The sequence below is a fragment of the Cololabis saira genome, chromosome 20, assembly GCF_033807715.1.
Source record: "Cololabis saira isolate AMF1-May2022 chromosome 20, fColSai1.1, whole genome shotgun sequence".
Classification (NCBI taxonomy): Eukaryota; Metazoa; Chordata; class Actinopteri; order Beloniformes; family Belonidae; genus Cololabis; species Cololabis saira.
In genome coordinates this window covers 39,568,195-39,712,373 of record NC_084606.1, presented here as the reverse complement: position 1 = coordinate 39,712,373, position 144,179 = coordinate 39,568,195, and the positions used below count along the sequence as shown (strand labels likewise).

The 144,179-nt window shown below is 44.4% G+C and overlaps 1 protein-coding gene across 2 annotated transcripts; it reads left to right on the top strand.

Moving 5' to 3' along the window:
- The first annotated feature begins 31,332 nt into the window (after positions 1 to 31,332).
- On the top strand, positions 31,333 to 120,952 carry frem1a (Fras1 related extracellular matrix 1a). Of its 2 annotated transcripts, XM_061709454.1 has the most exons (39): positions 31,333 to 31,416; positions 31,499 to 31,953; positions 32,419 to 32,513; positions 32,633 to 32,943; positions 34,551 to 34,747; positions 35,678 to 36,001; positions 36,114 to 36,222; positions 37,143 to 37,274; positions 42,178 to 42,522; positions 42,609 to 42,751; positions 46,794 to 46,990; positions 48,728 to 48,818; positions 48,910 to 49,077; positions 50,511 to 50,719; positions 55,733 to 55,826; positions 55,909 to 56,161; positions 62,392 to 62,595; positions 62,674 to 62,859; positions 63,730 to 63,926; positions 64,037 to 64,244; positions 64,824 to 64,968; positions 67,051 to 67,192; positions 73,703 to 73,889; positions 82,702 to 82,966; positions 84,294 to 84,711; positions 86,823 to 87,024; positions 87,439 to 87,583; positions 87,651 to 87,780; positions 89,320 to 89,392; positions 89,659 to 89,796; positions 89,867 to 90,075; positions 90,179 to 90,226; positions 91,332 to 91,505; positions 95,870 to 95,986; positions 96,643 to 96,758; positions 110,543 to 110,789; positions 116,593 to 116,774; positions 116,866 to 116,943; positions 120,582 to 120,952. In XM_061709454.1, exons 2-39 carry the CDS (start codon positions 31,690 to 31,692, stop codon positions 120,817 to 120,819), a joined length of 6,981 nt encoding a protein of 2,326 aa, XP_061565438.1. In that variant the 5' UTR covers positions 31,333 to 31,416; positions 31,499 to 31,689; the 3' UTR covers positions 120,820 to 120,952. The 2 variants fall into 2 exon arrangements, with proteins under 2 accessions (XP_061565438.1, XP_061565439.1); XM_061709455.1 differs by lacking the exons at positions 110,543 to 110,789; positions 116,593 to 116,774; positions 116,866 to 116,943; positions 120,582 to 120,952 and adding exons at positions 96,924 to 97,009; positions 98,281 to 100,160.
- The last annotated feature ends 23,227 nt before the right edge of the window (positions 120,953 to 144,179 follow it).

Sequence of the window (144,179 nt, the reverse complement as noted above, 5' to 3'; positions counted from 1 at the left end):
TAAAAACATCTCATTACACTTAAAACAAGACTCATCACTGGAAAAAACAACAATTTTCACCTGTTTCAAGTAGATTTTCACTTGAAATAAGTAGAAAAATCTGCCAGTGGAACAAAATGTTATTGCTTGTAATGAGAAGATAAATCTTGTCCCACTGGCAGATTTTTCTACTTATTTCAAGTGAAAATTTACTTGAAACAGGTGAAAATTGTCAAATAAGTTATTTTTCTGGTGTTATTTTTCTGGTGATGACTAAATGTTGAAATAGCAGTAAAACCACATTCATTGATGAAATGACATAAGGGATGGAAAGGAGGGATAGCAGTTTTACAGGGGGGATGATTTGGACCGTTTTTATTTCAGGGGGGATGATTTGGACCGTTTTTATTTCAGGGGGGGATGATTTGGACCGTTTTTATTTCAGGGGGGATGATTTGGACCGTTTTTATTTCAGGGGGGATGATTTGGACCGTTTTTATTTCAGGGGGGGTGATTTGGACCGTTTTTATTTCAGGGGGGGATGATTTGGACCGTTTTTATTTCAGGGGGGATGATTTGGACCGTTTTTATTTCAGGTGGGGATGCCATCCCCCCTCATCCCCCCTCAACTCCAGTACTGTTGATACACACGTCCAGCAAAACAAGGATTTGGTTTTTTTTCATGGGGGGTTGAGGTCCTTCATTCAGTGCGTTTACATGGGAAGTTTAATTCCTCTTTAATTCACAATTAAAATGAAATCCGATTTAAAATGATTAAAAATGACCATGTAAACACTTAATTCCGAATGAAAATGGCCATTCCAAATTGAACTTAATTCCAAAGTAAGTGGCTGGTTTATTCCGATTTTAAATCCGAATAGAATAATTATGCAATCATGTTTACACTCATTCCTCTTTAAATTAACTGTCACACTTGCCCTTCCACCCTCCTCATGGGTATTTAGTCTTTGTCGTATCTCGTCCTTGCGAGTACATCCAGCCTGTCACAGCCTTGACCAAGAACCTTCCACCCCTTGCCAAGTTTGTATTTCTATGTTTTTGTAATTCCTCTGAAGAAGAGTGACCTTGTTTTTGATAACGTTTTTGGTTAGACATTAAAAGTAGTTTTGATTCCCTTTCTTGTTTCCTCCCTTTTGGAGCGTCTTTTGTTTCTTTATAGTCCTGACTAGTGTGGCTTAGTTTTTTACTATTGTCAGCTTCGTTTTTTTCCCTCCGTGAGAGTATTTGATTTTGAGATTTATATAGGGTATTTAGATCAGTGTAGCGTTTCTCCTCTGGTTGGAGTGATTTTTATTTTCGTTTCTTTCTCCTGGGTTTTTGTCACTGCGCCCTTTGGTGACGTCTAGTTTCTCATAGCCCGTTTGTTTGTCACCCTGTCTTGAGAGATTCAAGAACATCCAAATAAAAACCTGTCATTACCGTTCTCGGTCTGCATCTGAGTCCTCCTTTAAACCCATGTCTGACAATTCCAGTCTTTCTTTCTGCTCGTTCCCTCGCCCGTCTGTCTCCATGACGCTTATATTCCACGCTGGGCTGGTTTTCCAAATGAAAAAGTTTCAAGATGGCAGCACGCAGTAAACGCTGGTCAAGAGCAGAGACCATTTATTTAAGAAATAGCTTGGAGGACCTGGAAGTAATTAAAAGAACATGATGTTGTCGTGCTGCTGCTTCAAGAATAAAATCAAAACACATCCAAAAAGGATGCTAATAATGTGGTCCTCTATGTTGTTGCTAATATAGTAAGTTTGTTTTCTTCCGGTAAACGTAAATACGTAAAGACGTCCGCCCCCCTATCCAATCAGAACCTTCCCAACCCCCAGACCTTAAGAGGAATTGGAGAAAGCCGATCAAACGTGTTTTCCATGTAAACCTCATGTAAATAACTCGAAGGAAAATAGTTTAATTCTGAATTATTTAATTCAGAATAATGAATTCTGAATTATAAACCTCATGTAACCGTGGCCATTGTTATCAGGTCTACGGGCAGAAATTCAATTCAATTCAATTCAATTCAATTTTATTTATATAGCGTCTAATACAACAGAGTTGTCTCTAGACGCTTTACAGAGACCCATACCCAGAACATGACCCCCGAGCAGTTATTACATAAACAATGGCAGGTAAAAATTCCCCTAGTGGGAGAAAAACCTTAAGCGAAACAGTGGCAAGGAAAAACTCCCCTTTAGGAGGGAAGAAACCTTGAGCAGGACCAGGCTCATAAGGGGGGACCCTCCTGCCGAGGGCCAGACTGGTGGGTCAGGGACGGCAACAGCACAGCAGGCAGGTGGAAGCAGCAAGCAGCAGAAATCAGGGCCTCTCCCCTTTCCCTATATAATCTTTGTAAAACGTAACATATTATTTTTTATAGAAGCCCATTTTACTCATAAAGTATGAGATCAACAAACACATTTGAATTTCACACTTGCCGACTGTGCTCAGGAACCTGTTTTCACCAGCTGAAGAGCAAATTCAGCAGCTGAGACAGCTGTGACTAGGGTTGCCAACCGTCTCTTGAAAAACGGAATCGTCCCGTATTTATAAACTAAAGTAGCGTCCCATATGGAGCTGAAAAGGGACGCACTTTGTCCCGTATTACTGTGAGAGTCAAAAAATAGTCATAAAATGCCAATGGAAAATGGCATTGAGCTGTTGAGTTCATGAGTTATTTTTTCCTGTTTTACTCCAACTGTAGCTACCGTCATGGCCTTGAGGCACAAATATGTTTAGAAGTTTTCTACAGACTTTCTGTTTGCACTTTTGTTATTGCACTAAAAATGTGTACTATTACAGAATGGATGTTCTGCTTTCTTTCTATTGTTTTATATTCATTTATAAAAGTTTAACCAGAACAGGTTTCTGTTTAAGAAAGATACTTATGATACTTCTGGTTGGAGAGGCGCCATGTGAAGACGGAGTGTAGTTGAGCTCCCCACACAAAACACCAAATTACCGTATTTTCCGTATTATATGGCGCACCTTCAATGAATGACGTATTTTAAAACTTTCTCCATATATAAGGCGCACCGCATTATAGGGCGCTAAAGTAGAGCTGGGGTTACGTTCTGCACCCATTAGACCAAGGGTCTCAACCCGCGGCTCCGGAGCTGCATGCAGCTCTTTCATCCTTATGCCTCGGCTCCGAGTGGCTTGGGAAAATAAATTACAAAAAAAAACTAAGTATTTAATTGAAGTGTATTTTATTTGTGTTAGTTCTTTAATATTTTAGTTCTAAATTGGAAGATTATTGTGATCTTCTTCCGGCTCTCGGTGAAGGCGGACGCTTTTGTGCTCCTCTCCCTCCCTATCTGCCCTGCTGCTGCTTTTGTCCTGTCTTGTCCTTTAGAGCCTCTCTTTTTCACATCCTCCAAAACTCTACAATCATGGAATTGATGAACTGGTCTCTCAGCACAATTGACCAAATCTTTGCGACGAGAAGTCAGGGGGTAAGGCAGCCCTCCTGCCCCGGGACATTTTTTGCCGGATACATGATGGATTCCTGGAAACATTGGAGGATTTTGTGTCTGTCGATTCTGTCAGTCGAGGACGTTGAAGATGCTTCATAATTGGATTAATGATAACAGGATTTCTGCTTTTATGGAGCTGGTGGATTCCTGGTATATCGACAAACACGCAAGTCGTCGACAGCTGTTCTGGCCCTTTCTGAGCTGCCGGACGTGGCTGAGGGGATAAGCTCTGCGACCAAGCCTCAGACTCTAACATTGGGGGAGCAAAACCGTAGCTGGATGCGGTTCTTGAGCAGAATTGCAGGCTAGCTGCGTTTTTTGAGCTCATTGGCGAGATGGATAAGACCTTGGAGAAGTTGGAAGCTCGGCTTGGCGGGAATTGATCACAAATTCGTCTGTTTGTAGTCGCCATTGATGAACCAGAGATTTAAGGCAGACAGAAAATTACTGGAATCCGCCTGTTTTTCTTCAATGCAATTGTGGATTCTATAATCTGACCTTGACAGAGCGGCTTGGCTGGCCGCTCCAGTCACAATCTCCCTTGTGGAATGAAATCAGAATCAGAATCAGAATCAGAATCAGAATCAGAATCATCTTTATTGGCCAGGTTCGAACATTGTCCAACAAGGAATTTGACTCTGGTAGTTTCGCTCTCTATGGTAAAGGTGAACAATAAACAAATGAAAAATAGACAAATAGACAATAGACAAATGTGGAATTTCTATGTACAAAATTATAAACATTATAAACATTTTAAGGTGCAGCAGTTTGAGGTAGTGAGAATAAGAAAAAAATATGACCTATTTACAATTCCTACAGACAAGAATTATGCAAAAATACAAGATAAAAAATAAAAAATTGTACAAAAGAAATAAAAAAAAAGTGAGAGGTGCAGTGTGTTTGGTTACTCTGAGACTTTGTTATTTGTGAGAGCTCATCAGAGCAACCGCTTGCGGGAAGAAACTGTCTCTGTGTCTGGAGGTTTTGGCGCACAGAGCTCTGTAGCGCCGTCCAGAGGGGAGGAGTTGGAACAGGCTGTGTCCCGGGTGTGAGGGGTCCGCAGAGATTCGACCCGCCCGTTTCCTGGTCCTGGACCGGTACAGGTCGTCGATAGATGGGAGGTTAGTCCCAACTATCCTCTCTGCAGTCCTGATAGTCCGTTGCAGTCTGTGCCTGTCTAGTTTGGTGGCTGATCCAAACCAGACAGTGATGGAAGAGCAGAGAACAGACTGTATGATGGCAGTGTAGAATGTGATCAGCAGCTGCTGTGGCAGGTTGAACTTCCTGAGCTGCCGCAGGAAGTACAACCTCTGCTGCGCCTTTTTCCTGACGGAGTTGATGTGGGTGGACCACTTCAGGTCCCGGGAGATGGTGGACCCCAGGAACTTGAAGGTGTCTGTGGAGGAGACGGTGCTGTTGAGGATGGTGAGGGGGGGGTGGCGGTGGGTTTTTTCTGAAGTCCACTGTCAACTCCACAGTCTTGAGCGGGTTCAGCTCCAGGTGGTTCCGACCGCACCAGTGGACCAGCTGATCCACCTCCCGTCTGTACGCGGACTCGTCACCTTCCCGGATCAGGCCGATGACGGTGGTGTCGTCCGCGTACTTCAGGAGCTTCACAGACGAGTCCCCTGAGGTGCAGTCGTTGGTATAGAGGGAGAAGAGCAGTGGTGAGAGGACGCACCCCTGGGGGGCGCCAGTGCTGATGGTCCGGGTGCTGGATGTGATGCTCCCCAGCCTCACCTGCTGCCTCCTGTCACTCAGGAAGCTGGTAATCCACTGACAGGTGGAGGCAGGCACGGTGAGCTGGGTGAGCTTCTGGTGGAGGATTGCGGGTGCAATCGTGTTGAACGGCGAGCTGAAGTCCACAAACAGGATCCTCACGTAGGTCCCTGAGGTGTCGATGTGGTGCAGTCCTATGTTGACTGCATCATCCACCGACCTGTTTGCCCAGTAAGCAGGGGGTCGAGCAGGGAGCCTGTGGTGTCCTTCAGGTGGCTCAACACCAGCCGCTCAAAGGTCTTCATGACCACAGACGTCAGGGCGACGGGTCTGTAGTCATTTAGACCTGTGATGGTGGGTTTCTTCGGGACTGGGATGATGGTGGAGCGTTTGAGGCATGAGGGCACCTCACACAGCTCGGTGGTGGTGATGATGATGATGATGATGATGATGATGATGATGATGATGATGATGATGATGATGATGATGATGATGATGATGATGATGATGGTGGTGGTGGTGGTGGTGGTGGTGGTGGTGATGATGATGATGATGATGATGATGATGATGATGATGATGATGATGATGATGATGATGATGATGAAGATGATGATGATGATGATGATGATGAGTCGAACCAGCAGTAAAAATTGTTCAGCTGGTTGGCGAGTTTGCGGTTGCCTGCAGGGCGTGGAGCTGGTCTTTTGAACCCAGTGATGTTCTGCAGGCCTCTCCACACAGACGAGGGGTCAGGGTTGGCAGAGAGGCGATTCTGCAGCCGTTCGCCGTAGGATCGCTTCGCCTTCCTGATTTCTCTTGTCAGTGAGTTTTTGGCCTGCCTGAACAGGGCTCGGTCGCCGCTCCTGTAGGCATCCTCTTTGTTTTTGCGTAGTTTTTTGAGGTTCGGTGTGAACCAGGGTTTATTGTTACTATATGTGCAGAAGGTCTTGGTCTGCACACACATGTCCTCGCAAAAACTGATATGATGTAACAGTGTCAGTCAGTTCATGGAGATCTGAGGCCGCAGCATCAAACACACTCCAGTCCGTGCTCTGGAAACAGTCCTGGAGCAGCAGCTTTGACTCCTCAGTCCACTTCTTCACGGTATTCACTACAGGCTTCGAGGTCTTTAATTTCTGCCTGTAGGTAGGGATCAGATGGAGCACACAATGGTCAGAGTGTCCAAGAGCTGCACAGGGAACAGAGCGGTATGGGTTCTTAATAATGGTGTAACAATGGTCCAGGGTCTGCGTGTCCCTGGTGGGACACGTGACGTGTTGTCTGAATTTCGGGAGTTCGTGAGTGAGGTTTGCTTTGTTAAAGTCCCCCAAAACAATAAAGAATGAGTTCGGGAGTTTTTTCTCCAGGTCTGTTATCTGATCGGCGAGACACTGAGTGGCTTCAGCCACACACGCGTCGGGTGGAATGTAGACGAGACCAGAACAAAGGATGAAAACTCCCGCGGTGAATAAAATGGTTTACAGTTCACAAAAAGTGTCTCTAAGTGAGGACTGCAAGAAACTTTTAGCACTGTGGCATCTGTACATCAACCTTCGTTAATATAGAGGCAAATCCTGCCGCCTTTTCGTTTCCCTGATGATTCCTTGCAGCGATCCGCGCGGATGAGGCGAAACCCCGGCAGCCATACAGCGCTGTCCGGGATCAGATCACTGAGCCAGGTTTCAGTAAAGCAAACGGCAGCAGATCTGCTAAAATCCCGGTTCCTTGTGATGAGCATAAGAAGTTCATCTATTTTATTTGTAAGGGATCGGACGTTTCCCAGGTAAATGGAGGGGAGCGCGGTTCGGTGGCTCTGCCCCCACTATCCCTCCCCTCTCCAGGAACATCCGTGGACCTGTTTTAGAACTGTACCGAGCCGTCTGATAACACCAAGGACATTGGCTGAGGAGCAGCTCTGGGGCAAAGTTCACAGACTTACCGCTCACACACACACTTACTGATAACCACACCTCCCTCATTCTCAACGCCTTCCTTGTTAAGACTGTAACAGACAAAGAGAATTTGTTGGCAAAGATTGAGGAAAAGTCGGTTGTCCAATCTGCAGAACTCCGCAGCCAGATTGAGCAGCTCCGGACCGAACTACGAAGTGCTGTGGAGCACAATCACTACGTTTACATGCAGTCAAAATTGGGGTTATTGATAATATTCCGGTTACTGAAACATTCGGAATATTCCGTTTACATGGTAATTAATCATTCAGGATATCTGAATCAAACCAGCGACGCACGGAGAACATCATGACGCAATTCCTGTCATTTCCGCTTCTTCTTCCTGTATCCAAATTCAAAACAAATGCTGCTTCGCGCAACTTTTCTCTCACCTTCTTGTAAATCTGTTAATCCCGGTACTTTCTACCGTCTACAAATGCAGAAATGTTCATATCCTTCATTACATTTATGAAGTGATTAGTCTCCTCCTGGTCTTGGTTTCTCTGTGTTTATAAGAACTTCCTGGACTCTAAAGACCAGGATTCCTTGTGAACAGAGCATGTGCAGAAAACAAATTCCTGTTCCGTTTGATGGGGATATTCCGTTTGGTGTTTACATGACCCAATATTCGGGTTTTAAAAGGAGTAACCCAGGGCTCATATTGGGGTTTTAAAAACCCCAATATGAGCAAATTCTGGTTATTCAAGGGGGTTATTGGTGTTTACATGGCCGTAAACCGGGTTATTGCTAATATTCCGGTTTTAAAAGGGTTATTGATGCATGGAAACGCAGTGATTGCCACATACAGATGAGAAGGTTTGGAATACATGTGTTCAGAATTTAGGCAGCCTGGGACACCCCCGGAACATGTGGCTGAGATCAGCCAGCTCCAGGTTACATCTAGGGCAAGATGGCTCAGAGCCTGGGTACATTTTAGATAGTCTGCTCCTGGACAGATGTAGCCTGTTGGGTCAGTACCAGCACCAACGCACAAAAGAAGGCGACTTCTACTGGGCTGTTGATTATCCTCCGTGCTGCTGTTATTGTTGTTTTGAATTTGGATACAGGAAGAAGAAGCGGAAATGACGGGAATTGCGTCATGACGTTCTCCGTGCGTCGCTGGTTTGATCCAGGTATCCCAAATGATTAATTACCATGTAAACAGGGATAACCCTGTTTACTCACGCAAACACATTATTCCCAATGTTTCAGTAACCGGAATATTGACCTTAACCCCAATTTTGACTGCATGGAAACGTAGTCATTGTGTCTGTGTCTCTCCTTTCTCTGTTATTTATTCTCTCTGTCTGTTCTCTCTTTTCCTGCTCTGTCCAGCTGGCCGCCCCCCCCCCCCGCCTTATGATCCAGGTCCTGGTCCAGGCTTCTTGTTCCGTATAATGTTGGTAAAAGTTTAAGCTTTTTTTTTTAAAAGACAACAAAGAAAACCTGAAGGCACCCGTGTTTTTCTATTGTAGAAAGTATTGGTAGTTGTAAAATATTGTTAATTTGAGGTTGAATTACTAGATTTAAATCCAGCAACCTACCACTGTGTTTTTCTTTGACTAACTTTAATTTTTTTGCCTTTTTCTGGATTCCACGCCAGCTGATCTGATTTGAATCTGTGTAAGATAAACCTAAAGAGTATGTACGCATGAATCGGCACAGATTACTTTTGTAATACTGTATTTGACCCGGTCTTTGTACGTTTTGACCGTATAGAAACGTAATTCTTGCCATTGTAAGAATGAGATGAACCTGCTGGACTCTACTGCCCTTACTTTTTAACAACTTATGCTTTCTATTATTTTACCTCTTTTCTTATCATTTTATTTCATTTTATTTGTTATTTACTGTTTAATCGTGTCTTGCCGCTTTTAATGTTGTATTATGTTGTAAAGCACTTTGAATTACCTTGTGTTTTTTTTTATTTATTCATATGCACAATGATAAAACAGTAATTATATTAACAATACAACGACAAATAATTGTGCAGGAGAGGAAAAGAAGCGCGAAGGGCTTATAAAAAATCCTCCCCCTCAATACAAAATCACAAAAACAAATCAATCAATAGAAAAAGAAAAGAAAAGAAAGGAAAAAAGAAAATGTAAAAGAAACAAAGAAAAACACAATAAACACACAAACAAAAAATATCCATAAAATGGCTATTTCATTTCAATTAGAATAGCCTATTAATTTAGCCTAGATAAGAGATTCCCCACCAAGCTGGTCCTGAACATTTTTAAGGATGATGCAAACTTAAGAGACCTATCAGTTCCAGAGTTGAGGGCCATGAAATCTGATAAAGGATTTGTGACTGGAGGTAAAATACAAAGAGGTAAATGAAAGTTCTTCCCACTTCTAACTGAATAAGAGTGAATATCTGATGATAACAGAATAAATGATGAAAAGTGACTGGAATGTCTTGTTTGGAATGAATGAACTTAAACACTAAACTTGTGTTGGATTGTGCAATACAAATAAACCTGCCTTGCCTTGCCTTACACATACTTCAACTCTTTCATGTCAACACAGATGATCACCCATCGTGCTACTCCTTCCATTAGCGCGGCGTTAAGCCTCTCATCTTCGTCCTCTTGTGTTCAATAATGACAAACTTTGGACAAGACTTTGATCTCAGTCTGCTGTTTGTTTTCAGCTCTTTTTTCCTACTCTGATTACTTGTCCCGCAAATAAGAAGATGAGTGTGTCCCTCAGTCAGTTCTCCTTCCTGCCCTTGGTCTCCGTCCCTCCCTCATCCTCCTCCTCCTCCTCCTCCTTCTCCTCCTCCTCCTCCTCATCTTCCTCCCTCAGAGGAGGAGTTTGTTCCTGAGAAGTGAGCCACATTCTGTCAATGAGCCAGTTGCAGTTGAGATCAGAGGACTCAGGTACTTGTAACAGAGAAGAGGAGAAGGAAGTGCCAGATATTCAGGTAAGGACGTGCCCCTTTTATAGAGCTCTTTTTCTGCCGTTTCCAGAACAGAGTAAAGTCTTTAATTGAATACTTTTTTAAAAACATACTTTGTAGAACTACAACTAAAACTGTCCTCTGTCTAAACTGTTGTGTGATCTAGTTTCTAAATCATAAGAACATATCTACAAACATGACAAACTTTCCTTTGTGCTCGCCCATGTATTTCACACAGCTCCTCTTTGTTGTTCTGGAGCATTTGGGAACCTTTTCTGTTTTTGTGTGGCACATTCTGCTGTACGCTGCTGGCCGGCAGCCAGACGTGTGCTTGTGTTCCTTCTTTTCCCCGGTGGCTCATCTTCCTTTGAAACGGGCTGAGTGCTAAGGACCCTGTCATTATTGAGATGAGAAGATGCTGTGGCTGGATGTGTGCCCAGCTGTTGAGCTGAGCTGCGCGCTACGTGATCTCCACGTTCTCCGTCAGCCGCATGTTTAGGGTTCATCGAGGAAGGGAGGATAATTTACTGTGTTTGTGTTTGGAGCAGAGATGCTGTTTAAAATCCTCTGAGGAATATGATGTACATAAAGTATCCTTATTCTTACACTGAGGTCAACAGTAGAAGTTGAGATGGTTTGTGGGACCCAAATGCAGGAGAGCGGGAGGCAGGAGTTCCAAAAACAGGGTTTTATTTTACAAAAAAGCAAGAACCAAAAACTGTCACGGCTCAGACAGGACAGAGAACCCAAATGCACAAAACCAGGCAGGATCAGGGTCCAAGAGGCTTTAATCTTTGTCAAAAGGCAAACAAAACCAAAACGGGCAGGCAAAAATCCATAAACCAAGAATCAGGCAGGGTCAAAGACAGGCAGGCAGGCAGGCAGGCAGGCAGGAACAGGACAGAAATCAGGAAGGCTGGAAAGCGGGGCAAAAGCACACGACAATCTGGCAACTGGTATGAGGAAATGGACCGGTTTATGAAGGGGAAACTGATGAGGGAAACCAGGTGTGGAGCTGGGCCAGGGAAGCACAGGTGAAGGGAATGAGGCTGATGAGGGTGGCAGGATCCAGATGACAGGAGAGTCAGTAACACAGCAAAAAAAAAACATGAACTGTGGCCATGACAGAACCCCCCCCTCAAGGGACAGATTCCAGATGTCCCAAAACCCCCCCACCCAGGGTGGGCGGAGGGGGTCCGGAGGAGGGCCCCGGCCAACACATGGCCAAAGCTCCGGGGGCCGTCCTCGGTGCCGGGCAGACCAGCGAGGCAGGTCTTCCGGGGGTCGGTCTGGGGGCTTGGCAGGCTGGTCCGGGGGTTGGTCTGGGGGCTTGGCAGGCTGGTCCGGGGGTCGGTCTGGGGGCTTGGCAGGCTGGTCCGGGGGTCGGTCTGGGGGCTTGGCAGGCTGGTCCGGGGGTCGGTCTGGGGGCTTGGCAGGCTGGTCAGAGGGTCGGTCTGGGGGCTTGGCAGGCTGGTCAGGGGGTCGGTCCGGGACTGCGGCGGGCTGGTCAGGGGGTCGGGGCTGGGCAGATCTATCCAGGATCGCCTCAGGAAGGGGAATCGAGCTGCGGGACCGCCTCCGGAACCGAGGGCTGCGGGACCGCCTCCGGAACCGAGGGCTGCGGGACCGCCTCCGGAACCGAGGGCTGCGGGACCGCCTCCGGAACCGAGGGCTGCGGGACCACCTCCGGAACCGAGGGCTGCGGGACCGCCTCCGGAACCGAGGGCTGCGGGAACGCCTCCGGAACCGAGGGCTGCGGAACCGCCTCAGGAACAGAGGGCTGCGGGACCGCCTCAGGAACAGAGGGCTGCGGGGCCGCCTCAGGAATAGAGGGCTGCGGCACCGCCTCAGGAACCGGAGTCGGGGCAGACAGGAGGCGGGGAGCCGGAGTCGGGGCAGACAGGAGGCGGGGAGCCGGTACAGGGGCAGACAGGAGGCGGGGTGCCGGAACAGGGGCAGACAGGATGCGGGGAGCCGGAACAGGGGCAGACAGGATGCGGGGAGCCGGAACAGGGGCAGACAGGATGCGGGGAGCCGGAACAGGGGCAGACAGGATGCAGGGAGCCGGAACAGGGGCAGACAGGATGCGGGGAGCCGGAACCGGGGGACAGAGGATCCTCGGAGCTGCCTGAGTGGGGACCCGGGTTCGTGGCGCTGGCTGCGGGGGTACCCGGGTCCGGGGCGCTGGCCCCCCCTCAAGGGACAGATCCCAGATGTCCCCACAGTCCACATCCAGGGCGGGCTGGGGGGGAACACGGGTCCTCGGAGCTGGCTGAGGGGGGGCACGGGTCCTCGGAGCTGGCTGAGGGGGGGCACGTGTCCTCGGAGCTGGCTGAGGGGGGGCACGGGTCCTCGGAGCTGGCTGAGGGGGGTCCGGGACCATCACCGGAGCAGGGGCTGATGCGTCCGGGACCACCACAGGAACAGGGACAGGTGCGTCCGGGACCACCACAGGAACAGGTGCGTCCGGGACCACCACAAGAACAGGGACAGGTGCGTCCGGGACCACGACAGGAACAGGTGCGTCCTGGACCACCACAGGAACAGGGACAGGTGCGTCCGGAACCACCACTGGAACAGGGACCGGAGCAGGAGCTGGAGCTGGAACAAGCTGTGGCTGGCGCTGACGCCGTCGTCGTTGCCTGCCCTGAAGGCTCCTGGGCCCACCCAGAGCCAGGCGTGTTCCCCAAAAGGGGTCCCAATACTCCTCCTCCTTGGCCCAGCGCATGTTATCGGCCGATTCTCGGGGAGCAGGAACAAGCTGGGGCTGGGGCCGACGCCGTCGTTGTCTCCCCTGAGCCTGCAGGCCTCTGGGCCCACCCAGAGCCAGGCGTGTTCCCCAGAAAGGGGGAAGAGACTGGGGTGTGTCCGGGGCCACCTCGGGAACAGCAACAGGCAGGAACTGGGGGCATGTCTCTGTCCCCTTCACCGTACGGTGGTAGAACGCCACTTGGTCCCCATAAAAAAAGTCCCATAAATCCTCTTCCTTACATGGTAGGTCCATGTTGGCTGGGTTCATTCCTTTGGCCAGATTGTACTATCACGGCTCACACAGGACAGAGAACCCAAATGCACAACACCAGGCAGGATCAGAGTCCAAGAGGCTTTAATCTTTGTCAAAAGGCAGGCAGGGGTCAAACCGGGCAGACAGGCAGATCAGGCAAACAAAACCAAAACGGGCAGGCAAAAATCCATAAACCAAGAATCAGGCAGGGTCAAAGACAGGCAGGCAGGCAGGCAGGCAGGAACAGGACAGAAATCAGGAAGGCTGGAAAGCGGGGCAAAAGCACACGACAATCTGGCAACTGGTATGAGGAAATGGGCCGGTTTATGAAGGGGAAACTGATGAGGGAAACCGTCAAACCGTCCAACCGTCAATGAGGAAATGTCAAACCCTGACATAGTTCTGTCACGGATGTGGTTTGTTGAGGACCCAAAAGCAGGAGAGCGAGAGGCAGGAGTTCCAAAAACTGAGTTTATTCCACAAAAAACAAGAACCAAAAACGCTTCAGAGCAGGATCGCCAAGGCAGAACAAAAACAGGAATCCAAGAAACTACGGGAGAACATGGAGGGAGCAAACAGTATGGACCGACAGGGAGCAGGGAAAGACAAGACCAGATATACACAAGGGGTAACGAGACACAGGTGCAGACAATCAGGGCAGATGGAATCTTGGCATAATCTTCTCCATAATCTTGGCATCCAACATTCTCATAATGCAATGCACTCCCTTTTAGTCTGAGAAGGAAAAGAAAGAAGCAAACTAACTTCTTGTGTTTGTTTTGATGGCAAACGCTACAATCAACATTTAATCCTGCTCCAGACGGGTCTAGTCAAACAACTGAGTGGTGGTGTATTTCAGTCAGGGGGTTTGTTTTTTGCTCTTTCACCATCAGGCTCACCACATGTGTCCTTGGGTGACACACTGAACTCCTTTGTACCACATGACTCACTGGCAGATTGAAGAAGTGGGTGATATCAAGAAGTCCAGACAAACAAACAAGGCAAATGCCCTTGTGGCTGATGAGAGGAACCCACTTACCTCCAGTTCTAAACTGTTGCCATCAGCTCAGCGTTATTGCCCCCCCTTGTTCACTAAAAACAGATGCGACTTCACAGCAGGTTACGCCCACTGAATGGCAGAAAGACTGAGTGTCAGAAAGACTGAGTGACAGAAAGACTGAGTGGCAGAAAGACTGAGTGGCAGCGTGAACTTTCAGTTTGAGCAACTCGAAAACATCTAAAAAGGGAAGGAGCTGTTGTGGGATCGACTGTACTCATAGATTTAGCAATTCGCAGAAACAACTGGATTCCAGGCACCGAAACGTGGATTTGCGGTTCCCATTTTGTATCAGGTAATGTTGGATTTTTGGGTAGCTAACGTTAAACGGTCAAATCATAAAGTTAGGTGTCCTCATCACTTTAATTTCTACAACAAATCCTGCCTTGAAGTCGGACCAAGCGTCAAGACTTTTGTACGCCTTCAAGCTTTGCTTCGTGTATTTCCCGTAGAAATTAAGTACATAAATATCAGGAAACTGGATTTGTTGCCAAATATTAATGTCCATGGACCACTGGTTCTTGGGGTAACTGTACCAAATATCAATGTCCATGGACCACTGGTTCTTGGTAACTGTACCAAATATTAATGTCCATGGACCCCTGGTTAGTGGGGTAACTGTACCAAATATTAATGTCCATGGACCACTGGTTCTTGGTAACTGTACCAAATATTAATGTCCATGGACCACTGGTTCTTGGTAACTGTACCAAATATCAATGTCCATGGACCACTGGTTCTTGGTAACTGTACCAAATATTAATGTCCATGGACCACTGGTTCTTGGTAACTGTACCAAATATTAATGTCCATGGACCACTGGTTCTTGGTAACTGTACCAAATATTAATGTCCATGGACCACTGGTTCTTGGGGTAACTGTACCAAATATTAATGTCCATGGACCACTGGTTCTTGAGGTAACTGTACCAAATATCAGTGTCGATCCTGGCTCCCAGGGGGCCCTAAGCAGGAATCGTGGCAGCCGGCAAAGCCGGCTGCCCATCCCGCGGCGATTTGGGCCAATTTGGGCACGATTTGGGCCGATTTGGACTGATTTTGGCCAGTGTTTTTGCAGGGTTTCTCTCACCTTAAAAACAGTTAAAATCCATATTCAGAGTAGCCTCCTGGAAATTATAGATACAAAAAGAGAGCGACAAAAAAACAATAAGATAACTGAACTGTTATAAATCCACTACCCCCACCCCCTCTGCCCCGGGCCCACCCCACACACACACACACACACACACACACACACACACACACACACACACACACACACACACACACACACACACACACACACACACACACACACACACACACTTGGCATAGTAACAGAATGCAAGCTAATTTTATGCAAATTTGAAATTTATAATATAATATATAATAATATAATTATATATATATATATATATATTATATTATTACATATTAGCTAGGTTAATCCAAGTATAAAAATATCCGCCTAGGATAAAAACTGTATATGGCCCACTGGGATAGGTACCCCAAGGCTCTGGTCATAGTCATACAGATACAACTAACAAAGTTACAGCAAAATGACAAAAAATCATGCTGTAGATTGTGCATGATTTTCTTGTGCACAACACTGTGGCAAGTTCACCACAACAATGGGGAATTCCACCCATTTTCATTCATACCTCCATGGTGTCCCCCCACAGATTGGAACATGTCACTGTTTTATTATTATTTCCACAATTCAACTTCCAAAGTTCCACACCACCACACAACATCATTCTCTAAGCCAATATCTACCGCATCTTAATTACATGATGACATAGTAAAATATAAAAATAATGGTGGAATTCCTCTTTAAAAACAAAAACACGACATTGACGTTACTAGTCTGCAACACTGCAAGTTGCATGGAAGTCACGTTGGCTGGTTACCTGACTGTTGTTGACGCAGCTCATCATTCCGTTGCTTCTTTTTCTTTTTTTCGCACCCTGAAGGATATATCCTTTTCATTTTGCAGTCTGCAGTGTTGGTGTTACTGTTACTACTGTAACTCTGAACTAGGTTTTCTTTTTAGCGCCGGCTCGGTCGCCCGGCTCGTAAACGTAAACAAACAGCTGCTGGCTGCTGCACCGTGCACGCATGAGATTGAACGTCAAGTTACGTTTTTGGATTCACAACGCACCACTGCGCAAATACCGTAGCAGCAGCTGTGGCGAGGGGTCTGTCTGTAGTACTCAGATAGTGGGAGGATCCTATAGTACGTTCTTTGCCTAAACTCCGCAAATTCGCTCAGGCAATTGGGGGCCCCTGGCCGTCGGGGGCCTTACGCAATGTGCATACTCTGCGTATAGGAAGGGGCGGGGCTGCCAAATATTAATGTCCATGGACCACGGGTTCTTGGGGTAACTGTACGGGTCACTGTCAAGTCCAACTGCCTTTAATTTAAGCCCATAATCAGCTGTTATCCCGTCTTCTCCACTAGTTGCAGCGGTTTTTTGCCACTCAGTGCGAGTAAGGGGGCGTGGTCCGGTGGGGATGTGACGTCAATGCATTCACTCTCTACCCCAAGCCATTAAACCTTTAAATATTACTAGGAAATAGCACCCCAGCTGGCTGGGCAATACCATGTACAAGTGGATGCACCGTGTCTTTGTTACTGTTCTGTGTCCCTGTTTTTATGCTATGTTTGTCAAATTGCCATGTGTGTCTTTTGCTGCAAACAAATTTCCCCACAGGGACAATAAACACATATCGATCTGTCCATCTATCTGAACTCTTGCAACGAGAAACGTTCCACACTGTTTGGAGTGCAAAAGTAAATTGCGATTAAATGCGTTTTTTTTAAAATTTCTCGCGCTATTTGTCTGTAATTAATTAATCAATCGTAATTAACGCGATAAAGTCCCAGCCCTACTTATTATATAACTTAACGGGAAAATATTAGTACGGGAGGACAGCCATATGGTAGTTTCCCGGCCAAAATGGGAGACTTGACAGGTATGATCTGGAATAGTGTCCAAAAAATATCTGCGCCAATCCCAGGTTGCACGTCTAGAAGTCGAGATGGGAGATACCACCAAGGGGATGGTCAATAATGATAGGATGATGAAATCCAGACTGATAAAGTTGTGATGGCTGATAGTGATCTCCATACTGGAAGAGGGGCTCGGACCCCATCCTCTTTGATCTGATAATCTGCCACCACAGTGACAGCTTCCATTCATAGACTGATAATACATAGTTTTATTTCAACCAAAACCGTCCACCCAGCTTTCACCGGTCAAATGTTAGTGTGAATTTAATGTCTGTATTTCATCTAACATTCTCCTAAATGACAAGACTAAAACAGAAAGTATGGCTGTAGCTTCCAAAGCCCTGCTCCAGAAGTTCTGGGATCTACTTTTCAAAACCTTGGTGTCATCCCATACCAAGTCCATGACTTGGTATTGGATGACACCAAGTGGTTCATCAGCATGTACCTGATGTTTGCGATTTTTAACTATTACAAGGGAACCACAGGTTACAAGCCACATTTTGACAAACTAGCTAGCTAGTAAACTATCCAACCTCAACTGTCTAGTTTCCTATCTAGTTAGGGCCCGAGCACTTACAGTGCGAGAGGCCCTATTGTATCTGTAGGAATTCTTTCTTCTTCTTTATTCTTTATCCTTCTGACGACATGAGAGCCTTTTTGCCCCCCTTAACGTGCCCCAAAAGTCACCAAATTCTGCGCGCAAACCGAACAGGAAGTCGGCCATTTTGAATTAATCGTGTAATGTTTGCGCAATTTATGCCATCCCTTTGGCAGTTAATACGGCCCGAACCGTAACGTGCACCCAGGTGTGTTAATACATCAAAATGTGCGTATCCATCCTGCGACAACGCGCCTTACTTTTCTCAGTCAAAAGCGTTACCGTGGCGACGCTAAATGCCAAAAAGTGCGCCCACCCTTCATCTGATTGGTTCAGACAGAAAAAACTTTGTGCCTCAAGCCCCACAATCCAGTTTGACGTACATGCACGAAAATCGCTACACATCTGTATTATGGCGCAACTTAAAGAAAAGTCTCTTGGCACCATGGTCGAAACCGAACAGGAAGTCGGCCATTTTGAACATTTTGAATTAATCGCGTAATTTTGACGCAATTCATGCCATTCCTTTGGCAGTTAATACCGCCCGAACCGTAACGTGCACCCAGGTGTGTTATACATCAAAATGTTCGTCTCCATCCTGCGACGACGCGCATTACTTTTCTCTTTCAAAAGCGTTACCGTGGCGACCGAGTCACCAAATTTTGCATGCAAGCCAGGCCTGGTGATAAATTTGATATTTCATGGTTTGCATTAATGGGCGTGGCCTAATGGCTCAACTGCGCCCCCTAGAAAACTTTTCTCTGCCATAACTTTTGAAGGGTTTGACATAAAGAGTCGTGGGTGGTGTCATCGGACTCGGTATTATGTCATTGACCATAATTGGTGCAAATTAGCCCCGCCCCTTCTTCTGATTGGTCGATATTTCATAGTTCCTATTTTCTGCCATAACTTTTGAATGATTTGACATAGGAAGTCGTGGGTGGTGTCATTTCTGATATGCTTATGGGGCGGTGGCCATGAGTGCGAGGGCCCGTTCATCGCTTTGACACAGCTAACAGGATATCATATCAAAGATCTGTTTTGGACTCTCCCACTACACTCCCCATAAGCTCACAAGATTTTTTTGTTTTGTAAATCCTCATGTCAAAGGTCACCAGGCCCATTACTGATAAGAATCCCACTCACTGAATCAAACAAGCCTACGTGGAGATTAATCTGAAATGCTACTCCTGACATGTTGGTAACGTGTGAGCAGACATTTGAGGGCTTTGTGGAGCGTACACCGGATGCCAATCACCCGTTAAAAAAGATTGCTACATACCATCCATGAGTGAGGTTTGAATACATTTGGAGTAGGGAGTGCATGTTGTGCAGCCATGAGTTTACCTTGGGAATGTTAAATGGAGTCTGTCATTAGACCTGCTGGCGTTGACGTTCAGCAGATGCTGAATCTCCTCATGACGGACAAAAAACAGCTCTGTTCTGAAAGTTAAAGTGGGGCTCTATACTTGTCTTCATTCATAGATAGATATATAGATAGATAGATAGATAGATAGATAGATAGATAGATAGATAGATAGATAGATAGATAGATAGATAGATAGATAGATAGATAGATAGATAGATAGATAGATAGATAGATAGATAGATAGATAGATAGATAGATAGATAGATTTTTATTGTCATTATCACCAGGTACAATGAAATTAAAAGTGCCCCCCAGTCAGCGCATCTTATAAAAAAAATTAAAATAAAATGAAATAAAAACAAAAAATATAAAATGAATATATATCTAGACCAAGGGTCGGCAACCCGCGGCTCTAGAGCCGTATGCGGCTCTTTAGCGCCGCCCTAGTGGCTCCTGGAGCTTTTTCAACAATGTTTGACCTTTTTTTTCCTTTTTTTCTTTTTTTCTTCTTTTTTTATCTTTTTTTCTTCTTCCTTTTTCCTTTCCTTTTTAATCTCGACATTTCGACTTTTTTCTCAACATTTCGACTTTTTTGACAACATTTCGACTATTTCCTCGACATTTCAACATTAATCTTGACATTTCAACTTTTTTCTCGAAGTGCATAATGAAAAAAAAAATCTTCCCCCAGTTAACTAATATAGAAACATGCAGCATGTGTTGTCTACATTCTAAGGCTTATACAAGACTTTTCTTTTTTTGCGGCTCCAGACATATTTGTTTTTTGTGTTTTTGGTCCAATATGGATCTAAAACATTTTGGGTTGCAGACCCCTGGTCTAGACACATTCACCCCTCCACACATACATCAACACACGGACATTACAAGAACTTTCATCAACATACAATCATTTTTGTTATTGCACATTAGCTCCTGTTTTGTTAAGGGTGGTTATTGCTGTTGGGTAAAAGCTGTTTGAGTCTGTTTGTCCTTGTTTTCATGAGTCTGTCTCGTTTCCCAGATGGCAGCAGTTCAAACAGTGAGTGTCCGGGGTGTGAAGTGTCCTTTTTTCTGACAATGGGAGTGGTGGAGGTGTTCCAGTGTGGAGAGAGGGCAGCCAGTACTACAGTACTACAGTACTACAGTACTACAACGGGAGGTGGGGGTGTTCCAGTGTGGAGAGAGGGCAGCCCATGCAGCTTTATGCTCAGTACCCAAAAGGAGGTTATAGGCAGAACTCAAATCATCTGGTTGATAACTGTAATATGAGATTTAACTAAAACAGGAAAAAGGATGAACTGAAAACAGCGACAGGACCCTAAGGGCTGCAGGCGGCTTAACACCAGGACCTTTCCCAGTAGCCTGTTCCCTCCTCCCATCTGCTGCCCCCCCCCATGGAAGCTCAGTCAGTCAGTGGGCCAGATATCCAGGGGGCGGATTCACAAAACATTATTAAGAAAAAAAATCTTCTTAAGCGTCATTTTTTTCTTAAGTTCAATTCAATTAAATTCAATTCAATTTTATTTATATAGCGTCTAATACAACAGATGTTGTCTCTAGACGCTTTCCAGAGATCCAGAACATGAAACATAAACATAAACATAAACATAAACCCCCAAGCAGTTATTACATAAACAGTGGCAAGGAAAAACTCCCCTTTAGGAGGGAAGAAACCTTGAGCAGGACCAGGCTCATAAGGGGGGACCCTCCTGCCGAAGGCCAGACTGGGGGAGTCAGGGACGTCAACAGCACACAGCAGGCAGGTGGAAGCAGCAGCGGGATGACCAGAGGTGGGGGGGGGGGGGGGCATCAGCAGCACACAACAGTCATGTGGAAGCAGCAGCGGGATGACCAGAGGGGGGGGGGGGGCGTCAGCAGCACACAACAGTCATGTGTAAGGAGTAGCGGGATGACCAGAGGGGGGGGGGGGGGTGCAGGCAGGCGGAAGCAGCAACAGCAGACATCCACGTAGGCAGGTGGAAGAAGCAATGGGATGACCAGAGGGGGGGGAGGGCCGGGAACACAGGCCAGAACGCAGCTCCTGAGGCTCCGGCCTGCAAACATACACAAAAGAGAAAAAAGGGAAAAAAGGGGGGCCGGCACAAGAAACTACAGGAACGATGGACAAAAATGATAGCTATGAGATATTTATAATAAATAAAAATGGTAATGGAGAAGAGAGGCAGGGAAAAGGAGAGGAGAAGAAGGGTGAGAGGCACCGCCCAGCGGATCATGTCGGTCCCCCCTGCAGCATAAGCCTATAGCAGCATATCTACCGCGAAGCTATATTTGAGACTAACTATTATAGTTTTGTTCTATAGCTGCAACTATGACTACTGACTCTAACACACTAGAGTTTACACTACCTAGAGATTTACCAACACCAGCTAGAGGTTTACTAAACACTAACTATAAGCTTTACTAAACAGAAAGGTTTTAAGTTTAGTTTTAAAGGTGGAGGTGGTGTCAGCCTCCTTAACCCAGATTGGAAGTTGGTTCCAAAGTAATGGTGCCTGATAGCAGAACGCCCGCCCTCCAAATCTACATTTAGATACTCTAGGAACTACGAGTAAACCTGCACCCTGGGAGCGGAGAGCTCGGCCAGGAACATAAGGCACTATCAAATCTTGTAAATACTGCGGAGCTAAGCCGTTTTGGGCTTTATATGCAAGTAATAAAATTTTAAATTGAATTCTGAATTTTACAGGTAGCCAATGGAGCGACGCTAACACTGGAGAGACGTGGTCTCTCCTGCTAATTCCTGTCAGTACTCGTGCTGCTGCATTCTGGATCAGCTGGAGCCTATTCAGCAAATTACTTGGACATCCTGCTAACAACACATTACAGTAATCCAGTCTAGAAGATACAAACGCATGAACTAGTTTTTCTGCATCCCTCTGCGAGAGGATTTTCCTAATTTTTGCAATATTACGGAGATGGAAAAACGCTATTTTACAAACCTGATTAACATATGGTTTAAACGACAAATCCTGATCGAAAACAACACCAAGGTTTCTCACAGTTGCACTGGAAGCCATCGCAACACCATCTAATCCCTTCCTAAGATGCTCTGGACCAAGAATGATAACCTCTGTTTTATCTGAATTTAGAAGCAAGAAATTTCTGGACATCCAGTCCTTGATGTCCCTAAGACATGCCTGAAGTTTAACTAAAGGTTCTGTTTCATCCGGCTTCATAGACAAGTAGAGCTGCGTATCATCAGCATAACAATGAAAGTGTATGCCGTGATTCTGGATTATACTTCCCAACGGCTGCATGTATAAACTAAACAAGATTGGCCCTAGCACTGAACCCTGCGGAACACCATAACAGACCCTCGACTGTTCTGAAGAAACCTCATGTACATGAACAAACTGGAACCTGTCAGATAGATATGATTTAAACCAACGTAGAGCTGTCCCTTTAATCCCAACAACATGCTCTAACCTGTGCAGTAAAATGCCATGATCAACAGTGTCAAAAGCAGCACTGAGGTCCAGTAGAACCAGTATGGACACTAATCCCTTATCTGAGGCCATAAGAAGGTCATTCGTAACTCGAACCAGTGCTGTCTCTGTGCTATGATGCATTCTGAACCCTGACTGAAAGACTTCAAACAGATCATTTCTATAAAAATAGTCACATAACTGGCTTGAAACTGCCTTTTCCAGAATTTTAGATACAAATGGAAGGTTAGAAATTGGCCTATAATTAGCTAAGATGTCTGGGTCAAGGGAAGGTTTTTTAAGTAAAGGTTTAATTACTGCCACTTTGAAAGCCTGTGGTACATATCCTAAGCTTAGGGATAGGTTGATTTGGTCCAGTATTGTCACACCAATAAGAGAAAAAACATTTTTGAATAGTCGAGTCGGGATGGGGTCTAACATACATGTGGTTGACTTAGCTCTATTAACGAGTGAAGTCAGCTCAGGGAGGTCTATAGGATCAAAACAGTCTAGAGACAAGTCAGAGCCTAGGGAAGTCGCTAAAGCTGAAGAAACGCCCACAACCGGCTGGTTGATTTCTTCTCTAATTCTCGTGATTTTACTGTTAAAGAAGCTCATAAAGTTCAGTCTTAAGAAGAAAAAAGAGAAGAAGTCATATTCTCCAAAAAGGTTCTAAGTATTTTCTCAACTTTCTTCTTAAGTTTCTTCTCAAGAAAAAACTTAAGAATAAATGGTATTCTTGAAATAAAAGTTCTCAAATTTGTTCTTGACTTTTTTCTTAACTTTAAGACAACCTTGACCTGTCTTAAAATGTCTTCTGTGAAAAGGTAATAATAATAATAATAATAATAATAATAATAATAATAATAATAATAATAATAATAATAATAATAATAATAATAATAAGCCAATAAATCACCTTTTTCAACACATTTTGGACAAGTTTAGACTAGTAGGTCATAGTTTGAGGATATACTTTGTAATTAATTACACAAAGAGCCTGTTAACTGTTTGTTAGCATGTTAGTTAGCGTGGTAGTTAATTATTATTAATTTTCCCCAATAGTATTTTTTTTCGCACATTAATCTCATCCACCATAACCTTGAAAAGTTCCTGCATCTGACGGTTAAGACGCAAACTACCTGTATAAATGTTGTTTGTTGGCGCGTGCAATGCAATGACATGTTAAGAAGTTTTTAAGTAGGAAAAATAAGAAATTCCTAAGAAATGACAGTTCTTAAGACGGTTTTTAAGAAAATATTGAGGAATTTCACTTAAGAACTTTCTTATGAACTTCTTAATTTTAGATCTTAAGACATTTCTTAAGATCGTTCTTAAGAACATATTGGTGAATCCGGCCCCAGATCTTTAATGTACAGGCATTTTGTTGTACATTAAGTTCTGGACTGAGTGTGTTATCTACTCAGATGAGATAGATCCTCCGCTCTGGCAGCAGTCTTCTTTGTTCTGGTGTAAACATCACACACAGCACTGATTGTGAGTGATAAACTCATCACAAAGGTGTTGGATGATGGTGAGGTCACAAAGTTCTTTTCATCTCTCCCAGCAAACTTCATAGATATTGAAAAAAGCTTTGCTAAACCTACTGCAATGATAGGTTAGATCAGCCTTTCTCAACAGGGGTGTCGCGGCACCCTGGGGTGTCCCCTGACTGCTTTAGGGGTGTCATCAAAAAATTACCTATTCTGACATTTCATATATAAATATATGAATGCATACATAAATATATTCTTTTTGCCTATGAATGAATAAATAAATAAATAAATAAATAAATAAGATACCGTATTTTGACGACCATTAGGCGCATATAAACGTCTTTTTTTTTTTTTAAATGTGCCGCGCACCCAATGACACAATGCGGCCATTGTATTATTGTCAGGCGGACGTAATTGGGGCTACCATGAGAAGTTAAAGGGGGAAGGGGGCGCGTGAATCACCAGTGATTTGCGGACGTGTTAGAGACAATCATCATTAGAGACCAGCTGACTTTCGACATCCCGGTGAACCACACGGTGGAGAGGACGGGGACCAGCACGGTGGCGATCCGCACAACGGGGTATGAGAAATCATCGTTCACTGTTGTGCTTGGTTGCCACGCTGATGGACAAAAACTATGGGGATTTTTAAAAGAAAGACTTTGCCTAAAGAGACTTTTCCAGCCGGAGTCATTATAAAGGCAAATGAAAAGGGCTGGATGGATGAAGGGATGATGAGTGGTTGAGGCAGGTCTATGTGCCTGGTGGTTTTTTTCACACATCACCATCGCTGCTGATCCATGACTATGCGCGCCCATCTCACAGACAATGTAAAGAAAGAAGTGAAAAATATGAACGCGGTGCTTGCTGTTATTCCGGGAGGTCTGACGAAGGAACTCCAACCGCTGGACGTCGGTGTGAACCAGCTGTTCAAAGTGAAGCATGAATTAAGGTTCCGCGTTAAATCGACGCAGGGCCTATGGCATAGGGTACGCCGTAGGGTACGCGGCGACGCGCACCTTACGTGCGCGTCATATGCATTTACAGCGATGCAGTGTGGTTTTTAATTATATTTTACTCTGGGGTGTCGTGAGATTTTATTCACTTTTGAAAGGTGTCATGACTGAAAAAAGGTTGAGAAAGGTTGGGTTAGATCATAGGTTAGACCAGCCATGCACCAAGTAACAGTGAACTGGCAATCTATGTTGGCAAAAATCAAAGACACAATACAAACAACAACCCAAAAATAATAATCCGACAGATATTTTGCATCTTAGATAATATATAAGTTCAACTCATTCTTTTAGATCAAGTCACATGCTGAACCTGTTCAGCACGTCATGAAACAGCCAGATTTTAAGTCAGATCATCAGATATTTTACAGCTTTTTAACCCTTGTGCTGTCTTCGGGTCAAGGAAGGAGGAAGGGACGAAGGGAGGAAAGAAAGAAGGAAGGAAGAATGAAAAGAAGGAAAGAAGGAAGGGAGAAAAGAAGGATGGAAGGAAGGGTGAAAAGAAGGGAGGAAGGAAGGGAGGGAGGAAGGAAGGAAGGAAGGAAGGAAGGAAGGAAGGAAGGAAGGAAGGAAGAAAGAAAGAAAGAAAGAAAGAAAGAAAGAAAGAAAGAAAGAAAGAAAGAAAGAAAGAAAGAAAGAAAGAAAGAAAGAAAGAAAGAAAGAAAGAAAGAAAGAAAGAAAGAAAGAAAGGAGAAGGAAGGGAGAAAACAAGCAAAGAAGGAAGGAAGGGAGAAAAGAGGAAGGGAAGAAGGAATGAGAGAGCAGGAGGAAGAAAGGAAGGGAGAAAAGAAGGAAGGAAGGAAGGAAGGAAGGAAGGAAGGAAGGAAGGAAGGAAGGAAGGAAGGAAGGAAGGAAGGAAGGAAGGAAGGAAGGAAGGAAGGGAAAAAAGAAGGAAGAAAGGAAGGGAGAAAAGAAGGAAGGAAGGAAGGAAGGAAGAAGGAAGGAAGAAAAGAAGAAGGGAAGAAGGAAGGAGAGAGCAGGAGGAAAAAAGGAAGGAGAATTAGGTCATTTTGACCCAGAGACAGTACAAGGGTTAAATACAATATTTAACTACTGGCTGAAGTTAAATTGTGAAAAAAAAAAAAATCAAAATTTTGAATAAAGTCAAGGCACCACAGAATGTAATAGTATACTGAATATAGTGGGTTGGAGTCTAATCTAAACTACAAGTTGTGACCTTTAGAAATCCAGTTTTAGCTCCCAGTTCCTTAAACATGATCTTTTCAGCTCCCTAAACACGAGTATTGTTCCTGGAACAGGCTATAACATGTTACTGGTTCAGAGGATGATTAGAAGGAGCTTCCTGTGTGAGGTCTAGGTGTCTAAGTGTTGAAGGAATGTGGCAGGAAGAATCTGAAGCTTTTCAGATACAAAACAGCTTCAGCATATCCCCGGGAGAGTGAGGTAACCCAGTAAGGTGAGGGGAGAAAACAAGTAGGAGACAGAGGGAATAAAGTAGCAAGCAAGAAGCAAGCAGAACAGGAACAGTGACGGATTGTCCATTTATACGTTCCCAAATCAAAAATGCTTTTGTATTTAAGAGTTGCATATATGCCTTAGGTTTTTACCAACTTGGTTCTCCCCAAAACTCCCACTAGGGGAGTTTTTACCTGCCATTGTTTATGTAATTATTGCTCGGGGGTTCATGTTCTGGGTCTCTGGAAAGCGTCTAGAGACAACTTTTGTTGCATTAGACGCTATATAAATAAAATTGAATTGAATTGAAATTAATTAACCATTAATATATATGCAGAAAAAATATTATAATAATTCACCCCCACTCCACCCCAACCCCCCCTCCCCTTCACATTTAATAAAAATAAATACATTTATATATATATATATATATATATATATATATATATATATATATATATTATATGGCAACACACAGGGCCAGTGGGAGAAACTTCTTTTGAGCTTTTCTTAATCGTGCATCAATATTTGTAGTATCTCCTAATAAACAGGTTCGAGGATCTAATGGAAGACGCACTCCTAGAAGTTTTATCATGATGTTAGAGAGATCATGCCAGAATGTGTTAAGTTTTGTGCATCACCAAGTACAGTGCAGGAATGAGCTACTCTTCTATACGGCGCTGTGTGTGTGTTTTTAAATACAGAAATGACACAAAACTGAGGGTGCTCCTTTCCACACGGCGCCCGTATGGTCGTCAAAATACGGTAATTAGCTCGAATCTATACAGAGATGAGAAGCGTAACAAGTGGAAAGGAAAGTTAAACCCGGAATGGACAGATTCATCCTGGTTCAGTCTTCCCACTGGGACAAAACCAGTGTCTCATACGTTCAGAGACCGTGGCGTTCAAAGTGCAAAAGTGAAACGCCACTGAAACAAAACACAAAGTTTTTCATCAAACATATCCACTCAAGTCTGAACTGAAGTCACAGAAAATAAGCTGACCATCTTAAACATGTTTGGGTCCACATACAGCTGTGAAGCAGCTTTCTCCACAATGAACATAATTAAAACTAAATATCGTTCCAGGCTCACCAATGAGCACCTTCACATGTGGATGAGAACCTGACACCATCCAGCCCAGATTTAAAGTCCTGACAGGAGAAATTAGAGCTCAGTTCTCTCACTGAACGACAGAAAGTGGGGGCATAAGATTATAAGAGGGGAAGAAAGAAAAACTGCAAAACTGTTCAATTGTTAAGATGTGTTTATATTAATTTCTTATAAAAATGTGTTGAGACAATTAACAAAGAAAAGGGGAAATTCAAACTGCTGGTAGAGAAATAAAATAAGATAGCATTTGAAAAATAAAATAAAATCTATTTTATTTTTAAGAGAAAAAAATATGTGTAATTCAAGTTACACATGTAATATGTACTTTTTTAAATATAACAGTCAGATGCAGATGTTGATACAACTATGAGGCTACTTGAATATATTTACACACACACACACACACACACACACACACACACACACACACACACACACACACACACACACATATATATATATATATATATATATATATATATATATATATATAGTGTTAATATTTAATGGTGGCCCCGGGCCACTCTGTACTGAAAAAATTGGGCCCCAAGGGAAAGGTTAAGAACCCCTGTTCTATACTACACCTAAAACACAAGCTGGATATCTCAGGTTTATATCTATGCAATTTCAGTGGCGTAAGATAGGACTGATGGAGAAGTTTTGTTTCATATACAGTAAACTCGCCACGGGGTGAATTTCAGTTATATTTCACAGATCCTTTTAGGAAGTACGGACCTTTCTGGCCCCATACAGATGTCAGGGGTCACTCACAAACATCATGTTATTACAAGGATGAGTGTGTAGCCTCGGGGAGAGGCCAACCCTTGTTGATTGTGAACATATTTCCTGGCAAGGTGGGCGCAGAAGAGAGTCCACAGACAGTGTTAGGAAATATGCCTGAAGCTCTCTAACTCACATTATTGCTCCTCTCTCTGACTTATAATTAGGAAAACAATGAACACTTCCTTCATGTTCCAGTTGTCATAAACCACCAGTGTTGGTCTATTCCTGGGTGTGTATTTATCAGTGCTCATTTGTCATCCTGCATGCATGTAGACAAGATGGTCTTTCAAATGTTTCCCAACAGTCGTGAGATCATGATAGAGATGTAGAGTCAGGGCCGCCTTTTGTCACTGGTTCTGCTCGTAACCTTCATGGACAGAATTTCTCCACAGCCGGGGGGATAGGAGTCCGATTTGGTGACTTTCAACTTTCCTTGGAGCCGGCCAGAATGAGAACCAGCACCTCCAAATCTGAGACCATGGATCTCAATTGCGAAAGGGTGGAATGCCCTCTCCAGGTTAGGACCGAGGTGCTGGCTCAGTTGGAGTTTAAAGCCCTGTCCCAATACTCCCACTACCCAGAGGTGGACAGAGTACTCGACCCCAGTACTTGAGTAAGAGTACAAATACTACTGGTCAAAATTTACTCCGTTACAAGTAAAAGTAGCTCAGTCAAAATATTACTCGAGTAAGAGTAGAAAAGTACTTGCTTTTAAAGGTACTTAAGTATCCAAAAGTAAATGCTTTTAAATTTACTTTAAGTAAAAGTAAGAGTAAGAGTACATTTCTTATTTTCCACATCAGTAAATTACTATATTTTTTAATTTTAATTTAATTTTAATTTAATTAAATTTTTTAATTTTGTCTGTGGTTTGTCTGTGCCCCTCGTTTTTTACTCGGTCGAACTCAAACATTGAGTTAAGATACGGCCAAGGATTTTGTGAAAGTCCCTGCTCCGAGTCCGGCTCATTATCAGACTCAGACGACTCAGCGGATTGTCTTTCTTCTCCTGACGCAGGCGTAGCCGTTGTTTGCGGCTCTGTCTTGACTTGTAGCGGCTCTGTCTTGACAAACGCAGGCTACTTTGGCGGTATCGTTTTGAGGAGGCTTGACGTATTTCCGCTTTACGTACATCCCAGTGGAGAGCGTGCACTGTGATAGGTCTCCTCCTTTGACAAAAACAGCTTGTGTCCAATAGGATTTTAGGGAAGAAGAAAAAAGAGCAGACCTGAAAGTAACGAGTACTTTTCAGCCTTCCTAGAAATTTACTTGAGTAAAAGTAAAAATATTTGTCTTGGAAATGTATTCAAGTAAGAGTAATAAGTACCAAAGAAATCTAATACTCAAGTAAAGTACAAATCCTCTGGATATGTACTTAAGTACAGTACTCAAGTAAATTTACTCCGTTACTGTCCACCACTGCCACTACCCCTACTTTTCAGCCCTACCCCTACATTTTGCGCATTCCCGTGAGGGTAGTGGTGTCCCAATTCCTCTTTTCACCTAGGGGGAGTGGCTTCAACTAGTGTAGTGGCTATGAATCTAGCCCGTCAAAGCGAGGGTTTTCAGATGCTCACTAGCTGAACTAGGGCCAGAAAAATTTCCCAGAATGCTTTTCGTCGTCATTTGCGGACTGAATCAAAAAAAAAAAACATGGCGGACATTTCTAATTTTTAGTGAATAAAATCAATATTTTGAGTTAGTTTCTGCATAAAAATGCGTTTTGATTACATTTCTAGCGAGAAATATATATTTCTCTTTCATAATATTCACTCAGTGAATGTACATAATCACTCGTTTGTCCGTTGTTGCGAAGTCTTTTTCAAACCTCGCCAGAATAAAGGCTGATTTATGGTTCCGCGTTACACCAACGCAGAGCCTACGTAGGTTACGCGGCGACGCGTGCCGTACGCCGTACCCTACGCCGTAGGCTCTGCGTTGATTTAAAGCGGAACCATCAGTTCCCGAGCCGGCAGGCAGAAATCCCGAAATTTTCAGAGCAAATTTCTTAACAGGCGTTATTTGGATAAACTGAGCCCAGGTTGGGGATCTTAACGGTTACTTTTACGCCTGAAAAAATATTAAAACTTAGTAAAGTGGCAAACGTAACTACGCAGTCGCTTACGTACCCGAACGTAAACCACGCAGTGATGTAGCAGCAAAATTTAGGGGTAGTGCTGAAAACTAGGGGTAGTGGGAGTATTGGGACAAGGCCTAAGTCTTTTGAGATGAGGAGAGAATGGAGCGGGAGATTCACAGGCAGATTAGAGCTGCATTTGCAATAATGTTGGCCAGCTCCTTACTGGTCGTGGTGGAGAGAGAGGGAGCCAAAGGTCAAGGCTTTCTGCAAACCATTAAATATCAAATCTATCTCCAGGCCTGGCTTGGTGCAAAATTTGGTGACTATTGGGGAACTATCAAATATGGACCAATCAGATGAAGGGGGGGCGCGCTTTTTGGCGTCTAGCGTCGCCACGGTAACACTTTTGAAAGAGAAAAGTAATGCGTGTAGTCACAGGATGGAGACGCATATTTTGATGTGTAACACACCTGGGTGCACGTTACAGTTCGGGCCATATTAAATGCCGAAGGAATGGCATAAATTGCGCCAAAATTACGCGATTAATTCAAAATGTTCAAAATGGCCGACTTCCTGTTTGGGCCATGGCGCCAAGAGACTTTTCTTTAAGTTGCGACATGATACAGGTGTGTACCGATTTTCGTTCATGTACATCAAACCGTATTGTGGGGCTTGAGGCACAAAGTTTTTTCTGTCTGAACCAATCAGATGAAGGGTGGGCGTGCTTTTTGGCGTCTAGCGTCACCACAGTAACACTTGTTTGTTTCTGTTATTGTAACCCTGTAAATTTGTTTGTTTATGTATTTGAGCACATTGAGTCCATGCTCTTCGTGTGAAGTGTGCAATATAAATACATTTGCCTTGCCTCTTTAGCAACGGCGGCTCAGATGGATGACAGCCCCCTAATGACCCTGACAGGGTGGATGGATGGCTAGATGAAGTTCAAGCCTGGAGTCATTTTGTAAGTATGTTTAGGTTGGTGAAGCAGCACAAGGTATGTACAAATACCATTGGCACATTGTGGTGAGAGCCCTTATTTATTCAGGAAACCTAAAATGTTTTCAATGTCTTTACAGCTCCTGACTGACCACGTGAAATTCTAAAAGCCCTCTGCTCATCATGCAACCGCATTAAAGTGTAGTTTCCCAAAAGAACGTCATCCTTTACTCCATCAAAGCCTCTGACTGAAGCGTATTTCTGAAAATACCCGTCTCTTCTGTGGAGTTGGTTTGAGATCCCGCAGGACGTGTGTTTGTGACTGACAGAGATGGGTTGGCGAGGTCAAAGGTCGGCCCTGATGTCGCGCAGTCAAAGGTCGGACCTGATGCTGCTGCTGCTTCTGCTGGGACTAATAGGATCATCTCATGGCACCCTGGTGAACGTTAGAGGATTAAAGGTTCAGCGAGGTCAGACAGCCTTCCTCCAGGAGGGCGACCTGGAGTTCCTCTTCCCCACCCAGAAGGATGCGTGCAAGGTGGAAGTCGTTTTAAATGAGCCCATGACTCAACGAGTGGGGAAACTCCTGCCTCAGGTAATATATATATATATATATACTGTATATATATATATATATATATATATATATATATATATATAGATATATATATATATATATATATATATAGATATATATATATATATATATATATATATATATATATATATATATATATATATATATATATATATATATATATATGGAAAAATAACCTCTAAAGAAAGAAAAGAGCAGGGACTTTACAATGAGTTGTAAAACAAAGATGAATAGTTTAAAAGCATGAGACTGGGTGTCTTTAAACTCTAAAAGCTTATGTGTTAGAAATTACACAAAAAATTATTATTACTGTGATATGCATGATGACATTTTCAAGTTGTCTGTCTTTTCCTCCATTTTCATCCATTTGAACCATTGAACAATGTCCTGGATGTTCTTTGACACATTTTCAACTCACTTTTTTAAAACTTGGTATTGTGTTTTTTTATGTACTTTTTCTAGGTATTTGATTGCCATTATCTGGCGGATGAAGTGAAGTATGTCCACAATGGCTGTCCGTTGTTAAAGGAGGACACAGTGAAGCTTCGCCTGTACAGGTACGCCATAAAGGAACTAACATTTATGAACAGTACATACTCAGACCCAGATGTATTGGTAATGTCTGAAAAAAGAGCTTGTTATTCTTTTAATTCATTATTTCATGTGTTTAAACCAGATTCACAGAGACTGAGACGTACATGGAGATGTTTTCTCTCCATGTGGATATTATGGAGCCTGTGTGCAATATCATTAAGCTTGGGCCCAAATACCTGGAGGTGCCTGAGTTTTACGGGCTCTCTGATGCCGTCGATGGCAACGTGGTGTCCTTCCACTACGAGAGGAGGGCTAGTCTGGAATGCAGCGTCCACATCAGCGGTCAGGACACTCACTTGCCGGCCCATGGCCAACTGGTCACAGGAGAACCGAAGAAAGCCACCAAGAGAGGAGACGAGCCAGAGAGCTTCGTTCACCTTACTCAGCAGCTAGGTAACCGGTCACACTCTTATTCTTTCTTTTAGACATTTTTATTGGTTTTACATTAAACAATATACAGGACTGTCTCAGAAAATTAGAATATTGTGATAAAGTCCTTTTATTTTCTGTAATGCAAAAATGTCATACATTCTGGATTCATTACAAATCAACTGAAATATTGCAAGCCTTTTATTATTTTAATATTGCTGATCATGGCTCACAGCTTAAGAAAACTCAAATATCCTATCTCAAAAAAATTGAATATTCTGGGAATCTTAATCTTAAACTGTAAGCCATAATCAGCAATATTAAAATAATAAAAGGCTTGCAATATTTCAGTTGATTTGTAATGAATCCAGAATGTATGACATTTTTGTTTTTTTAATTGCATTACAGAAAATAAAGAACTTTATCACAATATTCTAATTTTCTGAGACAGTCCTGTACATATGTTTACAGCGTTACAGGTTGTAGATAATACAAGCATAGTAACGGTAACGCTTTTGACTGAGAAAAGTAATGCCCATCGTCGCAGGATCGAGACGCATATTTTAATAACACACCTGGTTGCACGTTAGGGTTCGTGTGAAGAAGCGGCTGAAGAAATGGCATAAATTCCGCCAAAATGACACGATTAATTAAAAATGGCCGACTTCCTGTTCGGTTTCGGCCATGGCGCCAAGAGACTTTTCTTTAAGTTGTGACATGATACAGGTGTGTACCGATTTTCGTGCATGTACGTCAAACCGTGTTGTGGGGCTTGAGGCACAAAGTTTTTTCTGTCTGAACCAATCAGATGAAGGGTGGGCACGCTTTTTGGCGTCTAGTGTCTCCACGGTAACGCTTTTGAAAGAGAAAAGTAATGCGCATTCAAAAGTTATGGCAGAAAAAAGTATTCTAGGGGGCGCTGTTGAGCTATTTTGCCACGCCCATTAATGCAAACCATGAAATATCGAATTTATCTCCAGACCTGGCTTGCATGCAAAATTTGGTGACTTTTGGGGAACTATCAAATATGGACCAATCAGATGAAGGGTGGGCGCGCTTTTTGGTGTCTAGCGTCGCCACGGTAATGCTTTTGAAAAAGAAAAGTAATGTGTGTTGTTGCAGGATGGAGACGCACATTTTTATGTATAACACATCTGGGTTCACGATACGGTTCGGGCTCTGAAGCGGCTGAAGAAATGGCATAAATTTCGCCAAAATGACGACGATTAATTCAAAATGTTCAAAATGGCTGACTTCCTGTTCGGTTTCGGCCATGGCGCCAAGAGACTTTTCTTTAAGTTGTGACATGATACAGGTGTGTACCGATTTTCGTTCATGTACGACAAACTGTATCGTGGGGCTTAAGGCACAAAGTTTTCTAGGGGGCGCTGTTGAGCCATTTCGCCAGGCCTGGCTTGCGTGCAAAATATGGTGACTTTTGGGGCACGTTTAGGGGGCCAAAAAGGCCCTCATTTCGTCGGAAGAAGGAAAAAAAAAAAGAAAAGAGAAAAATTCCTACAGGTACAATACAACAACTAACAACTAATTATTTGGATGTCATAAATATGTGTAGCAGAAGGTAAAGTGATGTCAATGTTGTCTTTTCTTTCAATGGTTCTGTCAATTTTCAGACAATAAAGCCAGGGCAATGTGCAAATCTGAAGATTGTCTGAAGGGTCTGAAGCTTGTAAAGTTCACCAAGATTCCCTGTGACGACTTTTTGCTGTTGGGGCTAAAGTACCAGCACATTGAACCTCCATCTCCCGACGTAGACTACATCGCCATCAGACTGGACCTCAAGGACACCCGGAGTGGCAGCATTTATAAGGTAATTTGGCCCATCAGTTATGAGTGTATAGCTCAGTTTTATGGAGCTAGAACAGTCTCATAATTCGCAAATGTACACACCATTTCACAAATGCACAGGACAAAATTCACAAATGCACACACCGTTTCACAAATGCACACACCGATCCGCAAATGCACACACCGTTTCACAAATACACAGGACAAGTTTCACAAATGCACAGAACAATTCACACGTGCGTAGGACAAGATATACAAATGTATTTTTGATGCACACACAAATATAACCTATATAAAATCTTGCGCTGTTTACTTTACCGAGATCACAAGAAAAGGAGAACAGTGATCTCCTCTCCATCCCATGTTGCTGTTTATTTATCTTTACTCCACTAACTCGAAATATGAATCACTTTTCTAAGCAAATGGCACTAACGCAGTTCAAACGGTTTACGAGTAAATCGTCCCCCACGTGGGGTGCACTCTTATGATTGGCTGAAACAAAGGAAGACATCTGATTGGTTGAAGATCCTTCTGTGTTTAAAAAAAAATGTATTTGTGGAATGAGTCACGTCAGGGGAGTCTCAAAAGTCACACGCAAATCCAGCGCAGCTCACAGACAAAAATAAATTTGTAAATCAGGTTATATTTGTGTGTGCATCAAAAATACATTTGTATATCTTGTCCTACGCATGTGTGAATTGTTCTGTGCATTTGTGAAACGGTGTGTGCATTTGCGGATCGGTGTGTGCATTTGTGAAACGGTGTGTGCATTTGCGAATTATGAGACTGTTCTAGCTCCATACAGTTTTCCCTGAAACTCTTAGGTTGGAAAATGTAATCATATATTGCAGATTTTGTCTAATGTTTTTTGTTTTTTTAAGTTTCGCGTCAGGATCTGAGTTTCTTAAAATTTTACTTTGTCACTAAGAAAAGTATTCTTCTATGTTTGCAGTTTGAGCACGCCTGGATTCCTGTGCGGATAATTGGTGCGATGCCCAACCAGCCTCCCAAACCATCCTTCATGTCTATGTTTAGTCTGGAAATAGATCAGTTCATCCTCACTCCGCTCTCCACTGCCACGCTAGACGCCGAAGACGAGGAAACTCCCAAGAAGCTTTTGGTTTTTAACATCACAAAACCTCCTGAGGACGGCTTCTTCACCCATCTGACAGATCACACTCGTTCAGTTTCCTCCTTCACGTGGCTGGATCTCAATGACATGCTGATCGGGTACCAACCTCCTAATTCATCACATACCCAACGTAGAAATTATGAGGTATCGCTTTATTATGCTTTTTTTTAAAACAAAATGCTTTATAGTGTGTAATGCAATTACATTAGTTGATGTGACTAATAAATTATAAAATGCATTATTTTATTTTTTTCAGGTGGAATTGGAGGTTCATGATTTTTTCTTTGAAAAGAGCCCATCACTCACTGTTCATCTGTCTGTGAGGAATGCCAACACGAACGCACCCAGAGTTTCCTGGAACATGGGTATGTTAATGAACTCACACTGCAAATGCAATTTAATAAATAATAATAATAATTAAAGCTGTTGGCCGCTCGGTGGCGCAGTGGGTTAAGCAGCAGCTCATATACTGAGGCTACAGTCCTCCTGCAGCGGTCGCAGGTTCGAATCCCGGCCTGCGCACCTTTGCTGCATGTCATCCCCGTTCTCTCTCTCTCTACCCCCTTCATATCTGCAACTTGAATAAAGAGCCACTAGAGCCCAAAAAAATCTTAAAAAAAAAAGAATAATAATAATTAAAGCTGCGGGCCCTCGCACTCATGGCCACCGTCCCCCATACGCATATCAGAAATGACACCACCCACGACTTCCTATGTCAAACCATTCAAAAGTTATGGCAGAGAATAGGAACTATTAAATATCGACCAATCAGAAGAAGGGGCGGAGCTAATTTGCACCAATTATGGTCAAGGACTCAAAACCATGTCCGATGGCACCACCCACAAGTCTTTATGTCAAACCATTCAAAAGTTATTGCAAAAAATCGGAAGTATCACATATTGACCAATCAGAAGAAGGGGCGGGGCTAATTCAGGCCAATGAAGGTCAAGTACTCAATACCGAGTCCGTCCATTCAAAAGTTATGGCAGAGAAATGTTTTCTAGAGGGCGCTGTTGAGCCATCTTGCCACGACCATTAATGCAAACCATGAAATAACATGGCAATATAAATATCATGGCATATATATATATATATATATATATATATATATATATATATATATATATATATATATATATATACAAATAAACATTCATTCACAATATGAATATATAGATATATTATATAGATCACTGCACATATATAAATATATACATTACATACACAAACCCATGCGTATCACAATACACACTCTCAGTAATTCCTACCAATCCTCTGTTTGCAGGTCTGAGCCTGCTAGAGGGCCAGTCTCGGCCCATAACGTGGGACCAGCTCCAGATTGTGGATAACGACGACCTTTCTGCCGTTCGGATCATCATCGTGGACGGCTTGCAGCATGGACGGCTAACTGTGAGAGGTATAAACTTGATTCACTTCAGTTCAATTTAACTTTATTTATAAATCATCTGTTACGATGTACATTGGCCACGGTCACATGATGTTTTTTAATTTGGATTGAATTATTCCAAATTCCAAAAGCTCCCCAGCTCAGCCGCCATGTGTTGGAGTTCTCCCCACTTAGCGAGAGGGTCGCTTCCCTGCGCCTTCGGGTCAGGGATAGGTCTCTCACTGTCGTTTCGGCCTACGGGCCGAACGGCAGTGCAGAGTACCCGGCCTTCCTGGAGGCCCTGGGAGGGGTGCTGGAAAGTGCCCCAACTGGGGACTCCATCGTTCTGTTGGGGGACTTCAACGCTCACGTGGGCAGTGACAGTGTTACCTGGAGAGGTGTGATTGGGAGGAACGGCCTCCCCGATCTGAACCCGAGTGGTGTTTTGTTGTTGGACTTCTGTGCTAGCCACAGTCTGTCCATCACGAACACCATGTTCGAGCATAAGGGTGTCCATCAGTGCACGTGGCACCAGGACACCCTAGGCCGGAGGTCAATGATCGACTTTGTCGTCGTGTCATCTGACCTCCGGCCGTATGTCTTGGACACTCGGGTGAAGAGAGGGGCTGAGCTGTCAACCGATCACCACCTGGTGGTGAGTTGGATCCGCTGGCAGGGGAGGAAGCTGGTCAGACCTGGAAGACCCAAGCGTATCGTGATGGTCTGCTGGGAACGTCTGGCAGATTCCCCTGTCAGGGAGGTCTTCAACTCCCACCTCCGGGAGAGCTTTGACCGGATTCCGAGGGAGGCCGGAGACATTGAGTCCGAATGGACCATTTTCTCCACTTCCATTGTTGACGCGGCCGTCCGGAGCTGCGGCCGTAAGGTCTCCGGCGCCTGTCACGGCGGCAATCCCCGAACCCGGTGGTGGACACCGGAAGTAAGGGATGCCGTCAAGCTGAAGAAGGAATCCTACCGAGCCTGGCTAGCTCGGCGGACTCCCGAGGCAGCTGACGGGTACCGGCAGGCCAAGCGGACTGCGGCCCGGGCGGTCGCGGAAGCAAAAACTCGGGTCTGGGAAAAGTTCGGGGAGGCCATGGAGGAGGACTACTGGTCGGCCTCGAGGAAATTCTGGCAAACCATCCGGCGCCTCAGGAGGGGGAAGCAGTGCTCCGCCAACACTGTTTACAGTGGAGGAGGGAAGCTGTTGACCTCGACTGGGGACATCGTCGGGCGGTGGAAGGAATACTTCGAGGATCTCCTCAATCCTACTGACACGCCTTCCGTCGAGGAAGCAGAGGCTGGGGATTCAGAGGTTGATTCATTCATCACCCAAGCTGAAGTCACTGAGGTAGTTCGGAAGCTCCTCAGTGGCAAGGCACCGGGGGTGGATGAGATCCGCCCTGAGTACCTCAAGTCTCTGGATGTTGCGGGGCTGTCGTGGCTGACACGCCTCTGCAGCATCGCGTGGCAGTCGGGGACAGTACCTCTGGACTGGCAGACCGGGGTGGTGGTCCCTCTCTTCAAAAAGGGGGACCGGAGAGTGTGTTCCAACTACAGGGGGATCACACTTCTCAGCCTCCCGGGGAAAGTCTATTCCAGGGTGCTGGAGAGGAGAATTCGGCCGATAGTCGAACCTCGGATTCAAGAGGAACAATGCGGTTTTCGCCCTGGCCGTGGAACGCTGGACCAGCTCTACACCCTCCGCAGGGTGCTCGAGGGCGCATGGGAGTTTGCCCAACCAGTCCACATGTGTTTTGTGGACTTGGAGAAGGCTTTCGACCGTGTCCCACGTGGCATCCTGTCGGGGGTGCTCCGAGAGTATGGGGTCGGAGGCCCTCTGCTGAGGGCTGTATGGTCCCTGTATGACCGGAGCAGGAGCTTGGTTCGCATTGCCGGCAGTAAGTCAGACCTGTTCCCGGTGCGTGTTGGACTCCGGCAGGGCTGCCCTTTGTCACCGGTTCTGTTCATTATTTTTATGGACAGAATTTCTAGGCGCAGCCAGGGGCCGGAGGGGGTACGGTTCGGGAGCCACTTGATTTCATCTCTGCTTTTTGCAGATGATGTGGTCTTGTTGGCTCCCTCGAGCCAGGACCTTCAGCATGCACTGGGGCGGTTTGCAGCCGAGTGTGAAGCAGCTGGGATGAGAATCAGCACCTCTAAGTCCGAGGCCATGGTTCTCGACCGGAAAAAGGTGGCTTGCACCCTCCAGGTCGGGGGAGAGTTCCTGCCTCAGGTGGAGGAGTTTCTTGGGGTCTTGTTCACGAGTGAGGGGAGAATGGAGCGCGAGATCGACAGGCGGATTGGTGCGGCGGCCGCAGTAATGCGGCCATTGTATCGGTCTGTCGTGGTGAAGAGGGAGCTGAGCCGAAAGGCAAAGCTCTCGGTTTACCGGTCGATCTACGTTCCCACCCTCACCTACGGTCATGAACTCTGGGTCATGACCGAAAGAACGGGATCCCGGATACAAGCGGCCGAAATGAGTTTCCTCCGCAGGGTGGCGGGGCGCTCCCTTAGAGATAGGGTGAGGAGCTCTGTCACCCGGGAGGAGCTCGGAGTAGAGCCGCTGCTCCTCCACATCAAGAGGAGCCAGCTGAGGTGGCTCAGGCACCTGTATAGGATGCCCCCTGGACGCCTCCCTCGTGAGGTGTTCCGGGCATGTCCCACTGGGAGGAGGCCCCGAGGAAGACCCAGGACACGCTGGAGTGACTACGTCACTCGGCTGGCCTGGGAACGCCTTGGAGTCCCCCCGGAAGAGGTGGAGGAGGTGTCCGGGGAGAGGGAAGTCTGGGGATCCCTGCTCCGACTGCTGCCCCCGCGACCCAGACTCGGATAATGCGGTGTTGTGCAACTCGGTAGCTTGGCTGTCCAGTTATCAAAGGCTTATTAATAATTTTATTCAAGAATTATTAATAATTAATAAAGTCGACTATTTATCAAATTGAATGACCAATATGATAAGTAAAATCCTCGGGGCACCACTCCGGGCCTTAATCCGGAGAAATGATAACTTAAACAGCAGAAAATCAGTCTCATATGATTTTAAGGTTTATGCCTAATACAGTAATTGAAGGGTGAAATTCGAGCACTAGGCTCTGCTTAAACAAATCAACTTGTGACCAAATCTTGCATGAAATGACACAACCGCTCATTAAGAATCAATCAGAATTTATTTACATACGGGTATCAAAAGGGATGTAAATAAATACCCGAATAAATCTGATGGCACACGACATTATTATAAAACCATTAACTAACAAGAAAAACAACAATCAATAAAATGAAACATAACGTTAAATGCATGGAATGAAAAAAAAGAAATCAAGCAATAATAAAAATGATATCACGAACATGTACGGAGTAAAATATTGCAGTATTTAGAGGGTCGTATTTTAAAGATGGCGGAAACCCTCTTTAAGCCACGTGCAGATCTAGACCGGATGTTACTCCCGGTGTTTTAAACGTGACTACGGCAGAAAACAGCGCTTTAAAACATGAATGACTAGCAGAAAGTAGTGACTACAAATTAATGAAAACAGTCCTGGTATTGATGCTGATGTAATCTCAGCTCTGAACACAGATTTAGCTCTGTAACACTCCCAGTTAAACTCATACATCCAGGTCTCAAAACCTCACGCCTCCTCGGGTCTCCGGGTGCCGATCAGGGGTTCCTGCCGGGTCTTTGGTCGGAGTCCGATCCCAGAGAGTCCTCCCGCCTCTCCCGCTCCTCCTCCTGACTCTGGAATCACAAGAGGACGGGGGTACAGCTGAAGCAGCCGGCGCTCCAGCCCCGGTCCGGAGGCTATCACGTCGTCTCGGGGGCGCGCGGGGCCAGTCTACTTCTTCTGAGTGCTGGTGCCCGTCGGCCTGAGCGCGTGGCATCGGGACGGGGGGCGGGATGCGTCTCGGTTCTGCGCGGGGCAGGCTGTCCACAGGTCCTTTCAGGTGAAGTTTAAGAGCAGAGAGAGAGGTTAGGACAGAGGAACGGGTCTCACCCTGGGCCGGGGCCGAGCTTCGAAGCGGCTCCCCCCCCTTTTCCAGCTCCCAGGGACCGGGGATACGTGAAGCAGGACTCTGGATGAAAAGTTGAGACCGAGAGCTGATGGGAGCCGGAGCTCCGCAGGCCTCCGCAGGGGGGAGAGAAGGGAGATGGGATCCTTTGGCCTGGAGCCGAAGATCCAGCGCCGATGAGATGAAGTTGAGAAGAGAGAGAAAGGGAGCAGCGGCAGGGGTTTTGATCCTACGCGCGCTGCGGTGACGTCATCGGTGCCTCGTTTGTGATTGGATGCGCGCCGCTTGTAGGCGCCGCCCCATCCCACAAGGCATGCTGGGATTGTAGTTCATGGCGCAGCTGCCATTTTAGGAGGCACATTCGAGCCGGTTTCAGGCTTGGGGGGGTTGACCAGGGTTTTCAGAGTTTTCTTCTGTTCAAAGGGGCAGCACCCGAGGGGGCAGCAAACCGAGGCCTGGTTTACTGGGTTTTGCTGTCCTGCTTTGATCTGCCATGCAGCGGGGGTCGTAAATCCCCAGGGAGTCTGTTTCCCTGGCAGAAACTTTCCTTGCTTGCTTTGATCTGTTTTGACCCCCCCTCTTGGGGTCATAAACTTGCTATCTCGGGCCGGGCCGAGATGACCAGAAGTTGGCAGCAGGGTTCATAAAACTGACTATAGCTTTCGGCCTTTACTGTTCTGAAAATGTTCACCCAATCATGAATACATAATCATTTATAAATTCAGAGTTCAGATGGGCATATGGGCGGGCACAACAGCGGCAGACAATGGATGGATAGATGGATGGATGGATTATTCCAAATTAAATAATTCAGAATTAAACTATTTTTCTTCGACTTTACATGGAAATCCAGGTCAAATCTGAGGATGTAATTTTGGTATCTCAGTCATATTGTTATTTGACTCTCATATTTAAATTTCAGGTGGAAAGGGCTTCATGTTTACCATCAATGACATAAAAACGGGAACGGTCCGTTATCACCATGATGACAGCGACTCCACCAAAGACTTCATCATCTTCCGCATCAGCGACGGCCGCCATCAGACCAGACACAAGTTCCCCATCAAGATCCTGCCCAAAGACGACAGCCCCCCCTTCCTCATCACCAACGTGCTGTTGGAGGTCTGTGCGGGTGATACGGCGCTGCTGAAGGGCTCCACCCTCCAGGCCTCGGACATGGACTCCAGCGACGACTACGTCTTCTTCAACATCACACACCCTCCACAGGCAGGGGAGCTCGTGAAGATCCCAGGACCAGGGCTGACAGGTCACTGGATTTTAGTTCATTTTTAAATTGCGCATTTGTTGACCAGTCTGTGAGTAGCTTACATCATTTTGTTGCTCTTCATTCAGGTTATCCAGTCAGCCATTTTCTCCAGAAGGATCTTTCTCTGTCCATAGTTTATTACAGACATCTGGGGAGTGAGATATTGGATGACTCCTTTGAAGTGGTGCTGTCTGACTCCCACGACCCCCCCAACCTGTCAGACCCTCAGGTGGGTAGCAATAACATCTTTAAAACAATGGTATTTAGTAAATCCGCTGAGAGGACGAGTAACTGGAATACCTTACGTACATACGTTAATGTCATATGAATAGCATTAGGTATTAGGGCCATGTAGGAGAAAAAATATTTGAGAGGAGGAAGATTTTTTTTGTTGTGCACTTCGAGAAAAAAGTTGAAATGTCGAGAAAATAGTCGAAATGTCGAGATTAATGTTGAAGTACAATTTCAAGAAAGAAGTCAAAATGTCGAGAAAAAAGTCAGACGCAGGAGAGCGGGAGGCAGGAGTTCACAAAAACTGAGTTTATTCCACAAAAACAAAAGGCACTGCTGAGCAGGATCAAAAAGTAGAACAAAACAGGAATCCAAAAAACTAGGCGTGGAAACATGAAGGGAGCAAACAGTACGGACCGACAGGGAGCAGGGGAAGACAAGACCAGATATACACAGGGGATAACGAGACACAGGTGTGAACAATCAGGGCAGATGGAAAACAGGCGGGGCAGAAGAGAAAACACAAACTGGGGGAAATGTCAACCACTGACATAACCCCCCTCAAGGGACAGATTCCAGATGTCCCCATGAAAACCTCACCCAGGGAGGGGGCCCGGAGGAGGGCCCAGGCCAACACACGGCCAAAGCTCCGGGGGCCGTCCTCGGGACCGGGCAGACCGGCGAGACAGTTCCGGGGATCGCCCACAAGGCCTAGGCTTGGGCTGTGGCGTGGGTCTTGGACTCGGCGTGGGGCTTGGACTCGGCGCGGGGCTTGGACCTGAAGGGGAACTTTGACTCGGCTGGGAACTTTGACTCGGCGGGGAACTTTGACTTGGCGGGGAACTGGGCTTGGGGGCAGACAGGATACGAGGAGCCGGCTGTGGGGGAACCCGAGTCCGTGGCGCTGGCTGCGGGGGGTCCGGGACCATCACCGGAGCTGGGGCTGATGTGTCCGGGACCACCACCGACACATGGAACGATGCGCCCAGGACTACCGCCGGAACAGAGGCCAGCTGGGGCTGGCGCCGACGCCGTCGTCTTCTCGCCTGAGCCTGAATGCTCCTGGGCTCACCCTGAGCCAGTCGTGTTCCCCAGAAGGGAGATTCCTCCTCCTCAGCGTCCTGCCAACCAGGAATCGAGAGTTCTTCATCCCTGTAGACATATTGCCAGAAGGCAAAACTTTCTCCCGCTGTGTCCATGCTGGTCGGTCCGTTCTGTCAGGGATGGTTGTATGAGGACCCAGACGCAGGAGAGCGGGAGGCAGGAGTTCCAAAAACTGAGTTTATTCCACAAAAACAAAAGGCGCTGCTGAGCAGGATCAAAAAGTAGAACAAAACAGGAATCCAAAAAACTAGGCGTGGAAACCTGGAGGGAGCAAACAGTACGGACCGACAGGTTACTGAACAACCAAAGCAGAATAAACACAGAAGAGCGCCGTTTTTAAACAACGGAGCGTTGAAGACGGCGGTTAAGTTAGCAGACTCTTTTCATCTTCTTTACATCAATTTATTTAATAATGGATGTAAAACAGAAGCAGCAGTGGTCTACGGTACAATCCATTAACAGTAACGTCGGCGGGCTCCGTGCCCGCCGATGGAGCGGCAGCCTCGCGTCTGAGCCCGCGGGGAAGCGTTCAAGCCCTGGGACACTTCCCCGGGGGCTTGGACGCGAGGCTGCCGCTCGATCTCCGGGTTCCCGGCCAGCGGGGACGCGTCCCAGACCGCTCCCAGCCCGCGGTTCTGGTTCCGCCTTACACCAACGCAGAGCCTACGGCGTAGGTTACGTAACCTACGCTGTAGGCTCTGCGTCGATGTACGCGGCGACGCACGCCGTAATTTCTTAACAGGCGTAGCTACAACTGATAGATTTCATCTATTAAACCAACATTTATCTTCCTAAATTATTTATTTCATCCAGCGTAATTCGCAACAGAGCTGCAGGTTTCTCCCCCGTGAAGACGGCGCAGGTTGAGCCGGCTGCGGAGCTGCTGTGCCCCGGGGCTGCCGGCTCTCGAGTCAAATTTCTTAACAGGCGTTATTTGGATAAACTGAGCCCAGGTAGGGGATCTTAAAGGTTACTTTTAAGCCTGAAAAAATATTAAAACTTAAAGGAGCCGTCTGTAAGAAATGGCCAAAACTGGTACTGCAGTCACTTTCAAAATATTGTTGAGCGGCGTGTACCCTCCCCCTCCTCCCCCCGACCAGAGGTTGCCAGGTAGGCTGCAGAATGCAGCAGGAACGTAGGCTGCCATGGCTGCGATAATTAGAGCCGAGCTGGCAACTCGGATGCCGAAACAATACTGACTTGGTGATTGGGAGATAGGTGGAGGGTGGAGCTTCAGAAACAATACTGACTTGGTGATTGGGAGATAGGTGGAGGGTGGAGCTTCAGAAACAATACTGACTTGGTGATTGGGAGATAGGTGGAGGGTGGAGCTTCAGAAACAATACTGACTTGGTGATTGGGAGATAGGTGGAGAGTGGAGCTTCAGAAACAATACTGACTTGGTGATTGGGAGATAGGTGGAGGGTGGAGCTTCAGGCCAAAACAAAAAATGACAACATAAACATCAGTTGAGGGCTGCAACTCCTCTTTTTAAACGGGAATATCCTGGCTTGAGTGCTGTTGTCAGTGACATAAGTATTTGAAATGAACATGATTTTTAAATGTGTTGACATATCGGGGTCATTTTATGATTTGTTTTATTATTCCTCTTACATACAGCTCCTTTAATAAAGTGCCATATTAACAGCGCTACAGCTGAAATTAAAACAGTTTTTGGCTCTCAGCTTCCTGATCAGGGTGAAAACGAGGGGGAGTGGTGGTGACGTATACAGTAACGTGATGACGTGGCTCTCTGGCCAGCTGCTGGCCAGCACCAGCTTGTGTAAAAGCAAACGGTTCTCAACCGGTTCTTACTAGAACCAACCGCGAACCGGCTCTAGCACCAGCACTAGCACCAGCCCTGGAACCAGCTTGGTGTAAAAGGGGTAACACTGTACGACCCGATGCTCTGATGCTCCGTCTGCTCACACTATACGTTTATAATCCTCACATCGGACTTCTGTTACTGGAACTCGAGGTCGGTTTTAGGGCAGTGGTGGGCTGTGCCCACCCAAACGTGCGTCCTGCCCACCCGATCAAAGGTTATGGGGATCCTTTATTTTTTTATAATTTTATTTTTGTAGATATATATTTAAAAAAATCACAAAATATCTGTACCGTTTCTGATTGGGTGGGCACTGCGCATCATTTTTAGACACAACAATGAACGCATACCGCAAAAGTTGTGTCTCGGCGGAGGGACCCGACGTCCCAGCAAAATGAGCACAGAGAAGTTCAGAACAGCAGACAGAGCACACACTGAAGCTGATTTATGGCTCCGCGTTAAATCGACGGCGTAACCGTACGCTACGCTGTAGGCTCTGCGTTGGTGTAACGCGGAACCATAAATCAGCCTTTAGCAATTTGTGCCATTCTGTTTGGCGATAAATGAAAAAAGATTAGACAACGCCGTGATTGGACAAGGAATTGGCTGGGCAGACGTGGGAAATGTGGTCTTTTTTTCTGCTATTAAAACATGATTTATAATGTGAATTTGCAACACTTTAAACTACAAATAATAGTTTTTGACGTGACATCAGAGATTGCGCATGCTCTCTGTGAAAGGATGAGACAAATCGGGTCGGAGCTGCTTCAACTGTGCGATTCCTTCGCGAGGAGCGACCAGGTTTTCAAACACGTTTGATTTTCTTGCGACCTCACGATTTGTGATCGGGAGCTCGTCGTGAGGTGTTAATGTCTCGTCGTGAGGTGTTAATCTCTCGTCGTTACCCCACGTTTACTGCACGAGGCACGAGCGATTGGGTCGAAATCCGGCCCGATCCAAAAAATAGTCGCACGACTAGAAAATCGGCTCAAAACGAGCCGATAATCGCACAGTGTCTGCCCGACTTAACATGTTAAGAGGAGTTATTGAACATAAACAGATTCATGATCTTTAACGAGGCTTACGCTCTGCTCTCTGGGATTTTCTTCAGGTGGTGGTGGTGCACGTAGAACCGGTCCCAGGCCAACCACCCAGAGAGGTTCCTGGTTCTGGTCGCTGTCTGGTGGTCAGAGAAACAGAAGTGGTCCACATCACCCGACAGCAGCTTCACTTCCAGGACCAGGAGTCTCCGGACGGAGAGCTGACGTACACCGTTACAACCCTACCATTCTACACCGCTCCTCACGGGTCAGTACGTACACCGTTACAACCCTACCGTTCTACACCGCTCCTCACGGGTCAGTACGTACACCGTTACAACCCTACCGCTCTACACCGCTCCTCACGGGTCAGTACGTACACCGTTACAACACTACCGTTCTACACCGCTCCCTACGGGTCAGTACGTACACCGTTACAACCCTACCGTTCTACACCGCTCCTCACGGGTCAGTACGTACACCGTTACAACCCTACCGCTCTACACCGCTCCTCACGGGTCAGTACGTACACCGTTACAACACTACCGTTCTACACCGCTCCCTACGGGTCAGTACGTACACCGTTACAACCCTACCGTTCTACACCGCTCCTCACGGGTCAGTACGTACACCGTTACAACCCTACCGTTCTACACCGCTCCCTACGGGTCAGTACGTACACCGTTACAACCCTACCGTTCTACACCGCTCCCTACGGGTCAGTACGTACACCGTTACAACCCTACCGTTCTACACCGCTCCCTACGGGTCAGTACGTACACCGTTACAACACTACCGTTCTACACCGCTCCTCACGGGTCAGTACGTACACCGTTACAACCCTACCGTTCTACACCGCTCCCTACGGGTCAGTACACACTCACCCTCGGAAACTACTATGACCACGTTTACATGCAGTCAAAATGTGGGTTACGGTCAATATTCCGGTTACTGAAACATTGGGAATAATCTGTTTCCATGCGTGAGCAAACAGGGTTATCCCTGTTTACATGGTAATTAATCATTCAGGATATCTGGATCAAACCAGCGACGCACGGAGAACATCATGACGCAATTCCCGTCATTTCTGCTTCTTCTTCCTGTATCCAAATCCAACACAACAACAATAACAGCAGCACGGTGGATAATCAACAGCCCAGTAGAAGTGGTTTTGTTTCTTGTCCCTGTAGTTCTCCTTTTTCAGCGTCTTCCAGCAGAGCTTGATCTGGTCTGGCGTTCCTACAAATGCTGCTTCGCACAACTTTTCTCTCACCTTCTTGTAAATCTGACTATCCCGGTACTTTCTACCGTCTACAAATGCAGAAATGTTCATATCCTTCATTACATTTATGAAGTGATTAGTCTCCTCCTGGTCTTGGTTTCTCCGTGTTTATAAGAACTCCCTGGACTCAAAAGACCAGGATTCCTTGTGAACAGAGCATGTGCAGAAAACAGATTCCTGTTCTGTTTGATGGGGATATTCCGTTAGGCGTTTACATGACCCAATATTCGGGTTTTAAAAGAAGTAACCCAGGGGTCATATTCGGGTTTTTAAAAACTGGAAAATGAGCAAATTCCGGTAACTCAAAGGGGTTATTGGTGTTTACATGGCCATGCGCAACGGGGTTATTGCTAATATTCCGGGTTATTGATGCATGTAAACGCAGTCTATGACTGCGTTTACGTGCATCAATAACCCTTGTAATGAAGGATAAGAACATTTTTTGCATTTGTAGATGGTAGAAAGTACCGGGATAGCCAGATTTACAAGAAGTTGAGCGAAAAGTTGCGCAAAGCAGCATTTGTTTTGAATTTGGATACAGGAAGAAGAAGCGGTTGCTGGTTTGATCCAGATATCCCAAATGATTAATTACCATGTAAACTGAATATTCCGAATGTCTCAGTAACCGGAATATTAGCAATAACCCCGATTTTGACTGCATGTAAACGTGGTCTCTGACGAGCACCCTCCCTCTGAAGTTTGCATTGATGTCTTCATGAACAGCAGTGCAGATGCAGGGAGGTTATTCCTGGTCGACAGCATCCCCAAATTCACCAAAGACCCAAACGCACCAGTACTGAGACTGTTCACTCAAGTACGTCTCTTTCTTCTCCTTTCCTAGATATGAAAGCAGGAATACGTTGTGGGGCTCATTCCGAACTCATGCATCTTTGTTCTGTTTCCAGCATGCAGTGAACTTCCTGAAAGTGGCCTACATGCCCCCGATAACAGACATCGGCCCTTATCCTCAGTACGTCCAGTTTGTCGTGTCTGTAACCGACCGCCTGGGGAAGACGGTCCCCGGGATCTGTTTCAACATCACTGTGATGCCGGTGGACGACCAACCCCCACAGGTGGAGACCACAAGCTGTTAGGTTAAAAAGTCATCAACATACATTAATTAACTTAGAAAAAGACACCGGAGACCATGGAATGATTTTCAATGGCCTTCTGCAGAAGGTTGGAGAGGAATCTGAGGAGCTGTGGGCAACACGGCCCTTCTCTTAGAGCTCGTCAAACTTCTCCCAACTGGCTGGCGCTTTTATTCAGTAAGCTGACAGGAAACTTGACCATATTTGGAAGACAACAGTAAATAGTCATGAAATGGACATCTGGAAGAAAACGGGAAACATCGGGGTCAAAATGTCACACATGTGACATTTTCAGTTAAAGAGGTAAACAGAACCTTAAAGTTTTTATAAACCATAGGTCGCTGAGGTTATATGCCCTCTGGGGCTAAAACAGGAACTCTGAACAGATGTGTGCAGGCTAACTTTAAAAATACAATAGAACAGTTGTCCCAGGACAGTCCAAAAACCCCTGAGTATCTCTCAGGAAGTGGCCAACTGGCCATCTATTCAGAGCATGTGATCGGTTTCAGGGCAAAGGTCAATTTGGGCCTCCTCCTGAACCCAGGAAATCTGGGACAGATGTGTCCATCTGACAATGGTTCATTGACAGACTGAGAAGTCAGCAGGGCAACCTTCAGTTTTAACCTCCAAAGCATGTCATGAGGATAAACAGGCAGTTTTCTCATTCTGATTATGGCAGTTTCACAATGATAAACTTGGATTAATCTCACAAAGCCCATTCCCAGCTCGTTTTCTGCCTCTGATTTGTATGTCTGTTTTAAAGTAGGAATGGGTGATATTTTACCGTTCACGATTTACCGTCAAAAAAATTCCCCACGGTAAGAATTTGTCATCTAACGGTAAAAACGATAAATTCCCGTTGATGACGTTTTTGTGTAAAGCTGATTTATGGTTCTGTGTTAAATCCACGCACAACGTACCTGAAGGAAGGAAGGAAGGAAGGAAGGAAGGAAGGAAGGAAGGAAGGAAGGAAGGAAGGAAGGAAGGAAGGAAGGAAGGAAGGAAGGAAGGAAGGAAGGAAGGAAGGAAGGAAGGAAGGAAGATGGAAGGAAGGAAGGAAATGAGCCAGAAAGAAAGAAAGAAAGAAAGAAAGAAAGAAAGAAAGAAAGAAAGAAAGAAAGAAAGAAAGAAAGAAAGAAAGAAAGAAAGAAAGAAAGAAAGAAAGAAAGAAAGAAAGAACGATACATTTCCATTGATGACGTTTAGTAGTATTTAGTATCTTTTAGAGCAGTGATTTGGGGGCTCCAAAGACTGAATGTGGTGATAGATTTATAGTTACAAAGGTGGAGTTGAATTGGTATTTTTTTATCGTCACTTTTATCGTTATCGGGATAAATGCCAGAAATGATCGTGATAAATGTTTTAGTCCAAACCGCCCATCCCTACTGTAAAGATATGTATATTTTGTGTTCCAGGTGGTCACCAACCCTCTGACGGTAGACGAGGGGGGGCAGTGCTGGCTGGGCCCCGAGCACTTGCTGCTGACAGACGTGGATTCTGCAGAAGAAGCTCTGCTGGTGGAACTTCAGAGGAAACCAGATCACGGGGCCTTGCAGTTCGGTGGCCGTCCACTTAAACCAGGACAGACTTTCACTCTGAAAGACCTGAAACACCTTACAGTTAGGTCAGACTTCCTTCATTTAGTCATGTCATAAGGGCTTATGTACAGTAATCCCTGGTTACATTCTAAAAAGAACCTGTGATAAGTGAAATCTGCCAAGTAGCAACCTTTTTTTTTTTTTTTTACAATTATTATACAAAGCTTCAAATTGCAGAGATCAGCCCCGCCCCACCACGACCCGATTAATTGGATTTGAACTGGAGAAAATGAAAAATTATTATGAAATAAAATACAGTAAGTACAGTAGAACAAATAGTGACTGGTGCGTATTTCCCTGCTCTTCTGATGCTGCTGCATCCTGACTCTGTAGCGTCTTCTTCTCCTAAAGCCGCTGTGCAGGTGAGTTTTTTCCAGAGAAGAAAATAGTTCTGGGTCGTTGTTGTTGCTCTTTTTTCTTCTGGGCAAAAATCTTCTTCTAAACTGACATGACACCATGGATTATATCTGAGAACTGTAACAGCCTGTCCTAACTGCACGGGAGCGTCCGACTATCGCGTCGCACTGCGTGGCATCGGACGCTCTCTGTCCTGAAACACTGAAAGCGTTATGGGCCCCCATTGATTGACAGCTGAAACTCGCTTTTTAAAAGGCTGATTTATGATTCCGCGTTACACCAACACAGACCCTACGGCGTCGATTTTACGCAGAACCATAAATCAGCCTTTATTCACCGCACACCGTGCGCTCCTGAAAGAAACTCCTAAAATAACTCCTAAAAGAGTAAAGAGACAGGTGAAAGATGGGTGATTAATTGTAATCTTCCTATGTTTGTACTTTCTAAACAGAAAACAAGCTTGATATTGTGATATATAAATTTTCTTCTATTTTCTTCCTGTCGCTCGCGTTGAAAGCCGGTTGAAAGCGCTGTAGGACACGGTCATGGATGAAGAACGGTTGAAATGTGATCTCTATGATTCCTCCTCATTTCACTACAAAAATCTCAATAAAGTGGCAGAAAGAAATATTATCCTATTATTATCTTATTATTATTATCTTATTATTATATCTTATTATCTTATCAGAACCTTCCAGCTCCCTGGCGATCTCCCTCCAGCAGCTGCCACTTTATTGAGGTTCTTGTATTGAAATTACTGTTTCCTACAGCGCTTTCAAGCGGCTTTCAACACGAGCGACAGGAAGAAAATAGAAGAAGGGCGTACGACAAATGTTCAGCTCAAAACGGCGCGCTGCGTCGCGCTCGCGGCCAGTTTGGACAGTCCAATAGAAAATAAAGCAATGGAATTGTTTTTGTCGCTGACGCTTGCTCGCATCGCATGCAGTTATGACACGGTGTGATGGACGATTCATCAAAGAGTCCCGTTCTTGACCTGCTCGCTGAAGCTCATTGGCCGTTCTCAGCATTATTGCTAAGTGACCAACGTTATTGACACAGGAAGTGAAGAAGCGGGGAGACTGTTTAGCCAATCAGAATGTAGAACACGATGCACAATGTAAATCCGTGAAGCAGCGAGACGTGAAAGGTGAACCGCGTTATAGCAAGGGATTACTGTATTAGATTGGACAAATCTAAACTGGCAGATTCTTTCAAAACCCATGTTTAGGTTTAGGCATTAAGACTGCTTTATGATGATTTTTGTACTGCTGCTATTTCTCAGGGTTGAGGCCTTTTAATAGTTAGTATCAAGAAGGAATTTGGTTTTGGTTTAAAATATGTCAAGTTGGGTTACAATACTGAGATTTACACACAACTAGCTTTTGTAAAGTATTGCTGCCTTTTGGCTCAATTCAATTCATTTCAGTTCAGTTCAATTCAGTTAAATTCAATTAAATGTATTTCAATGCAACTCAGTTCAGTTCAACTCCATTAAGTTTAATTAAATTCAGTTCAATTAATTTCAGTTCAATTAAATTCAGTTCAATCAATTCAGATCAGTTCAGTTCAGTTTAGTTTAGTTAGTTTGGTTGCAGGGGCAGCAGCCTCAACAGAGATGCCCAGACTTCCTTCACCCCAGACACTTCCTCCAGCTCTTCCTCCTCCAGCTCTTCCTCCATCTCTTCCTCCATCTCTTCCTCCAGCCCTTCCTCCAGCTCTTCCTCCAGCTCTTCCTCCATCTCTTCCTCCAGCTCTTCCTCCAGCTCTTCCTCCAGCTCTTCCTCCATCTCTTCCTCCATCTCTTCCTCCAGCCCTTCCTCCAGCTCTTCCTCCTCCAGCTCTTCCTCCAGCCCTTCCTCCAGCTCTTCCTCCAGCTCTTCCTCCAGCTCTTCCTCCAGCCCTTCCTCCAGCTCTTCCTCCAGCTCTTCCTCCAGCTCTTCCTCCAGCTCTTCCTCCATCTCTTCCTCCAGCTCTTCCTCCATCTCTTCCTCCAGCTCTTCCTCCAGACACTTCCTCCATCTCTTCCTCCAGGTCTTCCTCCAGCTCTTCTTCCATCTCTTCCTCCAGCTCTTCCTCCATCTCTTCCTCCATCTCTTCCTCCAGCTCTTCCCCCAGCTCTTCCTCCAGCTCTTCCTCCAGCTCTTCCTCCATCTCTTCCTCCAGCTCTTCCTCCAGCCCTTCCTCCAGCTCTTCCTCCAGCCCTTCCTCCAGCTCTTCCTCCAGCTCTTCCTCCAGCTCTTCCTCCAGCTCTTCCTCCATCTCTTCCTCCAGCTCTTCCTCCATCTCTTCCTCCATCTCTTCCTCCAGCTCTTCCCCCAGCTCTTCCTCCAGCTCTTCCTCCAGCTCTTCTGAGAGGAGTCTGAGACGTTCCCAGGCCAGCCGAAAGACATAGGCTGCTTTCACACCTGTGGCCCGTTTGTTTTGTTCCGATTCAGGGGCTAAGTCGGTACCGTTTCAAAGCTGATAACAAATGCCATGCGTGAACCAGCTGCTCTCTGATTGGTAAAATGAACGCGGAAGGAGTTTCCTCTTCCGCACTCCGGGATAAACGACACGCCCCTTTCAGCGCAGCGCAGACCGCCGCCGGCTATAGGCTGATTTATGGTTCCACGTTACACGTGTCGATTTAACGCGGAACCATAAATCAGGCTTTACCCATTCATTTATGTACTACCGGCTCAGAGTGGAGCTCAGCGGCGGGCCAGAGGGCGCCTGCCGCAGCGTTTGCGCTGCACAAACCCTGCCCGAATTGAAAATGTTTTAATTTCACCGTGCTGGGACGACATCTCGGCACGTCCAATAGGAGAGAAGGTGGTGGAGGCTGCACCAACTCTTCTCCTTGCGCCGCGGTCGCACATACACAATGAATGGAGTTGTATCGGTTGCTGTGTCGATTATGTTCTCACTACAAATAAAAAAAATTTACCGTTTCAGGTCTGGAATGAAATCGGGCCGAGATCACCTCTCCTAGGAGATCTCGGCTCGCTTGTTTTGTGCCGTTTCAGAGCGAGATTGCTGTGTTCACATGTACCAAACGTTCCGATCTTTAGGAGAGAACATTCCCTGTTCCGGAACAACTGCTCCAAACGGGACAGGTGTAAAAGCTCCCTTAGTCTCTCCAGCATGTTCTGGCTCTTCCCCGGGGTCTCCTCCCGGAGGGACATGCCTGGAACGCCTCCCTAGGGAGGAGGGACATGCCTGGAACGCCTCCCTAGGGAGGAGGGACATGCCTGGAACACCTCCCTAGGGAGGAGGGACATGCCTGGAACTCCTCCCTAGGGAGGAGGGACATGCCTGGAACTCCTCCCTAGGGAGGAGGGACATGCCTGGAACACCTCCCTAGGGAGGAGGGACATGCCTGGAACACTTCCCTAGGGAGGAGGGACATGCCTGGAACTCCTCCCTAGGGAGCAGGGACATGCCTGGAACTCCTCCCTAGGGAGGAGGGACATGCCTGGAACACCTCCCTAGGGAGGAGGGACATGCCTGGAACTCCTCCCTAGGGAGCAGGGACATGCCTGGAACTCCTCCCTAGGGAGGAGGGACATGCCTGGAACACCTCCCTAGGGAGGAGGGACATGCCTGGAACTCCTCGCTAGGGAGGAGGGACATGCCTGGAACTCCTCCCTAGGGAGGAGGGACATGCCTGGAACTACTCCCTAGGGAGGATCCAGGAGGATCCGGTACAGATGCCCAAGCCACCTCATCTGACTCCTCTCAATGTGGAGGAGCAGCTCGGTGTCCGGCCGCTACTCCTTCACTTCTTCTTCTATGATTTAATATTTTTAGCAGCAGTGTACTTGCACACTCATATTTGTAGGGTGGTTTGGTTTGGCTCATACTCATTAACACCTACCTCTGTGATTGCTTACATTTTGTCATTTGGCCCAAAAGTAAATTGCAAATTGGCTTTTTGATACTTAGTACATTATTAAAACAATGAAGCTCTATACACTGGAAGTGCACTGGCAAGTATCCATAGTCGATAAACGACTGACGGAGGCCGACGAAGCTCTATACAATTTATTGTAATTTCACCAATTCACTTTAGACAGCAGTTTGAAAACAATGAGTATCCCCACTGCAACAAGTGATGCAGTCACACAACATTTGTATTACTAATGGGAATCTTTACTGATGACTGTACCTTATAGAAGACCATGGGTACAATGTTAACCCTTGTACTGTGTTTGGGTCAAAATGACCTAATTCTCCTGTTCCTTCTTTCCTCCTGCTCTCTCTTTGCTTCTTCCTTCCTCTTCCTTCCTTCCTTCCTTCCTTCCTTCCTTCCTTCCTTCCTTCCTTCCTTCCTTCCTTCCTTCCTTCCTTCCTTCCTTACTCCTTTCCTTCTTTCTTTTCTCACCTCGTACATTCTTTCCTTCCTTCCTTCCTTCCTTCCTTCCTTCCTTCCTTCCTTCCTTCCTTCCTTCCTTCCTTCCTTCCTTCCTTCCTTCCTTCCTTCCTTCCTTCCTTCCTTCCTTCCTTCCTTCCTTCCTTCCTTCTTTTCTCCCCTCTTTTCTCCCTTCATTCCTTCTTTTCTCCCTTCTTTTTTCCCTTCCTTCCTTCTTTCCTTCCTTCCTTCTTTTCTTCCTTCCTTCTTTCTTTCCTTCTTTCCTTCCTCCTTCCTTGACCCGAAGACAGCACAAGGGTTAAATCTCTGCTGTGCTTATTTGTTTGTGCAGGTACAGTCATGATGGCTCAGAAAGTGCAGAGGACAACATTGACTTTACTGCAACAGACGGCACCAATTCAGTCAACTTTACTCTGCTGGTGAAGGTACCTGCTAAAGTTTTAGGAAATAATACAATTCACATTGTAGCATTGGTCTCTCAGTGCGTCCCTTACTTCTTATTTCCAGGTCATGCCCATCAACGATGAGGTCCCAGTAATGGTTGCAGGTTTGGAACCGGTTCTCACATGTGCGGAGGGACAGGAAGCGGTCATCACAGCAGAGTTCCTCTCTGCCACTGATGCTGACAGTGACAACAGCAGCCTGGTCTTCTTGATTGCGCGGCAGCCTTCTCATGGTGTGGTGCTCAGAAATGGAGTTGCGGTTGATCGTTTCATCCAGGCAGACATCGATGCACGGACCGTCTACTACAGTCACACAGGTAAACACCTGAGGGTATAAAAACCCCTTTTTCAAAAGCATTAGTAACAACCCCAAATGGTAAAAAGTTGAAATCATATTGGAAAATGCAAATTCTTACATCTTCTTTTACTTTTATTTCTTTGGGGCGGTATGGACCTACATATGTCGCGTTCTTTTTTCTCCTCAACTTCCTTCATCAAACCAGTCCGTGTCTGACTGCTGATTTACTGTGTGGAGTACCTCAGGGTTCTGTTTTGGGTCCACTTTTGTTTCTGTTATATGTTACCCCGATCGGTATGCAGCCAGGGCGTATCCACACACCGGTGGGCCTTGTGCTACATATCTTTTAAGGGGTCCCTGATCCTCCAGAGGACTATGCATGGCACGGGCGTCCTTTTCCCTGAGCCAGGGCAAAGCCTGACCACATACCCACTTTTCTTGCTTAAACAAGAAAGAACTGGCTCGTCTTCAGCAAGTCCAAAACTCTGCAGCAAGGCTAAACCCAGAAAAACAACCAAGCTCTCGCCAGTTTTCAAATTGCACTTTCAAATATCTCCAGGGCTTCCCAGCAGGTGTTCAGCACATAACTTTCCTCAAACCACAAACAGTGGAGCAAAAGCTGGCAAGCTCAAACTATTGGTTATGAAAAGGAAATCCCAATGCACAACTGCCTCTATAATATTATATGATGCCACGTAGTGTAATAGTCTTTTATTCGTCTCTAGGTTATAATAGATGAGGTGTCATTTACCAACATTTTGGATTATTGGATATTTTGACTGAGCCAATCCTAGTGTTTCCCCACTCCTTCAGTCTCTGTGTTAATCTGGGATAATCACATCCTGCCTGCAGCTTGGTACTCGCCTCACAGTCACAAGATTCGGATCACTCTCTGCTTCTCACTGAGAAATGAATAATACTTTCCTAGAAAGTAACTCTTTAGATACATTAAAATATCAGTTTACTTTAAAACTGCAAATTATTCCATGACATTTGCACTACCATCATCGGTATAATTGAAATATCAGAAGAAGTTGCGATCTAAAAGTCCAGGCAACAACTCAGAGTAGTAAAAAATCTCCAAGTTTGCAAGAAAATACCAAGTTAATACTACAAACTGTTGTGGTTAGGTTTGCTTAGGAACCCAAGTGCAGGAGAGCAGGAGCCAGGAGTTGCAACAAAAAGGATTTATTCCACAAAAAGGCAAAAACAAGGCGCTGCAGAGCAGGATCAAAAAACTCAACGTAACAGGGATCAAACTTGGAGCACATGGAGGAAACAAACAGTACGGACCGACAGGGAACCAAGGAATGACAAGACAAGATATACTGAGGGGATAACGAGACATGACGAGGCACAGGTGCAGACACAATCAGGGCAGATGGGACACAGGCGGGGCAAAACAGAAACTGAAAGTCACAAACTGGGGGGGAAGTGTCAAACCCTGACACAAACAAGTTCAAAGTACAAATAAAAGCATAAACAGCCATCTCCACCCATCTTGTTACTATGATTTTAATTGTAGTTTTAGGGCCTATCCCAATACACCCTACTTTCTACCACTAGCCCTCCCTCACGACCACTACCCATAAAAAAGAAGGGACAGATTTGCACTTGTAATCTTCCCAGGGGCCTGTCCCAATACTCCCACTACTCCTACTTTCAGCACCACCCCTAAAATCAGGAAGCTGAGAGCCAAAAGCTGTTTTAATTTCAGCTGTAGCGTTGTTAATATGCCACTTTATTAAGTTTTAATATTTTTTCAGGCGTAAAAGTAACCGTTAAGATCCCTAACCTGGGCTCAGTTTATCCAAATAACGCCTGTTAAGAAATTTGATCCGATGTTTACAGAGAAGAGCCGCCGGTTCGGAGCAGCAGCAGCTCATGACCGGGTCAACCTGCGCCGTCGTCCCGGGGAGAAACCTGCAGCTCTGTGGAGAATTACCGCTGGCTGAAATATCTAACAGTTGTAGCTACGCCTGTTAAGAAATTTGCTCCGAAAATTTTAGGGATTTCTGCCTGCCGGCTCGGGAGCTGATTTATGGTTCTGCGTTAAATCGACGCAGAGCCTACGGCGTACGGTACGGCGTACGGCGCGCGTCGCCGCGTAACCTAGGCCGTAGGCTCTGCGTTGGTGTAACGCGGAACCATAAATCAGCCTTTATTCTGGCGAGGTTTGAAAAAGATTTCGCAACAACGGGCAAACGAGTGATTATGGGAATACTGAGTGAATATTATGAAAAAATATATATTTCTCGCTAGAAATGTAATCAAAACGCATTTAACTAACTCAAAATATTGATTTTATTCACTAAAAAATAAGAAATGTCTGCCATGTTTTTTTTTATTCAGTCCACAAATGACGACGAAAAGCATTCTGGGAAATTTTTCTGGCCCTAGTTCACCTAGGGTGCATGCGAAATCCCTCGATCCGTAGGGACAGATTGAAAGCCACTACCCTCGTTTTCTCCACCACCCCTAGGTGAAAAGAGGAATTGGGACACCACTACCCTCACGGGAACGCGCAAAATTTAGGGGTAGGGATGAAAAGTAGGGGTAGTGGGAGTACCGTATTGGGACTATCTGTTTCTAAGAGTACCTCCTGTTGTAAACTGTAATCTCTTTTACTGCTTAACCTGGACCTGACAGATCTATTAACTGCAATTAGTCTGCAATTACCCATGGTTACTATGGTTTGATTGTTTTCTCTTTTGTAGGTACATCATTTTGTACTTTTCTGTCCCTCTTCCTTCCATCCATCCATCCATCCATCCATCCATCCATCCATCCATCCATCCACCCATCCATCCATCCATCTTCTTCCGCTTATCCGTTCCCGGGTCGCAGGGGCAGTAGTCTCAACAGAGATGCCCAGACTTCCTTCACCCCAGACACTTCCTCCAGCTCTCCCTCCATATCTTCCTCCAGCTCTTCCTCCATCTCTTCCTCCATCTCTTCTTCCAGCTCTTCCTCCAGCTCTTCCGAGGGGGGTCCGAGGCGTTCCCAGGTCAGTCAAGAGACATAGTCTCTCCAGCGTGTCCTGGGTCTTCCCCGGGGTCTCCTCCTGGAGGGACATGCCTGGAACACCTCCCTAGGGAGGAGGGACATGCCTGGAACACCTCCCTAGGGAGGAGGGACATGCCTGGAACACCTCCCTAGGGAGGAGGGACATGCCTGGAACACCTCCCTAGGGAGGAGGGACATGCCTGGAACACCTCCCTAGGGAGGAGGGACATGCCTGGAACACTTCCCTAGGGAGGAGGGACATGCCTCTAACTCCTCCCTAGGGAGGCGTCCAGGAGGATCCGGTACAGATGTCCAAGCCACCTCAGCTGACTCCTCTCAATGTGAAGGAGCAGCGGCTCGACTCCGAGCTCCTCCCGGGTGACCGAACTCCTCACCCTATCTCTAAGGGAGCGTCCAGCCACCCTGCGGAGGAAACTCATCTCTAAGGGAGCGTCCAGCCACCCTGCGGAGGAAACTCATCTCTAAGGGAGCGTCCAGCCGCCCTGCGGAGGAAACTCATCTCTAAGGGAGCGCCCAGCCGCCCTGCGGAGGAAACTCATCTTTAAGGGAGCGTGCAGCCGCCCTGCGGAGGAAACTCATCTCTAAGGGAGAGTCCAGCCACGCTGCGGAGGAAACTCATCTCTAAGGGAGCATCCAGCCACCCTACGGAGGAAACTCATCTCGGCCGCTTGTATCCGCAATCTTGTCCTTTCGGTCACTACCCAAAGTTCATGACCATAGGTGAGGGTAGGTGCGTAGATTGACCAGTAAATTGAGAGCTTCGCCTTTCAACTCAGCTCCTTCTTCACCACGACGGTCCTGTACATCGACCACATAACTGCAGACGCTGCACCGATCCGTCTTTCAATCTCACGCTCCATCTTTCCCTTACTCGTGAACAAGACCCCAAGATATTTAAACTCCTTCACTTCCACCTACCTGGAGAGGGAACGCCACCCTTTTTCCGGTTGAGAACCATGGCCTTGTATTTGGAGGTGCTGATTCTCATCCATGATGCGTTGCACTTGGCTGTAAACGGCCAGCACATGCTGAAGGTCCTGGTCTGATGAAGCTAACCAGACAACATCATCTGCAAAAAGCACTGAACTGCTCAGGTTCAGATCAGGGAGGCCATTCTTCCCAACCATGCCTCTCCAGGTATCACTGTCATTGCCCACGTGAGCGTTGAATTCCCTCATTAGAACAATGGAATCCCCACTTGCAGCACTATTAAGTGCCCCTCCCGGGAACTCCAAGAAGGTTGGGTACCCTATACTGCTGTTTGGCCCGTAGGCACAAACAACAGTGAGAGACCTTTTCCCGACCCGAAGGCGCAGGGAAGCGACCCTCTCGTTCCCCGGGGTGAACTCCAACACATGGCGACTGAGCTGAGGGGCCATAACCAAGCCCACACCAGCCCGCCGGCTCTCACCCTGGGCAACTCCAGAGTAGTGGAGGTCCAGCCCCTTTCAAGGAGCTGGTTCCAGAGCCCAAGCTATGTGTGGAGGTGAGCCCGACTATCTCTAGCTGGTATTTCTCAACCTCACGCACAGGCTCCGGCTCCTTCCCCCACAGCGAGGTGACATTCCATGTCCCCACTGAGAGGATTGGGTCGTTGAGGCCCCGCCACGACTGCTACCCAGACCAAATTGCACCAGCCTCTCATGATCCTTCCTGGGGGTGGAAAGCCTACTTGAATGCCCATGTCACTGTTTCAGGCTCCCATGAGTCCCATGGGCAAAGACCCATCACCAGGCGCTCACCTTTGAGCCCCAAGCTCAGGCCTGGCTACAGGGAGGTGCTCCGGTGACGCCAATCTGGGTGATATAATGGTCCTTGAGTTATTTCTATCCATGTTTGGCCTGTGAATCACTCTTAGTCTGGCCCGTCACCTAGGACCTGCTTGCCTTGGGAAAACCTACCAGGGGCGCAATGCCCCAGACAACATAGATCCTAGGATCTTTCCAGTTACACAAACACCTCCACCACAATGAGGTGGCGTTTCAAGTCTTTTTGGCCTTGACAGAGCAGCCTGGCAGGCAGCTCCAGTCACAATCTCCCTGGAGGAATGAAAACAAGATGCTCTCACCCCCACTAGCCCTCCCCTTCCCAGGACATCTGTGGACCTGTATCAGAACTGTACCGGGCCGTCTAATAGCATCAAGGACAATAGCTGAGGAGCAGCTCTGGGGCAAAGTTCACGGACTTACCTCACACACACACTTGCTGATAACCACACCTCCCTCATTCTCAACGCCTTCCCGGCCCCCCCTCTTATCGACCCCCCCAACACAGTCTCCGGGTTCGAGCGCCATGAAGCCACGGCGCTCACTTGGATGCACCGTGCCGGGACCCCCCCCAGTAACCCTCCCCCCATACCCACATGCCTATCTTCGTGATGATGTGTTGCTATGTGTGCCAAGGTGTTTTTTGCACCTTGACACTGCGTATTTATACACAGTGTGAAGATGTTTTATTTTCACCGGGGCGGCAGTAGCTCAGGTGGCAGAGCGGGTCGTCCAATGATCTGAAGGTCGGCGGTTCGAATCCCGCTCCGTCCCAGTTGCTGTCGTAGTGTCCTTGGGCAAGACACCTTACCCACCTTGCCCTGTGTGAATGTGTGTGAATGTGTATGAATGTTTGGTGGTGGTCGGAGGGGCCGTTTGGCGCGATATGGCAGCCACACTTCTGTCAGTCTGCCCCAGGGCAGCTGTGGCTACAAATGTAGCGTATCACCACCAGTGAGAATGTGTATGAATGAATAATGATCTCTGTAAAGCGCTCTGGGTGCCTTGAAGGGCGCTATATAAATCCAAGTCATAATTATTATTATTATTATTTTTCCTCCCCTATCCCAGTGTTATCCTTGGAAAACAGGCGCATAATACCATCTGTGTCGCCGCCGGTGTATCCGAAGTCAAATACATTGTTTTTCTAAACTTCCAAATAAACCTGATTCTGATTCTGATTTTGACTTTTATTAACTTTTTCTTGTTAAACCCCTGTTTTGAAATTAGACTTTTGAACTGGATTGTGAACTGCACCGTGTCAGATGTCCTTGGACCTCAGTCCAGCTCTGAGTTTTATGTCATCATAGGAGAACTGAGGCTGGAGCTAAAAAACTGACAAGCTCTTTCCTTTGCAACATGAACTTTTTGTTTTCTTTCAGACAATGGTAAAATATTTTTCAAATAATGAATGGATAACACCAGTTTAAGTTAAGGGTTTCTCATGTGGTTTTAGGAGTGGAGATAGGACTTAGTCCTCGTCACGACACCGTCACTTTTGTCATTTCTGATGGAGAGACGGAGAGCTCTGCTTTATGCTGCGGTGAAGGAAACCTCCCTAGGAGCAGAAGCACGGCTCGTCTACGGGACAGTCTGCCTGTATACGACCTCCAGATCATGGTGCTCCCAGTTGACAGCCAATCACCATCATTAACCAGAGGTGGGTAAAAGACAAAAAACCCTTTACAATTTGTTTTCAACATGCAGAAATTCAGAAATATTTCTTTCTTGGTTAAAGGAGACATGTTCACGGTGGATGAAGGTGGGACTTCCCGGATAACTCCCTCCCATTTGAAGGCCTCTGACTTGGACACGGCCTTAGATAATCTGGTCATCAGTCTGATTTCTCCTCCTCAGTTTGGTTACATAGAAAATGTCCTTCCCAGTCCTGGCTTTGAGAAAAGCAACACAGGCATAAGTATAGGTGAGCAATCAGGTACACTACACGCACCTGAGACCGTGTCCTAACTGCATGCGATGCGAGCGAGCGTCAGCGACAAAAACAATTCCACTGCTTTATTTTCTATTGGACTGTCCAAACTCCGCGACGTGGTGCGCTGTTTTGAGCTGAACATTTTGTCGGACGCCCTACTTCTATTTTTCTTCCTGTCGCTCGCGTTGAAAGCCGGTGGAAAGCGCTGTAGGAAACAGTCATTTCAATACAAGAACCTCAATAAAGTGGCAGCTGCTGGAGGGAGATCGCCAGGGAGCTGGAAGGTTCTGATAAAACAATAAGATATAATAATAAGATAATATATAATAATGAGATAATAATAGGATAATATTTCTTTCTGCCACTTTATTGAGGTTTTTGTAGTGAAATGAGGAGGAATCATAGAGATAACTTCTCATTTCAACTAACTGGATCAGCCGTTCCTCATCCTGATGTTTCCTACAGCGTTTTCAACCGGCTTTCAACGCGAGCGGCAGGAAAAAAATAGAAGAACATTTAAATATCACAATATCAAGCTTGTTTTCTGTTTAGAAAGTACAATCGTAGGAAGATAACAAGTACTCACCCATCTTTTACTTGTCTCTTTACTCTTTTAGGAGTTATTTTAGGAGTTTCTTTCAGGAGCGCACGGGCGGGTGGCGAGAATAGGCTGATTTATGATATAAGGAACCATAAATCAGCCTTTTAAAAAGCGAGTTTCAGCTGTCAATCAAAATAATGTGGGGGCCCATAACGCTTTCAGTGTTTCAGGACAGAGAGCATGCAGTTAGGACAGGATGTGAGACAGGTGGGTCAAGAATCTGGTTTCATTTGCCATTTTCTATTTTCTCCTTTTTCCAGCTTCTTTTTCATACAAAGACATCATAGATGGCCATGTTAACTATGTCCAGTCCAGACACCAGAGGATGGAACCCACAGCCGACCAGCTCATGCTCTCTGTGTCTGATGGCAAACATAGCTCCGTCCACATCCCCTTCTACATCATAATCAACCCAACCAATGATGAAATCCCAGAATTTATGGCTCGCAACATCACAGTAAGTTTTAATGATCATAGACCGGTCGCTAAAGATTCAAATGAGACATTCCCCTCAGATTTTGTTGACAGGATTTGGTCATAAATTGATTGACTTCATTGTGTGATGAGGTACGAGAAGGAGAAATGAAGCAGCTGAGCTCGTCGGTGTTGCATGCAAGAGATCTGGACGTCCCGAAGAGCGACCTGCTCTTCACTGTCGTCAGACCTCCTGAACATGGCACAATCATCAACCACAGCCATGGAAAACCAACCTCAAGGACACGAGAAGCCGACCTCTCCCCCATGATCCACTTCACCATGGCAGATCTTACAAATGGTACGTTTTCCATCATCGTATTCATTTACAAGGCTTGATGTGTCAATACTTCATACTTGAATTGAGCAGACTCTCAATTCAAAATTAAAACTAAAGCTGACTCAATACAGCGATTCAAGTACTAGTAGCTGTAACGTTTACAGTGGAACTTGTCCGGACATGTTTAGCGTTTAAATGATAATTCAGGCTGGAACAGCTCCGCTGATAGGAACATTCTTTTTTACAAAATGTACAAATCACCACGTTCTTGTTGTTGGTCCCGTCTTCTTTCTTTTTATACATAAACTTGCCGTTCAAAGGCCCAGTAAAGATTTGCTGAGTCGCCCTAGCAAAGATTAGCTGAGTCTCCCCTGAGTCGTCCAGGTCTTTGTTAGTTTGACTAGCAGCAGGAGGGAAGTGACCTGTTACTGCCCAGTGAACTACGGCTCCCTCAATGGGACACATTTAAAATACTCACGCATTTTGCCACTCATAATTAATTGTGTTAATTTTCATAAAGTGTTAATTAGCAGTGTAATTAATTAATCTAATTAACGCGCTAAACTGACAGCCCTAGTGTGTACCAATATTTTACAACAGGTATGGATCTGGTGTACATGCACGACAACTCTGAGAACATGGAGGACGGTTTTATCCTCCAGCTGACTGACGGCCAACACCGGCTGAGCAGAGAGGTGGCGGTCAAAGTGCTGCCGGTGAACGACGAGGAGCCTCGCATCATCAGGTTAGACAAACATCTTCATCACATTGACTTTTTACCATAATCACTACTGGAGTTGAGGGGGGTGAAGGGGATGGCATCCCCCCCCTGAAATAAAAACGGTCCAAATCATCCCCCCTGAAATAAAAACAGTCCAAATCATCCCCCCTGAAATAAAAACGGTCCAAATCATCCCCCCTGAAATAAAAACAGTCCAAATCATCCCCCCTGAAATAAAAACAGTCCAAATCTTCCCCCCTGAAATAAAAACGGTCCAAATCTTCCCCCCTGAAATAAAAACTGTCCAAATCATCCCCCCTGAAATAAAAACGGTCCAAATCATCCCCCCCTGAAATAAAAACGGTCCAAATCATCCCCCCCTGAAATAAAAACGGTCCAAATCATCCCCCCTGAAATAAAAACGGTCCAAATCATCCCCCCTGAAATAAAAACGGTCCAAATCATCCCCCCCTGAAATAAAAACGGTCCAAATCATCCCCCCCTGAAATAAAAACGGTCCAAATCATCCCCCCTGAAATAAAAACGGTCCAAATCATCCCCCCCTGAAATAAAAACGGTCCAAATCATCCCCCCTGAAATAAAAACGGTCCAAATCATCCCCCCTGAAATAAAAACGGTCCAAATCATCCCCCCCTGAAATAAAAACGGTCCAAATCATCCCCCCCTGAAATAAAAACGCTCCAAATCATCCCCCCTGAAATAAAAACGGTCCAAATCATCCCCCCTGTAAAACTGTCATCCCCCCTTTCCATCCCTTATGTCATTTCATCAATGAATGTGGTTTTACTGCTATTCAACATTTAGAGTCATCACCAGAAAAATAACACCAGAAAAATAACTTATTTGACAATTTTCACCTGTTTCAAGTACATTTTCACTTGAAATAAGTAGGAAAATCTGCCAGTGAGACAAGATTTATCTTCTTATTACAAGCAAAAAAATCTTGTTCAACTGACAGATTTTTTTATTTTTTTATTTTATTTGATTTGCACAACATAAATGTATACATAAACATGACATGATAATTCATTTCCAGAGGAAAGATAACAGGTAGTGGTTGTGCACGTGAGGACAGAAACCCTAGGGGGGCTTATGCAAGGACCTCGCCGTTTACAGGACATTACATGACTTGTTTATTATTAGAAAGTAAAACTAGAACAGAAACAAAAACAAAATAAACAGCAAAAGAAGACAAACAAGAAAAAAACAATCAACAAGCAGAGTAAATAAAAATAACTGCAGAAAGTTAAAATACTAATACAATAAAAGTGAATACTAAAACAGAGAGAACGAGACAAAAGATTGGCAAAGCAACACAGGTAAGGCATAATCATCATATCAATGGTATATCTCTTTCCTTTAGTTTCTTACTTGGGTAATTAATTTATTAATTACACTTCTTTTGTAGGTGGACAGAGAGGATGAGTTGGTCATTAGATGGGAATGGGCATTTCATAGGGAGACACCTTGGTATTTTAAGGAGAACTGACCCCTGGTGGTACTATATAGTGGGACATGCAGCTGGTTGGATTGTCTAGTCTGGTATGAATGAAAACTAGAGTTAGTTCCATTTTTCTACTTTTTTCAAGTGAAAATCTACTTGAAACAGGTGAAAATTGTTGTTTTTTCCAGTGATGAGTCTTGTTTTAGGTGTAATGAGATTTTTTTACTAAAATGAGACATTTTAACTAGAAATAAGACAAATATTCTTGTTAAGATTTAGAGTTTTTGCAGTGATCCATTTTACTTATCCTGTGAAGGACAGAGTCATATTGATAAGTTCAGAAAAGTGTTTTTTATTGTTGTGTTTTGATGTATTTGATGTAAGCCCAGTGGATATTTAAAGCTTACAGAAGGCTGCATTTAACTGCTGCTATGTCATTCCTGCAGTATTTCTGCAGCTGTTTTGGTCCCTGCTATTATTTGTAATATATTATATTATTTGTAATCAGTACAAATTATCTGTCCCCATATGATAAAATCCACCACCCCCCCTGATTTATTTTTACAACTCGAGTACTGACCATAATTGATCACATGACAGACTGAGCAGAAAGGTGATGTTTGTGTCGTCCTGGTCTTCAGGAACAACGGCCTGGAGGTGGAGCCAGGAGAAACCAGGATTATATCCAGCGTTACGCTGTTCACCCTGGACGGAGATAACCCCTCTTCTGAGGTCGCGTACATATTTGAGCGTCTTCCAACTCAAGGAATCCTGCAGCTTAAGGTCGGTGGATTGTCATAAGTAGGGATGCCCCGATACTGGTATCGGTATCAGGGCCGATACTGCTTTCATATACTCGTACTTGCCAAAATTCTCCGATACCACGCACCGATACTTCATTGTTGTTGTAGGTACTGATTAGTGACTCTAGGGCAGGGGTGGGCAAACCTTTTGACTCACGGGCCACAATGCATTCTAACATTTGACAGAGGGGCCGGGAGCATTTGGATGGAGTGTTTGGGCTGGATTGCATGTAGTGTGTACAAACCTCATAGCACAGTAAGAACACGTAAAGAAATGTACAACCCGATTTATTAACAGATTTTCACTGAGGACTGTCTTTCAAACATGCAAAAGAGTGGTTCAGGGTCCATCCAGAAGTTACAGTTTTTTTCGATTGCTTACACACTAAAATTAAAAGTAGTACACTATTAGCAAAACCTTACACTCAAGAAGCAAAACATCAGCCCATATTTGCACAACTATAAGCACATTGTCAACCTCACACTTGTTGCAAAACTCTACACACAGTGATTTTCAAAACACTAAACACACTAAACGTACATTAGACACAAAAATCTATCATAAAGTCACTTCTTTGCAATACCAAAGCACTGACTGTCAAATTAGCACACCGTCCAACCAGTTGGTTCAACACAGTCATCAGGTGTGCAAACACTTGTTTGCTTAAATGTAGACACACCAATCAGGTGTATCTACACTATAGAAAGCAGCAGGTGAGCTCATTGGTCTCCAAGCACAAGAGTCAGAGAAAGACTACAGTTTTTCTCGATTGCTTTGACACATTTTGCACATCATGGGTCAACTTTATCTAATGCTCACACCTTCTTTGCACAGCAAGAGTCCTCTCTGGCGAATCGGTTAACTATTTCTCATTGCTTTCACACAATTTTCTTTGACTTTTACTGTAATACACTTTTCAAAACAGTTAACACACTTCTCACAAAGAGACACAAAACATAACTGATTTACCATGGCAACACATTGCAGACCCTTTGTAGCAGCAAATTGGAACTGCTCTCTCAATTCTAAAAATTATCAGCACCTGTGTGAACTCTCTTTGCAAAACCAAAGCAAGTAGTCCTCAACCTATCAAAGAGGTCAATAGCTTGAAGTTGACACCAAGCATGGATGGAGGAGGACGTGGACGAGGACATGTGGCCTGATCGTCAGGCCCGTGTCGACAATGCGTAATTTTCCTGTATTTTTATTTTTTTCATATTTACAGGGTTTCATTTGATTGTGTTTCATTTACAGTACTTTCTTTGAGAATTGACCTTTGTTGTACTGCATATTGAACCCTGTCATTTTGATTGCTTACAGTATGTGCATGTGACAAGTACTGCAATAAATATTTTTCTGTCAGAATCTTGACATTTTGTACACAGTAGAACAAATGTAAATCAATGGTGTTGACAGGAACTTCAGCAATACAAAAACAGATCTACAATATTTTACTGTATACACATTTTCTGATTTTACTGTAAATACTCTGTTATATAGTTATATAAGTTATATAACTAAGTTAGAGTGCTCAATACAAAACCCAAATTGTAGTATGTTGTCAGTTGTAAAATAGTCAATACTATGAGGGTGTTGAACAAAAGTTGATATTGATAGCTGTGGTTTCAATTTTGTTATCCATCGTTACAGTAAATAAATGAGAAAACACACATGTTCAATTGAGAAAAAATTCTAGGTTTGATGGAAAAGTTTGGTTTTGATGGATGTGTGACAAGTTTTGAGAAAGTGGTGTCATTCTGCAAACATCATAAAGTGTTTTGGTTATTTCAGCTTCTGTTAAGGGCTTTGTGTGAGCTGTTTTGAAAAAGTAAACTGTGAATGGAAAAATGGGCAAAAACGATCAAGAAAAACTGTATATTTGTACTTTGTTGATAGTAGCCTACTCTAATCATAGGGACGTAGAAGTGCTAAAAGTGTTTTAGGTTTATCACAGCAGAGTGTAACTCGTGCAAACAGAGTATAGTAATGTGAAACGTGTTTGTTTCATATGGTAACAAAGTGTGGTTTTTAAAAAGAAGTGTATAGTTTTTACAAGCGTGTTTAATTTTGCAAAGGATCTGTAGTGTTTTGCTAATTTGGTGTGTTGTTGTGCTAATTGTGTGTAGTGTTTTGAAACCACGGGCCCTGTTTTGAAAATCATGCTTAGGCAATCAAGAAAAACTGTAATGTCCTATATCTCCCTCCATACTCTCCCTTCCTCAACCCAATTGGTGAGTTCTTCTCTGCCTGGAGATGGAAGGTATACGAGAGAAATCCTCAGACAGGGATCCCACTGCTGCAGGCCATGGAGGACGCATGTAGCGATGTCACTGCTGAGGCCTGTCAAGGCTTCATGCGGCATTGTAGGAGATTCTTCCCCCGATGCTCGGCCAGGGAGAACATCGCCTGCGACGTGGATGAGGTCCTGTGGCCAGCCAGGGATGAAAAAAATAAAAAAAAATATGATTTGTTGTTACAGTAAAGAATTGTGTGTTGTTTTCTATTTGATACATAATAATACTATATGGTGATATATTACATCCAACAGCTGAAGGTGTAACACTGAACATACAAATGCATGATTCTACTGAGACATTCATATAGTGTTTTCCATTCATACTATAGTGTCTTCCATTCTGCACATCAGTGTTCAGTGGGTGCTTAGAAATGTCTACTCAAATGACGTATGTGTTTGGCATTTGAGAAGGAAATACCATTTAGTGAAGAGTTAACACTGTTTTGAGGGTAGAGTGTGCTTTTGCAAGAGAAGTGTAGGATTTTGCATTTTGTGTGTGAGTTTTCCAATTTTTGTTTAGAGTTTTGAGAAAGTGAGGTAGTCAATCAGGAAATGTGTTTAAACAATTGTGAAAAACTGTAATACGTTTGTCTCAAGGAATATGCAAGATATTACACACTATTTTGCACAATGCTCGGAAGAAGAAAATGTAAATAGATTAAAATAGCATAGTGTACGCATTTGGATTTATCCAACCTGGAGATTATTTCTGTTTTTACAGTTTTTTACGATTGAATAAACACAATTTTGATTGTTTTGTTTTGTTTAGCAAAACCCAACACACGAATAGCACAACCACATACCCAATTAGCAAAACACCTTAGCTCCTTTGCAAAATGAACCACTCTTGTAAAAACTATACACTAACTTATCAAAACCATATTTTTTTACCATATGAAACACACACGTTGCATATGACTTAACTCTGTTTGCACCAGTTACACTCTGCTGTTGAAAACCTTAAACACTTTCGGCTAATTCTGCTTCTAAGTGCATAGAGTAGTATGGGTGAAGCACACAGTGAATTTGCAAAACATTGCTCGGATTTGCACATCTGTAAACACAATGTCTGCTCACACTTTTTGCAAAACAATACACAGTGAACACTAAACACACTTGTATGCATTACTGTAGACACCACACAGGAGACAAGACTAATGCTGTTTACAATGTTATTTATTTTTTTCCATATACTCAAGCCAACATGGCGAAAAAAAAAAAGCATTTCCCAGTTTCCATGAACATAACATTTTATCCTGTACAAACCGCCCCCCCCCCCCCCCAAAAAAAAAAAGAAAACACGGCACATAAATTGCTACTGTTGGTCTCTTCTCCTAGCTGGATCTGGCCAGAGAATTTCATCCACATCACAGGCGATATCCTCATTCGCAAGACAGCGGGGAAAGAATCGCTGTGCATGCCGTATCCACCCCTGTATGGCTGTGGCCTCAATCTGGTCACAGGCCTCCTCCATGGCCTGAATGAGGGCTACCCGAGCCAGGGGGTGCAGATCGTAAACCTTCCACCGCCATGCAGAGAAAAATTCTTCAATTGGGTTAAGAAATTGAGAATATGGTGGCAGGAAAAGGACTGTGTAATGTAGGTCCTGCGTAAACCAGTTCTGAACCAGTGCAGAGCGGTGGAATGAAACATTGTCCCAGGTGACAAAATGTAAGGATGTGAGGTGTTTTATACGGACCCATGTTGGCATGGCGGTGGAGGACCCCATTCTGGGTGATTGCCGCACAAAAGTGATGTTACCCCCACGTTGCCCCGGGACACTTATAATTGCCCTCTGGCCAATTACATTTCTTCCCCTCCTTCTGACCTTTGAGAGGTTGAACCCTGCCTCGTCTATGTAGATGAACCCATGCTGAATGGCCTCAGCATCCATTTGTAAAACTCTCTAAAATACAGTGAAAGACAAGATTGTGTAGTTCGGCATAGATTTAGTGTACAGTACATTTACATGTAAAAAAAAAAAGGTTATGTGTGCAGTATGCACTCTGGCACGGCCTCTGCCTCCTTCTCCTCCTTCTCCGATTCCCCCTCTCATCCTCACTCTTCCTCTTCCTTCCATTTTGGTTAAGTTTGGTGAAATCACCTGCTGCATTTTTATAGTGCTTACAGTAAACCTGATTGGTGTGTCTACAATTAAGCAATCTTGTGTTTGCACACCTAATGGCAGTGTTCAATCAACTGGCTCATAGGTGTGGTAATTTGACAGTCAGTGCTTTAGAAGTGCAAGGAAGTGACATCTTGATATACTTCTGTGTCTAATGCATAGACGTGTGTGTTAGTGTTTCAAATCACTGTGTGTATTGTTTTGCACAAAGTGTGAATGGACTCATTGTGCTTACAGTGGTGCAAATCTGGGGCCGAGTTTTGCTCCTTGAGTGTAAGGTGTTGATAATTGGGCAAAACTTTAGATTTTAGTGTTTATTCAATCGTAAAAAACTGTAATACGTTTCAATCGAAGGTGCAAAGTTAAAGAAATCAACATTTATTAAGAAAATGAATGGAATCACTTTCAACTTTTAAAACATACTATTACTCAACGAAATACTCAAGATCAATGGTGTAATTGTGTTAAACCCCGCAAAATCATGGATGGATTATCCTGACCGCGCGCTCTCTGAATCACTGTTTTGCGCGTTTTTTTTACAGAAGGGCTCGAATGGCGACATGAAACTAAATGAAATACGCGCCACTCCAACAACGGTCAATGTATTTGAGTTTGCATGCGCCATCTATTGGGGAAACATGGGCATTGCAGGAAAGGTGGAAAATGAACAAGGTTTTTATTATAATTTGGACGGGCCTGATTAAAAAGCTTAACGGGCCGCATGTGGCCCGGGGGCCGTAGTTTGCCCATGTCTACTCTAGGGGGAGATGTTGAGCTGCAGTCAGCGTGGTGATGAGAAGAGAGTGATACATGAGTGAGAGGAGAGTGATACATGAGTGAGAGGAGAGTGATACATGAGTGAGAGGAGAGTGATACATGAGAGAGAAGAGTGATACATGAGAGAGAAGAGAGTGATACATGAGAGAGAAGAGAGTGATACATGAGTGAGACTGGCAGCGCCGTTTCAGGCAAGATAGCGACATTTATTGCAGCGGGACGTCAGCAGTGTAGACATATTTCAAAATAAGGGACGACAACAGAAGCAAGACAGACTGAAGCTACTGCTGCTAAGGTGTCAAGAGGAGGGAAGGAGAATACGTCGTTTAATACCAGAAACTTGATAAAACATCTCAAGACGCATCATAAAGCTGAGGATACAGAGGTTACTAATGCTACTGTAAGAACACAACAGCAACATAAGCTAAGGTTCTGCAAAGGAGACAGGCAATGGCAAGAGACAAGAGACAACCCACGGTCGTTAAAATAATGGAGGCTCAAATCCATTATCTAGCTCTGGACGACCAGCCACTGTCAGCTGGAGAAGACGAAGGATTTCGCCGTCTTCTCGACGCACTAGAGCCGTGATATGATGTTTCATTGATATGTTACCCCATTGGCCCGAATATAAGACCGTGTTTTTTGGATTGAAATAAGACTGAAAAAGTGGGGGTCGTCTTACATTCGGGGTCTAGACATTATACCCATTCACAACGCTAGATGGCGCCATATATCTTTAAAGCGAACCCCTGTCTCGAAAAAGACAAAAATAGCGGAGAAAAATGAAGAAACGTTGCGACAATCAGTCAATTGACAAGTGGGTGGAAGATCGGCCAGGTAAACCTGCAGCTGAGGAGAGGTCATGATGCAAACTTCAAGATGATGGTGTGGACTCAGCGGGCTGTCGGCGCGGCATGTGGCCGGGGAGCTAGCGCTCCCAGCCCGACCTTTAAAGCATCGTCATATCATCAAAAAGGCTTCCTATGTATGTTTTATGTTTTCCTCTTGCATCCCCTGGAGGGGACTTTAGAGATTAGAGATGAATCCCCTCTGTGTTCTTATATTTTTGTGGCGTGTTTCAAGTCCTGATTTTGTTCTACTGTAACAATCAAAGATCTAATGATACAACATTGGGTATCTTTGCGTAGATTCTACTTTTTTAAGAGGAATACTGTTCAAAGGACCATCTCCCAACAGACCTTTGATCAATAACAGGTGGATTTAAACATATGATACTGATACATGATACTGGGAGGTCTCATGCTCCCGACTCTGATTATTCCTGTCTCAGGAAGGCCAGACCTGGGTGACCCTGACAGCTGGGCGGAACTGCACCCAGGCAGCGGTGGACATGAACCGTCTGCGCTACGTCCACACGGGTCCCGAGAGACAGGACTTCTTTGTGTTTCACTTGTTGGACGGAAAGAATCGATCGCCGCCTCAGCAATTCCAGATCTCCGTCAAAGATCTGGAAAAAGGTATGAAATCCCAAGTTCTTCACTAGATATATCTGGCTGGCCTCCAACAGGAGGGCCCCCCCTTATGATCCAGGTCCTGGTCCAGGTTTCTACCCCCTTATGATCCAGGTCCTGGTCCAGGTTTCTTCCACCTTTTGATCCAGGTCCTGGTCCAGGTTTCTTCCCCCTTATGATCCAGGTCCTGGTCCAGGTTTCTACCCCCTTATGATCCAGGTCCTGGTCCAGGTTTCTACCCCCTTATGATCCAGGTCCTGGTCCAGGTTTCTTCCCTCCTAGAGGGGAGTTTTTCCTTGCCACTGTTTATGTAATAATTGCTCGGGGGTTCATGTTCTGGTCTCTGGAAATATCCTAGAGACAACTTCTGTTCTAATGGAGGCTATAGAAATAAAACTGAATTTAAATTATATTGAATATAGGTTGAGATGAAGTTGATTAGTTTTGGTATATGATCAAAACGAGCTTCAAATTACACTCGTTTTGAGAAGGATAACCATGCTCCAGCAATAAGGGCAGAGCTGACTGCCAACCACCCGCCACTAACACTCTCCCCCACTGATGTTGAAGCAGTGCTGAGCCGGACCATCGCACACAAAGCTGCAGGCCCTGATGGCATCCCTGGACGTGTGCTCAGAGCATGCGCTGTGGAGCTGGCGGGGGTCCGGACTTATTCAACCTGCCCCTGGCCTGTGCTGTTGTTTCCACCTGCTTCAAATCCACCACCATTGTGCCGGTACCGAAGAGCTCCACACCAGCGTGTCTCAACGACTACCGCCCAGTGCCCCTCACTCCCATCATCTCTAACTCAGCCTCATCATCTCTAACTCACCCCCATCATCTCCAAGTGCCTAGAGCAGCTGGTCCTGGCACACCTCAAATCCTGCCTGCACAGAGGATGCAGTCTCCACAGCGCTGCACTCTGTCCACTCACACCTGGACAACAACAACACCTATGCCAGAATGCTGTTCATGCACTTCAGTTCAGCATTCAACACTGTCATCCCGTCAAAGTTAGTAGTCAAACTTGCGGACCTGGGCATCACAGCTCCCATCTGCAACTGGCTACTGGACTTTCTGACCAACAGGCCACAACTTGTCCGGTTAGACCACCACTGCTCCTCCTTCCTCTACTCTCTTTTCACCCACGACTGCAGACCTGTACATGGCTCCAATGCCATCATCAAGTTTGCGGACGACACCACCGTGATTGGCCTCATCAGGAACAACGATGAGTTGGCCTACAGGGAGGAGGTGGATCACCTGGCTGAGTGGTGCGAGGACAATAACCTGAGGATCAACACTTCAAAAACCAAAGAACTGATTGTGGACTTCAGGAAGAATGCTGTCACTCTTCCACCCATCCACATCAACGGTGTGGCAGTGGAACGTGTGACCAGCTTCAAATTCCTGGGGATCCACACAGACTGTTTGCCCTCCTGCCCTCTGGGAGGCACTATAGGAGTCTCTGTACACGAACCACCAGGTTCAGGAACAGCATCTTCCCCACAGCTGTCTCCCTGCTGAACTCTGACCCCCCTTTCACACACACATCAATCCCTCCACCCCCCCAGAAGTGAACGGGGCTAGTACCCACTGACTCTTTGCACCATTCTGCACAACTGTTTATAATATATTTGCACTGGTCTTTTTACTTTTTTACCTTTTAACTACCTCATCGCACTACTGTAGATTCCTCCACACTCATGTAAATATGGTAATATCTTCAATCACCCATGTATATACTGCAACTCAAATCTGTGTAAATCGTATAATCACATCCGTAACCGTAACGTGCACCCAGGTGTGTTATACATCAAAATGTGCGTCTCCATCCTGCAACAAGGCGCATTACTTTTCTCTTTCAAAAGTGTTACCGTGGCAACGCTAGACGCCAAAAAGCGCACCCCCCTTCATCTGATTGGTCCATATTTGATAGTTCCCCAAAAGTCACCAAATTTTGCATGCAAGCCAGGCCTGGCGATAAATTTGATATTTCATGGTTTGCATTAATTGGCGTGGCAAGATGGTTGAACAGCGCCACCTAAAAAACTTTTCCCTGCCATAACTTTTGAATGGTTTGACAAAGAGTCGTGGGTGGTGTCATTGGACTCTGAGTCCTTGACCTTCATTGGCCTGAATTAGCCCCGCCCCTTCTTCTGATTGGTCAATATTTGAAAGCCCCTATTTTTTGGCATAACTTTTGAATGTTTTTTTTTTTTTTTTAACAATCTGTTTATTATGGTTTTCACATAAAAAAATACAATGGTTCACAAGATCAACAATTGTAAAAAATAACAGAGCCGTAAAACAAGACTCAACCTCTCCATCCCTCCCCCCACCCCCCCTGGCACCTACCCTATTCAAGCACAAGAAAAACAAAATATGAAGAGTTACTTAGCAAAAATAGAATACATAAATAACCGTATGTGCATCATGCAAAATAAAATGTTGACAGTCCCCTTTCAGTCTAAAGAGATCTTACATTCCGCGCTGTTCACATAAGACACAAAGGAGTTCCAAGTCACATCAAATGAATCAGATCTATTAGAGAGGGTCAGTCTGATCTTCTCCAGTTTAAGAAAGTAAAGCACCTCTTTAATCCAGCTCGTATGGGTGGGTGGGGCTGTTGATTTCCATCTCAGCAGGATCAGCCTCCTGGCCAGCAGGGTTGTAAATGCAGTCAAGTCTTTGTTAGCAGGAGAAAGAACAGATTGCGAAGGCCACACACCAAACAGGGCGGTTAGAGCATTAGGGGCGACATCTTTACCCATTACTTTGGATAATGTAAAAAAAATATCAGACCAAAATCTTTTCAACGAGGGGCAGCTCCAAAACATGTGTATGTAGCTTGCGGTGGCCTGGTGACATCGGTCACACAGAGGAGACACTGTGTCAAACATTTTTGCGAGCCGCGCTTTGGTATAGTGAGCCCGATGTATGATCCGGCATTGCATAAAACTATGTCTAGCACAAATTGAAGACTTATGTACTCTTCTCAAAATTCCACCCACTCCTCATCGAGGATTTTCGCACCTAAATCTGCTTCCCAGGCTGTTTTAAGCGTAGTTGAGGAGTCCAGATGAAGGTCATAAATATTTGAATAAATTACCGAGATTGCCCCCCTCAATGAGGTTAGAGGTCTCAGGAACATCTCAAAATTTGAAGGATTAGGTAGAGCTGGGAATTCTGGGAATGCAGTACGGGCCCAATGCCGCGCTTGCAGGTATCTAAAAAATTGTCCCTTAGGGAGTGAGAATTTATCGACAAGTTGTTGAAACGATGCAAAAATTGAGTCAACATACATGTCTCTTACGGTTTTTATGCCCAGCCTGGCCCATAAAGCAAAGGAATTGTCCAGTAAAGACGGCGGGAATGCGTGATTCGCTGACAACGGGGCCCCGACAGAGAATCTATGCAGGCCAAAATGGCGTCTAAATTGAGCCCAGGTCTTAAGACAAGAGGCCACCATTACATTTTTAGCAAAACCAGAGGTAGAGGAGTGAGGGGGTGAGTATAACAAGGCCTTCAAGGATACCGGATGAGCTGAGTTCGCCTCCATGACCAACCACGATGGGGGGACCCCAATGTTTTCGTACTGAATCCAGTAATTTAAATTCCTAACAGTGGTCGCCCAGTGGTAGTATAAAAAGTTAGGTAACGCCATTCCACCTGCGACTTTGGGTCTTTGTAATACTTGGCGGCTCAACCTAGGAGTCTTTTTGTTCCAAACAAAATCCAGGATAAGGCTGTCTAACTTACGAAAAAAAGAGAGAGGAAGAAAAATTGGGATGCACTGAAATAAGTAAAGAAAACGTGGAAAAATATTCATTTTAACTGTATTGATCCTAGCCGCAACAGAGAGATTTAGGAGGGACCACCGCTCAAAGTCATCTTTAATTCGTGTGAGCAGAGAGAGAAAATTTTTCTTATACAGATTAGCCTGTGTGTCAGCTATATACACACCAAGATAAGTGAAACCAGAGTTCGAGACCTTAAATGGAAACTGTCTAAGTGGAAACTCTCTTGCCTGCTTATTCACAGCGAATAATTCGCTTTTGTCAAGGTTCAGTTTATATCCCGAAACCTTACTGAAAGCATCTAAAACCGAGAGGGCCGCAGGAATGGAACGCGCTATATCAGACAGAAGCAGCAAAAGATCATCCGCGTACAAGGCTACCTTCAGCTCCACATTATGTCTAATTATACCGCGAATATCGGGGTTAGACCGTAAGGCGATCGACAGAGGTTCCATCACAAGGGCAAATAAAAGAGGACTTAATGGGCAACCCTGTCTTGTAGAACGACCTAAATGAAAGTATTCAGAATTTGTGTTATTCGTTCTAACAGAGGCGAGTGGCGAGGCGTACAATAATCTAACCCATGAAACAAATTTTTCCCCAAAACCAAATTTTCCCAGAATAAAAAACAAATAATTCCATTCCACTCTGTCAAACGCCTTCTCCGCATCCAACGCGACCAAGGCTTCAGGCAGAGCAGATGGAGAAGGGCTATAAGCCACATTAAATACCCCCCTAAGATTAAAAAAGGAATGTTGGTTACGAATAAACCCTGTTTGATCCAGCGATATAATAGAGGGGAGAACGGTTTCTAAGCGTCTGGCCAGTACTTTAGACAGCAATTTGAAGTCAACGTTCAGCAGACTAATGGGCCGGTATGAACCACATTGTAAGGGGTTCTTACCCTTCTTTAAGAGCAGCGATATACGGGCCTGGTTTAAGGTGTGGGGGAGTGTGCCCAAAGTAAAAGATTCAGTGAACATTTCTAGCAGGTGCGGAGCCAGTTGCTTCCAGAATACTTTATAAAAATCGGCCGGAAAGCCGTCTGGGCCAGGGCTTTTACCGCTTTGGAGCGATTTAATTGCTTCTGCAAGTTCACCTGCTGTAATAGGACGCTCCAATCCCCCCGCCACGTTCTGGTCCAGAGTAGGAGTGTCAATTTTATCGAAGAAAGAGAGCAGATCTGGGGGAGCATGAGAAAAATCCGATGAATATAACAATTTATAAAAATCAAAGAAGGTCCTATTGATTTCCACAGGGTCTGACATCACTCCTGCACCAGTTTCGATTCGAGGGATTAACTGAGATGCTGAAATTTGTCGCAGCCGATGAGCCAGAAGCTTACTAGTTCTATCTCCCTGTTCATAAAATCGTGACCTTGAACGAAGTAGTAACTCAGCTGTAAACTGTGACATAATGAGATCATACTCCGCTTGCAAGGCCATGCGTTCCTTATAGGTATCTGGTTGTTTAGAGGCGGCATACAAAGAGTCCAAAATTGCAATGCGCTGAGATATCTTGGCTAATTTCTCCTTTGCAGATTTTTTTTGATAAGTTTTATAGGAGATAATCTCTCCTCTAATAAACGCTTTCATTGTCTCCCATAACACAGAGGCTGTTACCTCTGGAGTTTTGTTGATTTGAAAAAAGAAATCAATCCGCTTACTGAGAAAATTTACAAAATTACTATCCAATAGCAAGTGTGTATCTAAACGCCATGGTGGCCTCATATTATTGAACTTCTGAAAATAAATGTTCATGGAAACGGACGCGTGGTCCGATACAACTATTGCATCATACTTACAGTCCGAAATGGAAGTAAGTAGTCTATTGGTCACTAAAAAAAAATCAATGCGCGTGTAAGTAGAATGAACATGTGAGAAAAATGAGTACGCTCTTTTACCTGGATTGAGGAAGCGCCAAGGATCAACCACATTAAACTCTCTCATAAAGGCTTCAATCACTTTGGCTGATTTGGATTGTGCAACTGAGGTGCGGGAGGAGCGGTCTAAGGAAGGATTCATCCAACAATTAAAGTCCCCCCCTAGGATCAGTTCATATACAGACAGATCCGGTATCCTTGAAAAAACCCGTCTGAAAAAGGATTCGTCGTCCCAATTAGGGGCATACACATTCGCAAAAGCTACCTTCACATCAAAAATGCACCCAATAACAATTATAAACCTGCCAGCAGGGTCAGTGATTGTTCGGGTATGAACAAAGGGAATATCCCTGTGCAAAAGAATAGCTACCCCCCGTGATTTACTAGAAAAAGAGGATGAGTAAATGTTCCCAACCCAGCTCTTTTTAAGCCTCATGTTATCCACCTCTCTCAGATGAGTCTCTTGCAAGTAAATTATGTGGGCATTGAGATAGCGCAAATAGTGTAAAACCTTACTTCGTTTAATTGGATTAATTAGGCCCTTACAATTCAAACTAACAAACTTAACATCTCCACCTGCAATGAGAGGTGATCTCCTAGACTGTGCCATCAAATGTCAGAGGTTTAGATCCAAGTAGTAAGCATGAGAGACTAAAATAAAAATCTATCAACATAGTAAGCATAAACATGAAATAAAACCAAAAGTATAGGGTAGGTGCCAACCCCCCCCCAAAAAAACAAACAACCCCCCCAGCTCAGAGCAGAGCGCCCCCCCCTTGTTCCCACCTAGCAGAAGCATCCAAATAATGATGCGTGCTACCCCCCCCTCCTCTGAAATAAAACCTGTCGTTACCTGTAGTGTCACTGTACTACCAAACGACCAAAGGGAATGCAGAATTGAGCTGTCCCCTAAAAACCAAAAGGTCTATAAGCCAAAACAGAAAAAGGTACCACAAAGTAAAACACAAAATAAATGACTCCATTTAAGAGTGGAGTAATCCTCCGTGCGACAGTCATTAAACCGAAAATCCTCAGCAAGAGAGTGACGATCACTTAATAAAATAAATTAAATAAATTAAAAAAAAAAAAAAAAAAAAAAAAAAAAATTAAAATTTATATAAAAATAAATAAATAAATGACTCCATTTAAGAGTGGAGTAATCCTCAGTGCAACAATCATCAAACAGAGAATCCTCAGCAAGAGAGTGACGATTACTTAATAAATGAATTACTTAAAAAATTAATTAAATTAATTAAAAAAAAAAAAAAAAAAAAATATATATATATATATATATATATAAAAATAAATAAATAAATAAATGACTCCATTTAAGAGTGGAGTAATCCTCAGTGCAACAGAGTTATCAAACAGAGAATCCTCAGCAAGAGAGTGACGATTACTTGATAAATGAATTACTTAAAAAATTAATTAAATGAATAAAAAAAAAAATAAATAAAAAAAAAAAAAATAAAATTTATATAAAAATAAATAAATAAATAAATGACTCCATTTAAGAGTGGAGTAATCCTCAGTGTAACAATCATCAAACAGAGAATCCTCAGCAAGAGAGTGACGATTACTTAATAAATGAATTACTTAAAAAATTAATTAAATTAATAAAAAAAAATTTAAAAAAAAATAAAATAATAAAAAAAAATAAATAAATAAATTAAAAAAAAAAAAAAAAAAAATTAAATAAAATAAAACCTCTAGCACCTACATTCTCTGAGCAGAGCGCATAATCAGTCTAAAGTTCGCAACATTCCGTGTCATGGCTGTAAACAAGGATATCAGCGGCCCAGCCCTCAGCCGGTGGAATCTTCTGGACCCGGGTTCTTTTTCAGCTTGTTCACAAAATCCAGAGCCCGGTCCGGGTCCTCAAACTTGTGGGTCTGGCCACCCGACAGGGTGATGTGCAGTGTAGCTGGGTACCGGAGGCCAAACTTAACATTACCACAGGCGTGGAGCTCCTTTTTCACCTGGACAAAGGCCGCCCTCTGCTTGGCCACCAACGATGTGAAGTCGGGGAAGATAAATACCTTCCTCCCGTTGTACAGCAGCGGTGAGGCCTCTCCCGCACGGCGCAGAATAGCATTCCTGACACGGAACAGTGTCACCCTGATGACCATCGGACGCGGTGGTTCCCCCTTCCCTGGCTTGGCTCGTAGCATGCGGTGGGCCCTGTCGAGGCCGGGCCTCTCCTCCAGTCGCAATAAATCTTTCAGAAAATCAGCCATGAACTCTGTGGGTCGAGGTCCCTCGGTACCCTCAGGCACGCCAACCACACGGATGTTGTTCCACCGAGAGCGGGCCTCCAGGTCCTCACACTTCTTGCTCAAAGTCTCCACCACAGCAGATAGCTTAGCCACATTAGCATGCACGTCGGTTAGCTTGTCGCCGTGCTCATTAGCCGCGTGCTCGAGATCGCTAATAGACTCACTTTGCCGATCAATTCTCCCCTCAAGCGGCTTCAGAGCGGTCGCTACCTCCTTCCTGACAGTTGCCGACACTATTGCCTCAAATTTCGTGACAATTTCAGTACGCAAGTCCTCCATCATTGCTTTAATGCTTCTTAGCATCTCGTCATTGGCATCCGACAGCACCGGGGAGTCGGGTTGCAGCCGGCCCCGGGCGGCCTTAGCAGACTCACTCTTCGCTCTGGAACTCGACATTTACCCGTTTAAAACAGTGAGGAAGACCGATATACAGTCCTTGCACGGGGATTTAGTAGTGGCAACCGAAGGACAGACTTTATATAAAAGATAAAATATATTATAAACTCATTCCCGAGGAGCCGACGTGAAACACGTCCTACATCATGCGCCCCCTGCCGGCTTTCTCTAACTTTTGAATGGTTTGACATAGAGAGTCGTGGGTGGTGTCATCAGACTCGGTTTTGAGTCCTTGACCTTCATTGGCCTGAATTAGCCCCGCCCCTTCTTCTGATTGGTTGTCCCTATTTTCTGCTATAACTTTTGAATGGTTTGACATAGGAAGTCGTGGGTAGTGTCATTTCTGATATGCTTATGGGGGAGATGGCCATGAGTGCGAGGGCCCGTTCATCGCTGCTTGCAGCTTTAATTATTATTGTTTCTCATTAAAGTGTGACCTTTTATTGTTCTCTCGTGGTTTTCAGGAAACATCGCAATCTTTTTGAAACCAGTGAACGTCAGTCGAGGTGATCGTGTGGTTCTTACCACAGATGTTCTGCTGGCCACGGATGGCACAGACAAGCCGGAGGAGCTCCTGTACACCGTCATGAGCCCACCGGCCCACGGACACGTAGAGTACGTCAACCATCCAGGACTGGTCATCTCCACCTTCAGCCAGATGGACGTCGCAGCAAACCTGGTGGCATACGTTCATGACAACCGAGCCAGCAAGACCACAGAGATCTTTCAGTGAGATCACCCGTCTGACAGAGTCCATTATCTGTATTTGTTAGAAAATAAAAGTTCTCCTAAGTACTAGTGGTGTAACGATACACTGATCTCTTTGTCTTTTATTTGAAAGACACAAAATACAAAACAATGCTGTGCGTTTGCCCTATTGTTACAGTTTGTAATGCATTATAACTGTTTAAGTTTTAAAGAGCAAGCCAGGCCAACCATTTTCCACAAACTGAACTAAAAGTAAATGTCAGGTTTGCATTAAGCATCTCGATTTCCTTTCTCTGACTTTTTTCTCAACATTTCGGCTTTTTTCTTTTCCAGAAATTGAATGAATAAAATTAAATAAATAAATAAAGGTAAAACGGTATTAGTTTGGTCCGCGGGTCGAGGCGCGGTCGTCACTAGGGGTGTGCAAACAAGGGTACCTCACGATTCGATTCGATTTCGATTATTGGAGCTTCGATTCTTCGATTCTTCGATTATAACGATTGTCGATTTGATTCGATTATTGATGCCACGATTCTTCGATTATTGTGATTTTTAATGCTTTTTTCCATACAAGATTGATTTTGTCTTCATCTGTGGCTACATTTGTAAATAAATAGCCAATCAAATAGCCAATCAGTTCCTCTAACAACACTCATTAAGTAAATAACAAGGTTTTTTGAACATTTGACATGTATTTTTCAAAGACACAAAATAATTTATTTTATGACTATGTAAACATTTGCTCTTTGACTTAACTTTGACCAGGGAAAGCTGCACTTGCATGAGAGCCCCCTCTATTGGCAGAAAACACTGAAAACGGTCAAGCCCTGGATTTAATGAGTTCATTAATTCAAGTAAACAAGATATGTACTTCCATCTATATTCCCCCGTATTTAGTGTAAACATATCTGCCATATTTCAAGTGGACAATAAGAAATGTGCATTCTTGAAAATGCAATGATTCAGCAGCTTATTCAGTCTGGAATCTGGATAGGATAACTTAAAAAAAAAAATGAATCGATTCCAAATCGTCACGTGACGCATTGCGATGCATCGACACATCGATGAATTGCACCCACCTCTAGTCGTCACGTGATCCCGCTGCACCAATAGGATGTTACTAGTAAACACAATATATTAATATTAATAACGCACTACAATTTGTCACCTCCACAACGTTTTTGTATCGCGAAATTTCGTGGCACGGTATATTGTTACATCCCTACTAAGTACTAGTGTCAAAAACACGAGGAACAATGCAGTCAGTCATTTTTCTGATCCAGTGTTTATACCCATAACTTTACTGTAGATACCGTAGTCTAACGACCAGTCTCTGTGTGATTGGCAGGTTCGTTGTGAGTAACGGTATAACCAGTCGGAATGGAACCTTCGAGGTTCGAGTGGAAATGGTGGATCGCGTCCTGCCATCTCTGACCAACAACAGAGGTCTTACGGTCCCCCGAGGTTCTGCCGTGATCCTGGGTCCGGACAGCCTGTCCTTGTCTGACCCCGACACTCCGCCCAGAGCCCTGACCTTCGTCCTCCAGCAGCCTCCACAGTACGGCCAGCTGCTCCTGGCCGGCACCGCGCTGACCGCCGGCTCAAACTTCACCCAGAGACACATAAAGGAGTTGGACGTGACATACAAAAACAACGGAGGGCCGTCGCAGATCGACCGCTTCTCCTTCACCGCCGCCGACAGCTCGAAGCGAGGCTTCCTGCTGGATGGACAGTTACATACGGAGCCTGTTTTCTTCACTGTTCAGGTGGGTCTTAAGCCGTATAAAAATACAAGCATGTTGTCATCGAAGTGCAAGGCAGAGGAAGTTTGTAAGTTATCAGATTTCTGGCTTCATCTCAATAAACTATTTGACATCAATGCTATCACTTTGCTTCCACGTCCAACTGTCAGCAGCTTCCATAAGACCAGATCCACACAAATATTGGTTTTCTGCATTTATTTGCCATGCTTGAATGGAGCCTAAACGCCAAAGCCAACGCGGGATCCGGCGGGACCCGATCCCAATGCAGCCCTCTAATGCAGCAGTAGACAAACGATAAAATAAACAAACACACTTAAGCTAATAAACCCAGTTGTGATGGGATCAGCTGTCTCACAACTAAAACTAAACTAGTTAAATTGAACTTGAATTGGGCAGTGAAACTGGTCTGGTCTGGTTTGGTCCTTGGTGAACAGCTGGGTGGTTACGCTCCGCAGGTGAACAGCTGGATGGTTACGCTCCGCGGGTGACCTTGGTGAAGAGTCTCTCTCTCTCCTGCTTTCCTCATCTCAGTGTGGATGAGGGGATGCAGCAGGGACAGCAGCTGGGCCTCCTTCAGCTGCAGGTCGGTCCAAAGGTGTTCACATCAATTCATGCAAGGGTCCCTCGTTCGGCTCATCTGGGGCTCACCTCGACTCGCCTTGCCCTCGTTTCTTCTCAATACCCAGATCAGAAGTAGCACAACACACACAAATAGAGCGAAAAAAAAAAAATTAAAAGTAAAGCGGGAGCAAAACTTAGTTTGATTGTACTCTATTTAAGTTATTACATTAATCAAGCCCATCGAAATCTTCATCCTCCGTTTCTGCATTCATCCGAGCCTGATCAGCTGAGACCGGGAGAACTGATCAATGAGACCGGGAGAACTGATCAGCTGAGACCGGGAGAACTGATCAGCTGAGACTGGGAGAACAGATCAGCTGAGACCGGGAGAACTGATCAATGAGACCGGGAGAACTGATCAGCTGAGCCCGGGAGAAGTGATCAGCTGCGACGGGCACGAGCCCGCAGCTCTCTGACCGCTGAGCAGCCGAGTCACTTTCCGTGCCGTGCGGCCCCTCGGAAATGATGCCGGCTTTTGCAAAAGCCCGAACAACAGTCCAGCCCAGCAGACACGTCAGCCCACGCATCTACAATCCATCACAGTAAACGACGGAGCCCGCCGAGCGAGCGAGCGGCAGCCGACGTGTCGGCTGCTGCTCGTTCGGTGGTTCCTCCAGCCTTCCGGCCCGCCTGTGCGACGCAGCCCCCCCGGGAGCCGCGTCTCCTTCTCGGTAGGGACGCCGAGTCTCACCGCCCGCTCCAGGGGTCCCGCCACGGAGCCGCCGCCGGGCAATCACGGGCAATTCACTCGCCCCCCCTTCCCCCTTTAACGTTCTCATGGTGGCCTCAAATACGTCCGCCTTATGGATCCACGTTAAGTCGACGCAGCCCTACGGCGTAGGCTCTGCGTCGGTGTAACGCGGAACCATAAATCAGCTTTTAAATAATACAATGGGCACATTGCGTCATTGGGCGTGCAGCACTTTTTTTTATTTAAATAAGACGTTTATATGTGCCTAATGGTCACAAAAATACGGTATGAACATCTGCACCTCAGAGTTGGATCTGCCATTGCCTGTCGAATAAAATGAACAAGAATCCGTCAGAGTCTCTTTCTCTGATTTCCTCCTCCTGACTCAGACGTCTGACTCCAACCCCCCGACCAATCGGTGGCCTGTAGTGTGATGATGTCAGATACCTCTGCAGAATAGATACAGAAAAGTATCTACTCGACACATTAGACCCCTAGTGGAGAAGCTCAAAACCGGTGCGTGGCAAGTCGAGCCGGGCTGAGTAGGTACTAGCGGAAAAGCACCATAACTTTTTCATCCAGCGCTGTAAATGTTCAATACAGACATGTTGAAGTGATGGTTTGTGTTTTTTGCGATGCTTCCTTCTTGCCAGATATGTCTGTTTTAAGATGCAGAAGGTTTTACTCATACATTTCCGTTTGTCTAGGTTCCCCCTCTCCCCATTCTTCGTTTCCTTAAGTACGGAGTTGTAGATAGTTTCCCATGTGGAGTCCTGCTTCATCAAACTGCTTGTAATTTCAGATCAAGACTTTGGATAAGTCGTCTCCTGAAGTGGTGAAGCTGCTCCTGCTTTGGAAAGCAGAGGTTTTAACTGACGGCCGACACGGCATCTTCCTGACATCTCGAGAGCTGAAAGCACAAGACTCCGACAGCACAAAAGAAGAAATCATGTTTTCCATCATTCGTCCACCGTATTTTGGTTACTTAGAAAACATCACAACAGGTCATGGTGACTTCAGCTTCCATCTGATTTTCATCAAATTTTACTAGATACACAGGACTGTCTCAGAAAATTAGAATATTGTGATTTTCTGTAATGCAATTACAGAAACAAAAATGTCATACATTCTGGATTCATTACAAATCAACTGAAATATTGCAAGCCTTTTATTATTTTAATATTGCTGATCATGGCTTACAGCTTAATAAAACTCAAATATCCTATCTCAAAAATTTGAATATTCTGGGAATCTTAATCTTATGATGTAAGCCATAATCAGCAATATTGAAAAAAACATTTTTGTTTTTGTAATTGCATTGCTGAAAATGTATCACAATATTCTAATTTTCTGAGACAGTCCTGTATATCTCGATATATATGTATTTATATAAATAGTCATTCCCTTTGTTTTTACAGGTGGTTTTGTGTCCCAGCGCTTCTGTCAGATGGATCTTGATAAAAGAAGGATTGTCTACATAATCAGTCCAGACGGCGAGTCTCTGTCAGACAGTCTGGAGTTTCGAGTGTCTGATCCTCTGGGCAACACTGGTCCCCCTCACACGTAAGGAAATAAAAGCATTTGTCATTTTGGTTTTTGTATGTCATGCTAAGAGTTCCTCATCCTGCAGACTTGAGTTCCGGTGGTCCACGGTGGAGTTTTCTCAGTCCCAGTCCTCTGCGTGCGAGGCTCACGGATCAATCTCACTGGAAATCGTTCGGCGTGGGAACTTAGCAGAGTCGGCGTACGTCACCGTCAAGGTCTGAACATTTATTCTTTGCAAAACCTTAAAAGTACCGGTATGCACATTATATTATATATATATTTATATGCCCTGATACAATTTTTTTCCCACCGAGCATTTTTATTTATGTACTTTTGATGCGTCTTGAGATGTTTTATCAAGTTGCTGGTATTAATTGACGTATTCTCCTTTCCTCCTCTTGACACCTTAGTATTAGCACATAGCTTCAGTCTGCCTTGTTTCTGTCGTCGCCCCATTTTTTGTAAATATGTCCACACTGCTGACGTCCCGCTGCATTAATTGTAGCTATCTTGCGCTGCCAGTCTCACTCATGGGTCGTTTCAATCTCTTCTCATCACTACCATAGACGTATATACGTAGACGCCTCATGACATGCTGGAAGGTAATCTAGCGTGGCCGCCATATTGGATGGGTCTCCTCACTCCAGGCTAAATGAACTACACTGAAGTTATAGAGTTACAGTTACAGCCAGCACACGCAACAAGCTGCAAAACTGTTCTTTTTCAAGGGTTTTAGCTCCCCAGCCCCAGTTCAAGCCTAACAGGGTAGTATAAGACCCTGGAATGACCTGGATTTATTTTTATAGATATATTTATTGAGGGCAATAAGAGAAACAAAAAAGATTTACAATAATGATAGAAATATCAATATTTTGCCCTTTTTTAACTTTTCAAAACAATAATTAAATAAAAATAAATAAATAATATTAATAAGAAAGAAAGAAAAAAAAAATAAAATAAATATAAATAAATAAATACAACAACACACCCCTCTCCCCTTCAAATAAATTCAAATGAACAATCAAACTTGTTTCTTTATTAAAATATAAAACTAATTAATTTATGCATTTATCAATATGCCATACCATATGTCTTTGTTAAAAAGCATAATACAAAGGCTTTCAGCATAAAAGTACGTATTTTTAATGTGTGACAGCGTCCTGTATCATAACTAAATCTCTGCCGTTTGTAACAAACCAAACCGTGTGAAAATAGGGTAAAAATTTGGGGAGTTATGGATGATTGTAGTCGGGGACAAAACCTTCCTCAGTAGAAATAAATGCACTAGGGCCGCATTGAAGACCCATCCAAGATGGCGGCCGCGCTGAACGTCAGCTCCAATAGGCAGGTGTCCGTCTATGAGGCGTCTACGTACAGTCTATATGTCCATGATCACTACGCTGAGCTTAGCCAACTAGCAGCTAACCGCTGGCTGAGCAGCGGCGGCTCAGCAGCTGCTCCGTCGCCAGCCTGCACACTCACCCGGGGAGCCGCGGGGCGGCTCAACATCTCCCCCTACAGTCACTAATCAGTAACTACAACAACAATGAAGTGGTATCGGTGCGTGGTATCGGAGAATTTTTGCGAGTACGAGTATATGAGAGCAGTATCGGTATCAGGGCATCCCTACATTTCTAGTTTTAAATTTGTGTTTGTAAGGATCTTTATGCTTTACCTGGGACCACAGTTTGGACAGACTGATCAATAGTGTGATACCTGGGATTCTGCAACCTTCTCTGCTCTTATGTTTCAAGGTAAAGGAAGACAGTGCATTTGCCGGAAGAGATTTTGTGATAAATCCACCCTCCCTCATTCAGTTTGATCCAGGTATTTGTTCATAGTACCCTTCACCATGAACAAAATCCTCTTCAGTGGAAGAGCTACATCCAGGCATCTCTCTCTCTCTGTTTTGCCAGTTCATATACTGTATTTATGTCCAAAGAGGTTTTACACAACACTAGAAAGTTCTGCATGTTTGGGATGTGGATTTCCTTCTTATTCTTAACAGCAAAGCTTTCTCAGTTTTTCTTGTATTTGTTTCTGTGTTAAAGAAAGTGTGTCCGGTGCATAAACCATGATCTCTGTGCGTGTAGGAGTGTCAAAGCGAACGTGGCGAACCGAAATCATTCAAGACCAGATTGAGGAGGCAGATGAAAAGTTTGAGGTGCTGCTAGTCTCGTCTGTAGCCACGGTACTCGGCAGAACCAACAAGGCTCAACTCATCATTAAAGGTCAAAAATAATGATGTTTTGTATCATTTTAGTGTGAAGCCTCATACTTACATGAGTGTTGACACTTCAGGACAGTGCAGGTCAAACCCGGACCCTCAGGCTCCTCTTCTTGGAGGAAAAGAGATCCCATCAGACAAGTATCCCCAGCATGGATCCATTAAGGTGGAAAAACTTGCCTTTGGTGCAGAAGCTGCCGTTTGGACTCGAGGAGACGGCGTCTCCAAGCCAGAAGCAAGTGTCCCAAAAAAGAAACTAAAGGTTATTGGCAGTCCAAAAACTGTAAGCGCCTAACTGTCACTATTTCACTTGATCTTACCCTGCATCATAGGCCTTTTTCCTGTAACCTTGGCTCCATAAACCGCATCTTCTGTTTGTTTTTCAGATTGCTCCTTCATCCGTGATTCAAAATGGGACAGATGTGCTCTACACAGTAAGGCCCTGTCCCAATCCCCCCACTACCCCTACTTTTCAGCACTACCCCTAAATTTTGCACATTCCCGTGAGGGTAGTGGTGTCCCAATTCCTCTTTTCAACTAGGGGTAGTGGAGAAAACGAGTTTAGTGGCTATGAATCTGTCCCTACGGATCGAGGGATTTCCAATGCTCACTAGCTGATCTAAGGCCAGAAAAATTTCCCAGAATGCTTTTCGTTGTCATTTGCGGACTGAATAAAAAAAAACATGGCGGACATTTCTTATTTTTTAGTGAATAAAATCAATATTTTGAGTTAGTTTCTGCATAAAAATGCGTTTTGATTACATTTCTAGCGAGAAATATATATTTTACTTTCATAATATTCACTCAGTGAATGTACATAATCACTCGTTTGCCCGTTGTTGCGAAGTCTTTTTCAAACCTCGCCAGAATAAAGGCTGATTTATGGCTCCGCGTTACACCAACGCAGAGCCTACGCCGTAACCTACGCTGTAACCTACGCCGTAGGCTCTGCGTCGATTTAACGCGGAGCCATAAATCAGCCCCGGAGCCGGCAGGCTGTTCTCATCCGGAAATTTTTGTAGCAAATTTCTTAACAGGCGTAGCTACAACTGTTAGATTTCATCTCCCCCGGGACGACGGCGCAGGTTGACCTGGCGATCACGTCTGTACTCCGGCTGCTGCTGCTCCGAGCCGGCGGCTCTTCTCATCGCCGAAAACATCAGATCAAATTTCTTAACAGGTGTTATTTGGATAAACTGAGCCCAGGTTGGGGATCTTAGCGGTTACTTTTACGCCTGAAAAAATATTAAAACTTAATAAAGTGGCATATTAACAGCGCTACAGCTGAAATTAAAACAGTTTTTGGCTCTCAGCTTCCTGATTTTAGGGCTGGTGCTGAAAGTAGGAGTAGGGGGTGTATTGGGACAGGGCCCTGGGAAGATTTCAAGTGCCCTAAAATCTGTCTCTTCTTTTTTAGGGGTAGTGGTAGAAAGTAGGGGGTGTATTGGGATTGGCCCTAAGCAGCTGCAGCAGCAGACGCCTGCAGGAGGTTTCTGCAGGTTGAAAAGTCTTCATCTCCAGTTTTTTCTTTAATTCCAGTACCACGGCCTCATGCGGGTCCGAGTAGAGGGTGACGCCTCCCCAACCAGGAAGATCAGAAAGGCGAGTGTCCGAGTGGTGAACCGGGGGACCCAGCAACAGGAGTCTGCTGAGATTAAAAAAAAGAAGTTGGATCCTCTGAGAGAGACTCCAAAACCACATAAAACCAAACATGTGAGTACAAATACAAGACCAAAATTAAAGCTGCAAGCAGCGATGAACGGGCCCTCACACTCATGGCCACCGCCCCCATAAGCATATCAGAAATGACACCACCCACGACTCTCTATGTCAAACCATTCAAAAGTTAAAGCAGGAAATATGGACAACCAATCAGAAGAAGGGGCGGGGTTAATTTTCACGAATTATGGTCAAGGACTCAATACAGAGTCCCATGACACCACCCAAGAGTCTTTATGTCAAACCATTCAAAAGTTATGGCAGATAAAAGTATTCTAGGGGGCGCTGTTGAGCCGTTAGGCCACGCCCATTAATGCAAACCATGAAATATCAAATTTATCACCAGGCCTGGCTTGGTGCAAAATTTGGTGATATTTGGGGAACTATCAAATATGGACAATCAGATGAAGGGGGGCGCGCTTTTTGGCGTCTAGCGTCGCCACGGTAACACTTTTGAAAGAGAAAAGTAATGCGCGTCGTCGCAGGATGTAGACGCACATTTTGATGTATAACACACCTGGGTGCACGTTACGGTTCGGGCCATATTAACGGCTGAATGAATAGCATAAATTTCGCCAAAATGACACGATTAATTCAAAATGTTCAAAATGGCCGACTTCCTGTTTGGTTTCGGCCATGGCGCCAAGAGACTTTTCTTTAAGTTATGACATGATACAGGTGTGTACCGATTTTTGTGCATGTACGTCAAAACGTATTGTGGGGCTTGAGGCACAAAGTTTTCTAGGGGGCACTGTTGAGCCATTTTACCACGCCCATTAATGCAAACCATTAAATATCACATTTTTCGCCAGGCCTGGCTTGCGTGCAAAATTTGGTGACTTTTCGGGCACGTTTAGGGGGGGAAAAAGGCCCTCCTTTCGTCAGAAGAAAAATTCCTACAGATACAATAGGGCCTTCGCACTGTAAGTGCTCGGGCCCTAAAAGTGTGTTTTACCGTGAGCCAGCAAGTAAAAAAGTTAGACCTTTTCTTTTAAACTCACTTTCACTTCACTTCACTTTATGAATTAGTCCCTTGAAGGGTGATTAGGTTTGCAGCAGATATAAATATTCAGCACATTCATCATCAGCACGTTCAGACATAAAAACATACATGATGCGAGCAGAGAAGAACTACATCAGATGCACCAAGCTCATAGTCCACAGAACGCAAGGAGGGAGAAGCTATAAAAAGGCAGACTACCGAGCAGCATAAATAGTTTTAAATAGATTTCAACAACACAGGTGGCAGCATGGACCAGGTTCTAAACCACAGTTCCCTCCTCTTCTCTGCAGCGTTAAAGCCTTAATGGAGAGAGGCACAAAGGAACATTTGTATCTATTTTTTGTAGCTGGCGGAACAGTTATGCGAAGGCCAAAAGCTTATATTCTTGCTTAATAGGGTGAGTATCATCCCTGCGATTGGATTTTGCTTTCTTAAGCACCTGAGAATTAAAAATTAACTGGTCACTAGTTCAACTGGCTGGTTGTGAAGAACACTACAATGAGGAACTGGGGATTTACGTCTAAAATCCATGACTGTGTTTCCATGCATCAATAACCCTTTTAAAACCCGAATATTGGCAATAACCCGAATTTGCACGGCCATGTAAACACCAATAACCCCTTTGAATAAACCGAATTTGCTCATATTCGGGTTTTTAAAAACCCGAATATGAGCCCTGGGTTACTCCTTTTAAAACCTGAATATTGGGTCATGTAAACGCCAAACAGAATATCCCCATCAAACGGAACAGGAATTTGTTTTCTGCACATGTTCTGTTCACAAGGAATCCTGGGGCCTCATGTACAAAGGGTGCGTATGCACAAAAACATGGCGTACGCCCTTTTCCACGCAAACGTTCAGATGTATCAAGAGTGAAATGACCGTGGAAATGTGCGGTGCCCGACGCCAACTTCATGGCTGGCGTACGCACGTTTCCACAGCTTTCCACAGTTTCCACGCCAACGGACTAAGGGCCCGATTTACTAAAGGTTTGCGTGCGTAAAAACGTGTGCAAACTTGACAGCACCCGCAAACCAAAGTCCCAGCTGATCTACTAACAGCGTGCAAAGACGACTGCGTCTCTGAAATGCGCAAAATTGCACATGCAATTCAGTTAGTACTTTTGCCCTGATGAATAATCGATATGGGGCGTACCCGCCAGAAATCCTAAATACTGGGAGGGGAAGATGCAAATTGGTCCATTTACCACGCGCAATGAGATTTACCAAGCCTGAAAGTAATTGCGCGTATTGTGATTGCGTCTGTATTTAATACGTTTGAAAGGAAGGTGCTAATCTGCTGCTGCCGTTATTGTGGCAAGGAGGCGACATCCAAAATCAAAGAATACGCAGAGAGAGAGTCTTTATTCTGCTGCATGCTATTTTAAAAATGGTTGCACAAGTTTTATTAAAGGCCACTTTTTCTTTAGTTCTCCGCCTTATATCTTGCCACCTGTGCCCCCCTCCACTCGCCCACAAGCAGGCCAAGCCTTTGTGCCAAACTTTGTATTTTATTGATTACTTATCTTATTGAACGTGAAATCATCCTTCGTAAATTACATTTAATTAAAACCCGTGCTTATTAATCACAAAACACAGGTTAAACATCATAACCAAATCCGCTCCGACCCGCTGTGTCAGGATCAGCGCAGACAGACTGCAGCTTCGCCTGAATTATGCTTCTGCGTTAAATCGACGGCCATATGATGGTCCCGTCTGTCACACATTTACTGTCAGTGTTTGCTATATAATATATAATATTTGCAATATACTGTGGACATCTGAATAAAAACTTAACTCATAAATAGATGAATCAAAGCGCTCTCCAGCTCTGTGTCTGATTGTCTTTTTCTCCTCAGATCATGCCGAGCACCGCCGGGTCACGCAAACCCGACCAATTAAATATTAAAATCAAATTCAGTCCTGTGGCCCGTTTTTCTATTTCGTATTTTTGATCTGTGCCTAAAATTGAAATATGAAAAACCAGACGTTTTTCCGTTTTTTGTGTTACCAACTGCATTTATTCTATCGCAGGTTTTCTCCGATGTTGCGTTTCTTTTGGTAATGTTTAAATTTCTTTGCTGTAGTTCATGAATGTGTTTATTTGCCTCTTCCACTAATATCTCTAACTCCAACTCGTTCAATTTCATTTTGCGCTTGCGACTATCCTGCTTTCCATCCAGACTCTCCATGGCGCAGAGTTTGCTCTCGCAAACCGTAAGACACGCAACACCTCATTTAAATACTGCTGTTTGCACCTGTTATCAATTGCGTAGGCAATCTTAGTTGATCACCCGCAAACCACGCAACAGCAGCACGCGCAAACTTTTTCAGTGCACACGCAATTTAGTACTCTTTATTTAGGATCTTAGTAAATCGGGCCCTAAGTGTCCGTTGGCGACCCTTAGTGGTGATGCTGGAAAACTGTTAATAATGTGAAAACAATTAGCCCTCAGAGTGATGTGCACATCAGAGACACACTGATGAACAATTAACACATTCAACTGTCTGCAATTACACGAGTGGATATAAAAGCATGCGCAAAGTGGTGCAGAAATACCGTTAACAACAATGGCAGCTTTGGCAGTGTTAGAAGATATCGCAAATGGCGCAGTAAGAAGAGAAAGAATATTTAGCCGGTTTTCCTAATGTAATCAGGGCTATCGACTGCACACACATTGCTATAAAAGCACTATCACTGGATGAATATGTGTACGTTAACAGGAAGCATTTTCATTCCATTAATGTACAGATTATATGATTAATTTATGTTATTTGTGAAGTTATTTCTTGGAAAAAGGGGCAGATCAGATAAGATTCTTCTTCTTTCTGCTTGCTTTTCATTCACCAGTTAAGAACATTTGTATTTGTCTTTTTTTAATTCTACCTGATGTGGTATATATAAATTCAACCCCCGTACAGTTGTTATGGATGTCAAATCTCGCTCCTTTTTTATTTAGCCAGGCTGTAAATATGTTTTTCTGCTACAAGGGTGTGTGGCGGAGCCACATGCAGCACAAGGACACAGAGTTTCACAGTAAACGTCTTTATTAAAGCTTTATCAAGGCAGGCAGTAGAGCAGAGTTCAGTCCTCAGGGTCGTGGTAACTTGTGCTGTTACTTTTATTATCCTTTATCAGCGATGAATAATAAGCTGTTTTAGCTTTCCGAAGGGCTTTTTTTATGTACTATTAGACTATCTTTCCATTCACGATAGGGCTCTACAGACTTACAAGATGACCACTTCCTTCCAATAAAAAGTACGACTGATTTGTTTCTCACGTATGCAAACTGTAGTCACGATGGTTTCTGTGTGAAGCGACACAAACGGATTTCTGTGTTCTGTTTGGCTCACAGGCGACAGCTAAGCCCTGCAGACCAGAACTGAAGGGTCTCCTGCACTTCAACCAAACCACCAATCAGCTCTATCACTGCAACGGCGTCTCCTGGAAACCCTGGGCACCCACCCATCAGGTACACGTCAGAGAAAATCAGCCTGCAATTTCTGCATCTGCATCTGCCCAAGGTCGATTGTTGGAAGAAAACTACTTTAGGTTTCTTTCAACCCTTGTACCGTCTTTGGGTCAAAATGACCCAATTCTTCTATCCTTCTTTCCTCCTGCCATGCTCTCTCCTTCCTTCTTCCTTTCCTCTTTTCCTCCTTTTCTACCCTCCTTTACTCCTTTTTCTCCTTATTTTATCCATTCCTTCCTTTTTCCCTCCCTTATTTCTTTCCTTTTCTCCATTCCTTCCTCCCTCCCTTCTTTCCTTTTCTCCCTTCTTTCCTTCCTTTCTCCCGTCCTTCCATCTTTTCTCCCTTCTTTCCTCCCTTCCATCTTTTCTCCCTTCCTTACTCCCTTTCCTACTTCCTTCCTTCTTTCCTTCTTTTCTCCTTTCTCCCTTCCTTCCATCTTTTCTCCCTTCTTTCCTCCCATCTTTTCTCCCTTCCTTTACTCCCTTTCCTACTTCTTTCCTTCTTTTCTCCTTTCTTCCTTACTTCCTTCTTTCCTTCCTTCCATCTTTTCTCCCTTCCTTCATTCCTTCTTTCCTCCCTTCACCCTCCCTTGACCCAAAGACAGCACCAGGGTTAATTTGAGTCCTAATTTTCAGCTTTGTCCACATTTCCTCAGATGGTGAATGCCCAGAAATGTCCACAGGGCTGGACGTCTCATCATGGCCACTGCTACGTTCTGTGTGCCGAGCAGAAGGTCACGTGGAGCGTGGCTAACCGGGTCTGCAGGGAAAGGTACTGTTCTCACGCCCGTCCCACACCATGAAACAGAAGGACTCTGGGAGACAGCATGTGTGGAGATGCATGTCTGGATGAGCTGTCAGTCACACATAAAGGGTGGATAACCTCATTAAAAGTGTCTTCGGGACGAAAATAACTTCCTTTTCATCTGTGTGTCAGATATAAGGGAACTCTTGCGAGCGTCTTCTCTAAAGCTGACATGGAGTGGCTGTGGGACTTCAGTGGAAGACAGCCATTCTGGATAGGTGGGTGTTCCGGTTTAAACCTGAATTTAGTTTCTGTGTTAAACCAACGCAGAGCCTACGCCGTTGCCGTGACGCCGTCGTGAACCCTTCGGACTTCTCCGTCACTCCATTTCGCCGTGGTGCAGTACCCCCCCAGAGCACTAGGGGGGTGCAATCTTTTCCTGAATGGTTTATCGTCGTTTTATTATTATTATTTTTTATTTGAATTTACGGACTTCCTCAATGAGTCTCTCCTCAACTTGGTCCATGTTGATAATGTTCTGTCCGTGTACAACAACAAGATGTTTAAAAATGGTGGGGATGGTGCAGTCTGGAACCAGAAATGCGTTGCTACCAAGCAAACCAATCACAGCCCTCTCGGTCTGCGTTGGGTCAATGTTTTCACATTCATCTTGGGTTTTGGTAATTCTAAAATTACTGACAATATCAACAACAGACACACAATAATAATAGTGATTATAAAATGGCAATGAGGAAATTTTATAAAATAATAATACAATTGAATAGAATTACAGCACTAGAGGAAAGAATGCAATGCAAAGAAAATGTATAGAACATTTCTACTATTTTTCCTGAGAACTGTAAAATTGTGCAGGGCTGATCTGCAAAACATTCAGTTATTCACAGGTTATAAAGTATTTTTTTATTTTGTCAGTAAGTATGTTGGACTACTAATTTATGACGAAGTCCCTCTAAAAAACTTGACAGGAAAAAGGTGCAGTAGAAACGCTGAAACAGGATGGGGCCGGGGGTGACTTCACTAATAAAACCAAGTTGAACTTAGTGATTTTCAACATCGTCATATTATATTGTTTATCCAAAAATAGATACATTACCTCTTCACTATCAATCCTGCAAACGACCGCTGAAAACAGAAAAGTAGTTTTGAAAGTCCGTCCCGTCTTATTTCATTCACTATCAAAACAAATGCAGCGACGGGGACAGGAGTTTTCCGGCAGTACGCGCTGGTGCTCATGGGAAATGTAGTTCTTTCTGGTAAAGCACTACCGCTTTTGTCCAAAGGAGCCGCCAAACTCAACAGAAGCTGAAAGTTGCATTGTGCTGCTTTAAGACCCGCATATGTTCCTGAGAAGTCTGGTTGTGAGGCCTTTCCTCGTGATGGAAGGATGCACGATGGTTAAAATACTAAGAACTAAGTCACGCCCACGCTGGACACGCTGGCTGTCACAGTTTGACGTTAGCGACAATATGTATCCGGATGCATCTTCACTGAATTAAAATGATAATTTTCTTTATGTTTCCCGTTGAAGGCCTCAGTGACAGAGAGGGCCGAGGACGGTGGGAGTGGGCGGACAGCCGTCCCGTCAGCTACACTAACTGGAACATTCCGCCTCCTCTGTCCAAAAGGAAGGGAAGTAAGAAATGTGTGCTGGTGTGGAGGAGAGCCAAGTGGCAGACCAAGGCCTGCAGGAGCGGCAGAGGTCATCACTTTGTGTGTTCAGCAAAAACGTAACTTCTACCGTGTCATGACCTGGAATCACTCGCTCACTGGGACGTTTGTGAAAAGGCGCAGGAGGAGCGGCTGATCCTCAGGATGCTAACGCCACAAGAACACGTTACCTTTGGACTGAACTGTGGGAATATTTCACAACCGAGTATCTAGGAGACCTGGTTTACGCTCTATTTACTCCTTCTAACCACTGAAAGTATTGTTAACTTTGTAAATCCTCTTGAAAGAAATATTTAGTGGCTTTTCCTTGTTTTCAGTCAGAATGGGGACTTTGATGAATCCCAGTAGTCGTAGTGTTGGCATTGTTTAATTTATCTCTTGCTACTATTGTACACATTCATAAATGGATTTGTGCTTAATAGTCTTAAGCATGAATGTTGCCTCCACTGTGTTGGTTTGGTGATGTTATTGGTTTTCATATCAATTAATGAAAATAGTAAATAATGTCTGTGTGGACTGTAGTTATTACACAGTTATTACTGTTAATACTGTCATTAGACAATGAAGTGGTGCTGATGCTGCCGGGGTCAGACTTGTGCATCATTTTGTTGATCATAATATTTTAATTGAGCGTCTTAAAAATTGGGTGAGCATTTCAGGGTTGGTTTTAGATTGGTTCCGTTCTTATCCGTCCGAAAGGTCTTTCCTTGTAGAAATTGGTCATTTTCAGTCATCTTCATCACCATTAGATTATGGAGTTCCTCAAGGTTCTGTTCTCGGCCCATTACTGTTCTCCATTTACATGCTTCCTCTAGGTAATATTATTACAAAACACAATATTAAATACCATTTCTATGCCGATGATACACAATTATACCTTTCGTTTGATAATAGCAACTCCAATCAACTAAATAACCTCCACATGTGCATTGCAGATATCTATAACTGGATGGCATCAAACTTTTTACAACTTAACTCAGAGAAGACAGAAATCCTCATCATAGGCCCAGACTCATCACAAAATCATATTTCTTCCCATCTTGGTCCCCTCTCATCCAACATCACCACTTCTTGTAGAAACCTCGGTATTATTTTTGACAAACACCTCAATTTCGACCAGCATTTAAATTCCGTTGTCCAATCATGCTTCTTCCATCTTAGAAAAATATCCAAAATCAGGTCATTTCTTTCATCTAAAAACCTAGAGACAGTTTAGTTATAGATGCATTTATTTCATCCCGGTTAGATTACTGCAATTCACTTTTTTCATGCCTCACTCAGCAAAATCTAAATTAAAGTCCCTTCACTGGCTCCCAGTCCGTTTTAGAGTGGATTTAAAAATGTTAATTATTACTTTTAAGGCTGGTATGGGGCTAGCTCCTGATTCCATAGCTGACCTCCTGACCTCACCCTGAGATCCTCTGGTGGGTCATTCCTGGCCATTCCTTGGTCTAACTTAAAGACCAAGGGTGACCGGGGCTTTTCTGTTTTAGCCCTCGCTTATGGAATGACCTGCCGGAGGAGATCAGGGGAGCTAACACATTGTCTTCTTTTAAAAACTCACTATTTTACACTTGCGTTTAAATGACTGTATTATTTGTCTGTTTTTATTATCTCTCAATTGTGTCTTATCTTAATATTGTACTAATTGTTTGTTTCCTGTTTTTAATTGCATGTAAAGCACTTTGTGACTTGTTTTGAAAAGCGCTTTATAAATAAAGGTATTATTATTTCACTGTTTCGGGAAATCGGCAGAATAGATTAATTCCAATATTGTCCATTTATCTCCCCATTCACTTTGAGCCTGTGAATATTTGTTTCCAGTACTACTATCTTCTGGAGCGGTTTGTGGTATTTATCCAAGGAAAGCAGAAACAGAACAGGACTCAACGGACAGCCCTGGCATGAGGACCTAGAAACTGGAAAGAGAGCAGAGAAAATGTGACCAGTCAGAACTTGTGCCGAGGGATTAGAGTGTAAAGTTTTAATCATCATCCCACTAAAGGTGCTGCCAAAACCCATCACCTCCAAGACAGACCACAGATATGACCACTCTAAACGCTCAAAGGCTTTCATAGCATCCATCAATGATGTTATTATGACATTATCAGCTGCCAGCCTTGATCAGTTTGATCAGATGTGACTAATTCTGGCGTATGGGATTGGAGGCAGTGGGCGAGAAGCTAAGGGGACGGTAACTGGAACAGTCAGTAGGACCTTTACCTTTTTTCAGCAGCAAAGAGATGAAGGCAATGAATGTACCCTCGTCAACCGAAAAAATAATCATGTCTAAAAAAAAAGGACCCATCTCTTCCCAAACAGTAATGTATCTGGCGATTTACCATTCTGCTTGGTACGCGTCGCATCCCTCAATTCTTCTAGCGTGATTGGCCTCTCTAAGTTAGTAGAGTCTGCATCTGATAAAAGTGAAAGAAATTTGGCAGATCTTCTCCGTCAATCATTCTTCTTCTACACACTTGTGAAACATCTTCTCATGGCCTTTACGCATTCAGCATTTTCAGTGAATCTGGGCGTAATCACTGTGAAGACGTGGCTCACTGTTAGGGTTGCCTCCGTCCCTTGAAATACGGAATTGTTACGTAATTGGGAATTAAAAGTTGCGTTCCGTATTGAACCAATACGGACATGTATTATACTCTTATTTATTGATGTCATAATATACAGGTGAAGGTCGGAAAATTTGAATATATTGCAAAACTTCATTCGTAGTAAATTCAACTAAAGGTGAAACAAATATATTATTTCCCACTACATTCAAAGTGAGATATTTCAAGCCCTTATTTGTTATAATTTTGATGATTATGGCTCACAGTTTATGAAACTCCAAATAAAGAGAATATTTTATGAAATCAATAAACAATTCAATCATCAAAATTATAACAAATAAAGGTTTAACATATCCTGCTTTGCATGTAATAAGACTAGGTAATATATTAGTTTCACCTTTTAAAATGATTGAAATTAATTAACTTTTACACCATATTCTTCACCTGTATTCTACATCTGGGCTGATGTGGACATACGTAGCATAGGAGGATATTTCAGTTGCTAGTATGGTTGTCTGTCTGTACAGTCATGCAAGTTCAATGCTATTAAAGCACTTTAAATCAAAGCATTTTGTTTTTTCATATAAAATAAATCCATTTCTATGCAGTTTAGAAGTTTTGGGGATGTCCCTTTTTTTGGCGCCTGCGTTGATGAAATCGGGGCGTCCCTTATTTCTATTTCTGAAAGATGGCAACCCTACTCACTGTACTGCTCATTGTGCTAACGGTCCGCCACCACTGCCAACGAGCTGCTGTTTGAAGGGTCAGGAGGTCGAAGGTTAGACAGCTCCTGGGGGCTGAGCCGGTGGCAACAGCTCACTTTAGCTCGGCACTTTTGATGAACTTCTGAGCTGTGAAAAAAGATGTAGTAGAGTGAAATCATTCACGTTTTTAAGACTGTATAGCAGGTCACCAGGACCAGCCCTGCAAGTCTGGAAGGGTACTAGGATTAGCTGAGCAGCAGGCGGTGTATTAACTGCAGCCTGAGCTCATTAGCCACCGCCCTCCAGGCCAGTCCAGACTAGACTGATTAAGCAGACTGCTGTTCAGCAGTGGTTTAGGGACAAAGCTGAGTGTCCAGGGACCCCCGGACCCCCCGGACCCCCCTGCAGTCAGTGATCCAAGCATCTGCAAGCTGATCGGACCTTCTGCATGCCTCGTTTCAGCTCTGGCAGCAGTCATGTCAAATGTTGTTTGAGCATCAGAAATGTTGATGGGTGAACAGATTCAGGCCCTGTTTACACATAGTAAAAACGGTGGCGTTTTCATGCATTGTGGCCGTTCCTTTACACGAAAACGAAGCTCAAAGTCACCAAAAACTATCAGTTCTGAAAACTCCGGCCAAAGTGGTTATCAGTAAGTGTGTGTGTGTGTGTGTGAGCGGTGAGTCTGTGAAAACTTCGCCCCAGAGCTGCTCCTTAGCCATTGTCCTTGATGTTATCAGACGGCTCGGTACAGTTCTGAAAACAAGTCCACAGATGTTTTTAAGAGAGGGGGAGGGCTAGTGGGGGCAGAGCCACTTGTTTACATTCCACCAGGGAGATTGTGACTGGAGCAGCGGGCCAAGCTGCCCTGCCAAGGTCAGATTATAGAATCAACAATTGTATTGAAAGAAAGGAAACAGGCAGACTCCAGTAATTTTCCGTCTGCCGTTAAGTCTCTGGTTCATCAATGGCGACTCCAAACAGACGAATTTGTGATCAATTCCCGCCAAGCCAAGCTTCCAACTTCTCCAAGGTTTTCTCCATCTTGCCAATGAGCTCAAAGACCGCCGCTAGCCTGCGATTCTGTTCAAGAATCGCATCCAGCTTGCGGCTTTGCTCTCCCAGCGTTAAAGTTTGAGTGCTGATCCCCGTCCTCATTCCTTCAGCAACGTCGGGCAGCTCAGAAAGGGCCAGAACGGCTGTCGCCGACTTACGCGATTGTCGATAGGCCAGGAAAATCCCCACTCCAATTAGAAGAAATCCTGCTATCATAAATCCAATTATGAAGCATCTTCAACGTCCTCGACAGACAGAATCGCCAAGCACAACGGTTTCCAATGTTCCCAGGAATCCATTGTGTATCCAGCAAAAAATGTCCCATCGGGGCAAGAGGGCTCCCTTACCCCCTGACTTCTCATCGCAAAAATTGGGTCAATTGTGCTGAGAGACCAGTTAATCAATTCCACGAATTTCAACTTTTTTCTCGAAATTTTGACTTTTTTCTCAACATTTCAACTTTTTTATCGAAATTTCGACTTTTATCTCAACATTTCGACTTTTTTCTCAAAATTTTGACTTTTTTCTCGAAATTTTGACTTTTTTCTCGACATTTCGACTTTTTTCTCAAGATTGTATTTCAACTTTTTTCTCGACATTTCGACTTTTTTCTCGAAGTGCATAATGAAAAAAAAAAATCTTCCCCCAGTTCTAACTAATATAGAAACATGCAGCATGCGTTGCCTTCAATCTAAGGTTTATACAAGACTTCATTTTTTGCCACTCCAGAAATATTATTTTTTTGCGTTTTTGGTCCAATATGGCTCTTTCATCATGTTGGGTTGCCGACGCCTGGTGTAAATGATGGTATTTTTCAGGGGGAGAGGAGAGAAGAGGAGGGGGAAATATCAGTTTTATGTATAAACGTGGCCTGAATCAGGGCAGTGGTGACTGAGGCTGGGAGGGGATGCTGGGCAGCTGCTGGGCTTGTTTGTTCTGCACATTTGGATTAACCGGGGTCAGGGAACATGAACTCCAGCTTACCCCTCGTAGTCCAGAATGAGAAAAAACGACCTTCAAACCAACTCTTTGAGTAAGGTCACAGAGGGGCCGTCTGGTTCTTTCCCTCAGTCTCTGGAGGACACGGAGAAAACAATTCACAATATGTTGCATGAGAATAGAAGAATAGAAATAGAATAGAAAGCCTTTATTGTCATTATATTTCTACAATGGAATTGGGCAGCAGCTCCGTCAAAGTGCAAAACAAATGCAAGACTATATAAACAAGTACACTGTACACAACAAATATGAACAAAAAAAGTAAACATAAATATATATATATATATATATACACTATAAGGAAAGAGTGAATGGGAGAATAAAATAAAAATGTACATGAGTGGGTGGAGGAATATTGCACTTGGATGGGTGGAAGAATATTGCACTGAAAGGATGGAAGAGTATTGCACATACATTATGGACAGGAAATAGGAAATATGAAATATTAAATATTAAATATTGCACAGTGTGAGGTAGCTTAGGAGTTCAAAAAGTTCACAGCTTTGGGGAAGAAGCTGTCCCTGAGTCTGTTGGTTCGGGATCTTAAGGACCTGAAGCGCCTCCCAGAGGGCAACAGGTCAAAAAGGTGGAAACCGGGGTGGGTGTTGTCCTTTAAAATGTTCCTTGCCCTGTTGAGGCAGCGGGAGCTGTAGATGTCAGACAGGGAGGGCAGAGAGGGCAGAGGGCAGCCGATGATCTTCCGTGCTGTGTTTGCCACCCTCTGCAGCCTCTTCCTGTCTGCTTCCGTGCAGCTGGAGTGCCAGGAGAGCGCAAAGGAGAAGAAAAAGATCTCAAAATGGGGAGCAGGACAGTGATCTGAGGTCAGGTGTGCAGATGTGATGACAGGCAGATTCGTATCCAGAGATTTTCTGGATACGAAGTAGACTTTAAAGACAGAAAAGGGCAACAAATGGGCATAAAAACAGAAGATGCTAGACAAGATTAAAATGAGCGGTATAAAGATTGAGCATGACCGCAGTCCAGATTCAAACAGGAGGGGGTTTAATTGAGGTCACACTGCTAATGTTGTCTGTCTTGTCTGCCTTCAGAAACATCCCTCAAGACATATCACACTCTTTTTTAACAAAGTTCTCTGAGGCCTTTTAAAATGATGTGACATAATTTGGTCATTTACAGCTTATATTTCAGCAGTGAATGAACAGCTGTGTTGATAGCAGCAGGTTGTAGGGTGGTGTCTCCGGCTTCCTGGGTGGATGAGGAAAGTTTAGATCAGGGATCAGCTTTTTCAAAAATGTTGGACCTTTTTTTCCTTCTTTTCTTCTTTTTTTCCTTTTTTCTCTTTTTTTCTTTTTGTCTTTCCTTTTTAATCTTGAAATTTTGACTTTTTTCTCGAAATTTTGACTTTTTTCTCGAAATTTTGACTTTTTTCTCGACATTTCGACTTTTTTCTCAAGATTGTACTTCAACATTAATCTCGACATTTCAACTTTTTTCTCAAAATTTTGACTTTTTTCTCGAAGTGCATAATGAAAAAAAATCTCCCCCCAGTTATAACTAATATAGAAACATGCAGCATGTGCTGTCTTCATGAGGCTGATACAAGACTTTTCATTCTTTGCGGCTCCAGACATATTTGTTTTTTGTGTTTTTGGTCCAATATGGCTCTTTCAACATTTCGGGTTGCCGACCCCTGGTTTAGATCACCAGTATGCAAACAAAGAGACAGGGTTGTTGCATGTTGGATTTTCCGAGATTTTGGTGCTTTCAAACAGACAATGTTATTTTTGACATATGTCCCTTTTGAATATATTTCTGCATTCATTTTACAGCGTTTGAACTTGTTTAAGACTTTATGAAGACTTTTATGAGGCCTGTAAGAGTTAAAACCCTCTTGTTGTGTCTGAAACTGTGGCTGGGGATGGAAAGGTCATTTAGGAGTAGTTTTAATTGATGTGTTATTGTTGTTGACTCTTTTTGAGGAATTCCTCTCCACATTATTTAGATCAGGGCCACTGAGTCCGTAGCACAAGGTTAAGCAGCAATGTGATTATCCCCATCATGTGATCTCCCGCCGCGGTATGAAAGAGGGCCTTTTATACGAGCAGACCTCAGACGTTTGTGTGCAGCGGCGCGATGCAGCAGAAACTCTCCAGCTCGGTAAGTCCCGTTAAAACCCACTGGATAAAAGCATGCGTGCCGTCCATCTGCTTCAGACGCTTTCATAAAGTATCTGAGCCGGAGTTCTTACTTAAACGCTTGAGTTAGAAGAAACGATGTGGTTTGATTAGGACCAGGATTCATCATTAACTCATATTGTTGAACATTTTATGATCTGACCAGAAGTATCAACATCTTTAGCATTTCTTTTTTTGTTATCCCTGCCTTTAATTTGGTCCAGCGCTGTTTTATTTGACATTTTGCTGGTTTACACTGCAAATTATACTTTTAATATGAACAAAAGCTAAATGAATGAATGACAGATTGAAAGACTTGCAGCTGGGAGAGCATAGCAACCGGAGGGTTTAGTTGGAATTACTGTAAATGTGGCACCGTCTCAAATCAGTAAACCACAAATCACACAGATTCTTCCACATAACTTACTTTTAATTTTTGTTACTATGCAGACAGTATGAGCCAGAAATATTCATTTCCTTATTATGCATTTTATGCATTCAGGCATGTACTACACTACAACATGAAGTTAGTGCAGTAAAGCTTTTACCACTTTGCAACGCTGCCTTTTCACAACGACGGAGTTCTTCCATTGATGACACAGTGATGAAGAGTTTCAAGTGTAGTTTTGTCCTCGATGTGCAAACGTTTAGGGTCAGTGTTCCAGACCAGCTCTTTCTCTCTTTCACTCATTTTGTTGTAACGTGAACGGAAAGTGGTTTTGCATTGTCTTGCTAAAGATTAAGATTAGAACAAGACCTGGGGATATGTGGTCCTGAATGCAGCATTTTTGCTCTGAAACCTCAGCGTACGTTTTTTACTAGGGCTGTCAAACCATGAATTTTTTTAATCGCGATTAATCGCTTGTTGTCCATAGTTAACTCACGATTAATCACATATTAATCGCACGTTTAGTCACACATTTTTTGCTGTTTTAAATTACCTTAAGGTATATTTTTAATGTTTTTAATATTGGTAACAACATGAAAAATGGCAAATATGCTGCTTTATGCCAATGTTTATTCAACTTTCCACCAAAAAAAAGGCTTTTGACCTGAATGTAACATTCCTTCATAAATACAATCCCCAACTTTGTTTGTAGACTTGTCCAGGCGCTTTTTTTGCAAGCTGCTATCCAGCGTTGTCTGCTTTTGACGAGGGTTTCTCTCTGCATCGGTCGTGTGTTTGACTGCAAGTGTATTTGAGACTCCACTTACTTCCATGGTAATTCATTTCAAATCGACAGTACATGCAAATAACTTTAGTCTTGTCCAGCGAACCATCTGCATCTTTATGAAAGTGAACTTGCTGTTCAAAAATCCCTTTTCTCCATCTTTCCTCGCTTTTCAAAAAAGTTCACGCAGTAGTCCACCATACTTTTCCTCAAGCTACGTTGTCGTCGACCGCCGGAAAGGATATAACGCGCGTTCTTTTGTTTTTATTTTATCCCGCGCATTAATCGTGCGTTAAAAAAATTGTCGGCGTTAAGAGGACGTTAAGTTAACGCGTTATTAACGCGCTAACTTTGACAGCCCTAGTTTTTACATTAACGCCACCATTACAGAAGGGAATCTCGCCAGTGGCTTTGATGGAACTTCATATCATCACTGAGCCTCACTTTCAATTCAATTCATTTCAATTTTATTTATATAGCGTCTAATACAACAAAAGTTGTCTCCAGACGCTTTCCAGAGACCCAGAACATGAACCCCCGAGCAGTTATTACATAAACAATGGCAGCTAAAAACTCCCCTAGTGGGAGAAAAACCTTAATCCAGTGTTTTTCAATCCTGGTCCTCGTGGGCCCCTGTCCTGCATGTTTTAGATGCTAGCCTGCTTCAGCACACGGTGATAAAAGTACCTGTGTCATCAACAGAGCTGTGCAGACCTTGATGACAAGCTAATGGGGACCTTAGAATTAGAATCAGGTGTGTTGGTGCAGGGAAACATCTAAAACATGCAGGACAGGGGCCCACGAGGACCAGGATTGAGAAGCACTGCAAAAAACTCCCCTTTAGGAGGGAAGAAACCCGGACCAGGACCTGGATCATAAGGGGGTAGAAACCTGGACCAGGACCTGGATCATAAGGAGAAACCTGGACCAGGACCTGGATCATAAGGGGGGACCCTCCTGCCGAGGGCCAGACTGGGGGGTCGGGGACGTCAACAGCACACAGCAGGCAGGTGGAAGCAGCAACGGGATGACCGGGGGTGGGGGGGGGGCGGGGGCAGCAGGCAGGTGGAAGCAGCAACGGGATAACCGGGGGTGGGGACCGCAGGCAGGTGGAAGCAGCAACGGGATGACCAGGGATGGGGACCGCAGGCAGTTGGAAGCAGCAGCGGGATGACCGGGAGTGGAGACCGCAGGCCACCACGCAGCTCCCGAAGCTCCGGCCCAATCAGCAAGCCCCAGGTTAGGTTTAGGGTCGGGGAAAGGTTGAGAAGGGGCAGGGCCAGGGAGAGGAGTCTTGATGGACAAATCTCTCTCCCGCCTGCCCGGGCCGCACCCTGCCCCTCTCACTCCCACGCTGCAGGTTCCGGTGTTGTGCATTCAGAGATGCTCTTCGCCACCGGCAGAGGATGCTGTTTCATCTGACCTCAAAGCATTTTTCCAGTTACGTCTGACTGTCTTACTCTTTACACTAAAATCCGTCCACATTCCTTAAATAGTCCAGTGATATGCGGAAGAAAACTCCGGTAAATAGTTCAAACTCTGCTCCACAAAGACACGGACTCTGCTCTTTCATTTCAGTCACCTGCTGACATTATCATTGTTTGAAATAAGATCTTTGCCTTTCTTTGCCTTACCTTACCTGGCCTTTCTTTCCTTTTCTTTGCCTTGCCTATTTTACCTCATCTTGCCTTTCTTTTCTTTCCCTTTCTTTGCCTTAGCTTACCTGGCCTTTCTTTCCTTTTCTTTGCCTGGCCTTTCTTTACCTTGCATTACCTTTCTTTGCCTTAGTTTGCCTGGCCTTTCTTTACCTTGCATTACCTTTCTTTGCCTTAGCTTGCCTGGCCTCTTATTTTCTTTGCCTTGCCTTAGCTGTCCTTTCTTTTTTCTACCTTGCATTACCTTTCTTTACCTTGCCTTGCATGAAATCCATAAACGGACAAACATGCCACGCTCCATTTTTAAGCTTGGCCTGTGATTTTCAGCCATTTTCAGTTCTAATTGTTTGGCTTTTATTCTCATGTCACGCGTGCGTCGCCTCGCTGGGTGGTTTTTCTCCTTTCCGCTCAGACAGCGCTTGCGGTTCAGCAAAGAACTCCCCTGCATTTGGATCCTACTTCTGTTCAACAGATGAAATGAAATACTTTACTCGTAGTTCCTAGAGTATCTAAATGTAGATTTGGAGGGCGGGCGTTCTGCTATCAGGCACCATTACTTTGGAACCAACTTCCAATCTGGGTTAAGGAGGCTGACACCACCTCCACCTTTAAAACTAAACTTAAAACCTTTCTGTTTAGTAAAGCTTATAGTTAGTGTTTAGTAAACCTCTAGCTGGTGTTGGTAAATCTCTAGGTAGTGTAAACTTTAGTGTGTTAGAGTCAGTAGTCATAGTCGCAGCTATAGAACAAAACTATAATAGTTAGTCTCAAATATAGCTTCGCGGTAGATATGCTGCTATAGGCTTATGCTGCAGGGGGGCACCGACATGATCCGCTGGGCGGTGCCTCTCACCCTTCTTCTCCTCTCCTTTTCCCTGCCTCTCTTCTCCATTACCATTTTTATTTATTATAAATATCTCATAGCTATCATTTTTGTCCATCGTTCCTGTAGTTTCTTGTGCCGGCCCCCCTTTTTTCTCTTTTGTGTATGTTTGCAGGCCGGAGCCTCAGGAGCTGCGTTCTGGCCTGTGTTCCCGGCCCTCCCCCCCCCTCTGGTCATCCCATTGCTTCTTCCACCTGCCTACGTGGATGTCTGCTGTTGCTGCTTCCGCCTGCCTGCACCCCCCCCCCCTCTGGTCATCCCGCTGCTGCTTCCACATGACTGTTGTGTGCTGCTGACGCCCCCCCCCCCCTCTGGTCATCCCGCTGCTGCTTCCACCTGCCTGCTGTGTGCTGTCGACGTCCCTGACTCCCCCAGTCTGGCCTTCGGCAGGAGGGTCCCCCCTTATGAGCCTGGTCCTGCTCAAGGTTTCTTCCCTCCTATAGGGGAGTTTTTCCTTGCCACTGTTTGGCTTAAGGTTTTTCTCCCACTAAGGGAGTTTTTACCTGCCATTGTTTATGTAATAATTGCTCCGGGGTTTATGTTTATGTTTATGTTTATGTTTATGTTTATGTTCATGTTCTGGATCTCTGGAAAGCGTCTAGAGACAACATCTGTTGTTTTAGACGCTATATAAATAAAATTGAATTGAATTGAATTGAATTGAAATTGAGAAAGAAAAGAAACATGAAATATCATTGGTTCATAATGTCTACAAAGAAATAAAAGTGGAAATAGAAGCAAAATCGGTGGTTTTGTTGATTTGTTTATTGGCATTCTTCATAAGGTTCCAACTGATCCTGATTTGGGGCTATTGAAAAAAAGACATTTTTGAGTTTATAAGTGGGCTGATAACCTCACTTCAGGTAAACCAGCTCTCGTCTCTTCAACACAAACTCAGAAGCTTGTCCTGGACGTGTAACATTAACCCTGTTGTGCCCGTTGCTCACTCAGGTCATGGTCCTGCCGTAATCGTCTCGCTTGCCCTCGAGTTTTCCTCCTTCCGAGTGCGAACAGAGGAGCTCACAGAGCTGCGGTTGTGGTCATGGATCATCAGACGCTGGGACCAGTCAGCCACGCCTCGGGCTTCCAGTGGCTCTCCTTTGCTTACCAGGGTCTAACGGAGATCCCTTATGACTCCATACTGACACAGACGGACACCCTGGAGGTGCTGGACCTGAGTTACAATCTGCTGGATGAGTATCCTTTTCCTATTCCCTGGAGGGTAAGGAACCAATGACATATGTTGTAAATGACCTGAAATAACCTTTTCTTGTCCTTTTTCTATGAAAATGTGCTTATGACAGAAACCTTGTAATAATAATAATAATACATTTTATTTGTTAGGCGCCTTTCATGGCACTCAAGGTCGCCGTACAACAATCGAAATATAAATACACAATTTAAACAGAAAACAGCACAGTTTGCAGCAGAACAAAAAAGCGACTTGAATATTAATTGTGACATTTCAAAAAGATAATCCAACATATGTAGGAACAGTTGGTTAGACAGACTGCACATTGGCAGATATAACTATTACAGGCTTTTTTAAGTGCATTTAGTGCCGGACTTTGTGGCGACTAAGAAGAAAAGGTCTACATCTACATTTTCGTGGTTCTGAAGAACATTCAAGCGTTTGAAGGTCGAGCCTCGTCTATGACACGAGTCACGGCAGTCTCTCTGGTCTCTCCGGTCTCTCTCTCAGCAAGCCCCAGGTTAGGTTCAGGGTCGGGGAAAGGTTGAGAAGGGGCAGGGCCAGGGAAAGGAGTCTTGACGGACAAACCTCTCCCCCGCCTGACCGGGCCGTTACCCTGCCCCTCTCAGTCCCACGCTGCAGGTTCCGGTGTTGTGCATTCAGAGATGCTCTTTGCCACCAGCAGAGGATGCTGCACCATGTACAAAAGAGAAAAAAAAGAAAAGAAAAGGGGAGCCAGCACAAGAAACTACAGGAGCGATGGACAAAAATGATAGCTATGTGATACTTAATAATATAATATAATAAATAAAAATGGAAATGGAGAAGAGAGGAAAGGAAGAGGAGAGGAGAAGAAAGGTGAGAGGCACCGCCCAGTGGATCATGTCGGTGCCCCCCTGCAGCATAGCATGCAGCATAGCAGCATATCTACCACCAAGCTATATTTGAGACTAACTATTATAGTCTTGTTCTATATTTGGAAATGATTTGCCAATTTATCCTTCTAGTACCCATAATAATATGAAATCATTACAGGAATCTGGAGGGATTCCAGTGCGTAAAGGCCGTAAATCTAATCTGGACACGTATGACGTCTGAACTCTTCGCTGCGCTAATAACTGATGGATAACAGGTCAAGCATGAACCTTCTCTACATCTCCACTAGTCAGAGCCATAATTCGATGTCTCTGGACTCGGAGGATCTGGTTTGGACCATCAAGTAGACACACGTTTTCCTCGCTGTTTTCAATCCAGTTCAGTTGAATTCATAATAGTTGTAATCATGTAACGTCCAACTTCTCCAAGTGAAGGAAATCAATGGGTCAAGTGAATTCTTCTTCAATTCAGTGAATTCTTCAGTTTTATTCAGACATCAGTCTTGAGGGTAGATGGGGGAGCAGCCATGCAGTGGAGAGAAAGAGCGCCATCTTACCTTCTCAAACATCTTAGGTTATGGCGCTTTTCCACTAGTACCTACTCAGACCGACTCCACTCGCCTTGCCCTCGTTTATTTTCAATACCCAGATCAGAAGTAGGAGGTTGGAGAAGCTGCTGTGAAGTATTTGATTGTGTATCTAAACGAAGAAGACAACAACACTAAAGATGTAGAACCTGGAGGAGATGATAGATGTGCTGCTGAATCTGTGGCTTATGTTCAATATCAAGTTATAGTTTGTTGTAGTTTTTTTAGATTTTGTTTGTCTCTGAAAAGTCCGCTGGAGCCGCGAGCAGCTATGAAGAGACAGAGCTCCTGGTAGATCCCGTCTTATCCCCCGTCTAGATCCCTTTTTAATTCTCTCCTCAGCACCAGGTTTATGAACATCTGACCCTCAGAGTTGGATCATGAAACAGACTTTTGCTGCCGTTGCTGGTTGAATAAAATGAACAAGAATCCGTCAGAGTCTCTTTCTCTGATTTCCACCTCCTGACTCAGACGTCTGACTCCAACCCCCCGACCAATCGGTGGCCTGTAGTGTGATGATGTCAGATACAGCCGACTCAGCAGACTCGGCAGAATAGTTACAGAAAAAGTATCTACACGGCACGTTAGACCCCTAGTGGAAAAGAGCCAAACCGAGGCGAGACTAGTCGGGCTGAGTAGGTACTAGTGGAAAAGCGCCATTAGTTCCACCATTATTATCACTGTTTCTTAAACAAGTCATTAATCCGCTGTAAGCAGCAGCAGCAGCAGTTGATTTTTCCCCCCGACATGGCTGTCGGGATAATCTGCAGCTCAGTGACAGACTTTAATTTGGAAATGTTGCGTTTCAGGCTCCTTCTGGGTTCGTGTTTGGAATAATTGAAATGAAAACACGCCAGCTGGCTGATGAGAATCAAGTGACATGAAAAGTTCTGGCCTGGAAAGAGCAGGATTCATGAGAGCAGGCCCAAATGTGCTCAAAACAAGAACTTTACCACTGCGGGTTGAGTTTGGGTCATCATGTGAGATGAGATACAATATTTAGCTGTTTCTAACTTCTTTTGTGGCACTAAATTCAGAAAAAAAAGATCAGTGCTGGTTCACATTGGTCTGACTAGGATCAATGCACCTAAGTAGAATGCTTTATCTTGGTTTTTTTTTTGGGGGGGGGGGGGGTAAACTGACTTTCTGTCACGTCATGGATGTGTTTGTTCAGCGCACCAGCAGAGCAGCAGCACCTTCAGTGTTTGAACTGTCTTTAAAGTTGTCATTCCTTCTTGAAAAGGCTTCAGGCTTTGATAAAAACGAAGTGATGTAAGATCTTTGGTTATTTCTTGGGCCCATTCTTCCTACAAACCGAAGCGGAAACAAGCTTTGCCAAGTGCACTGGCACAACCACGGACCCTGGTAACAGTCTGGACGGCCTCTTTCCTCTTTTCTCTGGACGTCTGGAGGACTTTTCACCCGTCTCCTCCAAGAACAAAGTGGAATACTGATTATTCAGACCAGAGTTCACATTTTCATCTACGTTATGATCCATCCCAGATGCCTCAGAGCCCAGAAATGTCAACTACACTGTTGTTCTAGACAACGGTTTCCCCCGGTAACCTCTTGTCCATGTTGTTGTATCAGCTATAGAGGGTCTGCATTGACGTATCTTCCCCACTGGACCAGCCCCCTTACTCACACTGAGTTGTAAAACATCAGCAAAAACTGCTGCAACTAGTGGAGAAGACGGGATAACAGCCGATTATGGGCTTAAATTAGCGTCAGTTGGACTTGACAGTGACCCGTACAGTTACCCCAAGAACCAGTGGTCCATGGACATTAATATTTGGTACAGTTACCAAGAACCAGTGGTCCATGGACATTAATATTTGGTACAGTTACCAAGAACCAGTGGTCCATGGACATTAATATTTGGTACAGTTACCAAGAACCAGTGGTCCATGGACATTAATATTTGGTACAGTTACCAAGAATCAGTGGTCCATGGACATTAATATTTGGTACAGTTACCAAGAATCAGTGGTCCATGGACATTAATATTTGGTACAGTTACCAAGAACCAATGGTCCATGGACATTAATATTTGGTACAGTTACCAAGAACCAGTGGTCCATGGACATTAATATTTGGTACAGTTACCAAGAACCAGTGGTCCATGGACATTAATATTTGGTACAGTTACCCCAAGAACCAGTGGTCCATGGACATTAATATTTGGTACAGTTACCAAGAACCAGTGGTCCATGGACATTAATATTTGGTACAGTTACCAAGAACCAGTGGTCCATGGACATTAATATTTGGTACAGTTACCCCAAGAACCAGTGGTCCATGGACATTAATATTTGGTACAGTTACCCCAAGAACCAGTGGTCCATGGACATTAATATTTGGTACAGTTACCAAGAACCAGTGGTCCATGGACATTAATATTTGGTACAGTTACCAAGAACCAGTGGTCCATGGACATTAATATTTGGTACAGTTACCAAGAACCAGTGGTCCATGGACATTAATATTTGGTACAGTTACCAAGAACCAGTGGTCCATGGACATTAATATTTGCTACAGTTACCAAGAACCAGTGGTCCATGGACATTAATATTTGGTACAGTTACCAAGAACCAGTGGTCCATGGACATTAATATTTGGTACAGTTCCCAAGAACCAGTGGTCCATGGACATTAATATTTGGTACAGTTACCAAGAACCAGTGGTCCATGGACATTAATATTTGGTACAGTTACCAAGAACCAGTGGTCCATGGACATTAATATTTGGTACAGTTACCAAGAACCAGTGGTCCATGGAAATTAATATTTGGTACAGTTACCAAGAACCAGTGGTCCATGGACATTAATATTTGGTACAGTTACCAAGAACCAGTGGTCCATGGACATTAATATTTGGTACAGTTAACCCAAGAACCAGTGGTCCATGGACATTAATATTTGGTACAGTTACCCCAAGAACCAGTGGTCCATGGACATTAATATTTGGTATAGTTACCCCAAGAACCAGTGGTCCATGGACATTAATATTTAGTACAGTTACCCCAAGAACCAGTGGTCCATGGACATTAATATTTGGTACAGTTACCTGAAGAACCAGTGGTCCATGGACATTAATATTTGGTACAGTTACCTGAAGAACCAGTGGTCCATGGACATTAATATTTGGTACAGTTACCAAGAACCAGTGGTCCATGGACATTAATATTTGGTACAGTTACCAAGAACCAGTGGTCCATGGACACAAATCCACGTTTCGGTGCCTGGAATCCAGTTGTTTCTGTGAATTGCAGCAATCCATTCGTCTTTCTTAAGCTTATTTTTCGGCAGTCTGTAAAACGATAACTCCGATTTCTTGCTAAATCTATGATTTCCGTCAGTCTGCCCCAGGGCAGCTGTGGCTACAAACGTAGCTTACCACCACCAGAGAGAATGTGTATGGATGAATAATGATTTCTGTAAAGCGCTCTGGGTGCCTAGAAGGGCGCTATATAAATCCAAGTCATTATTATTATTATTATTATGAGTACAGTCGATCGCACAACAGCTCTTTCCCATTTTAGATGTTTTCCAGTTGCTCAAACTGAAAGTTTACGCTGCCACTCAGTCTTTCTGACACTCAGTCTTTCTGTCACTCAGTCTTTCTGACACTCAGTCTTTCTGTCACTCAGTCTTTCTGACACTCAGTCTTTCTACCACTCAGTCTTTCTGACACTCAGTCTTTCTACCAGCAGCTCCTACCTTTCTTTAGGAGCGCACCTTCCATGAGAGAGATGCAAAAACTGTTTGTCTGTTTTGGAGGTGCAAAGAGAAGGTGGAATAGATCTTTCCTCACAAAGACTGTCACAGTGGATATTTGCGAGTACATTTCCCAGACCTATAATACGAAATAGCCATTTTTCTACATTAACCGTAACATATATATATATACATATATATACGTGGGGGTGAGGGGTGACATCCGCTGCTAGTCTAAAATGCAAAAAACACAGGGAAACGCACAACGAGCACACTAGCCTTTGAGATTTGTAAGAGAAAAAACAAACAGACACGAGAACAAGCAGAGACACAAACAGCAACCATTTCAGGTCCCTGGGACTGAATCAAAGCTAGGATACCGCGATTATCTGATTTTACATTTCAAATGTAATCAGAAAGCGTGCTGCATTTGGGTGGAAACTGCTTTGCTGATGCTGACAGGTTTGGCTGTAAAAGGATTCCAGACTGATCTAAAGCAAAGGCTTCAAGTAAAAGTACAAGTTTTCGGTCTTCAGTTCTTTGGGAAACACTGCAGCTGGGTGTTGAGGGTCCCACCTTCATTCCAGCGAACATCCCAGCAGGTTCGTCTCCTTGACTCAGTCCTTACCGGAACCCGGCTCTGTTGGGACGGCTGGAGAAGCTCAGCACGCTGATCCTGGACTGCAACAACTACACGTCTCACGTCAAGTTCCCCTACATGCCCAGCATCACCACCGTGTGCATCAACAAGAACAAGATCAACAACCTGCCCGTGTTCGTGGAGGAGATCAGGCGGAAGGTCCCAAACATCAGGTCAGCCTTTTCTTCTGTTTCATTTCTGCAGGGAAGCTGGGACAGTGCGTAAAACCACGTGTATGTTTCCGTATTCCTGTTTTAACTGTAGATTCCTGAGCATGATGAACAACGAGGCTGCTCCAAGTTACTTCAACGGCGGCAGTTTCACCCAGTATGTAGACTACAGGTGAGCAACCACGGCCTACGCTGCAAACACTCGCTTCTCTCCTGAAGGTTCTAGCAAACCGGGCACTCCAGGTTATAATGTACCAATAATGGCTTATTTTTACAGAATAGAATGGACTAGAATAGACTAGAATAGAATAGGATAGAATAGAATAGAATAGAATAGAATAGAATAGAATAGAATAGAATAGAATAGACTAGAATAGAATAGAATAGGATAGAATAGAATAGAATAGAATAGAATAGAATAGGATAGAATAGAATATTCAAGAAATTCCTTGCCACTGTTTGGCTTAAGGTTTTTCTCCCACTAGGGGAGTTTTTACCTGCCATTGTTTATGTAATAACTGCTCGGAGGTCATGTTCTGGGTCTCTGGAAAGCGTCTAGAGACAACTCTGTTGTATTAGACGCTATATAAATAAAATTGAATTGAATTGAATTGAATAGGATAGAATAGAATAGAGTAGAATTGAATTGAATATAATAGATCTTTATTGTCATTGTCACCAGGTACAACTGAATTAAAAGTGCTCTGCAGTCAGTGCATCATATATAAAATAAAATAACTAAAAAATAAATAAAATGAAATAAAAACAAATAATATAAAATAAATATATATCTAGACCAGGGGTCTTCAACCGGTGGACCGGAGGTACTGCAGGGAAACTCCAACTTAAAAAGAAAAAGACATTTCTAGTGAAAATCTACTTGAAACAGGTGAAAATTGTTGTTTTTTCCAGTGATGAGTCTTGTTTTAAGTGTAATGAGATTTTTTTACTAAAATGAGACATTTTAACTAGAAATAAGACAAATATTCTTGTTAAGATTTAGAGTTTTTGCAGTGATCCATTTTACTTATCCTGTGAAGGACAGAGTCATATTGATAAGTTCAGAAAAGTGTTTTTTATTGTTGTGTTTTGATGTATTTGATGTAAGCCCAGTGGATATTTAAAGCTTACAGAAGGCTGCATTTAACTGCTGCTATGTCATTCCTGCAGTATTTCTGCAGCTGTTTTGGTCACTGCTATTATTTGTAATATATTATATTATTTGTATTTTACAACTCGAGTACTGAATATAATATAACTATGATATAAATATGACTCTGATATAAATATAATACGTATATCTAAGTATATAAACATACAAAGACAACATGACAAAATATCAGCCTTAATTGATTTGTCCGTTATAATACAGTTATAATACAGTTATATGCAACACTGCTTTAATCCCGGTTGTTGAGATCTCTCTTAGGTCCACTGGTATCAGAAATTGCAGCATGACGCCCCCGTGTGGTTTATTAGTGCAACAACACACGTTCAAAATGTTTTCCAGGTTGTGGACGCGTCAATAGCTTCATTAAAGGTGACTAAAGCCTAAAGTCACCAAAGTGATGATGACAAACTTTTTATTCAAGTCTGCTATAAATGGTAGAAAAGAGCAGTTTGCATTACAGACACGGCCCTCTATTACTGCCAATAATACTGATTATTGATCATTCACACACCCACTATAAACCTATTTCATGTTCTTCCCTGTCATTACAATACACTTGTAAAACTAGATGTAAGAACTTTTGTTGTAGTTAGATTGTAATCCACAGGGATTAAGACCATGGAAGCAACAACAGATTAACAAACTTTATATTTTGCAAAGTCAGCAACTGCCCCTACTGGCCACACAGAGAAGCAGCAGATAAAAGGTCAAAGGTCACAGTTGCAGCAGTGTTGTTTCCATCATCCTACTGTCAGCCTGGCAGGTTTTTACCATCTATGGGTTTTAATCTGAAATGGGAGCAAATTCAGCTACAAGAGCGGCCTGGGGTTGATTTACACTTAATATTTAAAGTGATATAGTACTAAGTGTAAGTGTATATAAGTGTAAGCCATTTACCATTTACCATTTAAGTGTGATAATGAGTGTCATCTACAGTGTAAGCCTACTAAAAGAAACAAAATAATCAAATAGATCATTTATAAACCATTTACTCTAAACACGTTTTCTACTTTATTTTGGGTTTTAAATAATGTGCAACAACAAAGTACTACAAAAACTAGAACTATAATTAAAATCACTCAACTTAGATAAACAAAACCTCGTCAATATGTTCTCCATATAAGAATTAATTCAAATGTACAAAAACAGACATTATTAAATAGAATAAACTAATAAAATCAAACAAATAGTTTTGTTACAGTTTTTGTACAATAACATACCATTGATAATGTATGAATCATCACTCACACAGGTAAAAATCATTTTATTTATTTTTCTCTTGGGGGCCCCCTAGTGGTCACGGAGCCGCTTAGTTCGCTTATGCCTTGGGCCGGCTCTGATTAAGGCCCTGTCCCAATACTCCCACTACTCCTACTTTTCATCACTACCCCTAAATTTTGCGCGTTCCCGTGAGGGTAGTGGTGTCCCAATCACTCTTTCCACCTAGTGGGAGTGGCTTAAACGAGTGGCCCTACAGAGCGAGGGTTTTTAGATGCTGACTAGCTGACCGAGGGCCAGAAAAATTTCCCAGAATGCTTTTCGTCGTCATTTGCAGACTGAATAAAAAAAAAAAGACATGGCGGACATTTCTTATTTTTTTGTGAATAAAATCAATATTTTGAGTTAGTTTCTGCATAAAAATGCGTTTTGATTACATTTCTAGTGAGAAATATATATTTTACTTTCATAATATTCACTCAGTGAATGTACATAATCACTCGTTTGCCCGTTGTTGCGAAGTCTTTTTCAAACCTCGCCAGAATAAAGGCTGATTTATGGTTCCGCGTTACACCAACGCAGAGCCTACGGCGTAGGTTACGCGGCGACGTGCGCCGTACACCGTACCCTACGCCGTACGCTCTGCGTCGATTTAACGCAGAACCATAAATCAGTTCCGGAGCCGGCAGGCAGGCAGAAATCCAGACATTTTCGGAGCAAATTTCTTAACAGGCGTAGCTACAACTGTTAGATTTCATCTATTAAACCAACATTTATCTTCCTAAATGATTTATTTCAGCCAGCGGTAATTCTCCACAGAGCTGCAGGTTTCTCCCCGGGACGACGGCGCAGGTTGACCCGGCCGTGAGCTGCTGCTGCTCCGGGCCGGCAGCTCTTCTCATCCCGAAAACTTAGGATCAAATCTCGTAACAGGCGTTATTTGGATAAACTGAGCCCAGGTTGGGGATCTTAACGGTTACTTTTACGCCTGAAAACATATTAAAACTTAATAAAGTGGCATATTAACGGCGCTACAGCTGAAATTATAACAGCTTTTAGCTCTCAGCTTCCTTATGTAAACCACGCAGTGACGTAGCAGCAAAATTTAGGGGTGGTGCTGAAAAGTAGGGGTAGGGGGAGTATCGGGACATGCCCCTGGGAAGATTACAAGTGCCCTAAAATCTGTGGCTTCTTTTAGGGGTAGTGGTAGTGAGGGAGGGCTAGTGGTAGAAAGTAGGGGGGTGTATTGGGATTGGCCCTAACACCATGCCAAATATAAAAAACTTGTCACCAAGTGCACAATCTTTATGATTTTTGACATATTCCCTCCCAGCTATCATGGGTTAATGTTCAACGGGAGCGTATCTTGTCACGTCGCTGACAGCAGCTTCTCAGCTTCTCTTGTGGTCTTTCCCTCTCAGACAATATGTCATCAGCCAGATCCCAGGTCTGGTAATCCTGGACGACACCGAGGTTCTGGAGAAGGAGCGAGTCCAGGCCAGAAAGACCTACCGGCTGCAGCAGAGCGGCATCAGCGGCAGGAGGAGGAACGAGGACTCCAGGAGGAGGAACGAGGACTCCAGGAGGAGGAACGAGGACTCCAGGAGGCACACGCACATGCACAAGAAGTCCCATCACAAGACCATATTAAATCACTGAGACTGTTTCTGTCAGCATTTATCTGAACATCTGTAGGGGAGCGCCAGGTCAACAATGGGATTGTTTTTATGTGCCAACTCAGATCAGAAAAGGTTAGGATGATACAGAAAAAAGGAATAAAAGGAAAAGAAAACACGAGTGACATTTGCTTTGACTTCTGTTCATTTCCAGGCGTGAATTCTCATCATTTGTTATCATATGTCTGTTTTTGTATTTCAGTCCTGAACCAATTCCCCAAAAAACCTGGGAAAAAAGCCTTCAACACTTTAACATGTTGTTTTTATGTCTTTAAGGGTGTTGACTCAGCAAAAGATGTTAAATCAATGTTGAATTATGGTCAAAAAGTTGATCTTTGGTTAAGGTTGACAATTGATAGTAGATCAGCCATCAATCAATCATCCAATTCCAATGCCAACGTGTAATCAATGTTGAATCAACGTATTTTGTTCGTTGCGGACCAGGATTCAACATGGGTTCAAAATGGACTCAATGTTTCTGCCTAACCATATTTCAACGTTGATTCACTCATATTTTGCTGTCTGGGCAGGCATTAAGAATAACGATTAATGAAGCATTTCAGTCATTATTTTGTCCCATTTCTCACCAATAAATATAAAGCAGTACAACAATTAGAAAAACATGTGCTAGAGGACAAGAGGGTTCATGGGAGTTTGCCCAACCAGTCTACATGTGTTTTGTGGATCTGGAGAAGGCATTTGACCGTGTCCCTCGTGCCATTCTGTGGGGGTCAGTGAGTATGGAGTCCGGGGCCCTCTATTAAGGGCTGTCCGGTCTCTGTATGATCGGAGCAGGAGTCTGGTTCTCATTGCCGGCAGTAAGTCAGACTTGTTCCCGGTGCATGTTGGACTCCGGCAGGGCTGCCCTTTGTCACCGGTCCTGTTCATAATTTTATGGACAGGATTTCTAGGGGCAGCCAGGGGCCGGAGGGGATCCGGTTTGGGGACCTCAGGATTTCATCTCTGCTTTTTGCGGATGACGTTGTCCTGTTGGCTTCATCGGACCGGGATCTTCAGCATGTGCTGGGGCGGTTTGAGGCTGAGTTTGACGCGGCAGGGATGAGAATCAGCACCTCCAAAACCGAGGCCATGGTTCTCCATCGGGAAAGGGTGGCGTGCCTTCTCCGGGTGGGTGGAGAAGTCATGCCTCAGGTGGAGGAGTTCAAGTATCTCGGGGTCTTGTTCACGAGTGAGGGAACGATGGAGCGTGAGATTGACAGACGGATCGGTGCAGCGTCCGCAGTTATGCGGTCGATGTACCGGACCGTCGTGGTGAAGAGGGAGCTGAGTCGAAAAGCGAAGCTCTCGATTTACCGGTCAATCTACGCACCTACCCTCACCTATGGTCATGAACTTTGGGTAGTGACCGAAAGGACAAGATCGCGGATACAAGCGGCCGAGATGAGTTTCCTCCGCAGGGTGGCTGGACGCTCCCTTAGAGATGAGTTTCCTCCGCAGGGTGGCTGGACGCTCCCTTAGAGATAGGGTGAGGAGTTCGGTCACCCGGGAGGAGCTCGGAGTCGAGCCGCTGCTCCTTCACATTGAGAGGAGTCAGCTGAGGTGGCTTGGACATCTGTACCGGATCCTCCTGGACGCCTCCCTAGGGACGAGTTCCAGGCATGTCCCTCCTCCCTAGGGAGGTGTTCCAGGCATGTCCCTCCTCCCTAGGGAAGTGTTCCAGGCATGTCCCTCCTCCCTAGGGAGGTGTTCCAGGTTGAAGCAGCAACGGGATGACCGGGGGTGGGGACCGCAGGCAGGTGGAAGCAGCAGCGGCATGACCGGGGGTGGGGACCGCAGGCAGGTGGAAGCAGCAGTGGGATGACCGGGGGTGGGGACCGCAGGCAGGTGGAAGCAGCAGCGGGATGACCGGGGGTGGGGACCACAGGCAGGTGGAAGCAGCAGTGGGATGACCGGGGGTGGGGACCGCAGGCAGGTGGAAGCAGCAGCAGGATGACCAGGGGTGGGGACCGCAGGCAGGTGGAAGCAGCAGTGGGATGACTGGGGGTGGGGACCGCAGGCAGGTAGAAGCAGCAGTGGGATGACCAAACAAAACTACACAGTATAAATTAAAAAATAGATGAATAAAAAGGGAAAAAAAACAAAAAAAACAAAAACAAAGAAAAAGTCAACAAATAAATAAAAAGGAAGAAGAAAGAGAAGAAAGGGGGGGGGGGCTGGAGAGAGTGGAAGAATGTAAGAAAGGGAAGCCACTTATTATAACATTTGTTAGAGCTACCTTTCACTGAATATCTGATCTTTTCCAGCTTCAGAAAAGACATGGTATCGTTAAGCCACTGAGTACTAGAGTACTCTAGGTACTAGTACTAGAGTACTCTAGGTACTAGTACTAGAGCACTCCAGGTACCAGTACTAGGAGCCTTAGTCGACTTCCAGGGGAGAAGTAGGTGGCGTCTTGCCAGTAAGGAAGTAAAAGCAAGTAGTAAACCGGCTATGGTCCTCTGGAAGCCCGAATATGGCAACATGGGGGGAGACTTTTATATTCACTGAAAGTATTTTTTGACATGGTGTCAAAATAATTCAACCAAAAGGGAGAGTGTAGTAGTAGTAGTAGTAGTAGTAGTAGTAGGCAAGAGTAGAACATATGGGTTAAATTTCAGGATGAGGCATGACATTTGTCGCATTTGTCAGTGATACTGGGATAGATTTGTGAGAGTCGAGCTTTAGAAAAGTGGACTCTAAACAGTACTTTAAACTGTATTTGTGTAAGTGACCGAGCATCTTTAAACGCCACAGCCCACTGACCACGTCCAACCTTTTTGACAATGGCGTAGCTGTCCTCTGGCGCCGAGGCGGAGGAGTCGCAGCAATTTATAACTCCAGTCTCTAAACAAAAACTGAACCTAAGTGCAATTATAATACATTTGAAAGCCTCACGCTTAGTCTGACATTCCCGAGCTGGAAATCAGAAAAAAACAGTTTTGTTAGTGGTAGTGCTGCCCCCTGCTGGTGCTTATCTAGAGTTTCTGTCTGAATTTTCAGATTTCCTATCTGGATTATTGATCAGTACAGATAATTTCATCATAGTGGGTGACTTTAATATTCATATGGATGTTGAGAAGCGATAATCTTAAACTAGCTTTCAATTCTCTTCTAGAATCGAAAAAAAAAGTGGACAAACCGACGCACTGTTTTAATCATACTCTCGATCTCGTTCTCACCTATGGTGTTGAAACTGATGACCTATTCGTGTCACCTGTAAACTCCCTTTTATCCGACCATTATTTAACGTTTGAATTTAATATTGTCGATGTTGAAGTGCAAAATAGGAGGTATTATTTTAGCAGATGTTTGTCTGATGAAGCTATTGCTAAATTTAAGGAGGCCATTGCTCATCTTACGACAGTGGAAAATAGTGAAGCAGTAGAGGCCAGTGACCTGGGTTCTACCTCTGATGTTGATTTCCTTGCTAGTAACACTGTTGATTTGTTGCATTCAGCTTTAGATGAAGTTGCTCCTTTGAAAAGGAGGGTTTCCAATCACAGGAGCTTAACTCCCTGGTATAATTCAGATATCCGCATGTTGAAACAAAACGTGCGTAAAATGGAAAGGAAGTGGTACTCTTGTAAGTCTGTAGACTCCTATCGTGAATGGAAAGATATTCTAATAGTATATAAAAAAGCCATTCGCAAAGCCAGAACAGCTTATTATTCATCGTTGATAGAGGATAATAAAAGTAACCCACATTTTCTGTTCAGCACTGTAGCCAGGCTGACAAAGGGCCAGTCCCAATACACCCCCCCGCCCTACTTTTTAGCCCTACCCCTAAATTTTGCGCGTTCCCGTGAGGATAGTGGTCTCCCAATTCCTGTTTGCATGTAGGGGTAGTGGGCATAACAAGGGGTAGGGGGTATGAATCAAGCCCTTCAGAGCGAGGGTTTTCAGATGCTGACTCACCGACGGAGGGCCAGAGAAATTTTCCCAGAATGCTTTATGTCATCATTTGCGGACTTAATCAAACAAAAAAAACATGGTGGACATTTCTCATTTTTTAGTGAATAAAATCAATATTTTGAGTTAGTTTCTGCATGTAAACTCTAGTCTGTTAGAGTCAGTAGTCATAGCTGCAGCTATAAAACAAGACTATAATAGTTAGTCTCAAACATAGCTTTGTGCAGGGCCGGTTGTAGAAAATGATGACTAGGCTGCATCTCAGATCAGAGGGGGTGCACATGCCTGGCACGTTATTCAACACTAAATTATGCATTTTCCTATAATTTCAAGCGGAATGATACTAGCAAAACAAGAATATTTAATGTGTATTTCAAACCTTTATTGCAGTAATATTGCTGCAGAACAAAGAACATGGTACATTAAGTCTGGGCTACCTCACCCATCAGACAATTTAGCAACAGAAAATAAAACATAGAAAAAAATAAATAAAAAACATAAATATAACATGTGGGGTCCATTAAATCTGGCAGAAACCACCATACCACAGCAAAAGGTGCAGGTTTTATGGGACTGGAGACTTCAGTCTTCTGTGTAGGCACTTCCAGATTAGTGGCACACGGACACCACCAGGGGGCAGAGGGCCCTTGTTGGACAGAGAGAGATGACAAAGGTTTAACTAAGCTCAAAGAACTAGGGAAACAGTAAAACAGAATTCTATTTAAAATATAGGCCCACATAGAGGAACAGCATACCTTTACTTAGTAGAGCTGCAGCCTCCTTGATGATGTGTTGAATCTTCTCAGCAGTTTCTCTCTCCACTCTCCAGTGAACTTTTGGGTGAGGTCCTTCTCAAAAGCAATCTGAATTGGATGGACTTTTCTTTCGTGCAACATGCTCCTTCTGTGTTCACTGAACACATTCTTCAACATTGAGAGTGAATTTTCACATGTTGCAGTTGATGCACCAAAGGTTAAGCTGAGCTTCTGTGTTTCTATGACAGTTGGTATAGCTGCCAGAGACATGCTGTATGTTTTCAAAATGTCCTGGGTTGTCCAGCTTTTGTGTTTATCAGATTTGGCCATTTGATCTTTCAAAAAGCGCTTTGCCACAATAAACTCAGCGTTTTTAGCATCTATCCCTGTCAAGTCCAACAGAAGCTTAACTTTGTTGACATCCATGTTCACTCTCTGGGTGTACGGCACACAGCGCCTGTACTAGTTGGCTATTTCTTTCATTAAATCTAGCAGTTATTTCTCCCACTACTACATCCAGAGTACTGAAATACAATCTTTTGCACTCTGTCTTCTCTCCCACTTCTTTGTGACGGTGACCAACTGGTGTTTCCACCACAAAGTCTTTCAAGTAACTGGTCATCTTTTCTCTTCGTCGTTTGGATTGTGAGGGCGTAGCAGCAGAAGATTCCTTCATCTCTCTCTCTTTTGTGCATTTCTCCCAAAGTGCATCAAACTGACTGTCTCTTCTAAGTTCTTCCACACATTCAAGTGCACTTTGGACAAGACGGACACCAGTGTAGAGGTCAGTGGATTTTGCTTGGAGTGCAGTATTGGGGGGATCCAGCAAACCCAATATCTGATGTGTCACACAGGCAATGAACAGAAAACCGGGCTCGGTAATGGCCTTCAAAAGCCCTGTGGCTTCAATTCGTACATCTACTCCAATGGTCAGGATGCCTTCAATTTCCTGTAGAAGGTGGACAATGTCGTCACAGCTGTTCATGATCACTTTCACTGTGGCCAGATGGCCAGTCCACAGTTGCTCAAGCAGCCGCTTCAACTTCTCTCCTGTGTAGACTGCAGCTACTGTAGGTTTCCTCAAGAACTTGTAGAGAGAGTTACATACACAAAAGAAGTTCTCCAATGCATTATCAGATGACATGGCATTCACTACCACCAGGTGAAGTTGGTGATTAAAACAGTGCACATAAGGCACCTCCCTCTGTAGTTCTTCCTGTGTGAGTTTCTGCATTCCTCCATGTACACCTGACATGACACTTGCCCCATCGTAGCACTGGCTTAGAATCTTCCCTGTACTTAATCCAGTATCTTCCAACTGTAACAAAACAAGTTGAGTTAGAGACTTAGCATCACAGTGTTTACTGGTTGGCATTGAAATAAGTCTCTCTTTCACACTGTTATTTTTATCCACAAAGCGAAGCACTATTGAGATATTTTCACATCCCGTGGGGTCTTTGGTGCCATCCACTTTTAATGTGTACCACACATCTCCAATTTCATTTACAATTTCCTCAGTTATGATTTTGCTCATTAGTTCAATTATTTCATTTTGTATATGATTTGATGTGTATGTAGCATTGGCAGGGATGGTATCAAAAATCTTCTTGAACTCCTTGTCCTTTTTAAGTGTGTAATCCATCATGGCTAAAAAAAGACCACCACTTGTCTCACCTGTTGTATCCAAAGCCTCAACAGAGCCACGGAAAGGGAGGTGGTTTACAGCCAGGAATTGAATGATGTCATCAATAGATGTCACATAAGTGCGGTTTCTCTCAAGCTGGTCTTCATTCACAAGCGTTGACACCTCAGTCTTACTCTTAGTGCCTTCTCTTCTGATCCTCTCCTGCCACAACGCCACTGATGTCATGTGTTCTCTGCTAGCCAGTCCCTTATCGCGCACAAGAGCATGGCGCCAGTTGTTGTAGCCACTTGTGATGAATGCATCTCTTTTTAGTATGGCCAAATCCAAACTTTCTACACGCGTAGCAAAATACTGCATCATTTTTGCCACTCTCTGTTATCAAACCATGAGCTGCAAAAGGAACACTTTACTCTTCCAAAAAATGATGATAGATACTTCTGTAAACGCACTTGAAGTGGCTCCTCCATACCTAGGTCGTCGGTTGGGCCGGGGCCGTACACCTGCTCTGGGTCATGGGGTGACGACTCGTCCGGCTGGTTGTCAATTTGAGATCGAGTCTCTGATTCATGACCACCGTTGTCTAATTTGATGGCTTGGTTTTGCTTGAACCACTTATCCATTGTTACTGCTTTGTTAACGGTGCAGCAGCATCTTGCTGGTGCAGGTAACTGCGCGCTGGCTGGACGGAGATGAGTGATGTACACTAAAGCCTGAATTATGGTTCTGCGTTAAATCGATGCAGAGTCTACGCCGTAGGGTACGCCGCGTACCTTACGCCGTAGGCTCTGCGTTGATTTAACGCAGAACCATAAATCAGCCTTAACGTGCGCGCACTTGTCAGTTTTTTTTTTGTCTTTTCAACTGAGCATGCAAACACATAAACTAAGGGTGCAATGCATGCCCCCCCTCTGGTCATCCCGCTGCTGCTTCCACCTGCCTGCTGTGCTGCTGACGTCCCCGACCCCCCAGGTCCTCCCGTATGATCCAGGTCCTGCTCAAGGTTTCTTCCCTCCTAAAGGGCAGTTTTTCCTTGCCACTGTTTGGCTTAAAGGGGACATATTATGGCATTTAATGTATATTTTAAACAGGCCTTGAATGTCTTAAAAACAATCTAAAGTTTGTTTTTTCTACCTAAATCAGAAATTCAGCCTCTGGGCCATGTCTATAGTTTTACAGATAATAAAGCCTTTTTCTGTGATTCATTTTCAGGGCGGTGGGGGCTATGATAATGAGGCTCTGCGCTGATTGGCTGCTTGAATGACGTGTAGCAGGGGAGGAGACAAAGCGCCGCTCCGGGGAGAAGAGCAGCGGCTGCGTAGCAAAGCGTGTCCACGGTTCTGCGTTAAATCGACGCGTACCCTACACCGTAGGCTCTGCGTTGGTGTAACGCGGAACCATAAATCAGCCTTTAGTCACCTCGTCTTCACACTAATTCACACAGGAAGATTGAATTTAATTCTAAACAGGTACACCACGGTTATTTACTCCAATTCCTCATCATTTCACTTCTTATGTTACAAGACAAATGAATCATGTAACTGTAAAGAAATCACAACACTGAATTTTCACAAATGGCAACTTTATTGTTAAAATATATAAATAAAATGTATGCACTATTGCTGGCTCAAGGAAGGACCGCGCGTCTTCTGAATGTTTCGTTGAACAGCTCCAGGTGCTTGAAAGATCTGAAACCACAGAAGAAAAGTGTATTACGGTACTGAGCCGGAGCCGGGAGAGCCGGCTCTCCCCCGGAGCTGGTTCCCCCGGGGCCGGAGCCGGGAGAGCCGGCTCTCCCGGCTCCGGCCCCCCGGAGCCCCCGGGTCCGGAGGTCCGAACCCGGAGTTCCTCGACGGTCCGGTCTGGTGAGGAGCCCCGGTGCTCCGGAGCTAAGCTAAATACTTAGCCCATGCAAAGATCATACTCATAGACAAATATAAATGACATAAAAAAAGGAACTTACCGCTGACTCGTGTGCAGTTGCCAGGTCCGTGCTGTGGGAACTGATCCTTTTATGAGGGTAAATGTCGATGCAAAACCTCATCTTTACTCTCACTCGCTGTTCAAACAGCCAGCACTGCTGAACAATGGCGGACGCCCCGGCCGGCTGAGCTGGTTGTGGGCGTGGTTTCAGCAGCGGAGGAGACCGAGGGCGTGGTTTGCATTTTGGTGATGTAAAGAAAATGCACAAATCCAAACGGCTCACAGAAACCACATGACACTGGGGGATTCATTCGGGCGGGGGAGAGCAGACCTTGCAGATTTTCATGGGATATCATCTTTTCTGTAATGGCAGGGTGAGGGGAGACCACTTTATATATGTTAAAACAAGAAAAAACGTGTTTTTCATAATAGGTCCCCTTTAAGGCTTAAATAAAATAAAATAAAATAAAATAAAATAAAATCGAATCAAATCGAATCGAATCAAATCGAATTGAATTGGTGGCGCCCTCCAGCAAGATAACACTTCATGAAACAAAGATGGAGTCAGCCATAACTGGTGTCTTGGATTTTAGAGACTAGTTTTATAGTTGGTGTACTAACCGTTTATTCTGTCTATTGTGGTGTTTTTAAAGAGCTTGAGATGCACTGCTTTACATTTGTTTTACTTGTTTTCAAACTGCAGCCAGTAAAGTCACTAAACTGGCTCCTTGGTCTGTGAACGTCAAGGTAGGAGAGCACAATCTAACTCTGTATTTACTGGTTAAAACTACAGTCCTGTGTTCCCAAATGTTCAGTTTTGTTAAGATACGTTTCATGTCACAATAGTTGACATGCTGCTAAATAACAGAAATTGAGAGAAGTCGTCTGCTGTCTGTCACAGATACATGTGAGACAGCAGACAGACTTCTTTACATTTTCAGTATTTTTAGGAACTAACTAAGTTGCGAAAACGCTTGATGATGAAAACTCTGGCCAGCTACACGACATGAGCCTTCACTGAGGGCTAAAACCAGGAAACCGCCGCCGTCATTGAGAAATATCAGCTATTTCCACATGTTCATTCTGAACACAGCAGTTTTAATTGCAGTTTGTTCTGTTAAAAACAACCTTATCTACTTTCTGCACTTTGCAGTCATTCGCTGTAACTTCTGTCCTTCTTATCTTATGTAAGTTCTTTCCTCTGCTGGTGCTCAACTCCCCCCATCACAGAGCTCCTAACAGCCTGGTTCTGTGCAGACAAACGCTTTCATGCAGATGTTGATTATGAGCCCCCACAAGAACCAGACGGCCGGATGACAGACCTGAGGCTGGATTCACAAAACATTCTTAAGAAAAAAAATCTTAAGTGTCATTTTTTTCTTAAGTTCAGTCTTAAGAAGAAAAAAGAGAAGAAGTCATATTCTCCAAAAAAGTTCTAAGTATTTTCTCAACTTTCTTCTTAAGTTTTTTCTTAAGAAAAAACTTAAGAATAAATGGTATTCTTGAAATAAAAGTTCTCAAATTTGTTCTTGACGTTTTTCTTAACTTTAAGACAACCTTGACCTGTCTTACAATTTCTTCTGTGAAAAGGTAATAATAATAATAATAATAATAATAATAATAATAATAATAATAATAATAATAATAATAATAATAATAAGCCAATAAATCACCTTTTTCAACACATTTTAGACAAGTTTAGACTAGTAGGTCATAGTTTGAGGATATACTTTGTAATTAATTACACAAAGAGCCTGTTAACTGTTTGTTAGCATGTTAGTTAGCGTGGTAGTTAATTATTAATTTTCCCCAATAGTATTTTTTTTAACACATTAATCTCATCCACCATAACCTTGAAAAGTTCCTGTCTCTTTTTCTCCTTCTCCATGTTTAGTGAGTGACTGACGGTTAAGACCAAACTACCTGTATGTATATATATATATATATATATATATATATATATATATATATATATATATATCCATCCATCCATCCATTGTCCACCGCATTATCCGAGTCTGGGTCGCGGGGGCAGCAGTCGGAGCAGGGATCCCCAGACTTCCCTCTCCCCGGACACCTCCTCCAGCTCTTCCGGGGGGACTCCAAGGCGTTCCCAGGCCAGCCGAGCGACGTAGTCACTCCAGCTCATATATATATATATATATATATATATATATATATATATATATATATATATATATATATATATATATATATATATATATATATATATATGTATAAATGTTGTTTGTTGGCGCGTGCAATGCAATGACATATTTTAAGAAGTTCTTAAGTAGGAAAAATAAGAAATTTGTAAGAAATGACAGTTCTTAAGACGGTTCTTAAGAAAAAATTGTGGAATTGCACTTAAGAACTTTCTTATGAACTTCTTAATTTTAGATCTTAAGACATTCCTTAAGATCGTTCTTAAGAACATATTGGTGAATCCGGCCCCTGGACTCCAGCGATGGCCCAGTAGTGGTCAGTAGTGGTGCTTTTCCACCAGCACCTACTCATCTCAACTCGGCCTGGTTTCTTTTCCATAACAATTCAGCACCTGCAGCAGAAGTAGGAGGTTGGAGAAGCTGCTGTGACGTATTTGATTGTGTGATCTAAACGGAGAAGACAACAACACTAAAGATGCAGAACCTGGAGGAGATGATAGATGTGCTGCTGGATCTGTGGCTTGTGTTCCATATCAAGTTAAAAATGAGAGAGAGAGAAACTTCAAGTGGCGACGCTTTTTAATTTTTGTTAGTTTGTCTCTTTGCTGCTGAAAAGTCAGCTGGAGCCGTGAGCAGCTATGAAGAGACAGATCTCCTGGTAGATCTGGTCGTTCCTTATCTCCCGTCTAGATCCCTTTTTAATTCTCTCCTCAGCACCAGGTTTATGAACATCTGCACCTCAGAGTTGGATCATGAAACAGACTTTTGCCACAATACCAGACTTCAGCAGCACTCAAACGGCGTGCCTGGTCAATTTACGCACTCTTCAATGCGAGCCAATCAGCTTCACGGCCTTCTCTACTGACGAAGACGAGGAGAGCGAGATGAATGTCAGTCACTAACATTTAGACTGTTTTCGATAACCACAGGTTGATCAAATTATTGTCCAGAAATGCAATTTTACCAACACTGATTCCCACCAGTATAATAAAAACCAAACAAGGTTAAAACAGATGTTTCTTTTAAGGTAACTTGTAAGTGTAAAAATACTGATGCCCAAGTAGTAGAAATCAGGTACAAAAGAAAAGAAAACTGACTCTTGTATTAATAGGACTTTATTTGTGGCGCTTCTGTGCCTGAGGAAACATTTTCTCCTCTGACTCTGTTACCAAACATGACCTGCTTTTTATACACGTAGCCACTGTGTAAAAATATTTCTGCCACAGGTGAAGACAGTGTAAATAATTCAACTACCGGTATGTTTTTAAAAAAAAAAGTATGTTCACAATAAACATGTTTTCATGAAAAAAAAAAGAACAGACTTCTGCTGCCGTTGCTGGTTGAATAAAATGAACCAGAATCCGTCAGAGTCTCTTTCTCTGATTTCCTCCTCCTGACTCAGACGTCTGACCCCAACCCCCCGACCAATCGGTGGCATGTAGTGTGATGATGTCAGATACAGCCGACTCAGCAGCTTAGAACCTCGGCAGAATAGTTACAGGAAAAGTATCTACTCGGCACGTTAGACCCCTAGTGGAGAAGAACCAAACTGAGGCGAGTCGAGTCGGGCTGAGTAGGTACTAGTGGAAAAGCAGCAATAGATGTGACCTGATTGTTGTGATTAGTTTTCCCTCCATGGCCGGCAGCGCAGCAGCAGCAGCAGCAGCAGCAGCAGCAGCAGCAGCAGCAGCAGCAGCAGCGCAGCAGCAGCAGCAGCAGCAGCAGCAGCAGCAGCAGCAGCAGCAGCAGCAGCAGCAGCAGCAGCATTAGCAGCAGCAGCAGCAGCAGCAGCAGCAGCAGCAGCAGCAGCAGCAGCAGCAGCAGCAGCAGCAGCAGCAGCAGCCGCCGCCGCCGCCGCCGCCGCCGCCGCCGCCGCAGCAGCAGCAGCAGCAGCAGCAGCAGCAGCAGCAGCAGCAGCAGCAGCAGCAGCAGCAGCAGCAGCAGCATTAGCAGCAGCAGCAGCATTAACAGCAGCAGGGCTGAGGATCCTTCACCGTCGGGGCTCAGCTCTCGTGTCTTCATGAGGCTCTGGTTTGTAAAGTGTTACATTTCTGCTGGTGTGTTTGGTTTCTGCTCGGCTGCAGAGGAGAGGTGGGGCAGTGGTTCAGGAAACAGCACCAGAACACGCCAAGTATAACTTAACGCAAAGAGATCTTTAAAAAAAATGAAATCAAGGACAAAATGAATGGAACGTTGTGTTTCTGTAAAAGGTATCATTTTATGGAACAATCTAGATACAGAAGCCAAAGAATGCAAATCAAACATTACATTTAAAAGAATAATAAAAGCCAGTTGGATGAAGAAATATCATGATAATTGTTAAGTTAGGTGGGTTGTCTTCACGGCCGGATTTAGTGAGGCCCACTAAGGTGGGCAGACTGAAACGTAGGGTGGCCGACGCTGCCTGCGGCGAAAACATTTTGGGGGGTCAGACCCCCGAAATGCATAAAAAACTATGCTATCATCATATCAGTTCATCTATCTTCTCCTTCTTTGACCATGTATGTATGTTAACCCAATTGCCCTTCCTGACACCTCCCTCTGCATTTACCCGGGCCTGGGACCGGCACTAATAGGACACTGGCTTGTGCCCTGTTGAGGCTGCATTTATTTTATGTTTTTTGCTCTTTTCTTTCTTGACTTTTTTCTTTTTATCAATCAATCGTACCCTACGGTGTAGGTTTTGCGTGGATTTAAAAGGTCCCGCGGCAGGCTGGCGGCTCCAGAGCCTGCACGGCACCGCAGCACCGCCACCCGCACCGCCACCCGCACCGTCGCTCTCCGCCCTCGCCGGGATGGAGAGAGCCGTCTCGGAGGCTTTTGCTTATAGGCTTAAAGAAACCATGCTTGTCGGCGAATCGGCGATGTCGCTCTCTTGCTTGATACCAGCAGAGTGGGCAGACGGGAGCACCGAGGCAGTTATTATAAAATTTATTTTCTTTTAGACAAAAAAACACTGCAACGTATTTTCTCATTTTCTGTGTTTGAGCATGTAGAACTCCGGATTGGTGGATCTGTTGCTGGAGGCTTAGTTATGTGTAGGGGGTTTTCGACGCAGCTCATTCTCCCTCAAGGCTGACCTTGGCTTAAGGTTTTTCTCCCACTAGGGGAGTTTTTACCTGCCATTGTTTATGTAATAACTGCTCGGGGGTCATGTTCTGGGTATGGGTCTCTGGAAAGCGTCTAGAGACAACTCTGTTGTATTAGACGCTATATAAATAAAATTGAATTGAATTGAATTGAAATTGAATTTATGGTTCTGCGTTACACCAACGAGGAGCCTACGGCGTAGGTTACGCCGCGGTACCCTACGGCGTAGGCTCTGCGTCGACTTAACGCAGAACCCTAAATCAGCCTTTAGTGTGTGCTCTGTATGCTGTTCCGAACTGTTCCGAACTGTTCCGAACTGTTCCAAACTCTGTTGTGCTCATTTTGCTCGGTCCCTCTGCCGAGACACAACTTTTGTGGTATGCGTTGATTATTGTGTCTAAAAATGATGCGCAGGGCCCACCCAATCAGAAATGGTACAGATATTTTGTGATATTAAAAATAAAATTATAAAAACATAAAGGATCCCCATAACCTTTGATTGGGTGGGCAGGACGCACGTTTGGGTGGACAAAGCCCACCCCTGCCCCCCTCTAAAACAACAGCCCACCCCTGCCCCCCTCTAAAACCACAGCCCACCCCTGCCCCCCCTTAAAACCACAGCCCACCCCTGCCCCCCTCTAAAACCACAGCCCACCCCTGCCCCCCCTTAAAACCACAGCCCACCCCTGCCCCCCTCTAAAACCACAGCCCACCCCTGCCCCCATCTAAAACCGGCCTCGGTTGTCTTTTTTCTCTCTCTCTTTTTAGCACCATTGTTATATTTTTCTTTTTTCTTTGAATCCAAATAAAATAAGACTATCTGTGTTTGACGACAGCTATTTTGTGTTATTTTATAATCTTGCTGTAGTTTTGTTTTTGTTTTTTGTTGTTTTTTTTTTATTACGTTTATTGGGGGGGCACGGTGGCGCAGCTGGTATTGCAGCCGTCTCACAGCTAGAAGGTCCTGGGTTCCACCGGGGACGCTGTGGGCGCTGAAGTGCGTGTTAGTTCCCCCATGACTTCAGTGCCCACACCCTGGGTGGGGTTGGCGAAAGGGCCTTTCTGTGTGGAGTTTGTATGTTCTCCCTGTGTTCCCTTGGGTAGCTAATGTGAGCTACCCTCACAAAAACATGCAGCAGTCCTGGGCTCTACTGCCCCCTCTGGCCAACCGGGGAACAGATGGGGTGGGGAGGATCTGGCCGGAATAACGTGATCCTTCCAAGCGCTACGTCCGGCTGGATAATCCTCACCCTGTCTGGTGAAAAGAAGCGGTCCGTCACTCCTCAGGATAAGAAGGAGACCTGAGCCCATTGTAGGGCCCTCCCTGGGTTGGCAGAGGGGAGCAATGCCCAGGACTGTCTAGGTATGAGCACTGGGTGATAAAATGGGTAAAAAATCGGGGATAAAAAACCTCTAGCTGGTGTTGGTAAATCTCTAGGTAGTGTAAACTTTAGTGTGTCAGAGTCGCTCCTGTGGTTTCTTGTGCTGGCCCCCCCTTCTCCTCCCTTTTCTCTCTTTTGTCCATGTTGCAGCATCCTTTGCCGGACACCGGAACCTGCAGGTGGTCGTGGGTGGCTTGTAGCTTGCATTACGGAGCACAAGTCTTTCCCCGACCCTGCACCCCAACCTGGGACTTGCTGATTGGGCCGGAGCTTCGGGAGCTGCGTGCTGGCCTGCGGTCCCCACCCCTGGTCATCCCGTTGCTGGCCCCCCCTTCTCCTCCCTTTTCTCTCTTTTGTCCTGCAGGTGGCCGTGGGTGGCTTGTAGCTTGCATTACGGAGCACAAGTCTTTTCCTGACCCTGCACCCCAACCTGGGACTTGCTGATTGGGCCGGAGCTTCGGGAGCTGTGTGCTGGCCTGCGGTCCCCACCCCCGGTCATCCCGTTGCTGCTTCCACCTGCCTGCTGTGCTGTTGCCGTCCCTGACCCACCAGTCTGGCCCTCGGCAGCAGGGTCCCCCCTGATGATCCAGGTCCTGGTCCAGGTTTCTTCCCTCCTAAAGGGGAGTTTTTCCTTGCCACTGTTTGGCTTAAGGTTTTTCTCCCACTAGGGGAGTTTTTACCTGCCATTGTTTATGTAATAACTGCTCGGGGGTCATGTTCTGGGTATGGGTCTCTGTAAAGCGTCTAGAGACAACTCTGTTGTATTAGACGCTATATAAATAAAATTGAATTGAATTGAATAAAAAAAAATATATATATAATTACGTTTATTGGAAAGTTTTTTTTTTAAATACATAATTTGTAATTTGTTTTTTTTATTATTACATTAATTGAAATTAGATTTCTTAGGAAAAAGGGACAGATACAATTCAATTAAAGCGTCTAATAAAATAAGCTTATTCTTCTTTCTGTTCCCTTTCATTCAAGGAAAGAGATTTGTTGTAACTATATCGAACTATTTTGTTTTTTTTTTATGAAATAAAGAATAAAATAAATAATAAATAAATTCATCAGCCAACATTATCAGTCCACTTATTAATTTAAACTTTAAAATCTCCAGTTTGGACTTTCATCAGTTTATCATTGAATCCTCTTCTTCTGAGTTGTTTAACTGACCCATCACAGGGAACTAGTCGTTTCTGCACTTCACATTTGAAGGACATTATTGGATGGAAGTTAATCGGATGTTATTAGACTTTTTTTTGCTGTTTCTTCCTGTGCAGTTGAAGTAGATTTTGAACTGTAGCACATCTCTGATAGGATGGGAGGAACATTCAGGTGAAAGGTAACCGGAGCAACCGTACTACTCCGTACAAGAGTCAGTGGACATGATTACATAAGAGCTTGGTATCAGCTACACACAGAGAGAGTACATAGTTTATTTGTACGTGTTAGCTTGTGAGTGCTGTTGAATGGTGGGAAGGAAGCTGGCGTTTCCTCTGCCTTCAGTTATTGTATGTACATCATGCCTCTGAGATTGAGACCAGACTCAGGTCTGTTTTTCGCTCAGTGACAGTTGTAGCAGTCAAAGACCCCCCTCTCCTCACCAACCCCCTCCAGGGTTCTGGGACGAACCCCTGGTATGTGTAATTATCTGTAGATAGGATTTCAGGTCTCAATTTCAGTACCCTGACACCGCAGCAGAACCTCCGGTCCTGACAGCGCAGCAGAACCTCCGGTCCTGACAGCGCAGCAGAACCTCCGGTCCTGACAGCGCAGCAGAACCTCCGGTCCTGACAGCGCAGCAGAACCTCCGGTCCTGACACCGCATCAGAACCTCCGGTCCTGACACCGCAGCAGAACCTCCGGTCCTGACACCGCAGCAGAACCTCCGGTCCTGACAGCGCAGCAGAACCTCCGGTCCGAACACCGCAGCAGAACCTCCGGTCCTGACAGCGCAGCAGAACCTCCGGTTCGAACACCGCAGCAGAACCGTGGTCTGTGTATCCCTGGCACCCGCTCACGTCAAACTTACCGAAGCTTTTCCAACGCAGCAGGCCCAGTATTTGGGCCTCTGCCGGTAAGTTTTGATACAACTTTTAACTTCTACCGTGTGTACACCGCACCTGTCTGAGTCTTCTCTCCGCTGTGGGCTCCTCTTGGAGCCCTCGCGAGTAAGTTTTGCTCTGAACCACCGGCTAAAGCAACTAGCTAGCTGCTCGCTACTCTGCCATTACTCGTTTACTGGTCACCGCTGTTTTCCGTCCTCAGCCACCATCACCTCCACCTCAACAAGCTTACCTGCTGGATGTAGCATGCTGTGGCTAATCCTGTGGATATTCCTGGGGTTTCCATCGCTCCTCTACACCTGGACCCTCGGCTCCTCGACGCTAGCTAGCGTTAGCTTCCAGCTACCACTCTCCACCGGGACCATGCCGCCGCTCCACTTCGCTGCGGCCCACCACCCGCGTCCGACACCTGGTCCAGTCTGGCAAAACCATCCTCCACACAGCCGCTCAGGCCGCATGTTTTCCTACAACTTCACGTCGCCAAACTCCATTCCTTCCTTCTGGTCCTCCTGCCGTCCCGCAACTACTACGTTACGTCATCACAACAAACAGCATGTGAATCTGTCCAATCTCCGTCCACTTCCTCAGTCCTCTCAGCCAATCACCAAGCAACACCACCTGAAACTGGCTCTGCTCAACACCCGCTCACTCAACAACAAAAGCCTGCTGCTGAATGAATTTATAACGGACAATAATCTGGATTTTCTCTGTCTAACCGAAACCTGGCACAAACCCCTGGACTATTTCTCACTAAATCAGGCCACTCCCCCCAACTTCACCTACATGGAACAAGCTCGCGCTGAGGGGCGGGGGGGCGGTGTTGCAGCAATATACAGAAAGGACATTAAAGCAACCTCCATCCCCATTCCTGTCATTCCGTCATTTGAGCACGCTGCCTTCAAACTACCTGGCCCCACTCCTCTTGTCACCGCCGTCATTTATCGCCCCCCCAAACCAAACCCCTCCTTTCTCTCGGATTTCTCGGATTTTCTGACCCAGCTCTGCTCCATCTCTCCCTCTGTTCTCCTCCTGGGTGATTTCAACTTCCACATCAACGATGCAAACTGTAAACCTGCTACTGAATTCCTGGACCTGCTACACTGCCTCAACTTCACTCAACACGTCGACTTCCCCACTCACGCCCGCGGCCACACCCTTGATCTCGTCTGCTCCACCGGCCTCACAATAAATCAGCTCTCCAGCCTCAACCTCCACGTGTCTGATCACCTGGCAATCACTATGGACATCAACATCCCCATCCCCACTCCCAAAGAAGCACGCAAAATATCCTTCCGCAACATCAGATCCATCTCCCCCTCTGCCCTCTCAGCCTCTCTTGCCACTCAGATGTCCGCCTTCCCTCCCCCGTCACCCGACAACCCCTCAGACCTCGTAGATTACTACAACCATACACTCTCCTCCTGTCTTGATCAACTGGCTCCCATCAAAACCAAAACAGTCTCTTTCGCACGCTCAGCACCCTGGTACACCCCTGAACTCCGCAACATGAAATCCCGTAAGCGTCAACTCGAACGACTCTGCAAGAAATCTGGTTTAACTGTTCATCAACTCGCCTACTCTGATCATCTCCACCAATACAAGGATGCCCTCAACTCAGCTCGCTCCACCTACTTCTCCAACATCATCCATTCTGACTCCTCCAACCCAAAGGCTCTCTTCTCCACAATCAACAAACTTCTCAAACCCAGTGACAACATGTCCAACTCCTTCACAGTCTCTAAGTGCAACGACTTCCTCTCATTTTTTCAATCCAAAATCAAGACCATCTACAGTAACCTGACCTCCTTCTCTCCTCCGACTCCGGCAACCTCAGCATTCTCCTTCTCCTGGACCTCACAGCAGCCTTCGACACCATCAGCCACAACATCCTCCTTTCCCGCCTGGAATCATCTCTCAACATCACCGGATCCACCTTCTCCTGGTTACAATCCTATCTCACCAACAGACATCAATTCATCAGCATCAACAACTGCTCCTCCTCCACTGCCCCTCTGTCACAAGGCGTCCCCCAGGGTTCGGTGCTTGGTCCTCTACTCTTCATCCTCTACATGCTCCCCCTTGGCAACATCATCCGCCGCCACCGCCTCCACTTCCACTGCTACGCTGACGACGTTCAACTGTACATCTCCACCAAATCCCTCACCTCTGCAACCCACTCTACCCTGACCAACTGCCTCGCTGAAATCAAATCATGGATGCACTCGAACTTCCTCCAACTCAACTACAACAAATCGGACATGCTCATCATCGGCCCAAAATCCCTCACCAAAACCGCTCACAACTTTACCCTCACCATTGACAACTCCATTCTGTTTCCCTCCACTCACATCCGCAACCTCGGAGTTATCCTGGACAGTAACCTCTCCTTCCAACACCATGTCAACCACATCACAAGAACTGCTTTCTTCCACCTCAAAAATATTGCCCGTCTCCGTCCATCACTCTCCCTCTCTACCGCTGAAACCTTGATCCACGCCTTCATCACCTCAAGACTCGACTACTGCAACAGCATCCTCTACGGTTCAACTTCCAAGGTCCTCAATAAACTCCAATATATTCAAAACTCTGCCGCCCGCCTGCTCACCCACACCCGCTCCAGAGACCACATCACCCCAGTCCTCCAGAAGCTCCACTGGCTCCCCATCCCTCAACGGATCCACTTCAAAATCCTTCTCCCCACCCACAAAGCTCTCCACAATCAGGCCCCCTGCTACCTCACCGACCTGCTCCACCGCTACACTCCCTCCCGCAGCCTCCGCTCCTCTGACGCCAACCTCCTGTCCCTTCCAGTCCTGGGGCGACAGAGCCTTCTCCATCGCTGCTCCCACCCTCTGGAACTCCCTCCCCAAAAACATCCGTGACTGTACAGACCTCCCAGCATTCAAATCCCATCTCAAAACTCACCTTTACAGAACTGCTTTTAATGTGTGATTAATGTCCTGTGTCATGTTGTGTCCTTACATGTGTCCTGTCCTGTGTATTGTAATTTGTATTATGTGTTTTGTTTTAATTGTAAAGCGTCTTTGAGTGCCCTGAAAAGCGCTATATAAATAAAATGTATTATTATTATTATTATTATAATTTGACTATTTAAAAATGCACTTTAACCTTTTTATATTATTTATATTTCTTGTATCTGTTGGCACTGTCTTGCACTGGACAGGTGATGCTGCTTTTAATCTCACTGTATCCATGCATAGTGACAATAAAGTATTACAAGTACAGTTTAAGATTAAAATTCCCAGAATATTCTAATTTTTTGAGATAGGATATTTGAGTTTTCTTAAACTGTAAGCCATGATCAGCAATATTAAAATAATAAAAGGCTTGCAATATTTCAGTTGATTTGTAATGAATCCAGAATGTATGACACTTTTGTTTTTGTAATTGCATTACAGAAAATCACAATATTCTAATTTTCTGAGACAGTCCTGTACGTCCTTCGGTGACCCGGGAGAGAAGTAAGGGGTGACGAAGACGAGGTTGTTGTGTTTGGAGAGGATCTTTCTGACACGCCCACTGCATTTAGGTTAAAATTATTGTGGCTCTTTTTCTTTTCCTCCCTCTTCAGTGCTGGTATTTTTTTCAGATTTAAAGTGGTAGCTTCCTCCCTTCCCCCTCCTCCTCTTCCTCCCTTCTTCCTCAGTCATCTTTTGATGTTGGCAGTCATCGACCAACAGGAAGTCACAGCCGTAAACAACATCATGCAACCATCAGCGATACAATGGTTTTGTTTAGACGTCAGGAACTAATCACACCCGACTTCAGCTGGTTTTCAAGCAGCTCCAATCCACACTTCCTGTCTGCTGTTTTGCATCTGTGTTTCCGACGCTCATGCAAAACACCACAGAGGATTTGGTTTCTCATAACTCTAGAGAAATGTGGGACGTACTCTCACGATTCTACCACAAACTGAGGGATTCAGTTGAGCGTGTTCTGGCAGCGCTGCATGTCAGGGTGTGCAGGAAAACCGCACTTCTGCCTTTTATCATTTCCTGTGTCAACATTATGTTTCTTTTTTAAGCATTGTTTACTGTAACCTGATTCCATGTCATTTCAAAAGAAAAATACAGAGAAATAAAATATGTGACTATCATCGGAAACAAAAAGCGATCCTCTGCTCGTTATTTTTACAAGCCAGGAATATATACAAGCAATTAAAGGCATCTAAACCCCCCTAAGTATTTATGCTGTGTGTCCTCATGCTGGAGGCTGGAGGCGTAATGTATCTCCACATTCATTACATTCTGGAGGCCTGTCGGTCACTAATTAAAGAGTCATGTTGTAGCCGCTGCCACATCGTCTCCAGATTACTGGGGGAAGACTGGAGGAAACGTGACCACGGTTCGGGCCCAAGGGTGGATATTCAGGCTCACCAGCATGTGGGCCTCGCCTAGGGTTGCCACCTTTCAGATATAGAAATAAGGGATGCCCCGATTTCAGCAGCGCAGGAGCCAAAAGAAAGCCCCAAAACTTCTAAACTGCATAAAAATGTGTTTATTTTATATGAAAAAACAAAATGCTTTGATTTAAAGTTTAAAGTGCTTTAATAGCGTTGAACTTGCATGACTGTATAGACAGACAACCATAACTGAACTAGCCTCCTATGCTACGTATGACCACATCAGCCAACATGTAAAATATAACCTACAGGTGAAGAATATGGTGTACAAGTTAATTTATTTCAATAATTCAACTAGATTATGGTGTAAAAGTTAATTTATTTCAATAATTCAACTAGAATATGGTGTACAAGTTGATTTATTTCAATAATTCAACTAGAATATGGTGTAAAAGTTAATTTATTTCAATAATTCAACTAGAATATGGTGTAAAAGTTAATTTATTTCAATAATTCAACTAGAATATGGTGTAAAAGTTAATTTATTTCAATAATTCAACTTAGAAGGTGAAACTAATATATTACCTAATCTTATTACATGCAAAGCAAGATATGTTAAACCTTTATTTGTTATAATTTTGATGATGGAATTGTTTATTGATTTCATAAAATATTCTCTAATTTATTTTTTATTTGGGGTTTTCATAAACTGTGAGCCATAATCACCAAAATCATAACAAATAAAGGCTTGAAATATCTCACTTTGAATGGAAATAATATATTTGTTTCACCTTAAGTTAAATTTACTACGAATGACGTTTTGCAATATATTCAAATTTTCCGACCTTCACCTCTCTCTCACCCTTCTTCTCCTCTCCTTTTCCCTGCCTCTCTTCTCCATTACCATTTTTATTTATTATAAATATCTCATAGCTATCATTTTTGTCCATCGTTCCTGTAGTTTCTTGTGCAGGCCCCCCTTTTTTCTCTTTTGTGTATGTTTGCAGGCTGGAGCCTCGGGAGCTGCATTCTGGCCTGTGAAGAAATGAACGTAGAAGGAGTTTCCTCTTCCGTACCCCGGGAAAAACAATAACTATGGAGCATCGTAAGCGAGTGTGGCTACTTTGTTTCTGTGTGGATTCTGTTCTCACTGCAAACTAACCGCTCCAGGTCTGGCATGGAATCGGGCCGAGACCACATCTCCTAGGAGATCTTGGCTCGCCTGTTTTGTCTCGCATCCGAGCAAGATTGCTGTGTTCACATGTACCAAACCAACCGATCTTTAGGGGGATAGTTTCTAAATAATAATTTCTTTATTCTTCTGAATAATTGTAGTAATTCTTTGTTTACTTTTGAATCTTCGTTGTAATGTATTTTTATTAAATCATGGGGTTGTGCAAAGATCTCACTAATTTATGTTGGAAATGTGACACATACAGTACTGGAGTTGAGGGGGGATGAGGGGGGATGGCATCCCCTCCTGAAATAAAAACGGTCCAAATCATCCCCCCCTGAAATAAAAACGGTCCAAATCATCCCCCCTGAAATAAAAACGGTCCAAATCATCCCCCCCGAAATAAAAACGGTCCAAATCATCCCCCCCTGAAATAAAAACGGTCCAAATCATCCCCCCTGAAATAAAAACGGTCCAAATCATCCCCCCTGAAATAAAAACGGTCCAAATCATCCCCCCTGAAATAAAAACGGTCCAAATCATCCCCCCCTGAAATAAAAACGGTCCAAATCATCCCCCCTGAAATAAAAACGGTCCAAATCATCCCCCCTGTAAAACTGCCATCCCTTCTTTCCATCCCTTATGTCATTTCATCAATGAATGTGGTTTTACTGCTATTTCAACATTTAGAGTCATCACCAGAAAAATAACACCAGAAAAATAACTTATTTGACAATTTTCACCTGTTTCAAGTAAATTTTCACTTGAAATAAGTAGAAAAATCTGCCAGTGGAACAAGATTTATCTTCTCATTACAAGCAAAAAAATCTTGTTCCACTGGCAGATTTTTCTACTTATTTCAAGTGAAAAT

What these genes read in the sequence shown, in the direction of transcription:
- frem1a (XM_061709454.1), top strand. Translation starts at nt 31,690, where the DNA reads ATGGGTTGGCGAGGTCAAAGGTCGGCCCTGATGTCGCGCAGTCAAAGG. An exon ending in GGAGTGGCAGCATTTATAAG is followed by an intron (nt 34,748 to 35,677) that starts GTAATTTGGCCC and finishes CTATGTTTGCAG; the next exon opens with TTTGAGCACGCCTGGATTCC. An exon ending in CGGAAGGTCCCAAACATCAG is followed by an intron (nt 116,775 to 116,865) that starts GTCAGCCTTTTC and finishes TTTTAACTGTAG; the next exon opens with ATTCCTGAGCATGATGAACA.